The sequence below is a fragment of the Capra hircus genome, chromosome 9 (genome assembly GCF_001704415.2).
Source record: "Capra hircus breed San Clemente chromosome 9, ASM170441v1, whole genome shotgun sequence".
In the NCBI taxonomy this organism is placed as follows: Eukaryota; Metazoa; Chordata; class Mammalia; order Artiodactyla; family Bovidae; genus Capra; species Capra hircus.
In genome coordinates, this window is record NC_030816.1 from 55,740,101 (window position 1) to 55,884,279 (window position 144,179).

General features: G+C 40.6%; 1 protein-coding gene and 1 pseudogene across 2 annotated transcripts; one reads left to right on the plus strand and one right to left on the minus strand.

Moving 5' to 3' along the window:
• On the plus strand, positions 5,966-95,261 carry TMEM200A (transmembrane protein 200A). 2 transcript variants are annotated; one of them, XM_018053205.1, is made up of 3 exons: positions 6,608-6,629; positions 7,668-7,737; positions 92,289-95,261. In XM_018053205.1, the coding sequence occupies exon 3, from the start codon at positions 92,305-92,307 to the stop codon at positions 93,778-93,780; it is 1,476 nt and encodes a 491-aa protein (XP_017908694.1). In that variant the 5' UTR covers positions 6,608-6,629; positions 7,668-7,737; positions 92,289-92,304; the 3' UTR covers positions 93,781-95,261. The 2 variants fall into 2 exon arrangements, with proteins under 2 accessions (XP_017908692.1, XP_017908694.1); XM_018053203.1 differs by lacking the exon at positions 7,668-7,737 and having other exon boundaries at positions 5,966-6,629.
• LOC102189867 lies at positions 45,758-47,498 on the minus strand (annotated as a pseudogene).

Below are 144,179 nucleotides of genomic sequence, written 5' to 3' on the forward strand. Positions count from 1 at the left end.
CTTTGTGAGCTGGTCTGTGCCTATCTCTCCAAACCCCCTTTGATAGCTCTGGCTTACTGCCACACTCCAGCCACACTGGCTTTACTGACACAACTCTACACGTACCACACTGCCCAGAAATTGCACGCACAGTTCTCCTTCTCTGAATTCTGTTCCCCCTTCATCAACCTTCTGAAGCCTTCTTTTCTTTTAAGACCAAGATCTTGTATGCCAATGTCTTTGAACTATAGCTTCTGAATGATTTATGATGACCTTTACTTTATATTACCATTTTGTACCCTGGTTAGGGTACTTTTCATACTACAATCATATGTTTATGAAAATGCCAAACATTCCAGGTCACAAACATGAAGAAAAGATTTCTGACTCTTTCATTTTTATTGGAGCCTAGCTGAATATAATGTCCAACACATTGTGTGAATATTTTCTGAATGAAGGAATGAACAAACTGAAACTGAAGTTTGGCCTATTTTATCACAAGGCTGTTTCCTTTGCTGTGGAGGTCTGGTAAGACTAGGGAAATGTATATACTTTCAGGGATATGTTGGCATCTCTCAATCCCCTTGGCACTTTAAAACAGTGTATAATTATCATGTTTTACAAGTGTTGAATAAACACCAAATAGGAATAGGAAGAGTTGGGTTCTGGTCATGGTTCCACCACTCTCTGGTTATATAATCCCAAGACAGGTACTTATCTTGTGTCCATAAATTTTAAAATGAGGGAGCTGAAAGGAATGACAACTAATGTATTTTAAACGTTGTTTTCTAGCAACTTTAAAAACTGAATGTAGTGCCTAAGAGACAATTTGACCTGCTCAAGTTCATTATAGTTCATTCGTTTATAGAAAAATGTGTTTTCAGATCATCAGTGGCACAATGAGCAATGATCCCAAGTGTCAAAATTCATCAAATGACTATTATAATAAAATAGATGATCAAATTTGACATTTCCTTCAAAAAATGAATTTTTCAATATTTCCTCATGTTCTAAAATAAATATGTGAAATGCGCCTATCTATAAAACAGAAAAGAACTCTAGACATAGCGAATTGACTTCCCCCTTTCAAAGGGGGAAGAGAGGGAATGGGCTGGGAGTTTGGGGGTTGGTAGATGCAAGCTATTACATTTAGAATGGATAAACAACAGGTCCTAATGTATATTCAATATCCCGTGATAAACCATAATGGAAAAGAATATTTAAAAAAGAATGCAAAATAAAAAAATAAATCTGTGAAAGGGTATCCTCAGGGCTTCTAATTAACACAATTTAAACTGCATTCTGTTTTACCAGCATTGTAACTTAATTAAGATCTATACATAATTGTAAATGATTACTGTTTACAAAGTCAGTTCTGTGATGTGCACATTTTTGTTGGTAGTATAATTAAGACATCCAGATATTTGTAAACATGTTTGATATCAAAAGTTATCTCATTCTAATTTAATAAAAAACATATCTAATATAACTGTCAAGAAAAACATTATCTTTCTTTACTCCGATCATAAATTATGGTTGTAAAAACTCTAAACTGAAAGATTTGGTACATTAAAAATTTTTTTTATCAAATATTATCAATTTAATATGTATGTGACATACTGTTGATTTGATTGAGCAGAAATCAGAGATTAAACTGTTTTACAATAAATTTTGTCTATGCCTAAGAGTGTTATGCTGAGAGGGTATCCTTCACACAGTGGTTGAGAAACATGTCGAACATCTGCTATGTATCAGGCTAAGTACTTTACAAATACTATTTTATCATCTTTGAATTCTTAAAACAGCATTATAAGGACATATTATAATTATTGACACTATGAATGAGAGCCATGGAGCTTAGAATGGTCAGTACAAGTTGAGATTTTAACCTAGTTGTTTGATTCAAAGCCTGTGCTCTCTGGTAACACCACACCACCATAACCAAAACTGTAGCTAAAAGAGCAACATTTGGGGTGTGTATCTGGAGACAGTTGAAATGAGGAGTGATTTCAGCAGAGCACCAGGGAAGTCACGAGGTGATGGAAATCGTGTCCTAGGGCAACACTTCTCAAATTTAAACAAGTAGACTAATCACTTGAAGATGTTGTTAATTGAAGAATATCATTCAAGAGGTTTGGGTTGGGGCTGAGATCCTACTATTCTAAGAACTCTTCAGTGATGTTAGTGTTGCCCAGCCTCCAACCACACTTTGAGTAGCCAGGTGCTACTGCCGCTTGACTGTTTCAGTACCATGGACAGTAGACCCGGTGTGCCACCACCGCCACCTCTGCCATTTCTCTCAAATCTCTAATATCTTCGGTGGGTAGATTCTTGTAACAAAATGCACAGACAGACTATTAAAAAAAAACAACTGCTTCTTGGATTGCTAGCAGCTATCTGGTGATCGTTCCCTTTATATAGATATGTACAATTCTATCCAGAGGAAAGAACTGGGGCTTTAGAAAGGGGAGAGGGTATCTGCTTCTGCAATTTAAAAATGGATGCTACTACTGCTCCTCAGGTAGAAAGAATCTAATCAGGACAAATAGAGAATTCATAAAATATTTAAGCAATAGTATTAGCTTCAATATTATAAAGTATCTATTTGAGATATCTAACTTGCACATTTGATGAACAGAAATTAGCAGCATCTTTCTGCCACTAAATCTACTCAACTATTAGCCAATACATAATGAGAGAGAAAAATTTAATATACAGCAAAATGCTACTCAAAAGAAGAGTGAAATTGAAATGATTTTAAATTTTTACTCTTAAATATATTTCTGCTGTCTTTTACTTTCTTCTGGATTCTTTCTACCTAATTCCATATTTTAAGGATAAACTCAAATAGACAATTTTCTTTGACTTTGTCCTTCTTTACCCCTTACTTTGCTGGCAACTCTGGGTGACAGCCAAGCTTCCTCAGGGGCTTTACGACTATCAATCTATTTCACAGCTGGAGCAGAGTAATTCAGATAAGAATCTGGCAAACAATTCCATTTGTTTGCCATTGAAGATATTTTTATTTTCTGGTTGAGGAATTTTCTGCTCAAATCTAGAGATGTTATGGGCTACAATTACGGGAAAAGCGAATGAGTACCATCCCACATAAACTTCACCAGTCTTCCCTTAGCCTTGTTACATGATCTACTTAAGAATTCTTTTTCTTTTCCATTTCAATGTGTGTTTTCAAAATCAATTCATTCAAAATGTGTTGCCATCCATTGGCTTACATTTGTAGTGTACCAAGAACAAAAATGTTGATTTGCATATTTCAACATTTTTCTCAAGCTAATTCTAAATTCCAGAGGAAGTGTCTTATTCTGTTAATAGCATTAAGACAAGCTTGGGGGTGTGTGTGTGTGTATGTGCGTGTGCGTGTGTGTGTAACCAAAAATGTGATGAGGATCTGTGTCACAGGTTAAAAGAGTCTTACATGTATTACTTCATTTAATTTGCAAAAAATACTTTGGAAATAAAATACTTTGAGATACAAAATACTTTGAAATAGGTTTGTTCCTACTTAAGGGTTGGGAGAAATGAGGGTTCATTTCCCTCCATTAGCATTTTGTTGAATTTGAATCATGGTGAATGTTTTGCTCCCACTACACATTCTTGTAAGATGGGCTTGTTCTAGTGGAAATTGACGCATCTCAGAAGGACACTGCAAAAAATATTATGTGTGAAGTGCAGTGCACTTTGATGGTGAGAGGTGCCATCCACTACCTCAAAGGAGGATATGGAGCTAAATTCAAAACCCATTACAGGCATGGTATTTTGACTGCTCTTTTTCCACATGGAGAGATACTGCCCATTAGTAGAGATTAAATAATTTACCTGAGCTTGTGTTGGGCACTCAATGCCAAGGAAGAATTTATGAGAATGCCAAGAATTTTTCTTGGAAGTTGCTTGGTCTACTGAATTACAAACAAGAATATTTTATCCTTGTTTTTTTCTGGGACTAATAGTAATTCTTTTAAATGGAAATGTAAATAATTCTCCTTTGGTGATCTTATGTAGTTTATTTTAAGCTGAATCACTGAAATCTAAGTTCAAAAATGAATCATCAGTATTTATGACCAAAAGAATGTGCTTATGCCTCTTTCAAGGCCTTCATCTTTCAGGCAGGTTCAGTCTTTCAGAGTGTAAAATGGTTAGATGACCATTTTAAATGCGCCACTACTTGTCTTAGGATGTCATATTTGATGATCTTGATCACTTGTGCCCATTCTTCATTTCCTCGAAGCCACTAGGAAACGTAATTAGGAAATATCTCTCAGGAGCTCTACAGAAAAATGTGGTTTCAAGATACTTTGTTATGAATTGAAGAGGTTACGTAGAACTAAAAGGAAGGCCCCTTGGAATCACAGCCCTTTAATGGCATGGCTGCACAAATGTGTGAGAACACCTAAGCAAGTTGAGCAGGTGGCTGTGGATTAAAGAGTATAGAGACAGGTGGGGCAAAAATAAAACTTACAGATGGTTTACACGGGTAACTCATTTCTCTACCCCTTCCAACTTCCAACCCCTTTAAAGTGTTTAGTTTTGTTTTTAACATTTTGATTGTGAAATTTTTACTAAAAGTGTCAAATCTCCCAATTCTTCTAGTCAAGACAGGAAGAGTGTACCAAAGAAATCCATTTCTACAGCAGTCTCTCCCCTCATTGCCAAATCTGATATCCAAGATTCTTTTTTTAATGTTAAAGTTTTGCATGGAATTCTCTTCTCTTTCTCGTACATTTCCCACATCCAGAAACAAATTTTTGTTGAAAATGAAATCAGCAGACTGCACCTTTAAAGACACAAATTCACTGCACTAGAATGCCATACTTGTCTTCCAGTCATCAGCTTAAATATATTCAGGAGACCCACAGGTATCCCCTACACCCAGCGCTGGGGGATCGTATGCTCTGTACATGGCAGGGTCGTGGGTGGACTATCTGGTAATCCCGAGTTTTACATAAAACTTTATTTACTGAATTGACCTGCATATATACAATCACCAGTTCGGTCTCTGCCAAATAGGAGGTACCTAGTATAACCTTTAGCAGCTTCCCAGGTGGCAGAGTGGTAAAGAATCCGCCTGCCAATACAGACAACACGGAGACCAAGGTATGATCCCTGGATCAGAAGATCCTCTGCAGGAGGAAATGGCAACCCAAGTCAGTATTCTTGCCTGGAAAATTCCACCTAACCTGGTGGGCTACAGTCTATGGGGATCACAAAGAGTTGGACGACTGAGCGCGCGCGTGCACGCACGCGCGCGCGCACACACACACACACACACACACACACACACACACGTCAGATAACCTTCTTCTCTGTGAATCGGGGATAGTCCCCATTTACTGGATGTTTGAGGGTAAGGAAGATTAACCCATACTCCTCCTTGGCTGTGACGTTTACAGTTGAATCTAAGCACTAATCACCGAAGCTCTCAAAGATCCGGTTCGCCCTCGTCCGCCCTACCCATGACCCTCATACCGGGCCATTCTCGCGGGGCTCTTTTTGGTCCTAGATCAGGTGGGCGCTCCAGGGCCGCGTTGATAGTAGACACTGGGTCTGGTTCCGCTCGCGCAGCGCCCGCGCAGCCCGCCAGGGGGACCCCGACCAGCTTAGGCAGCTTCTGATAAGAGAGAGTCCGAGGGGCGTGGAGCGAGAGTCCTGCAGCGTCGGCTCCAGGAATACCCGGAATCAGCCGGGGCTTCCCCACTGGTCCAGGGGCTGGTGGGACCCCGGCTCCGAATCTTGGGGTTCCAGTGAGAGGCGCGCCTGGCTGGTGGGTGTGTCCTTTTCCACCCTCTGGGCTTCCAGCAGGGAGAAGAGCCCCAGAAAGTGGGTATTTTGTTCCCAACGATAGGTTTTGTCTGCGGTGATCCCTGCACAGCAAGGGCAACTTTGAGGCCAGGGTACGCCTCCTGGGGGCTGGGAGTCCGGGGGAGGGGGATTGGGTTTTGTCTGCATCCTCAAGGAGGAGGCTGGCGGCGAGAGTGGGGGCGGCAGGGCCTGGGGAGTTCCTACCGGTCGTGGGCAGCGGGAGACTCGCTCGCACCCGGGTCGCGATCGCGTGGCCACGCTCCTGGAAGCCCGCCCGGCACCCTACGCGCCGCCCCCAGACTCCTCTTTCTGCGACTGGAGCGTGAGGTTCGGTGGGGATCTGTTCAGTGGGGATCTGAGCACTGCTGAAAACTTTTCTCCTCTCAGCCCCCGTGAGTCTTTTGTCTTGTGCGACTGAGTCCCTGTCCGCTGCCCGGCGCACCGCGCCGGGTGACCACCGAGGGCAGGAGCGCTCCGACTCCGTGAGCCCTATGGCTGCGGCCGGCGGCCGGGCGACCCGCGGCGGGCACAGCCAGCGGCGCGCCCCCAGCCCAGAGGCCGCCGCCCCCACCCACTTCGGCCCTCCGGCAGCCCTCGCCGCCCGCCCCCTCGCCTGACTCATCCGCCCGCGGTGGCCGCGCCGAGTCCGCTGCCCGCGCCCCGCCGGGATGGGGAGGGAGACCGCGGCTGCCCAAGGCTGCGGAGGTTTCTGCTGACGCCCCCAACCCCGCTGCCTCCTGCGCTCTGCTCGGGAGGCGCCCGACGTCCCACCCACTCCGGGAGTGAGAGCCGTGAGAGGCGACTGGACCCGCGAGGCCCCGCGCTCGGGACAGGTGAGGGGGGAAGGAAAGAATGCTGCCAGGGTTGGGAAGGTGGGTGGGCAATCGGTGCGGTTGAAACGGGGCTCTGCTTCACCACTCTCTCCCTCCCCGCCCCACCTCGGCCCCCAGAGTTAGGATAAACACTGTCTCCTGAAGTTTGGAGAATAAACCAAACCCGCCATCAGTTCTGGACTCCCCAGCCCCCGGAGCGCAAGAGGAGCGGTGTAGGGCAGCCTCCCAGGACCCCGGAGCCTTGGAGCGCCTGGCTGGGTTTCTCCAAGCTACACCCTCCTTTGTCTCCGTTCCAGAGTCGGCATTCTCTGTAAAGACGTCCACAGTATTAATTTATAGTAGTCCTTGGCAAGAGCAAAGTGTGGTCAGGGTTTCCTAAAGCAAAATCAATATGTGGTAGGATCTTCATAGACAAAATGGAGAGGCGAAGCAATTATTTGCCAAATTCAGCGCTATTCTTCTCTGTATATAATCTGTCCTTAAGAGAAAGGGCTGAGCGTTTGCAAGATTTGCTCCATTAATCATTCTTTTGCTTTAATTAATTGCCCAAGCCAGCATTTCACATTTAGTAGGTACAGGCTCTCTGTGGGTATTTACTGCCACTAGTTTTCCACTGAGAAGTATGTGCCTGTGTGTGTGAATGGTGTATATAATCAGAATAACTCATTATTCGGTACCAGGCATAGGCAATGCCAGAAAATCAGATGCTTCCCACATATGTAATTTACCCACTGAAGTCAGGTCAAGTACACCTTAGCCTGGTGTTGGACTATGTATGTTGGACCTAAGTGTTTATTACCTTTTTTTTTTTTTTCTAAAGACCTTCAAAAGTACTTGTGGACACAGAAAGCATTTCAAGAATCGACAACTGTTCTTATTTGTCAGTAAGAATATTGAACTCTTTAGGTTTTGCTGTCAAACCAAGTTCTAAGGTACACTTTTTGTAGTAATTTAGGAAGAATTACAAAATTATGAACAAATATTAACAGCTTTGTGAAAGCTATTAACTTTGCTGGCTTGTCATGTCTTGCTTTACAGAAACACGTAAAATGACCTTCAGTTTGTTATTTGGCCACCAATACCAGACTATATCACCATTTTGTGAAAAGTAGGCTGAACTTCAAAACTTCTCAAACCTTACTTTATTTTTCTACTACTTTTTCCCTATACAGAAGCATCCACTAAAGCATGAAACACTTTAGCTTCATGCTTCTCAGACAGCTTAAGTGAAGGAGTTGTTCTTAACAGAAAATAATGTTTCTCTTAAGTAAATTAATGTTTGAGATTTTTTTTAACTCTTAAAATATATCTTCTGAAGTGTTAGGAATGATTTTTCCCTAATGAAGTCTTACTATACAGCTCATTATTGTGAGATGATTTAACTATAATTTGTAACCTTGGTTATAAGTAGCTTTGTATCCTAGGCTGGGGAAGCTTTCAAAGCATCTGTATGCGGTTTGCAGGCAGCTGACACAGAGAGATTTAACCTGTTGCTTCTGAGTCAGGTTCAGGGAAATACATGTAATATCCAAAGGCTTTCTGGAAGGGATTCTTCAGGAGAGGTCACTGTAAAGTGTGATGGCTGCTCTTTTTATTCCAATTTAGAGGAATTACTAGTGACGCTTTTGAACATTCCAAGAGTTAGATTGCTATACTTGAACTTTTGTAGCTTCAGCATTTTGACAACAGCTCATTGGACAAAGATAACTACTAGCATATAGGGGGAGAGGATTCAAACCATTTATTTAAATTTTCTTATTCCCATGGTAAATCTCAGCATAAAGGAACAGAAATTTAAGAAAATAGATAAGAACAAAGATAAGAACAGATGTCACTTTTTTATGTTTCTTCAACAAAATTGGTAGATGATAAAATTAAGTCTTCATGGTTATACCTATTACTTATCATATATAATGTATAGTCTAAAAGAGGAGGCAATTCTAAAACAAATTTCATTTCATGTTACTTTCACTAAATGAGAGACAGCATGAGGAGTTCAGTCAAACAAAGCATGTTTGGGAAAAGAACTTGTGTAGAGATGGAAAAAATGTGTCTGCAGTAAGATGGACCCTTCATTTTATTAAGGGATATATGATTTGCAGTTTTGTCAAGGGTATTTGTTTCAGGATTTAAGATATGCTTTGTCTGCAAAGATCTGATATGTGTCCAACCACTTAGAAAACATCCATGAACCCTTGTCATGGTGCTAGGTTTGCTGACTGGTGGCAAATTAGCCTCTCCTTCTGGGAGTTTGCAGGCTCGCAGAGAGGGGACTGGGAAACGTGTCAGATCACTGAGCATCTGCAATGGTCCTTCAGCATCAGGGGTCTGGTCCACAATGGATTTCCAAGGGCATTGAATGGGGAGCCGCAAAACCCAAGTTGTGATATATCCTGGCTGAGATACTGGTTCTGTGGCCTTGGATACCTTTCTAGGCTTTTCAGTCTCTCTGCTCTCGTTGGCCGACCAAGGACTTTGGACTTTGATCTTTTCATCCTCTTTGTAGAATGCTGCATGATGAAGAGAAATCAAGATGTGGTGGGGGTGGTGTGGTGAGCAGAGTTTGGGCTGGGGGAAGACAGGCTGGAGATTGCACTGGAGAGTGGGAAAGAGTAATGCCCATGATAGTAGGAGGTCAAGGAGACCGGACATCTGGCCCATCACTGATTCTGCAAGTTCAAATACATAGCAAAATAATGAGTTAGCAACATTCACTTAGTCCTTGATGGTTTTCAACGAATTTTCACAAATAATGGCAGTTGATTTTCTTTACATTTCCAAGAGGTTATTCAAGTAGGAAGGTGATGAAACCAGGACTTATTTCACAGAGCATGTTTGTACCAATATGCTCCATTGCTTTTTTGCAGGATGTGTAGAGACAAGAGAAGCTAGAACACACTTTGGAAACCTTGTGTAAATAGGAGACAGAGATAAGGGTGGCATCAGATTTTAGTAGAGTTTCAAATGTATGAGGAAAAGTTTGGGTTATATTCTGGAAGATGTATGCGTGCTAAGTTGCTTCAATTGTGTCTGATTCTTTGTGATCCCATGAACTGTAGCCTGCCCGGCTCCTCTGGCCATGGAATTCACCAGGCAAGTATACTGGAGTGTGTTGCTCCAGGGGATTTGCCCCGCCCAGGGATCGAATCCACATCTCCCCCACTGCAAGCAGATTCTTTACTGTTGAGCCACTGGGGAAGTCCATACTGGAAGCTAAGAATCTCCAATTGTGATATTAAGACCTGAAACATCTGAAATTCTGATTGTTAATCTTTACTTTGATTACTCCTGTTCAGGGCTTCCTCCTCATCTCATTCCCCTCCCCATCCCCAGCAGGAATTCTGGTGATTTGAGTATTATAGTCATGGATAGTGAAAGTGAAGTTGCTCAGTCGTGTTTGACTCTTTGCGACCCGTGGACTGTAGCCCGCCAACCTCCTCCATCCATGGGATTCTCCAGGCAAGAATACTGGAGTGGGTTGCCATATGGATAAGACTCTGCCAAAAACTTTGAGTGCAATTGGAAAAAGAAAATTCTCATATAAAGATGGGCATTCTTGGGCCATTGTGCTATTAATCAATGGAATATGTTCCAGCAGCAAGTTATTCTTTGGAAATTTTGTCACCAGACGTGAAATTACACAAAATTCATGGAGTGTGAACAAAATGTGAAGATGTGGACATGTAAGTTCCTTTCTACAGTGTCCTTGTCACTCTGCTCCAGACATTAAGCACACTAATGGGGGTCAAGTCCCCTCCCCTTTACCCTGGGTTCCTGCAGAAGAGAGTTATCAGGATTCATCTGCTTATGCACACGAGGAACCTACATTTAACTGTGTTAAGCAAAAGAAAAAAAACAAAGTATATTTATTGGCTCATGTAACTGGAAAGTCCAAAGGTGAACTTTGCTTTAGTCACGGCTAGAACACAGAGCCTCATGGCTGGAACACACACCCTGTCTCTCTCCCTGCTTCTCAGCTTCTCTTCTTTCTGAATCAGCTTCATTCTGAGGCCCCTTTCCATGTGTTCCACATGCTGAGAAAGGTGAGCACTGGTAGTTCCAAACCTGCATTCCTGGGCTTTTGATCCATAAGAAGAGAAGACCTGTCTCTTCCAGGTCCCATTTATGGAAGTCTTCTAAAAGGTCTCTGATTGGCTGTGCTTGGTGGTCATTGACTCAGTCTCCATGTCCAACCAAGAGTTCTGCTGAAATAGTCTTGGACTGGATGGAGTGCCCAACCCTGTTTGTATGCGGTGCTGGTGGTGGGGTGGGGCGAAGGACTGGGAGGGCACCACGATGGACAGTTCTGTCAAGATCATATAGATCCCCCAAACTTATGAGGCTGCCAATCAAAAGCAGCATCTCTATTACTGGGGAGGATTGCTCCCTCCTTTTTGGGGATAGCCTCCTGGACAATGATGTGAACTTTGTGTGTAGAGGCAACTCAGATGCCCAAGGCCATGCAAATTCCAGAAATGGGACCTTTCTCCCAGCCAAGGCAAAGTCAGGAGATGAAATAGTTCTTTCCGTGTCTAGACTTTCATAATAGGATCCAGAGGATTACGGAGTGAGGAACCCACCATTTATCCATGTCCATGTGCTTTTAGGAAACGCCTTTGTGCCCTGTTTTCAGCCTAAGGATTTTATTTTCAAAAGCCTTGGTCATCCTGGGATCATGAGATTGGAGACCCCCTACTTCGGGCATTACAAGATCTAGTGACACAGTGACAGTTTGAACAAGGAAGTAAAGAGATGAACATAGAACTATTGTTTAAACAGGTTTGTTGAGATTGTGGGAACTGGGCAGAGAGGAGGCAGTGGGCAGAGATTAGGGTTATCACTTAGGAGGCCTAAGATGATTGGTCCCAAGCTAAAATATTGGCTTGTGTGAGCAACTTTATGAAGGTCTGATGAGGATCAAGGAGCCTTTGTGTTGACAGAAGCATTGGAAGGATAAAACAAATCAGAAGGGAGAAGACCAGAAGGTAGGCTGGGTCAGCAGGTGAAGTGGCTGTGTGTTGTGCATTTGTCCATAGTAAATGGGCTGTATCAAGAGCCACCACACATCCTAGGGGCAAAGCCTTTGTATGTGTAGCACTGACATTTCTCAAAGGCATACCTAGTGTGCCAGGTCCCATCTTACATGCTTTACATCCATTACTCATAATAGCCCTCTAAGGTGAGAAAACAGAAAGTAAGGGAAGTAAATGACTTGCTCAGGGTTATATGGTCATTAAACGGGTTCAAATCCTGGCAGTCTGAAACAAAAGCCTGTGTTTAAACTATGCAACACCGTCTTCAAAGTCAAGATAAAAACCCAGTACATCAGGCCAAATTGAAGGATGAGTGCCAAACTGGACCATCTGATGGGCATCCAGACTGCCAGGAATACAGGTCAGACAGAGGGGATGGAATGGAGGCTATTGGGGTGAAGAGGTAGAGTATTGGGGTTCAGTAGCAAACTTAAGGCCTGAGTAAGAAGGGCACAGGCATAGATTCTTGGCTTGGGGTTCGGGTGCAGCGAGGAACGTGGGTAGGAACAGCTTAGGAAGTTGAACAGGTGGGCAGATCAATAGAACAACTAGAGCCTGATTGTTGATCTGAGGCCAGGAACTCTGCCATCTGCCTCGGTTTAAATATCCTTCGTGATGGAAGTCAATACAAATACAGCATGGGCAGCTCCTTGGAGGGAGACGGAGTTCTATTAGTTTGTCAGGCACTGTTGGGGAAAAAAGAGCTGACATTTGTAGAGCATCTGCCATGTGCCTTCTATACATAATCTCATCAAATCTTCATTAGAGTGCTGGGAGGAGATGTATTGTGGCTTGTTGTTGTTGTTGTTGTTGAGCCAGGAAATGAAGGCTTAGAGAGGTTAAATTACTTGCCTAAGCTCCTGGAGCCAGACTGGAAGTTGAAGGAGCTGTCATGGAAACCGAAATTTATCTGTATCTCAACCTCATCCTGAGTCTTCAGGGAATCATCCTGCTTCCAGCAGGGCAAGGTCAATTTCAAGTCTGGGCCATAGACTTGGGGAAGTCAGCAAAGGCATATGATTGGAAAGGGAGATTGTGAGTTGAACATTCAGACATTTGAATGGGAGCTGAGAGCAGGTCATCTGAACAGAGTTGTCCAGCAGGACTGTATCTGGCGTTGGCAGAAAACTCAATAACCTAGTAGATTTTTCCCCTCAGTGCAGGATCTCTATCATTACGCAGGATAGATACGTCAGCAAGTCAGATGTTTGGAGGGCTTAATTTTAGTTACTGATTTCAGTTGAAAAGAAGGGACCTTTGCCAGCTGCCATGGCCTGAATTTACCTTTAGACATGCAGGTACTTTTCCCAGAAATATGATAAATAAAAAATAATACGTAGAGGAAGAGCATTAGCACATACTCAATGTCACAAGAATGTAGAATACACTCCAGCTATTAATGTCCATCTTGAAGATGCTCTAAATGATGAAATATTTAGAGTTATTTACTGATGAAATATGAGTGATATATCATTTCCCAACAAATTCAAGGTCAAATTGGTCACTGTAAATTTGACTGGATGTAGGTGTTTGCCATGTGCAGTGAACTCTGTATACATATGGTAAGAAGAAGCAGAATGAGAAGGTACCTGAGAAGAAATATTTGAGACATATTTTCGAGACTCCATAGCTCATTTGGAGAGGTAAGACAATCATATTTAAAATGTTAAAGCAGCACAATAGAATAGTATGATTTTAGAGTTGACGGGATCTTTCAGACAGTGATCAAGATCACAGCGCTAGCCAGTACTATGAAGTACAAACTTATTAGGAGCAGTTGACCATAAATGTTATGGAAACTAAAAAGAATGGAACTGTCTGAGCCTGGAAGACAGATCAAGGGAGGCTTCCTAGAGGAGGCAAGTTCTGAGGAGTATGTGACAGAAGGGGTTTTCAGGTAGCATGCTGCTGCTGCTGTTAAGTCGCTAAGTTGTATCTGACTCTTGAGACCCCCACGGACTGTAGCCCACCAGGTTCCTCTGTCTATGGTATTCCCCAGACAAGAATACTAGAGCAAGTTGTCATTTCCTTCTCCAGAGGATCTTTCTGACCCAGGGATTGAATGCACGTCTCCTGTTTGGCAGGTGGATTCTTTACCACTGAGCCACCTGGGAAGCCCAAGGTAGCATGACCAGGAACTTCTCAATATCCTGCAGCCAGAGACCACTGGGAAATGACTTGTAGTTGAACAGGTTATGTTTGCTACTTGTTACAGTGAGGGAAAGTGTATACTACAGGAAAACATGGAGTGTTGCAGTAAATATTAGAAATGAGTGATTATAAGATTTGGTCTTGTAAGTGATTTGAAAGAGGGTTTAAAGAAATAGGACTTTGCTCTGCATTGAGGCAGAAATAATCTTATGAGTTTGTATCTTAATAAGTCTTATCTAGAAGGAGCAAGACGAGAGAGGCTAACACTATAACTGGCAAAGATGCAGCAAACATTCATTAGCCAGATTAGGAGACTACTGGTCATTTAGGGGGTTGGATATTTGTGTTTTTGTGTTCAGATAGGATACCACAGTGCTCTTCTTTTTGTCCTGATCCATCATGGTCACAGAGTGGCCTTAGCTGGTATTGATGCTCTGTGAAATCATTTCCATCCAACAAGAGAGCCCCAGGGCCAGCTCCTAGACGCCTGTGCTACTTTTGTGCTCTTTCATAAACTGGAAATTACATTCCACAGTGTATCTGATTTTATGCACTGACCAAGATACCCATTTACAATAGGAGCCTGTTAGTGAATACTTCTTTGGGGGGTTATTGAGGTGATTTTCTTCCTATTCTGTAAAATTGTATTTAATGCTAACAGCATTTATTAAGTTCTCACTATTTACTAGGTACCCTGTAAGATTCCAGGGATGTCAAGATAAGAAGGATCTCAAGAATCTTATAATCTAATGAGAAAACCACATGTGAATCAGTGATTATGATGCATTGAAATAAAACTGGTAGAGATATGAGAATAGGTAAAGAATAACAGGGGGCTTTGGGGATGAAAGTGATGCTGAGAAAAAGCAGGCTCTTCTGCAAACAGTGAGCTAATCACAGAGGTGCTGAACAGGTTGGCAACTGCTGAGGCATGTTTGCAGTTTTGAGAATCAGCATCTTTGGGTTGAAATGCAGTATGAATTCAAAGATTCTCCATCCTCTCTCTAAGCTGATCTTGGCATAGAAGAGGCACACATTTTTGGCTCACTTGGCAAACCAAGTATCAGATCAGCTCAGTGCAAGAATGAGAACATACACGTGCAAGCATTTGTGATACAGTAGGGTTACTTATTAAAAGGAAAACTCCCACAATTATGGAGAGGATCTACATGGTTAACAGCAGGCTATGGTCATTTAGGTTTAAAGGCTCCTCTATGTTAGGAACTGTTAAATCATACTAAAAATGATCAACCTGGTAATTACGAGACAAGGCTGGGTGCTTTATGAACTATGCCTGTTATTACCCTTAGAGAGAGTTATTGGTATGTAACTCAGTGGATTTGTGGCACTAATCTATGGGCTTCACATCTACAGGGATGGATACGAAGGTGTAGCCTGGGATTCCCATGAATTTAAGATCAGACATGTTAACAAATTAGAGGTAACCCTAACCAATCTAACATTGGTATGATCCCAATGGGTCAAAGATCTGTATTCTACTGGTATGACTACTTAGCAGCTTGTGTGTATGTGTGTGTGTGCGTGCCTTCAATGGGGTTGGAGGATGTAATTGACCATATCTAAGCCTTAACAGGGAGAAGGCAATGGCAACCCACTCCAGTGCTCTTGCCTGGAAAATCCCATGGACGGAGGAGCCTGGTAGGGTGCAGTCCATGGGGTCACGAAGAGTCCGACACAACTGAGCGACTTCACTTTCGCTTTTCACTTTCATGCACTGGAGAAGGAAATGGCAACCCACTCCAGTGTTCTTGCCTGGAGAATCCCAGGGGTAGGGAGCCTGGTGGGCTGCCGTCTATGGGGTCGCACAGAGTCGGACACGACTGAAGCAACTTAGCAGCAGCAGCAGTAGCAGGGTTACTTAGCATTTCTGAAGGATGTTATTATTTCTAATCTTAAAAGTATACATGCTTCCAATGAAAACTTTGGAAAATACATTATGTATTTTTAAAAATCAGGGAGAACGTTTGCCTATAATCCCATGACCCAAAAGTACCCATAACATTTTGGCATTTTTCTTCCTCTTTATTTTTAATGAAGTTTTTCCATAGTTAAATGCGCTCTGTTTGCTTAACCTTATGTCCTAAATATTTTCCAGCTTCTCGGAAAGCTTTATTAATGTTGTATAATGTTGGACCTTTAGGCTGTTTCCAAATATCTGGTATTATAACTGACATTTTGATGAAATCTTTGTTCATATTTCAGAGTATTTCTTTAAGGAAGATCCATGGAAGGGTAATTCCAGGGTCAAAGAGTAAGAATACTTTAAGACCTTTGGTACTTACTGCCAAACCAATTTTCAGAGTAGGTGAACTTGTGATTGCCAGTGCACAGAAATCCCCTCTCACCTGTCTGCATGGAGGGTTATTTATTTTTTTCTTAAGTGAGTAGCAGTTTTGCCAATTGCTGATTTTGTTCCTTTGTTACCAAGACCTCTCCTTTAGAATGGTGATTGGTCAGATGTTGCGATGAGTCACTCCATTAAAAAAAATCACATTGCTCTATAACCAGTTTGCTGAAACTAACATAACACTGTTAATCAACTAAACTCCAATATAGAATAAAAGTGAAAAATAAATATAAAAATTCTTAAGGGAAATAAGTTAAATGAATAAATAAAAGCTGCATGCTGGAAAAAAAAATTGTTCAGAGTGGTCCTGAATATCCATATAGGGGCCCATGACAGAGAGAACATTAGTTTGTGAATGATTTCTTAAAGCCAGTGACAGGCAGGCACATCTTGTAAGGGCACTCTTCCGACCTTTGTGTGGAGCACCTCCTAGTGAAGGTGATGCTGGACAAAGGCCCTGCTTTTCAGAAATCTTCTGTCTCTGTAGTTTGGTGGTTGGGTGCTTGGACTCCTAGACTCCTGGAACATTTGGGATCATTGTGCTTGTGGTTCCTACACTGTTGGAAGGGGCTGTCAGCCCGGGAGCATGGATCTGTGTCTATTTCATTCATGCTGTTCTCTGAGCAGGCGACCCAGGAGCAGGTTGTGCTGGTGGGTACAATGTGAGGTCGGCTGTGCCCTAATGTAACATGTGGACACCTGAGAGATACCCCCTCCCCAAAGCCCTCTGCCCTCTTAGTCACTGATCCCCCCCTAAACAAGTCAAGCAAAGATGCTGAATTTTGAACCTTCTGGGTTTACTCCCTTTCCCAAAGACTAGCCAACCATATCAAAGTATCTCATTTTCAGAGTGATAACCCTTGCTTTATTCCACAAGAAGGAGGAACTTGGGGTTTACTCAAACCTCCATGGGGTGTTTTGTTGCCGAAAACATTGCTTCAGACTACAAGGGAACTATTGAACTTACCGCCGCAGTCAGTTTGAGGTGGTTTTTGAGGTCCAATTTCAGTTTTTTCCAACTGCTATTTTGCTGCAGAAATAATTTACAACTACAATAAAAATACTTCTGGTTTTCTTCTAAAAGTTGGAGGGGAAAATTATTAGAGTGTTATGATTCCATTTTCTTTTGTGGATCTCAGTCAATAATTTTGACAAAATTGTTTTCATTCATTTGTTCACCACATCATTATTTAGTGAGATTCATTTAGCAGTTGCTGTTGAATCATATTTATGACCCATTTTGTCAAATGTGAGGTCATCTTATACATGGTAATGTAGAAAAACAGGGAGGAAATCATGACCTAAACATTTATTGGTTGCTTTCTGATGAGACATATAAAAGTTCTCATAGCTTGCATAAAGTAGTACCCAAAGTACCCAAGCTCTGTAGGAAGTTCATTAATTAATAATTGATTCAATAAATGTTACATGCTGGTAACTGGGGATATGGCAGGCATCAAAACAAAGGTTGTGGTGGTGTGTACATCTAAGTGGAAAAGACAGGTCTGCTTCAGAGAGTAGAAAGTGCTTGTGAGGAAAGTAAGGAATCGAATGAATAGAGTGCCTGGGTTTTTGTAGATCGAAGGGTAGGAAAGACTTCTCTGTGTTTGAGACATTTGAATTAAGACCAGTCTTGCATACTGGGGAGAGGTGTGTGCATGCATGCTAAGTCACTTCAGTCATGTCCGGTTGTGTCCAACTTTTTGCGACCTTATGGACTGTAGCCCACTAGGTTCCTCTGTCCATGGGATTCTCCAGGCAAGAATACTGGAGTGGGCTGCCATGCCCTTGTCCAGGAGATCTTCCCAACTCAGGGATTGAACCCACGTCTTCTGCAGCTCCTGCATTTCAGGTGGATTTTTTACCACTGAGCCACCGAGGAAGCACATTGGGGAGGGGAAGTAGGCTTTATTCTCAGGGCACTGGGAAACCATTAGGAAGTTTTTCTTTTGGAACATGATGTTTGAGGTCATTTATTAAAAATAGGGTTGAGGGAGTTTCCTGGCTAAGTGGTTAAGACTTTGCCTTTCAATGGAGGGGGTGTATATTTGATCCCATGTTGCGGGGCTAAGGTACCACACACCACAGGGTGCAGCCAAAAATTAAAAACCTAATCACAGGGGTTGAGATTAAGAATGTTAAGCAGTTCCTCACTGTGATGATCATATTGGAAGCGGGAACAAAAGTGGCATTCGCACTTAGAAACTTATTGGGTTGTTCTGTTCAAGGTGTTCCCTATATCATTAAGTGGCTGAAAACATTCCATAAACAGTATGCATATGTGTGAGTGCATGCTAAGTCACTTCAGTAGTGTCTGACTGTGACCCTATGGACTATAGCCCGCCAGGCTCCTCTGTCCATGGGATTCTCCAGGCAAGAATACTGGAGTAGATTGCTGTGCCCTCCTCCAGGGGATCTTCTAGACCCAGGGACTGAACTCATGTCTCTTATGTCCCCTCATTGGCAGGCCTCTATCACTAGCACCACCTCCAAAAACAGTATATCCACCTTCAACAGTATATCACCCTTCATAAACAGTATTCAATTCAGTCACTCAGTCATGTCCGACTCTTTGTGACCCCATGAACCGCAGCACGCCAGGCCTCCCAGTCCATCACCAACTCCCGGAGTCGACCCAAACCCATTGTCCATCGAGTTGGTGATGTCATCCAACTATCTTATCCTTTGTCGTCCCCTTCTCCTGCCCTCAATCTTTCCCAGCATCAAGGTCTTTTCAAATGAGTCCCTTCAAAAAGCTTTTAATATAAATACAAATATTTGTTTATCCATAGAATATAAACAGCTTAATGAGTCAGCCAGGAAGTTCTTATGCAAAGCTTTAAAAAAAAAAAGCTGTTCCTAGCATAGTGGCGCTTCCCTGGTAGCTCCGCTGGTAAAGAAGCCACCTGCAATGCAGGAGACCCTGGTTCTACTCCTGGGTCAGGAAGATACCCTGGAGAAGGGGTAGGTTACCCACTACAGTATTCTAGGGCTTCCCTGGTGGCTCAGATGGTAAAGAATCCGCCTGCAGTGAGGGAGACCTGGGTTCAGTCCCTGGGTTGGGAAGATCCCCTGGAGGATGGCATGGCAACCCACTCTAGTATTCTTGCCTGGAGAATCCACATGGACAGGGGAGCCTGGCGAGCTACAGTCCATGGGTCACAGAGTCGGACACGACTGAGCAACTAAGCACAGCACAGCATAGCGACTTGTGTATGGTATGCATTCAGTAACTATTTGCTGAATCAGTTATACTGAATCTTCTATACTGTAAGTACAGTATCATCCTAGGATATAGAATCACATCGAAGTCACAGTATTTTTATGAAAAGACCAAATAATATCTTTGGAAAAAAATTAGATAAAATGTTAACTGTACTATGAATATTAATGATTTTCAATTAGAGTCAAAATTAACAGTTGAAATAGTGAATATAAATATCTAATACACAGCTATAATTATCTCCTTTAAATACTTTTCACCACACAGTATAGGTGGAAATCTCTGCAAAGTCCACACATTAGATAAAGATTTTGCTAGTATCAGTTGTTTTTTCCCACTCTATTTAGCACATGTGAAAATTCCTTATTTATTTTATGAATCTCCCAATTGTTGAACCAACCTCTGTTCAGAACTCTTCTGCCAGCCCCCATAGAATGGAATATAGATGGTGATAGCATATAATTAGTAATGTTTGTTAATGAATGTTTAACTCAGTGTCTTCCAGGAGATTGAGTTCAAAATATCCTCTCTGAGTCATCAGACATTTATGGAGAGCGTGCCAAGTGCCGTCCATTGTGGTCAGTTCTGGGAGTTAACAGGCTTCTTACAAGGAACTCACAGTCCAGGGGGCAATTTGGTCAGGACTTAGAGCAAAGAGGAGAGTTTTGAAAGATGATCTTTGGGTGGTGTCCCTGAGTCTAAGCTTGGGGAAAGGAGAGAGTAGTGAGTGAAGCCGTGCATTACTTCACAGAAGTCTTCAGTGTAGAATTTGGTTAAGTGTTTTTCTTAAAGACAGATTACGAAAAGAAGACAAAGATGAAAAAGGCAGCATGTGCCTTGCATCTGTAGGTAACAGGGCCACCTGTGTCCTGATTCTCATTTCTGTTGAGAGTACTGTGGGGATTCCCCAGCTGTCAGTGACTCAGTGTTCCTTTGGCACTGACTGCAACACGCTCCTCACTTCAACACCAGGCCCCATGAAACCCGCCCCCTTGGCTCACAAGCCTTGGGATCTACCTCATGGCCTCCGCTCCTCCTCACCCTCATAGACTCCTGCAGCTTTATTTTTTTTGACTGCACTGTGCAGCACATGGCATCTTAGTTCCCTGACCAGGGATTGAACCATATCCCTGCATTGGAAGCACAGAGTCTTAAACACTGGACCACTAGCGGAAGTCCCCACATATTCCCGCAGCTTTAGATTGGCAGATTCTTGATTCTGCTGCCTTCTTGGTTGCTAGCAGAGCATCACTTATTCATTGCTTTGTTCATTCATTCACTCATTCATTCTTTCAATAACTATTTTTTCTGAGTATCTACTCATTTAAACCCTGGCTATATAATGGAAAAAAAGCCAAGTTCCTCTCTTTATGATCCCTACATTCAAGTTGGAGGAGACAGCCAATGTGTGTATAGTTGTAATGACAAATATTAAGAAGAATGAAGCCCAGCTCAGGAACAGAGAACACTGGGATGAGGGTAGAGGGGAGGGTAGTATAGCCTAGACACAGAAAGCCTCAGGGATCAGTCCGAAATTTGAGCAAAGACCTGACTGAAAGGGAGGGAAGGAGTCATTAGAATGTCTGGGTGGGAGGAGAGCTCCAGGCTGAGAGCAGGAAGTGCAAAGGCCGGAGGAGGCAGCAGGAGAGGTGGGAGTAAGCTTGGAATGTTTGAATAGCAAAGAGGCTGGTGTGATTAAAACAATGCAAGAGTTTATAGAGGGCCTTGGGACCTTGAGGGAACTCTGGACTTCACTCTGAGAAGCAAGGAAGCACCTGCCAGGATCCTAACCTACCCTGGAAGCTTTGTTAGGCCCAATCCTCATAGAATTAACTAGTTTCAGGAAGGAATATGCAGTGAGTGGAGGCCTATTCCTCTCCTGTAGGCCCTGCCTGATGGGCCTGAACTCCAACTCAAGATTCTGGAAAGTGATGTGATCAAAGGAGAGTGACATTGACAAAGACTTTGAAGCAAGGATAACCCAGAGAATTTCAAAGGGGATGTTTTGCTTTGGGTGTGAGCACAATTTTGTTGTGGATAGAAAACAGTATGCATTCACAGATTCAGTGCCCTGAGGAGACTTTTTCATACAGTAAGAAATCTAAAGACTGGAGAACCCATCCACTTTTGCTAAATTTCACTTACTAAGTATTTGATGCAGATGCAAGATTAAAATCCAGGCCTGACTCTTGAGGAAAGGGGTGATGCACGTGGGTTAAGGAAGAGAAACAATGTGAAATCTGGCCTGAGATTAGCTACCTGATAAGAACCAGAACTGTCAGGGTTAGTGACTTGGAGCATGCCCAGAAAGTCTCCTTAAACATCAGCATTCGTTTGGTCAACAGATGCCCGTCGAGCAACTGCTGTGTTCTCGGCACGACTGTGTGTGATGCTGGGGGAACAGGGAGCTGTGCTCACAGGGGGAACAGGAAGCTGGTAGAGGCAAATAATAATAAGTCATAAATAGTAAGTGTGGTTCATAACATGAAAACACATAGGCTACTAGGAGAGAAGGTCGTGAGTCAGAGGGGAAATGAAGGTTTCCCTGAGAAATGTCTTGTTAAGATAGGACCAGAGACCAGAGGAGCTTGTCTGGAGAAGATCCTTGCCAGAGAGAAAAACCCAGGCAGGAAGGTTGAGAAAGGAAAGAGTTGGGTTGTTTTTGAGAAGCAGGGAGCAAGTTGTGTTATGGGATCAAAGTCAGCCTAGGAGAGAGGGTGGAAGGAAAAGTTGTAGGCTGGGCCAGCGCCATCATGTAGTGTCCTGAGGGAAATGGAAATCCAAAGAGCCAGTTTTGAGAAAAAGAGGATTGACAAATGAATTTGGATATCATTCTAGGAGTTTCCTGGTGAAGGGGCTGGAGGAAGCAAGCATACATAAAGGAGCTAACAGGGCGTTGGATTGGGTGGTGGCAGAGATGAGAGAAGTGGAGAGAGAAAAGGGAGGTTTGGAAGGCAGAACCAGTGGAACTTGGTAACTGATAGCACATGGGAAATTGTGGTCCAGGATGCTCCAAGATTTTAGCAGGGATGGTGGTAACATTCACATAGGTGAGGAAGACTTTTCCCAAGTTCCGTTCATGAGTTCAGTTTTGGACACATAACATTTGAGTTATAGGTGAGATATCTCAGAGGAAAGGGCAAGTAGGCGTTTGGACAGATGGGTCTGGAGCTTAGGTGATAAATTTAGAAAGGGCACATACATTTGAGAGTCTTTAGCCTGTAGTTGGTAATAAAGTCATGCAGAGAATAGAGACTGAACAAAGAAGGTGACTGAGGAACATGCTTTGGGATTTCCACCTTAAAGGGTGGTCAGAGAAACATACAGAGAAGTATTAGTAGCAGCCCTGGAAGTAGGAGAAAAGCCAGGGGTGTGATGTCATTGATGAAAGTCACATGATATTAGTGAAAAAGTTTGTTTGCACATGCTTCTTACCTGAGCCAGTGCAACCATAGTGTAGCCTGTAAGTTTTGGGTGAGATGAGATTAGGAGTTACTGAATTTTTTTTTTCCCCCATGGGCATAGTTGTTGATACTAAATTAGAATAGAATAAATGCTTAAATCATACCTTCACAATAAAAAGATAGAATAGCTTATCTGAAGGTCAGTTTCATCATTATCATGTTCATTGCTCATCTATTTCTGCTATCAATTCCATCGCTGCCTTCCAATTTAATAAGTCTTTGAACTTTGTAAAGTATTTGCATATATACTTTTAACAAATTGAAATATAATTGATGTGTCAGTTCAGTTCAGTTCAGTCGCTCAGTCATGTCCGACTCTTTGTGACCCCATGAATCGCAGCACGCCAGGCCTCCCTGTCCATCACTATCTCCCGGAGTTCACTCAGACTCACGTCCATCGAGTCCGTGATGCCATCCAGCCATCTCATCTTTGGTTGTCCCCTTCTCCTCCTGCCCCCAATCCACTACACAGTGATTTAATATATGTATGTATTGTGAGATGCTTACCCCAGTCAGTTCAGTTCAGTTGAGTCGCTCAGTCGTGTCCGACTCTTTGCAACCCCATGAATCGCAGCACGCCAGGCCTCCCTGTCCATCACCAACTCCCGGAGTTCACTCAGACTCACGTCCATCGAGTCGGTGATGCCATCCAGCCATCTCATCCTCGGTCGTCTCCTTCTCCTCCTGCCCCCAATCCCTCCCAGCATCAGAGTCTTTTCAATGAGTCAGCTCTTCACATGATGTGGCCAAAGTACTGGAGTTTCAGCTTTAGCATCATTCCTTCCAAAGAAATCCCAGGGCTGATCTCCTTCAGAATGGACTGGTTGCATCTCCTTGAAGTCCAAGGGACTCTCAAGAGTCTTCTCCAACACCACAGTTCAAAAACATCAATTCTTCGGTGCTCAGCTTTCTTCACAGTGCAATTCTCACATCCATACATGACCACTGGAAAAACTGTAGCCTTGACGAGACGGACCTTAGTCGGCAAAGTAATGTCTCTGCTTTTGAATATGCTATCTAGGTTGGTCATAACTTTTCTTCCAAGGAGTAAGCATCTTTTAATTTCATGGCTGCAGTCACCAGCTGCAATGATTTTGGAGCCCCCCAAAATAAGTCTTACTGAATTAGCATCTATCACAACACATAGTTGCAACTTTTTTTCTTGTGATGAGAATTTTTAAGGACTACTTTCAGCAACTTTCAAATATGCATACAATGTTATTAACTATAAGTCACCATGCTATACATTACATTCCCTAGGACATTTATTTTATAACTTTATTTTAAACCATTACTACATCATATTTAATATATTATCTATGTGATAGGCATTTTTAAAACCACAAATAGAAGCTTAAGCTATTTTCTTTTCTGGGACAATATCTCATGTAAGGAAAATATATCATGTAAAAGCAAGTTGCTTGGATAACTAGCAAAAGACTCAGAGGATCACTGTGGCTCTTATTATTAAAATGCATTTTAGCTTATTAAAACTGAAGAGAAAAGGCAGCTGTTAATTGAGGTTGCCTTTCGCCTCTCCCCTTGGGAGCTTAGCCCATCCTGTATGTGACAGTGGACCCTGAGGGAGCATCATATCTTTGTTCCTGTATTTTCCTACAGGAAAAGACACAGTAGAAAGTCACTAGTAGTACATGAAACTAATGTACAAAAATCGAAAACCATCCTGCGTGTGCATTTTCGGATTATAAGGGATTAACTACATTTACATTTTCTCTAATCTTCTAATGTAGTCTTTTCATTTTTAAATATGTTTCATCATATTAAAAGACTGTTTAAGATTCAGGAATGATCTTATTTATAAGAAGAGGTTATAAAAGCACTTAGTAGTGCTTATTATATCCATTGTTGTTTTAGTTGCTAAGTCCTATCCGACTCTTTTGCCACCCCATGGACTGTAGCCCACCAGGCTCTTCTGTCCATGGGATTTCCCAGGCAAGAATACTACAGTGGGTTGCCAGTTCCTTCTCCAGAGGATCCTTTTGACCGAGAGGGATTGAACTCATGTCTCCTGCATTGGCAAGCGGATTCTTTACTACTGAGCCTCCAGGGAAGCCTGTATTATGTCCATAGCACTTTCTTAACCTACGATTGAAAAATATATAATAAAAACTCTCCTGGACTTTGAGTGTTTTGGGAGTTTGCTCAGGATCCCCTGGATCAGTGAGAATCCGCCAGACCTCCTTGGGCACCTTTGTCTTCTTACCTGAATGCTTAGAAGGTGAGCCTACCAGTGGTTTTAGGTGTCTTGGCATAAGTGTCTGTCAGTTATATGAAGCCTTCACAGCAGTGTGTCCTAAGAAGTAGTACTAGGTACTTGCTGACTATATTTGATGATCCATCTTCTTGCTTGCTCTTAACCAAAAAAAAAAAAAAAAGAATTTTCCCCCAAATCTGTGCCTTTGGGTGAACCATTGCTGAAGATAATCTTTGAGGAGGGAAGTGGGGCTGATTTCAGCTTCAGAGAGGACTTCTGTAAGAATTAGTGGAAGTTGACTCCCCTTGGATAACTATGTCTGGTGCAGAAGTTGAGTGAAAAATAACCCTCAGCCCATGGGATACTGTGCTGGGGACTCCAGTAGCTTCCCTGCAAGTGCAGTGCTTTGGAATGTCAGCCACTTTTTTCTGTGTGACTACAGTAAATTGAGTGACAGTCCCTAAGCTGTCTTGTGCTAGGTTAGACACACATTACAGCATATTGTTCCTGAAAAGTGGGAGACAGACGTTTTTGTTGAGGTACACATTTAAAAAGCAGTTTGTGAAAAGAGAGTACCATTTTAAAATTTAAGTGTAAGTACCAGAAAGGTTTATTTGGTTCTTATCTTTTATTTCTGGGCTTTTCAGATGGTGCTAGTGGTAGAGAATCTGCCTCCCAATGCAGGAGACATGAGAGACTCGAGTTTGATCCCTGGGTGGGGAAGATCCCCTGGAGGAGGGCATGGCACCCCACTCCAGTATTCTTGCCTGGAGACTCCCATGGACCGAGGAGCCTGGTGGGCTATGGTCCACAGGGTCACAAAGAGTCTGACATGACGAAGCAACTTAGCACGCAGGTATACGTCCTTTGCCAACAAAGGTCCATCTAGTGAAAGCTAGGGTTTTCCCAGTGGTCGTGTGTGGATGTGAGAGCTGGACTATAAAGAAAGCTCAGCGCTAAAGAATTGATGCTTTTGAACTGTGGTGTTGGAGAAGACTCTTGAGAGTCCCTTGGACAACAAGGAGATCTAACCAGTCCATCCTAAAGGAAATCAGTTCTGAATATTCGTTGGAAGGACTGATCCTGAAGCTGAAACTCCAATACTCTGGCCACTTGATGCAAAGAATTGACTCATTTGAAAAGACCCTGATGCTGGGAAAGATTGAAGTCAGGAGGAGAAGGGAATGGCAGAGGATGAGATGGTTAGATGGCATCACCGACTCAGTGGACATGAGTTTGAGTAAGCTCCACGAGTTGGTGATGAACAGGGAAGCCTGGCTTGCTACAGTCCATGGGGTTGCACAGAGTCGGACATGACTGAAGTGACTTAGCAGCAGCAGCAATGAGATTTGAGGAATTGCTAATTAAAGGTTAGCCTTTGATAGTCTGGTTCCCATATTTGAGTGGGATGCCCTCTTTTATCTGCACACTCTCTTCCATTCATTCAGAATCCCTACCACTTGGCTATGTAGCTGAGGTGGCTCCCCTTCAAGTTCAGTTCAAAGATATTTTTAAATATATAGTCAATCTTTGATTATCTGGGCTGTTGATTTAAATCAGATTTTGTTTGAAAAAGAGTCCCGTTGCCAGGGATAATTTGATAGTCACTGGAGAATTTGAACTTTGCCCCCAAGAGCCATGTGGTTTTGTTCAGGTTACTTAAGCTTGCTGAGCCTTAGTTCACTCTGCTTAGCATGGGAGAATGTAACTTCCTTAGACAGGTAGTTGGGTCACAAATGCTGATATAGGTAAAGGGTCTGGCAGAGGGTGAGGCACGGAGTGGAAACAGTATGATGCAGCCAGTCTGGGCATCCTAGCATTCCAGAATGAGGCCAGAGGGGGAGTGCTGTCTCATCACCTTGTGCTCAGCTGTGTCCGACCCTTTGTGACCCTATGGACTGTATCCTGCCAGGCTCCTGTGTCCATGGGATTCTCCAGGCAAGAATACTAGAGTGGTTTACTATTTCCGACTCCAGGGGATCTTCCTGACCCAGGGATCAAACCCATGTCCCTTGCGTCTGCTGCATTGGCGGGCAGATTCTTTACCCCTGGGCCACCTGGGAAGCCCATAAGAGGGGGAGTATTCAAGGACAATAGATAATCCAGTCCTTTACTTGTCCTTTTTCTCCACTGGCTCCCACCACTGTGCCCCAGTTTGCGCATATGCTCTGTGTGAAACAGCTGTTTCTCTGCCTGCTACTTAAGCTGAAATTCTTTCTAGACCCACTGTGACTGCACCTCTTCTGTGGTCTTCCCCTGCCTTTCCAGGGAGAGTAGTTGTACTTTCCAGGACCTTTGAGATGCTTTGCTCATGCCAGCAGTTAAAACTGATACACAAAGAGTGACTTCTCTGCTGTCTCTGTTGCAGACCTAAGAGCATAAGTCGTAAAAGTGGACTGAATGTCTCCCTCAGGACCACAAAAATAGTTGAATCGAGAATGAGAGGGGAATTATTTTCTTCCACTGGTGGTATTATCACCAGCAATGTTACCGAAAAAAAGGGAACCACTTCAACTCTAAGGATACTGGCTTGAGCACTTGCATTTTGGAGACTAGTGGACAGGGGTCTCAAGAAGGGCTGCAGCCCTGAAATAAGTCGGGGTATGCAGTGAAGAGATACAAACAAACTACTGTGTATAACATAGAACAGCCACCAGGATATACTGTATAGCACAAGGAATTATAGCCACTATCTTTTAATAAATTATAATGGAGCATAGTCTATAAAAACACTGTTTTACTGTGCTGTACGCCTGAAATTCTGAAACTAAAACAACATTTTAGTAAATAGTAAGTAGTAAAGTAGTAATAGTAAGTAGTAAATTGTAAATCAACTACTGTGTTTAGTTGCTAAATCGTGTCTGACTCTGTGATCCAGTGGACTACAGCATGCCAAGCTTCCCTGTCCTTCACTATCTCCTGGAATTTGCTCAAATTCATGTCCGTTGAATTGGTGATGCTATCCAACCATCTCATGCTCTGCCAACCTCTTCTCCTTTTGCCTTCAATCTTTCCCAGCATCAGGGTCTTTTCCAATGAGTTGGCTCTTCGCATTCGGTGGCCAAAGCATTGGAGCTTCAGCTTCAGCATCAGTTCTTCCAATGAATATTCAGGGCTAATTTCCTTTAGGAAAGTCAACTATACTTCAGACAAAAAAAAAAAAAGCAGTAGAAGCACCTCCTTCCCATCCCCAAGAGGCTTCTCTCTCTCTTCTGGAGGCAGGGGCAAAGTAGATACACTGGGCAGGGAAGTTTCTCTCCTAACTTTGCTAAGGTCCTGCTATTAAGTTTCTCCTGTGACCAGGCTCCTGGCACCTGCTCTGGCCCCGTAGGGACTCCAGACTGGAAGTGCACCCTCTTACCTGATGAACTGTGTGAGCTCCTTAAGGCTAGGTATGGTATTCTATCGATTGTGTTTAAGCCTCCTCTCTAGTTTTTGGATGGTATAATTCAGTTGAATTAAGACAGAAGCTCTGAGGGGTTCAGAGGTGCCTGTAGCATCAGGTGGGATAATATTACCTTGATTGATGGGCAGGTCTTATCAAGTCAAAAGTGTTAACTAGTTCAGAGGAAGAGCTACCCTAGACTTAGAGGCTGACTTTTTCCTGATAGCTGAGAAGTCAGCAGCGGCATCCTGAGTCAAATGAAACAGTATGAGGCAGCAAGTCTGGGCGTCCTGGCATTCCAACTCATAGCCAGATGGAGAGTGTTAAATGATAATAGATAACCAGTCCTTTTCTTGGCCTTTTTCATTTTGATGTTTTGAAATATCCATGAACTATCTTAGTAAAATTGAAAGTTGAACACTTGGAATGCCTGGCCGTGACAGATAATCTGCTTCCCAAACATAGTTCATAACTCAGCTGTATATCTAGGTATTACTTCCTGGATTTCTCTGAAAACACTGATCAATAAATTATGAGCTGTCAGGTTCAAAACCCAATAAATGTCTTCAGTTTTAATTTTTAGTGTTTCAGTAAATCACATTTTGTTGGCATAGAGATAAAAATGAATATCCAAAAGTGTGAATACTGTCATTATAAGTACAAAAGATTATTAATGTATTTAAAATTTTTTTGAATAATTCTGACAAATATTAAAATTCTGAGGGCCAGTGGACTCAAAGAATTCAATAGGAATAATTTATTCAAAAATGTGGAAAAGAAGAAATCATTTCTTTATTACTTTCTCAACATTATAAGTTGTTTTTATGAGTACATATATAAAATAAGTTTATGATTTATGAAAGATTTTATTTTACTATAAATATTGGTCTTGTTACTTAAGTTTTTATAAACATACCTTTCTAAAGACCACATGATGGTCTGTTACCTGCATTTCTAAATTGTGGTTTTTAATTAATTAAAAAGGAAATATTGATTCTTCTGATGTTTAAAACTTTGCAATTTCTTTGCAGTCTTGGGAAAGAAAAGCGTGTTTTTCAGCTGTATCATTGGACACTTTGGTATTTTTTAAATGAAGCTTAACCTTTAAAGTGATGATCAGATTGTGCTTGTTAACTTGTCAGAGGGCAGATAGCCATTCCCTAAAGTGTTCTGATGGAATTTTTTTCTCTTCTTAGAAGCTTCACCGTGTCAGACACTTTGGCATTATTTTTGCTTTTCTTTTAATATTACAATGGTTAACATTTGAAGTACATTTATTATCTTTTTTGTAAAAGGATGTATCTTTCTTACCATCTCATCCAGTGGTAGAGAGAAACACAGGAAGACTATCAATCAGGTTTAATACAATCTTTTGAATATAAATATGGAAGAAAAATGTCTTTATCTAGAAATAGGATTTTCTTTGTTAACATTGTGCTCCATGCATGCATTCTGAGGAAATTATCAGTTACAGAGACCACATGATAAAACTTTTAATTTCCATTAGCCTTAAGCCACTGCAGGGTTTGATGGGGACCAGGGCTCCCTACTGGGACCATGTGCCTGGAGGTGAGTGAGCGACAATGTGGGCTGAAGTCAGGGCCCTGGTGGACTGTTGTCACCCTGAAAGTGGCTTTTTATGACTGTTTTTATAACCTGTTTATTCTTCCAAGGATCTAACAGAGTTCCTTTAAATTCCTAACAGTTTATTGTTGGGAATTTGACAGGCTGTTTCTTTTGTTTTATTATATAAAACAGTTGTCTTATTTTGCCAAATCAAAGTTTCTCCAATAAATACTTTTAACATACAATAAAGATAGACCACTACTCTGGAAAAACAGTTACCCTATAAACGAGTTTACAGATTGTTTTGTTGGGGAGGCTTTTTTAGCAGGATTGTTCCTCATTCCTCCCAAAAAGAAAATACCCTTAATTAGAAGCTCAGTGTTGAAAGGAAAAATTAATTTCTTCGCACTTCTGAAATTTTAAAATTACATTATGTTCTGCTTGAGATTGAAAGAGGTTTATAACCTTGAAACCACTGATCTTGCCTATCCTTTTCCTTTTGAAAACCTTTTAAGAGTCTGAGCATCAACTAACTCATAACACTATGTAATCTCACATTATTATAAATAAACTGCAAGAAGAATTTTCAGATGAGTTTTTAAAGGTGGCCTGTTGCCCTTTGGTCATGCTTTGAAATGCAAAATAAACAGTTGAGAAAATTATCCTTCGATTGAGGAAGAAATTCTGCTTTTTCTGAAATCCTATTGCTATTCTAAGGAAAACTTAATATATTTGTGAGCAGAGGGCTTTTAAATTTACATTATCTAGAATTCTCCTATCTTTTTGTTTTGCTTGTGTTTATATCTGGGTTTATACAGTGACTGTATAGTCATTGGGAAAAAATATATATAAAGTATGGAAAAGTATTTCAGTATCTAATGTATTAAAAGAGATTTGGGGTTTTCCGAGGGATTTGGTTCCCATCCCTGAAATGATCTCTAATAAAGTAAAACAGGAGTTCCACCCTGTCCTGTTCACCAAAGCTCAGAGGAAGGGTGTGTGATATCCATGGCACTTGGGTGTTTTGAAATCTTCTGTGCTGAAAGGGTAGTGGCTAAGTTTTGGCGGAGCTGAAAGTTGCACAGGACCCAGATTCTGTGTGTCAGAGCAAGCTATGATGGCCCTAATAGTGTACATTTACAGTCTGCTTTTTACAGCTGCTGAAGGAAATCTTGTATTGTCAGCCATAAACAGTGGCACGTGGGAATCGATGATCTTTTCAGACCAGTAGAGAGAATCTGGGAAAGTGATTAGAAAAGCCTTCTAGCTTCATCAAGCTTCCCTGGTAGCTCAGCTGGTAAAGAATTCAGCTGCAATGTGAGAGATGTGCGTTTGATCTCTGGTATGGGAAGATCCCCAGGAGAAGGTAATGGCTATCCACCCTAGTACTCTGGCTCGGAGAATTCCAATTCTACTGCCCCACTACAGATGTAACAGTGCCCAATCTCTGTCCCTTCTGAACAACAACATTTTAGGGCAGAAAGGAAACCACAGGTCTTTATAAGCTACTCTAGGTTATTGGCATTGAAATACTTTTTCACTGCCCCCCTCATCCAAAAAAGAAAGAGAAAATAAACTAGTAAAAATGTAATCTCAGCAGATATGACCTTGGGACATATTATAATAAATTTGCTTTGCAAATTTTGTCTTGTTAATTTAAAACCATGCTCAAAAGTCAGCATTTCTATTTCTCCATCAGCAGTAGTTGAAAGCCAAGTCCTTTTATAGATTCCCCTGAAGGATTCCCAGGCACTCCCTTCTGGAGGACCTATTTCTAAACCGGAAACCTTTCCTTTCTGATGAAGGCAGTCACACGACACAGCTCATTCATCGATAATCCTTTAATGCTGTTAAAATCAGTGGGTAGAAGAGGGCCCTTTAATTATCAATTATAAGAAGATCTGACCTTTATGATCCTTTTCTATTATCTTGTGATAGTATATCTTTGGTGAAGTTGGTGGTGCAAGACTTTGAAATGCATGAAAAGAAAGAAGGGGGGGTTACCTATCTGTACCTGTCCCCTAGACCTATTGTGTTTATAATAAAAATACATTAGAAGCCCATAATCCCTTTGTATCAGAAGGGATGTTTGTTTGTAAAGGGTTTTAAAAGGGTAGGTGACCCTGCGTGTTTTGAGTGGATTCAACCACGTGACTTTTCAAGTTTGTTTACAATTGGTTGAGCCAAGCAGACTCAAATCTGTAGAGGGAATTCTAGAGCAAAATCAAAACACAGTTTCCATACCCTTAACTATGTTTTCCTGGAACAGTTATGTGAGGCTCTTTGGCAGCCAGACTTGGGAATGTGTTATGCTAAGTCTTGTCAGTCGTGTCCAACTCTCTGTGACCCAGTGGACTGTAACCCGCCAGGCTCCTCTGTCCATGGGGATTCTCCAGGCATAAATACTGAAGTGGGTTGCCACTTCCTACTCCAGGGGATCTTCCCTACTCAGTGATCAAACCCACATCCCCTGCAATGGCAGGCAGGATCTTTACTGCTAGTGCCATCGGGAAGCCTGGGAATATTCAAGGTTAAACTTTCTGACTAGAGCAGCTCAGAGCCCTGTCCAATTGCTGGGGATTTTCTCTTTGGAAGTTTCAAAAATCCTGTTTGCCTTTGTGAAAGTAGGAAAGAGTACAGAGATGTGAGGAGTTGGTATGCCAGTGTCTTAGAGAACTGAAAATTTAGTTTCTGCTTCTTGAATAGTTTTTTCTCACAGGTGAATGTTTTCACAGAGATCAGTATGGGAGTGGAAGGGAGAGAGGCACACAGAGGAGAGTGAAACTTTAAATGACAGTAACTACCTTGGGCTGTACCCTCGTGGATGGCCCATGGAGATTACTGTGTCCCCTTCAGTGGTGTCCAAATGAAGCAGGATATGAGAGAAATCAAAGTTTAGGTGAGCCATAAGGCCTGATTAAGATGTTGCAAAATGCGAAAGGAACTAGAGTTATTCTGGAGACGAGAAAGTTTATATTAAATGCTTTCAAATATAAGGATCAGATATCTCCTCCTTAAGAAAAAAAATTAAAAAGGAAATACATTTAAATAATGGTATTAGGAAATTAGCTACCTGGATATTTCCTAAATTAAATAATCCCCAGAATGCATTCTCAAGAGAGGTATTATATATGTACTCAGGGAAAATGGGACCTGTCTTCAGAGTGTGACAACTCATTGCCTAGATAAGTGCAGAGTCTGTTGATGTGATGTGCATTTTTGATTATGTGTGTTTTCACTCCATAATCTAAGTTCATATAGTTTTTCTATTTTTCCTACTAATGAATTTTTTTGTAAGTGGCACGATTAGGTAATCATGCTTTCTCAATCTTGTTACCAGAAACAAAGACAATTGATTTTTATGTTCAAAATATCAAATAATGATATTTATTATATTAATAATAATGATAATAACAATTAATAATTAATTATAATTAATAAAATTAAAATAAAATGAATAAAATTATTTATTTATTGAAATAAAAATTGTCAAAAATTATCAAAAAATCAAATATGTAAGCACATATTTGATTTTTAAAATAATTCCAGTACCTAAAAAATACTTGCATCACTCAATTATAAACACTCAAATTACTGAGACTAAAAAAAGGAAGCATTTCAGTATCCTTACAGAAAGCATAAACTGCACATTCAATTTCTGTAAATTGCATCAACCATTAAAAGTATCTATGCTTACAAAACCATATAACTCACGTCATTTAGCATATCACTGAATGGCAATAATTTTAACACTGATCATTATATTTAAGGAGAAGACAAAAATGCTTATAAAAAACTGTTCATCATTCATCTAATATTTTACCTTGATATAAAAATAATATAAAATATGAAAATCCTACTATAGCATAGATTCTAGATTATAGAAAATCTAATAAAGTCATCTAATTTTTACATATCAGAGAACAAATAATTCAAATTAGGACCTGGTCATATAGCAAGATATTAGTAGAATATTAGTCAAAGCAGGAAGCAGATTGAGAAGTGGGAAAAGGGTCTTCTGGTTCCCAGCCCAGGGCATGTTCTACTGAAGTGCGCTGTTCAGAATGCTAAGTGTAGATTTTGAAAAGGGCAGTGAAGGCCTGTGCTGGGAATAAAGATGAGGGAAGTAGATATGTCAGTGTTTGTACCGTTAGGGGAAGAGGGAGGTGTGAGCTCGCAGAACAGGATTAAGGAAGGAAAGCTAGGAGCAGGAACTGGGCTTCCCAGGTGGTGCTAGTGGTAAAGAACCTGCCTACCAGTGCAGGAGACAAGAAATGCGCGTTCAGCTCCTGAGGTAGGAAGATCCCCTTGGAAGAGGGTATGGCGACCCACTCCAGAATTCTTGCCTGGAGAACCCCATGAACAGAGGAGTCTGGCAGGCTATGCAGCCCAGAAGACCACAAAGGGTTGGACATGACTGAAGCAATTTAGGATGCACACTTGAGCAGGAACTGTATTTCACCAAGCCAGCTTCACTATAATGACCCCTGTGAAAGGTGGCCTTTCCAAATATAAAGGGCTGTATGAGGTAATTGTCACTTTAGAACTTGAGCTTCATCTTTCTGTGAAGGAAAATGTCTAACATTTGTTCGCATGTACTCTGCGTACCTTGCTAGGTACTTTGTTCATACCTTCTCCCTTGACTCTCGCTGGACCACCTGAAGTAACAATTCTCTACCTAAGAATATTCTATTAAAGTGAAGGAACTTGTTCTTGGTTGTTCATCAAGTAATGCTACGAATGCTTTATCGGTTTCCAAAAAAAGTGTAAAACATTAAATGCCCAACAGCCTTCAAACTATTTTTGACTATAGTTTAATTTTCTTTGATTATAAGATTTCAAGCCTGACAGACATGATTATAAATCATATAATTTTATTTTATTTTATCTCAGTTGTTTGGATCTTGGAGAAATGAGATCTTATTATACCTCTCAGTTATCTAGTGTGTTCTTTTTTAAGATTTTATTGTATTTTCATTAACACATAGTTGATTTACATTAAAGTATAGTTGATTTAAGGACTTCCCTGGTGTTTCAGCTGGTAAAGAATCTGCCTGCAATGCGGGAGACCTGGATTTGATCCCTGGGTTGGAAAGAGCCTCTGGAGAAGGGAAAGGCTACCCACACCAGTATTCTGGCCTGGAGAAATTCCATGGGGTCCAAAAGAATCAGACACGACTGAGTGGCTTTCACTTTCGCTTTCTTTCATAGTTGATTTACAATGTTGTTTTAGTTTCAGGTGTACAGTAAAGTGATTCAGTAACACACACACACACACACACACACACGTATTCTTTTCAGATTCTTTTTCATTATAGCTTATTACAAGGTGTTGAGTATAATTCCCTGTGCCAGACAGCAGGTCCTTGTTGTTTATCTATTTTATATGTGAAAGTGAAAGTCACTCAGTCGTGTCTGACTCTTTGAGACCCCAAGGACTATACAGTCCATGGAATTCTCCAGGCCAGAATACTGGAGTGGGTAGCCTTTCTCTTCTCCAGGGGATCTTCCCAACCCAGGGATTGAATTCAGCTCTCCCACATTGCAGGTGGCTTCTTTACCAACTGAGCCACCAGAGAAGCCCAAGAATACTAGAGTGGGAAGCCCCTCTCTTCTCCAGCAGATCTTCCTGACCCAGGAATCAAACTGGGGTTTCCTGCACTGCAGGCAGATTCTTTACCAGCTGAGCTACCAGGAAAGCCCATTTTATGTATAGCAGTATGTATTTGTTAATTCCAAACTCCTAACTTATCGTTTCCCCTACCCCCGCAGTCATCTAGTTTTAACCAAGAAACACTCTGAAATTCTTCACTGTAGCTATAGAGCAAACTTTCTGTGTCCCATTTTGGTGAAATAACAGGTGTCTTTTGTCACGTCAGGTGACCCACATTCTGCAGGGTGCTGTCATGCAGAGAGCAGAAGGGGCAGGAGGATCAGGATGTGTCAGTGTTTGGAGTAGCACCACCACTTTCTGTGTGGTCTGAAGTATGTCATTTAATCTCAGTGAGCCATTTCTGAATTTACAAAGTGCAGCATATACTACCTGCTTCACAGGAATTACTCTGAGATTTAAATGATGGAGGATGTGAAAAAGCTTGCTAAGAGTTAGTATTCTTTATACCCTTAAGGGTCTGAACCCATCTTTCTTATGAATATTTCTCCTCCATATCATGGGGGGATTGCATTGCATATGTGTTAGTCTCTCAGTTTTTTCCAACTCTTTGCAACCCACTGTAGCTCACCAGCTTCCTCTGTCCATGTATATAGTAAGTGCTTAATAAATGCTGATAATGGATTGGGACTGTTAGAAAAAAAAAAAAGAATACTGCTCAACAAGGGACATGGGTCCACTCATTTCCTGGTAAATTTCTTCTCTTGGAATCTGCTCCAATGTTGAGGTTGCTTGATCCTCCAAGGCAGCCTTGAGTTTTTGTCCCTCTGCCCTGGACTTTGTCTGCTACCCCTCATTACAGCAGGATTTCTCAGCCTTCTCACTATTGATAGTTTGAATCAGATAATCCTTTGTTGTGGCAGATTGTCCTGTGCATTGTAGGATGTTTAGACACATCTGTAGTCTCTACTTCTCCTTCTGTGCTGTGCTCAGTCATGTCTGACTCTTTGCAACCACTTGGACTATAGCCCCCAAGGCTCCTCTTGTCCGTGAGAGTTTCCAGTCAAAAATACTGGGGTGGGTTACCATTTCCTTCCTCCAGGGGATCTTCCCAACCCAAGGATTGAACTCCCATCTTCTACATCTCCTTCTTGGCAGATGGACTCTTTACCACTGAGTCACCTCTTGCCAGTAACTTCAGCCTTAAGAGCTGACCAAGTTGAACAATAAAAAATATCTCCAGACATTGCCTTTTGTCCTCTGAGGACAAAATTGCCCACAGTTGAAAAATCGCTGTATGCAACAGTCATACAACAGCCCCGAATGTGTGAGAATGAAAGTTGCTCAGTTGTGTCTAACTCTTTGTGACCCCATGGACTATATAGTCCATGGAACTCTCCAGGCCAAAATACTGGAGTGGGTAGCCATTTCCTTTGCCAGGGGATCTTCCCAACCCAGGGATAGAAGCCAGATCTCCTGCATTGCAGGTGAATTCTGTATCAGCTGAGCCACCAGGGAAGCCCAATGTGTATGTAATCATTATTAATAATTTGCCTGTGCCTGCTCCCCACCAGACTGCCAACCCCTAGAGGACAGGTCCCACACCAGACAGAAGTACACTGAATATGGAAAGAAAAGGAAAAGACACTTGAAGAACTACTCAGTTACAGTAATTGAGTTGGTTCATTATATGGATTTTTTGTTTTCTTCTGGACCAAAAGGGCAAGGACTCACCAAAACCTCAGGTCTTGTTTCTGAAACCATTAGTGCCACCACCTTTTTCTCAAGCTTCCTTTTCCCGTTCCCTGATTGCTGACAGAATTATTCAGTGTGTTCACTCAAAGTGGCATTGGCTACTTGAGACTTTAGGCTTCAAGATCCAGGCAGAGATCAAAGGTGCCTCTTTCTCTCCACCTTTTTTTTTTAAAACTTCATAACATCTTCCACCCCCAGGTTCCAAATATAATCTATACCCTGAAGATTCCTGAATTCCTAGCTAAGAACCTCCCAATGAATTCTGGAATCATGTATCCTAGCCCTACTAAGGTATCTTCTCTTGCATATTTTCCTGAAACAAAAACCTCATGTGTGTACAGTTGAACTCATACTCTTACTTCCTTGTCTGTTTTCAGCTTCCTTCTGAATTCTTTATTCCAGGGACTGGAGCAGGGCTCTGGAGTCAGTCTTCCTTTGTTCCTTGATAACTCAGTAACCTTGTGCAGAGGACTTCTCCTTTTGTTGCACCATTATCCTCATCTGATAGATGGATACTTGTCTTCCAGGGTTCTTGAGAAGATCAAATTAGGTAATGTGTGTAAATCACTTAGAAAATATTGCCTGAACTGCTTCTTAATAAATGCTAAGTGTTGTTATTGTCTAAAAACATGCCTTCTGTGTTTACTTACGTTTACATTACTCAACTGTAAGTGGCTATTAAATCCTATTATGTGCCAAGAGATGAGCTACTCACTATAGAAACCAAAACGAATGAGAAATCAGAATGATTCTCATCTCTTACTCCTCCCCTCACCATTTCCCTGTTTCCACCCAGCAAATCCCTGCGAATCCCTTTTGTTAATCCCACCTGTCATTTTTTTCAGTACGGTCCATTCTTATCCATTTCAAGTGCAATGGCTTCCATGAAGGTCTTGATCCTTTCTTGCTTAGATTATTACAGCTGCCCTTAAAACCAGCCGTTCGGCTTCCAGTTTCATATCCAGCTTGTCCGTTCATTGTCTTGCTTCCTAGTGTCTTTCACTGCCTTTATAATGAAGGTCAGCCTCTCTAGCATGATGTAGATGGCCCTCGGGGACCTGCTTATCTTTCAGGCTCACCATGGGTTGTGTCCCAACATGCTTTAGCACTCAAACTCCAACATGCCAGATTCACTCATACTGTCATACCTTTCTGGCAACTGTTGCCGCCTCCTTGTTTTCCCTCTTTTCTTTGTTAAACTAATATCTATTCATCTTTCAGTCAAATCCCCATAATTCCCTAAATTTTGAATTTTTGATGTTATACTCATTTTGATTTCTCATTCATTTCGGTTTCTGTAGCGAGTAGCTCATCTCTTGGCACACAGTAGGATTTGTAAAACTACGATTCCATAAGACTGAGTCAGCCAGTGCAGCCTTATAGAACTGCAGGAATAAAACTGAATCAGAATAAATTGACAGAATTAAGCAGCAAAATTAAGAGTGAAGAAAACATGTAGGTATCTCTAATGGATAGAATACAATGGTCAGTAGACATAGAATCTTAAAGCTGAGATCAAGTTAGAAGTCTTGACGGAAAAAGCTCATCTGTAGTAGATAATAGAGGGAGGAATACCTAGGGGCCTGGGGGTTAAGGCATGCTACCTTCTTTTACTGTCCCTGCTTTCAAGGAGTTTGATCTCATGAGGGAGAACACCAGAGAAAAAAGTGAATCATTTCTTACAATGGAGTACTATTTAAAAAGGTACACACCTAGTGTTATGGCAACAGAGATGAAGTAATTTTTCAACAAATGGGGTCACGTCATTGCCTGGGGGCCAGAAATGACCAGCTCAAACATCAAAGACACATGTGCAGTGGGCAGATGTTTTACATCATTTCCAAGCCTCCTGTGCCAGTAACAGCTTCATATAAAGAGCCTGATCAAAGATCGAGTTCAGTGGACCAGACTGCCTTGGGTTCACATGGCCTGAGCCACAAAAGATGCCAGTGTTTCATCATTTTCTACCTAAGTGTTTTTTTGACTAGTTTGCTGCTAAAAGCATGTCCTTTTTTTTTTTTCCCCTCCTTTTCAATCCCTTTATTTTAACTCAAACTGTTCTGCTAAAAGATTACTCTCAACTTATGTTACCTCCCAACAGTCTCTGCCCACAACGCTGCCCAAGGCTCTCAAATCCTCGGACTAGACAGTGGGGTCGGGTAGAGCACAGCATGTGCCTGGAAATAGACACTCTGCAGGATGAATATATGTGGTCCCCAAGTCCGGAGGGCGGTGTGGTGGAGCCTTGAGAACACCCCCTGGACTGCAAGAGCACCTGTCCCGGGCTTCTGAGCCCACTCCATCTGTTGCTCAGAAGCAGCCCTGCTTCTTCGGAAACCTTCATCCTCTCTACTTGAAATGCTGGCTGAGGATAGGACCAGGCAGTGTTTGCCCAGGAAGCTGGGAATTTAGGCAGAACAAGGGAACAGTGTCTCCTTTGTGAGCCTCCATGAGGAGTCCCACTCCCCCACAACCCTGCCGGCCCCTCAAATCATCAGATAGCTGGGGATGAGCTAGAGTTCTGTCTCAGGCTCCAGAGGGGAGAAGGAAGGAAGCCCACGCAGTCTTCAGTGCAGCTGAAATATCCCTGATCTGACAGGGGCCCGGTTGCAGGGAGGAAGGAGACTCTTCTGATTTGATTTTAATAATTACAACAGCATCAAAAATATGAATGTTCAGCACAACCTCTGTGTGCGTGTGTAAAGGTACGTCCTTTTTTCAGGAAGATTATTTTTCAGACCTGACATGTAAAGTGGGGGAGCATAGGATACAGCTTTCTCAACACTAAGGAGATGGCCAAAGCATCATTTATTGTCACTAATCGGAAAGATCCTCAGAGAAACGGCAACTCACTCCAGTAGTCTTGCCTGGGAAATCCCATGAACAGAGGAACCTGGAGAGCTACAGTCCATGGGGGTCACAAAAGTGTCGGACATGACTGAGCGACTAAACAGCAACGATAAACCATTTTAATCCACGATTTCCTTGAAGGAACCATGTTGTTCTGGTTGGGTCAAGGAATGCATTTCTTTGTTGTTCAAATATGTGCCTTTATATATTCTATTGGGAAAATCTCTAATCATGTTTTATCTTTTGAATTGTCAGCTCATCTTCTTGGGAAGGATTTCTCTTCCTTTTTTTTGACAGATTGAGTATCACATCCTGCCCTTCAATTAGGGTAATGTAAACAGTTTCCACTCCTGTTATGTATCCACCACTTCATCATTGAGGTGAAATAGCAGTGAATCACATCCCTGGTTGTGTTTCAGGATTCAATAAACTGTATTTTCAAGCTAGTTGTTAGCGTTTGAAGTCAATATTTGTCCATTTCTCAGAAACCTTTTACCAACCCCAGAAGATTTGGCTCTTGACTGCTTTGTGTGGAAGGAGCCACCACCCTTGCCCTCTACCCAGTCTAGAGTCTAAAGCCTGGGACTGTTTCAAGGGAAGTGCTGAACTGATGTGCAAGAAAGACCCTTTATCAAGACTTGGTCTGATTTTGCTGTTGCACAACTGTCACACCGAAATCCCTTCCGCTCCTACAGAAGGGAATACTCACTTCTGCCAGCAGCTTCCTGCCAGAAGTTGGAATGGTTCCCTGTAAATAGTCGGAGTAGCGGGGGTGGAAGAGCTTTCTTCTCTCCCCACGCTGCCTCTGCTTCTGGCAAAGGTTTGGATATTGGCAGGGGCGCCCCGCCCCTGCACAGTCTGTTCCTGGAGGTGGGGAATTCCTCTTACTTCCAATTACCAGTTTCTTTACATGAGGGAGGACATTTTTTGGCACAGATTATCCTTTTCACTTCATGTCTGGCTGACAGCGCCCTTGCTAATTTATTTTTTTGGCATTTTTTATGCATTTGTTAAGATGTCAAATGGTACGCACAGAGCTTTGGAGTGAAGGCTGAGCTTACATCCTGGAGCTTGCAGTAGGTATGGGATGTTGGAAGTTCTCTTTGGAATAGAAGCTATAGTACTGGGTAAATAGAGGGTGTCAAAAGTCGTTCAGTTGGGTCTGTTTGTGATCCCATGGATTGTAGCCCACCAGGCTCCTCTGTCCTTGGAATTCTCCAGACAAAAATACTGGAGTAAGTGGGTAGCCATTCCCTTTTCCAGGAGATCTTCCCCACCCAGTAATCGAACCCAGGCCTCCCATATTGCAGGCAGATTCTTTACCATCTGAACCACCAGGGAAGTCCAAATATAGGGTGTCTTGTGTGATTTACTTGTCTTCTTGCAAAAGTCTTATGACCCTTTAGTGAAGAGTGAACCACAGAATCCTAAACTTGTAAGTGTATCAGGATTTGAAAATTCATGTTCCCCATTGCCTTCATTTCCCTGCTAAGGAAGTTAAAGCCCCAAAACACTTAGTGATTCACCTAAGGCCACCCAGCTGGCCAGTGCTAGAACCTATGCCAGAATACCAGTCTTCTCTCCTTGTCTTGCATTATTTTCGCTATATTTCAATGTTTTGAAAGTACTGGTCACTTAGTACATTGTATTAGGTACAGCAAATTTATCTTCATAGTTCCTTCTGTGTAGGATGGGGAAAAAAAGAGAAAACCTTACCCTTTCCCCACCCAAACAATTCTGACTAGCTGTATAGCCATTCTCGATGGATTGGCTATAATTCTTGCAACTAGATTGAGTTGCCTGAAAAAAGGGTCATGTCAGTAGTTTTCCCCTCTCCCAAGTGGTTGGAACCCTTTGTGGAAATGCCAGCCAGCTGAAACATGTCAAAATCAATCTGTAATTTTGGAGGCTGTGGAAAAGCAGCTCCTGTTGCCTGCGCTGGACAGTCTGTTCTATTATACTATCTGAAACATTAATAGTGCATTTGTGAAGGCATACTCAGGAAGAAGAGAGCTCACAAATTGTTTTTTCAGAGGAAGTGATTATAATAAACAACTGATTTGAGTGAAAGTGGCTCAGAAAATATTTCAGGTTCTGGCTGAGACTCCTATATGGTTAATTAAGTAATTTTTACAAATCTCTTATGAAACCTGATGTTACGAAGTGATTTTTTTTAAATAAAAAGTTAATGAACACGGTATCTGTTCAGAACAATTGCTTTTAAATTCACTGGTCAGATGGGAAAGGATTTTCTGGTAATGATGTTAGAAGAGACTCACCACACATTTCTTGACTGGATTGTGTTATACCAGAAGGTTACTACTCTGATCCAGAGTCTGACTGATTTTTTTTTTCTTGTAAGCGCTGATCTTCTAACTTGAATTTTAGTGACCTTTACCTTACAGTCCATTATTTTATTTATTTTATTTATTTTGGCTGTGCTGTACAACATGTGGGGTCTTAGTTTCCTGACCAGAGCTCAAATACAAACCCCCTGCATTGGAAACCTGGAGTATTAACCACTGGATGCCCAGGGAAGTCCTGTGATTAAATTTAAAGGAAATTTGAACCCCTTGCATTGGAAGCCTGGAGTATTAACCACTGGACACCTAGGAAAGTCCTGTGATTGAATTTAAAGGAGATACTGCACATAATGGTAGTTAAAATCCAGAGCCCATAACAACGTGGTCTTTTTCTTTTTTGACAGCAGTTATTAAAAGGGCAGGGATGTAAAACTTATGATGGTGTCATTAGTGGCTAAAACTTAACACTTTAACATTTAAATATGAAAATAGTGATAAAGGACATTTGGTGTTAGAGTCATTTTCAAATGAAAGTATCAGACATATGTTATGAACTTGTGTGAAAAATCAGTACAGTTTACATTTGGGGGGCAGCTTAAGAAAACAACTAAAGCTTTAAAAAATGTTCTCTACTCTTAGACTTTATGTTTATTAGTATTTCTGACGTTTATAGGATCTTGCTGGTGGCTCAGACGGTAAAGCATCTGCCTACAATGCAGGAGACCTGGGTTCGATCCCTGGGTCAGGAAGATCTCCTGGAGAAGGAAATGGCAACCCACTCCAGTACTCTTGCCTGGAAAATTCCGTGGACGGAGGAGCCTGGTAGGCTGCAGTCCATGGGGTCGCAAAGAGTCGGACACAACTGAGCGACTTCAGTGTTATGTCATGTCTGACATTTATGGACATGGGACTGACAGTTTCTTACACACAGTGGGTGCTCTGCAGATATTGGCAGGTCATAGTATAGAATATTAAAAATTTTAAGGAAAATTTTGGTATCAACTTTTTATTTATGTGTTTTAAAAATGTATTTTTGAAGTATAGTTGATTTACAATGTTGTGTTAGTTTCAGTTGTACAGCAAAGGGATTCAGTTTTGCGTATACATATATATATTCTTTTTCATATTTTCCATTATGATTTATAATAGGATATCGAATTTAACTTCCTTGTGCTAAGTAGTAGGACCTTGTTGTTTATCCATTCTGTATATAATTACTTTCATCTGCTAATCCCATGCTCCCACTCCATCATTCTCCTATCCCCCGGTGGAAACCACAAATCTGTTTTCTAGGTCTATGAGTCTGTTTCTATTTTGTAAATAAGCTCATTTGTGTCAAAGTTTAGATACTACATATATGTGATATCATAGGGTATTTGTCTTTTTCTTTCTGACTTACTTCATTTAGTATGATAAGCCTCTAGGTCCGTAAATGTTGCTGCAGAGGTCATTATTTTTTTATGTTTTATGGCTGAGGAGTTTTCTACTGTATGTATGCACCACGTCTTCTTTAACCATTCATTTCTTGATGGACACTTAAGTTGTTTCCATGTCTTTAGCTGCATTATTTATATATTTTTGTTTGCTTAGAATTTTATTGTAATTTTGAGAAAATCCTCAGACATTTTGGATTTTTACCAGTTCTTTTAAATTAATAATATTCTAAATTGATGTGAAAAAAGTTATAAAAATTCAAATTTCCCAAGAGGAAATGAGGGGGCTGTTTTTGTGGTTGTTGTTGCTGGTGGTTTTGTGAATATAATACTCAACTTTTCTCTTTAAAAACTCATATTCTGACGTAGGGTGCAGCATGCTTGGGGCTGGTGCATGGGGATGACCCAGAGAGATGTTGTGGGGAGGGAGGTGGGAGGGGGGTTCATGTTTGGGAACGCATGTAAGAATTAAAGATTTTAAAATTTTAAAAAATAAAAAAAAAATTAAAAAAACAAAAGAAATCTAAAAAAAACAAAAAAATAAAAAAAACAAAAAAAATAAAAACTCATATAATTTAGGAAAGTTCAGTTCAGCTCTGTCACTCAGTCATGTCTGACTCTTTGCGACCCCATGGACTTCAGCATGCCAGGCTTCCGTGTCCTTAACCAACTCCTGAAGCGTACTCAAACTCATGACCATCATGTTGGTGATGCCATCCAGCCATCTCATCCTCTGTCGTCCCCTTCTCCTCCCATCTTCAGCTTTCCCACCATCAGGGTCTTTTCCACTGAGTCAGTTCTTTGCATCATGTGGCCAAAGTACTGGAGTTTCAGCTTCAACATCAGTCCTTCCAATGAATATTAGGATTGACAGGATGGATCTCCTTGCTGACCAAGGGACTCTCAAGAGTCTTCTCTAACACCACAGTTCAAAAGCATCAATTCTTCAGCGCTTAGCGTTCTTTATAGTCCAACTCTCACATCCATACATGACTACTGGAAAAACCATAGCTTTCACTAGACAGACCTTTGTTGATAAAGTAATGTCTCTGCTTTTTAGTATGCTGTCTAGGTTGATCACAGCTTTTCTTCCAAGGAGAAAGTGTCTTTTAATTTCATGGCTGCAGTCACCATCTGCAGTGATTTTGGAGCCCCCCAAATAAAGTCTGTCACTGTTTCCCCATCTATTTGCCATGAAGTGATGGGACTGGATGCCATGTTCTTAGTTTTCTGAATGTTGAGTTTTAAGCCAACTTTTTAACTCTCCTCTTTCACTTTCATCAAGAGGCTCTTTAGTCCTTCTTCACTTTCTGCCATAAGGGTGGTGTCATCTGCATACTTGATGTTATTGATATTTCTCCCAGCAATCTTTTCTCTTTAAAAAAATCATATAATTTAGGAAAGTATAAAAAAATAAATACCCATCAGTGCACCCTTCATCTTCCAAATCTGCCATAGGTTAATTTCATATTATTTCTGTCACTGGCCGCCTTGCCTTGCATCTCTTTTTCTATCACTAGGTGCAGCTGCACCAGGTAAAAACATTTGCAAAAAACACATGGATGGAACATCTGTCGATTCCTCACACTGATGATCCCCTCCACGCTGAGAGGTATCTGACATGTGACTGCATTAGTGATCACTAATCACTTATTTGAATTCTGCTGATAAATGTAACAGAACATTCACAATAATTAGTAGATCACAGATTTCCTTTCTCCTTGTTCAGAGAGAATGTATGACCAAGGAACGTATCATACCAAGCAAATTCTAGATTATGTTGAGTAGTGAAATCTTCTTTATAATTGTTATTATTTTGATAAATGGTGTCCAGACATAGTGCTCTCTCTCTCTTTTTTTTTTTTACAGTAGATAAAAGTTTTATTAGACTGCAGTGTTGTTTCATGGAAATTAAGATGAACATGTTTCACACAAGATATTTTGCCATGAAGCTATACATAAAACATATAAATAGGTCACATGATACAGAGAAACAAGACTTGTGATCTTCACATTTACAGGAATTTACAAAATCTTCTCTGAAGGAAATGTGTTAAAATTCAGTCAAACTTCTCATCTTGAAAGTAATCCGCAGAACTGAGATATTCTTGAAGTTGATCCTATTTCTGTTTATTGTGTGACATGAAATCATCTGTTTCCATGGTCCTGGTGTTATACAGCTTTCCTGATAAATGCACTGAGTATTTACAGTGGCGATGCAACCCACAAGCCTGGCAGGAACAGTTCTCAGGATTCTTCGGTTGGATACTTACCCTAGAATAATTTTCTACTCACTCCTTGTATTGCTCTTTCCAACGACTTCTAGAGACTAAATTCTCTAGACGAGGCTGAACAAAGCGGTTATCCAAATAATAAAGAGAAGTCAACATATCTTGTGCGTACGATTTCTGCCTGGTGCCATCATATAAAGTTCCCAGAAAAGATCCATCTAGAGCATTGATCAGAAGAGCCTTCACAACTCTTTCAAAGTGAGTATAGTGGTCACTAAAAGAATAAAGAGAATTCTGTTTTATTGATTTCCGTTGTGATGTAGTCAATTGCTTTCCTTGTTGGCTTTTATTCTCTTCATCACCCTCCTCATCCTGTACTACAAAGCCATCAATAATATAATGATCTCCATCTTCACCAAATTCATAATCATTGTCTTCTTCCTCTTCCTCCTCAACATCATTGTCATCACTGCTGGGGGAGGATTTCTTTTCAGAGTCCTCAAAATCTCTACTACTATTATGTCTCTGACGAGATCTCTGTTTTGAGAGTCCTTCCAGTTTCTGCAGCTGTTCTCGCTTCCTTGTGGCTGAAGTTTTTTCAGGAATGTTTTGCTCCATCTCCACTGAGGAACATTCATCTTCGACCACTCTGCGTGGACGTTTAACCCTCACTTTCCTAGCTAGGATATCACTGTCGTCACTCTCATCACTGTCACTCATCACAGAGGAGATCCTTTTTCTCTTCCCTCGCTTGATGCGTTCTTCTTCTAGATCCTCCTCTGTTATTTGTCCAGTGTGTTTGCGGAGATCACCCTCCTCTTGACCTGAACCCTTTTCATGATCTGCTAAGTCAATACATCCATGTTTAGTTTTGTTCTTTTCTTCTTCATATGTGGAACTATTGTCAGTGTTAATGAGATGCTTACTACTGGTTCCTTCACCTTCAACATTAATTAATTTAAGCTCTCTTTCATTTTCTGGCTTCTTAATGTGATCAGACCCCTTGCTATTGTCAGGATCTTCGTCACTGTCAACACTTTCATCACTCTCAAGCTCGTCACCACTCTCACATAACTGTGCGACACTTCTTTTAGTCCACCTCCAATCGACTCGAGATTTCTGTTCATGCCCTTGAGTTTTAGAATTTTTCCTTGTTTCATATCTTCTAACATGTACCATTTTCACTTAAGCTTCAAAGATCACACAGCTCGTTAGTGACAGAACAGGGATTAGAAACCAGGTCTTCTGATTCCCAGTCCAGCGTTACACAATGACTGCTTCCAAACCTCCCCAGCCTTCTCTTTTTTTTAATTCAAAGAATTTTTTTCCTGCTAATTTACACTGGTGATCACTTATATGATTAGTGTTATTGGAAGAAGCAAATGTATGTTTTATATTGCTGAATTTTGAAATAAAAATTTAATCTTTGATAGTTTATATTTGAACTGCAAAAGCATGGATAATTTTATGGTTTTTCAGTGAATCATTCTTATAAAAGAAACTTTGAAGAATTGCTCTACTCACTTAAATCCACTATGGCAGCAATTTGTTTTGATTTCTTCATACCATTTGCTTTCCATTAGCTGATTTTGTCTCATGGTAGGAGAGTCATTCTAAGGGGGAGAAAGGATGTGCACTCACATTCATGTGAACAGTCACTCACCTCTGACAACTGGATTGCTCAGGGCTGCTAGAGACAACACCGCAACTTTCCAAGTCGCTGCCCTTACTCAGTTCAGGTTTGCAGCCTGGAGCTTGCTTTCAGCACTGCCTCGAGGTCCTCTTGGGAGTCTCTTGTGCTCTCCACGTGCTGGCTCACACCATCCTCCTCAGGTGTCCTCACCTCCTGTTTTCTGGTCCAGATGACAAACCTGCAATGCTTACCACCTCCCTGTACCACAGCCTTTCCACATATTGAACAATAATATTGAACAGACATGAAATTGTCAATGTTTGACTGGTTTTGACTTGCAGAATCAGCAGTCGCATCTGCTTCAAGCCACTGCATGCTTGGTTTTCATGTTTTCATCCTTCTACCGTTCCCTGACTTCTAGGAATAGTTGACCCTTCCTTGAAAGGTTCATTCATCCATCTCAGGGACTCATAAACTATTTCGCTTCTGGGATCCACGTCCACCTCCATCGGTTATCCTTTTCTTTTCATGGCTTCCACTTCTAACGTTCACCTTGGCTCCTTTCATTAACATATAACTTAACCAAGTAATTTCTGTCTTTATATTTGACTTTAACAACTATAGACAACATTCCACATGTATAAACAAGAAATATAAAATGTGTGTGCAGAGTAAAGAATAATTATATAACAAACACAATTGGTTTAGCTTAACACTAGATCCTTTCTGATACTTCTGAACAGTTATGTGCTCTGATCACTCTTCCTTATCTCCTCCAAACAATATCCTAAATTTTATATTATTTTCCCCTTTTTCTTTAATCACATATGTATGTCTCTTTAAAAATCTTTTGTAATAATCTCACATGCTATTTAATATAAATGCTACTGGAGAAGGAAATGGCAACCCACTCCAGTATTCTTGCCTGGGAAATCCCCATGGACAGAGGAGCCTAGTGGGCTACATTCTGTGGGGTTGCAAAAGAGTCAGACACAATTTAGAGACTAAACAACAACAAGTATATTCTACAAGAAGTCCTTAAATAAAATATAGAGTCTTTAAAAAATATAAATGCAACGATAATATCTTCTGAAACCAGGCTTTTCACTCACATTTGTGAGATTAATTCCACATTAACACATAGTTTTCTCTCATCTGATTCCCATTTTCCAGGTGTGCTGTTGGAGACTCTATACCTGATCATGTTGTTGTTCAGTCACCAAGTTGTGTCTGACTCTTCATGACCCCATGGACTGCAGCATGCCAGGCTTCCCTGTCCCTCACCATCCTCTGGAGTTTGCCCAAGTTCATGTCTGTTGAATCGATGATGCCGTCCAACCATCTCATCCTCTGTCACCCTCTCCTTCTGCCTTCAATCTTTCCCAGCATCAGGGTCTTTTTCAATGAGTCAACTGTTCACATCAGGTGGCCAAAATATTGGAGCTTCAGCTTTAGCATCAGTCCTTCCAAAGCGTATTCAGGGTTGATTTCCTTTAGGATTCACTGGTTTGATCTCCCTGCTTTCAAAGGGACCGTCAGGAGTCTTCTCCAGCAACACAGTTCAAAAACAGCAATTCTTCAGACCCCTGCCTTCATTATTGTCCAACTCTCACACCCATACTTGACCACCAGTAGAGCTATACCTGATGCATGTCCTGAATTCCAAACAAAGTAACTTCTCACTTTTTATTCCCTGACTTTAGCTTCTTTTGTTTCACTTTGTCAGTTTTGTTGCCAGAAAGAAAACTCTTCTGTCTTAAACAGAAAGGCAATACCCTCTGCTTAATTGTGTCTCTATTTCTCACTGCTGTCCTTTCTCTTTTCCTTCAAAACTAAAATCTTAGAGTAGTTCCCATTGATTGTCTCTATGTCTTGGCCTCCCAGCCAGGTTTCGTTTGACCTCTTGATAGTTGGCTTCTCCATGTTTTTATTTTTCTTTAATCTTTGTGACAAAGCTCATGACAGGCTCTTTTTCCCCCTCTTTTTCTGCTTAATGTTAAATGTAAGCCTCCAAGAGTGTATAATCAGATTTTCTTGGTTTGAGCGCGCTGTACCTGATTTTAATAAGCATTCCTTTTATTTTCATATTGATGGCATAAAGACTCCCTTACATAATGTAAAAGGCTCCTGAAATTATAATTATGCTCTTTAAGTCTCATATTAAGACAGTGTGGGTGAGGTGGTAAGAGAAGGAGGAGAAACAACTTTGCATCAGAAAGTGCTTAAACCCATTTTAAATACGTCCTGAATAATAGTGATAGAAGTAAACTTGGAAAAAATTCTAATGGAATATTGTCTTCTATCCAGGTATTCAGTTCACTTTGGAATGTGACAGTTATCAAGACTCTGAAATATCACAGATGTTTGGCAGCAGGATTAATAGCTGCTTCTCACTTAAACCAGGAAATTACTAGTAGGATTATTGTGCTTAAGACATATATATTGTCTGCATTTGCAAAGTTTAGCAAAGATTATTAAAATAATGATCTAGGTAATTCAAAACCAAGAACTTTGTTGCCTAAATTACTAATATCTCTATTCAAATAATTATCTCAATAATTTAACATCGATTATACCTTTACACCTATGTACATGAAGATATTCAGTTTGGTCAATATCATGGGGCTGCATGGAGAAAGAAATGGCAACCCACTCCAGTATTCTTGCTTGGGAAATCCCATGGACAGAGGAGCCTGACAGGCTACAGTCCATGGGGCTGTAGAAGTCAGACAAGACTTAGCCACTGAACCGCCACCCACAATGGGGCTGCAAGCAAGTGATGAATAGCAGAGATAGCCCTCAAGTTGCTGCCAATCGAGAGGAGAAAAAAAAATCAAAGTAGAGAAGTAATTTATATTGCAGATCAGCCTACAAATGGCATTTACAGAACAGAAAAGGTATATAAAGATTCATGTGAAAAGAGAACTTGACTCTCACAAACTGTATGACAATTTTCTTTTGGAGCAGATTTAAGAGACTACATCTCAAACCTGATTTATGAAATTCCTTTTATTTTTATATAGCCACTGTATTGATGGGTTATTTGCATATCATCTGTATTCTAATACATGATAAATTTATTTCATTCATCAAACCTGTGTTGTTACGAAACTATCTTCCACTACAAACAGCAGGCACACAAAGCCTGATAAGATGTAGTTGAAAAGTTTAGGGTAGTAAGGAGGTAGATATGGACCATGGGGTAAGGGAAGGAAGCATTAGACATTTGAGATTAACAGATGCAAAATATTATATGTAGGATGAATAAGCAACAAGGTCTTACTGTATAGCACGGGGAACTATATTCAATATCCTGTGATAATTCATAACAGTGGGCTTCCCTGGAAGCTCAGCTGGTAAAGAATTCACCTGCAATGTGGGAGACCTGGATTTGATCCCTGGGTTGGGAAGATCCCTTGGAGGAGGAAATGGCAACCCACTGCAGTATTCTTGCCTAGAGAATCCCCATGGGCAGAGGAGCCTGGTGAGCTACAGTTCACGGGGTGGTAAAGCATCACCCATGACTGAAGCAAGCACAGCACTGCACAGCATAAAGCATAATAAAAGAGAATATGAAAAAGAATTTTTATATATATGTATAACTGAGTCACTTTTGTGTACAGCAGAAATGAAACACAACTTTGTAGATCAACTATGCTTCAATAGAACAATAAAAAAAAAAAAGAAACGGTATTCTCAGTACAATATAAAAAGTGCTCCAATGTGTACAGTACTGTAATGGTCCGATGGAGAGGCAGGCAGGAGCTCTGACTGATTAGATGAAGCAGATTGCACAGGCTTCCAGACCCAGTGGGACTCTTGAAGGATGAATAGAAACTTAGCAGAGGGACACACGAAAAAGCGGGTTCCAGGTTTTCTGCCCAGGTGGATATTTATCAAGGATTTTTCTCCAACTCTGCATGGGATTGGCAAAAGTCTATGATAGACCTCTTCTGAGACCCTGTGATTCGTTCTAGCATTGCTCCAGTCTCCACTCTCCATCCTCTGATCGCAGCCTCTTATTTTTCTTTTTCATCTACTTTCCCTGATTTCTGACCCTAGGCTCTGAATGGTCCAGTATGCATGTGTCAGGTGTTGTCAGTTTGGATGAGGCTGGGGAACCAGACACCACAGGAAAGAAAGGAGCCTGAGAAGAGTCAGAGAAGCAAAATGGGCGTGTGGCACGTTGGGAGCAGGAGTGAATATGCCTGACTAGAGCATAGGTGGGATGCTTATGGAGAGGAGGCGGGAATGGAGTTGACCAGAGACAGCAGGGTCCAGAACCCAGAGCAACATACGTGCTTTTCTGAGGAGTTTCGACATTATCACGTTCAAAATGAGAAAACCCTGAAAGGCTTTCCAAGTGGCGCAATGACATGAAAGGCTTGTGTAGCAAGTATATGTGTCCTGTTTAGCTAGTTTGATTGTTTCTGCGCTGAAGCCATTGATGAGGTTGCTGTTCTGACCTGCTTTCAGGAGGGAACTTCTGTGGGAGTATTAATAGTTGGCCAGCAGCCTGCAGGTGCCATATCTTCTGCTTTGCCACTGCATGCCCACAGGGCTTCAGGGGTGATGACTGAGCGTGGCAAGGGGCCGGGGCCAGGCCAGTTCTGCCCAGAGGGGACTCATTCTAGTGAGTATGCTTGAGGCGAAGCTGGCAGCCTTTCTCAGAGCCGAACACATGAGTCTCCTCCTATTCAACCCTTCTCTTTCTTTTCATGGTTGCCAAGGGTTTCTGGTGGTCTGTGGGTTCCTCTCTTTCTTCCCGAACCCTCCCTCTTTATCTGTCACAGGTGTTTCTCCCGGTAATCTCTTTCAGTTCTAATTCTGTCTTGGCATCAGCCTTTCATAGAGTATGAACTGACATACGATGCCTCAAAAACCTATTTTTAAATTTTAGTATGTATCTTTAAGTGGTTGTTTCCATTTTTACCCTCTGAACTAGCATGCTTTCTTTATATGAAATACACTGTTTCATGAAGTCAGAGGTAACCTTAAATAAATTATCTCAGGACAGTTTGGACCCCCGGGCATGCCAAGCTTCTCTGCACAAGTTTATCATTACAACTACTTGGGGTCTGACAGGCTTCTAGGGAACTAGGGCAGAACTGCCAGCCTTACTTAGTTCTACTTAATAATGTATTTCCCACATCCCATCATGGCAGGATTGGCTCAAGTTCAATGAGTTGATGGACAGGAAATGCTTCAGACAGAGGGGATTTTTTTTCTTGACTGTCATTCTTATAAAGCATTTTGATATCTCATGACTAGCAGGTGGTTAGATAAAGGAGGAAGATAATTTAGCATCTTAAAAGCCTGTGACCTAGCGTTTGGGAAGACAGGATTAATTACAGCAAATCACCATGTGATTTTTGCGGCAGTGTTTCTCTTTGGAATGTTATGCCTTATGGATGAAGAGCAATTTCTCTCTGTTTCTTTAATAAAAAGTCACTTTAAGTAAAAACAGTGAATCATGTTCTTGAAGGAGGTTGTGATCTTCAAACATGAGAAAAGCATGTACGTTAACCTTTTTGTTTTTAGAAGGTCTGTCATATTGCAGTTTATATAATATGACTAACAGCAAAACTATGCACTATATTTATTTAAAATAAAATGCTAGGCTGAGTATCAAGGTTTTTGAAACTAAAGTGAATTTGTTTAAGTTGTAGAATTGAGTGTTATTTAATCTCTTGGGCAGACTTTCAAGTGTCCCTGTGATCAGAGCTCTTCTGTGAATTCTCTGTGAATGGGGATTCCTGGTGTGGTCCAGGATTTAGGGAGGGATGGAAGACCAACCTCATGGTTTTGGGTGTACTGCTTTGCTCTCATTTTATACATTAGGATCTCTTCAGTAAGTAACAACTAAAAGGCTGAGAGAAATTCAAATGGATTCAGAATATGTGAAATGATAAAATATTAAATATCTTTAACATTAACTTTTACATTAAAGATATATATGTATTAAGTCCTAATGACATAACTGTAATTGTGGGCATTTTCTAGTAAGTTTTCATTTAAAGAGAACACATAGTAGTTGCTTAAATGTGAAATGAACCATGTGACAAAAGATCTCCTATTTATTTGAATTTGTTTAATAGTACTAGGAAGTCTATCTGGTAGAAGGATTTCATTTGATGTAATTTTATAGTATTAAGACCCATGCACAATTAAGATATTGCTTCTGTTCATGTGACACATTACTTGCTTAAACAAAGCTAAATTATAATCAGTGAACATGACAAGAGTGATTATTTCAAAAGCCCAAGTGAAATGCTAATGAAATCATGTCTTAATTCTGATAAGATTGAATTGGGGGGGGGGGAAACCTTCTTATTCAATTAAGAATAGGTTATCAGTGTTGCTCTAGAAAAACCACAGTGGATTGTAGACTTGGCTACTGCTGGGAGGCTGCAATTGTCAAGTGGAAGTTTTGGAAAAGTCAAAATGGCACCTCCCATTGACACTAGAGATTTGTTTTAAACCAGCAATGGACCATGTTGGGGTAAGTGGATAAGGCAATAAAGCAAACCAGTGCCATTTTTGGAAGTGTTTGTTTATTTATTTTTTAATCTTATGCTTACAGAATTTTTACAAGTATAGTACAAAGAACATTTTTCCCTAAGTCATTTGAAAATATTCAATAACTCGTTGGCATGATATCCTCACCTTCAAGCACTCTAATGTGCATTTCTTACAAACAGAAACATTTTCCATGTAACTTACATTATAACCACTGAATTCAAAACTTTCACGTTGGTACATTACCACCATCTAATTTTCAGGCTTTACCCAAGTTTGGCCAGTTATCTCAGTGAAGGATCCAGTCCAGGATCGTGCGTTGGATTCAGTAGTCATGTCTCTTTAATATCCTTCAGTCTGGAATGCTTCTTTAGTCTTTCCCAGACTTTCATGATCTTGAAAGGCCAGTTATTGTAGGATGTCTTTTAGTGTGGGTTTCTCTGATGCTTCTTTGTTAGATTCAGGTTTGGTGGGAATATCAAAGAAGCAGTTTTGGGGGTGGAAAATAACTTCTTTACCATCTTTAGTTCAGTGTTTGGAGGCCTTTGAAATAAACTGAAAAAGGACAGATTAGAAGAGGAAAGAAAAATGAATTTAATGCATGTATGCATAGGAGTTCAGAAAGAATTATGACTCAAAGAGGAAGTTAGGATTTGGAGCTTTTATGCCATCTTAATAGGGAATGGGGAGGGCCAGAGGGACACCTCTGGGAGAACAAATAACTTCCTAGAAGGGGAGTAGAAAGAAAGAGCACTGAAGGAAAAAATGACTTTTTGAAAGATAAGTAGACCTTAGGAGAATAGATGGGATATATAAAGGTTTTGTGCCTGTTTGGTTGTAATACTAACTTCTTCTTCTGAAAGAGAAGATTGTTGTTCCCAGGGATGGGATTTATGACAATTGAACTTTTTAGTTCTTTTGAGAGGCTCTGCTTTTAGGCAGATAAGGGATTTTAGGAACTCAGATGGCTTTAGCTTAAAATCATTTTTATGCCACAGTGGCTTATTCTGGATCCCTTCCTGGCACTGTATTCTCATTGTGTCATTTAGTGTACAATTTCAGTTCATCTTGTGATAATGATGCTCACTTTGATCCCTTGATAAAGGGGTATCTGCCATTGTAAAGTTTCACATTGTTTTTCATTTTTAGTTAATAAGTAGTTTGTGAGGGGTGCTTTGAATTTATGCAAATATCTTTAAATTTACAAATATGTGAGTTTTTGTTACTATGGTCACCTGGTTTAATAGGTTATAATCCACTGTGCTGTGCTGTGCTTAGTCGTGTCTGACTCTTTGTGACCCCATGGACCCCATGTGACCCCATGTGACCCCATGTGACCCCACGGGCTATATGTAACTCACTAGGCTCCTCTGTCCATGGGGATTCTCCAGGCAAGAATAGTGGAGTGGGTTGCCATGCCCTTCTCCAAGGGATCTTCCCAAACTCAGGGATTGAACCCAGATTTCCCTCATTGCAGAAACATTACTGTCTGAGCCACCAGGGAAGCCCAAGAATACTGGAGTGGGTAGCCTATCTCTTCTTCAGGGGATCTTCCTGACCCAGGAATCGAACCAGGGTCTCCTGTATTGCAGGCTGATTCTTTACCTGCTGGGCTACCAGGGAAGCCCTAAAATCTCTACTATCATATATTCTGATGCTCAGTTATCCCATATTTGGCTAGTGGTAGCTTATTCAAACTGACTTTTCTGTTGACACACCCCCATTATTCTTTGAGCATTTCCTTGCTTTCTGGAAAGCACATGTTGTTTTGAGATCATCTTATACTTTCCTTGCCTTAGTTCTGAAATTAGCCATTTTCCCAGAAGCCCCGATTCTTAGAAACCAAGATCTGGATGACAGGCATGCTCATTGCTATCAGGGTGTTGGCTGCTGCTCACAGACCCTCTTAGTATGTATATAATCTCTCATCATTGCTGCTCCCACTCTATCTCTTGGGGACACCCTCTTCATTATCAGTGCTCTGATTCTCTTCACTGGGCTCCTGTGCAATAACTCTCCTTCCTCATGTTGCCCAGATCTCAATACCCACATCAGACCATCTTGCCCCCTCCCACAGGGAGTGCTACATCATGTTGCTCAGGCTCTGATACCATGTGCTGGGTCACAGCCCCAGGTAGAAATACTCTTTGCTTCCCTTGGGCTCTGAAACTCTGTAACTGGACACTTGCCCCTCCTGCTTCCCATGGGGATGCCTTCTTTCCTCCACTCAAAGTTTGACACCTAGGCTGGAGCTGCCACCCGTCTGAATGTACATCGTCCTCATCCTAACCAGGATCCAGGACTCCACTCTCGGTTATCACGGTTCCTCTACTTCTGTGTGAATTTCTGCCTTGCTCAGCTCCACCAAATGACTTCAGAAATGAATTGTTCATGAAGGGGAATGGAGCTCAATTACATTTTAAAGTGTGGATTTAGAAGTTACCTAATAATTTACCAAACTTGGAAAATCTGCAGTCATATTTTTTAACCAAGACTCTGGAACATATAATTGAAAAGAAATTATTGCATGAGTCCGTGTGTCAGTTTTTTAAAGATTTATTTTTAATGTAAAGGTACATATTTTAATAAGGCAAAGCTCTGATGTTTAATCAAGTCTGCACTCAATGAGAAACAGACACATTTACAGCTTATCTTCTCCAAAATGTACACTTGCATTAATTACTTAGAAATAAGTTGTCTTCAGAGAATTTTGTGTCCCAAACCCATGAAGAAAATTTCAGAATCCCAAGTAGCAGTGAGTTCCTCATTTACATTTCATCAGACTTGTGGTCTTCTAAATTAGACAAAAAGGTCTAAGTTATTTTCTGTTTCACACATGGAATGTATACTTAGGACATGGAATTTATATTTCCAACCCAGATTTTGACCCTAGAACTACCTTCAAACTCCCTCTGTTTCCGACTACCCTTCAGTTTCAGTTGTGCCCTGAGATGCTTGTGACATAAAATGCAGATGTCAAGTAGGCATCCCCTATGTTTCATGCTCCTATAGCCAGTGCCTATGTGACATCTCCCTTCTGATGTGTCACGGGCGTCTCATGGGCTTCCTGGTGACTCCAAGATAAAGAATCTGCCTGCAGCACAGCAGACTCAGGTTCAAACCCTGGGTCGGGAAGATCCCTTGGAGAAAGGAGTGACTAACTCAACATGTCCATATCTGAATTTGTGACTCTTGATACTGCCCTCTGAGCACAAATCTTCTTTCCAATCTCAGTGAATGGCAGAACCACCCCCACGCAACCCTGGCCAGAAATCTGGAAATGTTCTTGGTTCTTCTTTTCTTTTATGGAGAATGAAGTGAAGTGAAGTGAAGTGAAGTCGCTCAGTCGTGTCCGACTCTTTGCGACCTCGTGGACTGTGGCCTACCAGTCTCCTCCCTCCATGGGATTCTCCAGGCAAGAGTACTGGAGTGGGTTGCCATTTCCTTCTCCAGGGGATCTTCCTTACCCAGGGATCGAACCAGGGTCTCCAGCATTGCAGGCAGACGCTTTACCCTCTGAGCTACCAGGGATGCCCTTATGGAGAATAGATCAGTGTATTCTGTGGTCTGTTCTGTTTTTTCAGCACTTCCTGTCTCAAGCCTAGTCCAGCCACCACCGTCTCTCACCTGGTATGCTTCTTACTCCATTCTTGTCACCTTGTGATTCATTATCCTCACAGCTGTCAAAGTGATGTCTGTACATTGGATCATCTTCCTAACCTACTTAAACACACTAAACAAATTCCACAATTCTTATATACACCTGCGTGACCAGCCCCCTGCTCATCTCTCTAGCTTCATCTTGTGTGCTTCATTCCCAAGCACTTGGCCTTCTTTCTGTTCCTAGACCATAACAAATATTGCTACCTTAGAACTTTTGAATATCATCTCCTTAAAATATCATTAACTTCCTTGTTCCAAACAGAACCTTTGTATCTTTATACTAGAGCCAAATGCTTACTGATGAGTATGATCTGGGGACCAATTACTGTTCTCTTACATATTACTTATTTTGTACTCAAAGGAGAATTTCAGTGACAGTATGAGATAATTGTTAAACTCAATTTACTATTAAGAAAATAACATTAAAGTTGCTTCCAACTGCTTCCAAAATAAAAATCTTAATAAAAGTCAATATAATTATGACATTTAAAATGTAAAAAAGAAAAAAAGGAACTGTGTCTATAAAATATTCAGTATATGAAACACTTTGAAACCTTAGAAGGAAAGAGAATTCAATGTATTATTGTTACCAAATTATTGCTAGTTTAATTTTCACAAGACTCATTTCAGTAAAGATGGTGAATTTTTATTAAATTTATGGTGGTATTAAATTATGGTGGTGTTAAATTTATGGTGGTATTTTATTAAATTTATGGTATTTATGGTGTTCATAATACCATAAAATAATTCCTTATGTGTACATTGCACAATCCAGCGTGTGCATGCATTGTTTTTCTTGAATTCTGACTCATGAGCACAGAGAAGTGACTTGTAGCATTACTTGGCCAAGTCCAGTTCTTTAGATTTCATCTTCATTCAAGAAATATTATCTGGAAGTATATTGTGCTACTTTGCCTACAAAGGTCCATATAGTCAAAGCTATGTTTTTTTGCAGTAGTTATGTATGGATATGAGAGCTGGACAATAAAGACAGCACCAAGAAATTTATACCTACAAACTGTGGTGCTGGAGAAGACTTGGAAGTCTCTTGGACAGCAAGGAGATCCAACCAGTCAATCCTAAAGGAAATCAATCCTGAATGTTCATTGGAAGGACTGATGCTGAAGCTGAAGCTCCAATACTTTGGCCACCTAATGCGAAGAACTGACTCACTGGAAACAGCCGTGATGCTGGGAAAGACTGAAGCAAGAGGAGAAGGGGACGACAGAGGATGAGGTGTTTGGATGGCATCACTGACTCAATGGACATGAGTTTGAGCAAACTCCAGGAGATGATGAAGGACAGAGAATCCTGGTGTGCTGTAGTCCACCGGGTTGCAAAGAGCTGGACATGACTGAGTGACTGAACAACAAATATTGTGCACCCTGTAGAGAGGACAGGATAAAACTGGAAACTGAAGGGATGAACCATTTAGTATGTGCTTCTCAATTCTGTGTGCTTGACTTACCAACAGTAAGCTTCATTATTAATGAATTGCACCATTACTTGGTGAAGAAGTCAGTTCTTTATAATTTAAAGAAAACTACACGTCAGTAGTTAGCAAAAAAGAGAATCAAAGTCGCCATAACACAATAGATCCTTAACTTTTGAAAGGACATTGGTACTCCTTGGAACCCCGTTTTTGTAGTTTACTAAATAATTACAAGAAATGTGCCCCCCTTTCCTGCTCATGAGATCTATTTTTCTCTACTTAGGTGTCATTAGATGTCTCCTTTCCACTGCCCACAAGACAGTTCTTGGAGAGTGTCTGAGATTGTGCCCTTAAAAAGGACAACTGAAATCTGATGCGTCAATGAGTTACTGTGCTGTGTGTGTGTAAGGAAATGAAAATTTATCATCTTTATTGAAACAAATCATTTGAAAATTAACTGGAAATAATTTGGTTAACAATAATACACTGAATTCCCTTTTCTTCCAAGGCTTCAAAGTATTTCATATACTGAATATTTTGTAGACATTGCAGCCTTTTTTCTTTTTGCATTTTAAATGTCATAATTACAATGATTTTCATTAAGACATTTATTTTGGAATCAAGCTTTTTGGGGTTGTTGTTTTCTTAATAGTAAATTAAGCTTAGCAATTATTCCATACTAATTGCTACTGAGATTCTCTTTCAGGTTATGAAATAAATAATACTGTAAGAGAACAGAAACTAGTTCCAAAACACATTCATCATTTACTATTTGACTATTGTAAAAACACCAAGATTCTATTTCACTGAGGAAAGCAACATTATTATGATTCATAGTCATTAAGCTTCATGCTTATTTTATGGATTGAATTTTTAGCTTTTGATAATCATGTGTATATGTCTGTGTGTATGTGCACTGTCAATTAACAATAAGTCTGTAGGAATGTAAGATCCAATAACATGTTCAAAACTTAAATTTACTTTCCAACAGCTTCGTTTCATTTGTTCCTCATCTCTCTCAAAGTTGCTGTCATCCGCATCTAATTGCTCAAGCCAGCCACTGGGCATTGTCTTGACAATTTCGTCTCCTTTGCCTTCCACATCTACTCTAATGCCAAGATCTGTTTATTCTACCTTTTAAACTGTCTTCTTAGTTCTTCCACTCGTTGACCCCATAGCTGCCACCTTGATTCAAAGTATCATCTCTTACCTTGATTGCTGTCGGGCTTCTTAACTGTTCTTCCGAGACTGTTTTTGCCTCCTTTCCATATAGCAGCAGGAATCTTATAATAATGCAGATCTGATCCTAGTCTGGACTTCCCAGGAGGCTCAGTGGTAAAGAATCCGCCTACCAGTGCAGAAGATGCTCTTAAGACTCAGGTTTGATCCCTAGGTTGGGAAGATCCCCTGGAGGAGCAAATGGCAACCCACTCCAGTATTCTTGCTTGAAAAATCCCATAGACAGAGGAGCCTGGTGGGCCACAGTTCATGGGGTCGCAAACAGTCGAATACAACTGAGCACGCATGATCCTGCTCTGTCTCCGCATGAAGCCCATTCACTCTGGCTCCTAAGGGAAAGTTCACAGCTTTGCGATCTGTGAAACTGCATGTGATTTTGCCCCTACTGCCTTTCACTCATCCCTTTGTCAGAGCGCCACCGCTTCTGTTCATTTCTTTGAGAACCGGGTACTTGATCCTTTCAGCATCTTAGAACATGCTGTTTGCCCCTCTCTTCTGTACACTGTCTCAATGTGAAGTCTGATCCTTATACTTCTCAGACTAAGATAGGCCACCTTGACATTCACTTCCACGCCATCCTACATTTTCCCTTCTTAACACACGTAATACATAATTACTTATTCGAAGTCTAGCTTTTCCATTCAACAGATAAATCTAAGGAGGTGAAGATCAACTCCTTAGAGTTGCTCATTTTATTCCTTACCCCGCTGAGTGCTTGGCACATAGTGAACGCACAGGAAGCATTCACAGGGTGAATGAAGATGAATGAATGGGAGACGCATATGAATATTACTCAGATATTTACTTTTGGTGTCGAATTGTGACAATTGACGTTCAAAAAAATCAAATAATGAACATTTGAGGCCAGGTGAGTGGTGCTTTTTGAAAGTTTGTTTGAAAGTATCATCAGCAGTCATGTCTACTAGGGTTCTTGGCAATGTATGGGTACATATAGAAAGAATCTTTCAGGTGAAGAAACTTAAATATATTGGTAAGCCCTGGACAAGTGAAAAGGATTCCTTTTGAGAATACACATGGAATGTAAAATCTAGAAGAGATTGTGTTCCCATAAGCGTTTTCTTATAGCTGTTTAGTCATCTAAACAACTCTCAAACATATGAAGGATGATTACATAATAACTTTAGACTCACTGGAAATTTGCAGATGTATCAAGAATGCAGCAAAAGAAGAAATAGGCACACACCCCAAAAGTCAGGAAGCAAGTCAAATAGATGTCATAAAGCCCAAAGCATATGTATTCTCAATTCCAACTTTGATTGCTCTTATTTTGCACATAGTATCAATACACCTATTTCTTGGCTTTTTCATTTCTAAAATCAAAGCCCCAGACAGGAACTGGAGAGGGAAAGAAGTTGTAGGAATCCACTGTTCCCCGTGGCAAGGTTAGCAGACAGCAGAGTCATCTCGCCCTCCTCCAGACTTCTGTGGAAATTGACTGCATGGCAGCACTAACCATATTCACCTAGTGGCATGATTATGCTTTTAAAAAGTCATTTTCCATTCTTGATCATAAGCTTGTAAGGAAAAACCTTGACTTTTTACAAGGATTTCAGAGAATCACACAAAACCGTGTCATAGTTGATATTTATAATCAAAACAAAGCAAAACAACTCTGAGTCATCAAGAGAAAATTAAATTATGTTCAATATTGTTTGAGGAGGCTGGAAAGAAATACTATATTTTAGAAATGTTTTCTTCTCTAGTAATGGAAATAAAAAGCTTTTCTTCTAAAAGAGCTGAATATAAAGTTATTGCCTCCATTTTTTAGAGCCATTCATAAACAATGGAGTGTCTCAGAGATAAAGTTTTATTATTTACTACTTCTAATTCTATTGATGTTTAGTTCAGAAACCCTTTAAACAACCTAGCTGATAGCAATGAAGAAGACATTCATACAAGTAAAAACTTGAAGCTGTTACTTAAATTATTATCTCAAGATCACAGCTATTAAAGACCAGAAATGTTTGGTCTTTCTGGAAACAGTTAGCCATAAAAACAGTGTAGCATTGTGCTAAAATCACAAGCTTTAGTCAGAAACATCCTAGTTTGTATCTTTCCTTTGGTCAATACCAACTGAGCCACAGTGGGCAATGTGCTTACTCTCTTTAGGTGAGAGAAAACTGAACAACTACTGTTTGTTGTTATTATTTAGTTGCTAAGTCATGTCCGACCCTTTGCCACCCCATGGACTGCAGCATGCCAGGCTTCTCTGTCGTTCACTATCTCCTGGAGTTTGCTGAAACTCATGTCCATTGAGTCATGAGTTGTGGTGATGCTATCTAACCATCTCATCCTCTATCTTCCCCTTCTCCTGTCCTCAGTCTTGCCCAGCATCAAGGTCTTTTCCAATGAGTCAGCTCTTAGCATCAGGTTGCCAAAGTATTGGAGCTTCAGCTTCAGCATCAGTCCTTCCAATGAATTTTAAAGGTTGATTTCCTTTAAGATTGACTGGTTTGATCTCCTTGCAGTCTAAGGGACTCTGAAGCTATGACAAGCCTAGGCAATGTATTAAAAAGCAGAGACTTTACTTTGCCAACAAAGATCCATAACATCAAAGCTGTGGTTTTTCCAGTAGTCATGTACGGATGTGAGAGCTGGACTATAAGGAAGGCTGAGTGCCAAAGAATTGATGCTTTTGAATTGTGATGCTGGAGAACAGCAACTATTAGTCATGTGATATTATCACTTATCAGCTTGGCTAAGTATGAGCTGGAGCCAGGAGGAGAAATCTTTGAGAAATCAGCTAATGCATTTCCTTTGGGTTTTGAAGCCAGTGTGTGTGTATGTATTAGTTACTCAGTTGTGTCTGACTCTTTGTGACCCCATGGATTGTGGCCCACCAGGCTCTTCTGTCCATGGTATTCTCTGGGCAAGAATACCAGAGTGGTTTGCCATTTCCTTCTCCAGGGGATCTTCCCATCCCAGGGATCGAACCTGAGTTTCCTGCATTGTAGGCCAATTCTTTATTGTCTGAAACACCAGGGAAGCCCAAGGATCAGGTATTAAATAAAAAGACATTTCCCAATGACACCAACCCTGTGTGTTTTAGTAAGTTATTTTTTAATTCATCTGACCCTCAGTTTCTCTGGGTATAACATTGGAATAACAGTAGTACCTATCTGTATCAGTCAGAATAGATCATGTACAATAAGAAACCGTCCCCAAATCTCAATGATTTAAAATAACAAAATGTATTTCTCATTCACTCATGTCAGTTGTGGGTTGACCAGTAGCTCTTTCACATCATCCTTATATGAGAACCAGGAGTGACTGACATTTTTAATCTAGAAGGTTGTCAATCATCATGGCCAAGGGGAAGAGATCATAGCAAATCACAGATTGATTCCTAAAGGTTTTTGCTAGAAAAAGACATAAATATGTCTCCACTTACATTTGACAGACCATGGCAATTCATCTCTCTTGCTTGACATTATGGAGTTGGGACAATGAAATCCAACAGTGGGTCAACAGGTCTGGAAAAAGAACTGAACTGTTGGTAAACAGCCCTAATGATCACCACCTGGATTTATTAGGATTGTCAGGAGGGTTCATTTAGTGAATGCAAAGCACTAAGGCTCATTCCTGGTACCTTACAAGAACTAAGTAAATGCTAGGGACTGTTATGATGTACATTGATTACAAACTTTATTCAGAATGATGACTTGAACTTTATTTTAGTGTCCCTTAAAGAAAAAAATTTTTGAGCATTCTTTGACATTGCCTTTCTTTGGAATTGGAATGAAAACTGACCTTTTCCAGTCCTGTAGCCACTGCTGAGTTTTCCAAATTTGCTGGCATGTTGAGTGCAGCATTTTCACAGCATCATCTTTCAGGATTTGAAATAGCTCAACTGGAATTCCATCACCTCCACTAGCTTTGTTCGTAGTGATGTTTCCTAAGGCCCACTTGACTTCACATTCCAGGATGTCTGGCTCTAGGTGAGTGATCACACCATCGTGATTATCCAGGTTGTGAAGATCTTTTTTGTACAGTTCTTCTGTGTATTCTTGCTACCTCTTCTTAATATCTTCTGCTTCTGTTAGGTCCCTACCATTTCTGTCCTTTATCGAGCCCATCGTTTCATGAAATATTCCCTGGTATCTCTAATTTTCTTGAAGAGATCTCTAGTCTTTCCCATTCTATTGTTTTCCTCTATATCCTTGCATTGATCACTGAGGAAGGCTTTCTTATCTCTCCTTGCTATTCTTTGGAACTCTGCATTCAAATGAGTATATCTTTCCTTTTCTCCTTTGCTTTTTGCTTCCCTTCTTTTCACAGCTATTTGTAAAGCCTCCTCAGACAGCCATTTTGCATTTTTGCATTTCTTTTTCTTGGGGACGGTCTTGATTCCTGTCTCCTGTACAATGTCATGAACCTCCATCCATAGTTCATCAGGCACTATATCAGATCTAGTCCCTTAAACCTAATTCTCACTTCCACTGTATAGTCATAAGGGATTTGATTTAGGTCATACCTGAATGGTCTAGTGGTTTTCTCCACTTTCTTCAATTTAAGTCTGAATTTGACAATAAGGAGTTCATGATCTGAGCCACAGTCAGCTCCCAATCTTGTTTATGCTGACTGTGTAGAGCTTCTCCATCTTTGGCTGCAAAGAATATAATCAATCTGATTTCGGTGTCGACCATCTGGTGATGTCCATGTGCAGAGTCTTCTCTTGTGTCATTGGAAGAGGGTGTTTGCTATGACCAGTGCATTCTCTTGGCAGAACTCTATTAGCCTTTGCCCTGCTTCATTCTGTACCCCAAGGCCAAATTTGCCTATTACTCCAGGTGTTTCTTGACTTCCTACTTTTGCATTCCAGTCCCCTATAATGAAAAGGACATCTTTTTTGGGTGTTATTTCTAGAAGGTCTTGTAGGTCTTCATGGAACGGTTCAACTTCAGCTTCTTCAGTGTTACTGGTCAAGGCATAGACTTGGATAAGGCAGAGGAACCAGAGATTAAATTGCCAGCATCTGCTGGATCATCAAAAAATGATGATCCAAGAGAGTTCCAGAAAAACATCTATCTCTGCTTTATTGACTGTGCCAAAGCCTTTGACTGTGTGGATCACAATCAACTGTGAAAAATTCTGAAAGAAATGGGAATACCAGACCACCTGACCTGCCTCTTGAGAAACCTGTATGCAGGTCAGGAAGCAGCAGTTAGAATTGGACATGGAACCACAGACTGGTTCCAAGTAGGAAAAGGAGTACGTCAAGGCTGTATATTGTCACCCTGCTTATTTAACTTATATGCAGAGTACATCATGAGAAATGCTGGGCTGGTGGGAACACAAGCTGGAATCAAGATTGCCAGGAGAAATATCAATAACCTCAGATATGCAGATATGCTTATGGCAGAAAGTGAAGAAGAACTAAAGAGCCTCTTGATGAAAGTGAAAGAAGAAAGTGAAAAAGTTGGCTTAAAGCTCAACATTCAGAAAACTAAGATCATGGCATCTGTTCCCATAACTTCATGGCAAATAGATGGGGAAACAATGGAAACAGTGGCTGACCTTATTTTTCTGGGCTCCAAACTCACTGCAGATGATGACTGCAGCCATGAAATTAAAAAAACGCTTGCTCCTTGGAAGAAACGTTATGACCAACCTAGACAGCATATTCTAAAGCAGAGACATTACTTTGTCAACAAAGGTCCATCTAATCAAGGCTATGGTTTTTCCTGTGGTCATGTATGGATGTGAGAGTTGGACTATAAAGATAGCTAAGTGCTGAAAAATTGATGCTTTTTCACTGTGGCATTAGAGAAGACTCTTGAGAGTCCCTTGGACTGCAAGGAGATCCAACCAGTCCATCGTAAAGGAAATCAGTCCTGGGTGTTCATTGGAAGGACTGATGTTGAAGCTGAAACTCCGATACTTTGGCTACCTGATGCGAAGAGCTGACTCATTTGAAAAGACCCTGATGCTGGGAAAGATTGAGGGCAGGAGGAGAAGGGGACGACAGAGGATGAGATGGTTGGATGGCATCATCAACACAATGGACATGGGTTTGAGTGGACTCCGGGAGATGGTGATGGACAGAGAGGCCTGGCGTGCTGTGGTTCATGGGGTTGCAAAGAGTCGGACATGACTGAGTGACTGAACTGAACTGAAATGAAAATTTTAAAGTAAACCCTGTGTCTAAGAAAAAATAGAGCTGTATAAGGAAGCATTACGCATTCCTTCATAACCTGGCATGAAGGAAATGCCTCAGTGTGCTGGACAAACTCAGCATCAGGCCTTGGATGACTTAGATGTTACAGTAGTCAGTTATTCTTTCTGTCCAGTTGGGAAATTTGTTATTTATAAACTGCTAAATAACAAAGACATTTGAAATTATACATTTTATGTTATGGAGCCAACTTCATCATTTTTGAGTGTCCAACCCTTTTTCTGCACGTTCCTTGTAAAGGTAATGTGTATTAAAATGGTGGATATCTAAAGCTGAATCAAAGCTGCAAAGCCTTGCTTATGGTTCAGGGTTTCTTCCAAGTTGAAGATAGGCACGTCCGATAATAGTCAAATTTATTTAGGCAAAAATAGGTCTTCTTAGGTTTTAGAGTCCTCCTTCATTTCCCTTTCTTCTTGAGAGGGGACCTTGCTCTTGCCTATTTTTTTCAGTTATTTCCGTTAAACAGGAAGAAATCAGTCTTTGAGTCATTGTGATGGACGGTTGATTGGCTACATTTTAGCACAAATGACTTTTTGTGTTAGTTGGCTCTTTAGTCTTAAATGCGTTATTCTGGCCTGTGAGCTTCTCTACAGTGAAGACTGTCATCCTTGGGCTTGGGTCCCCAGTGCCCAGAAGCATCTGCAACTTGGTCTTCATTAACTGTGAGTGAAGAACAGAATGACTGTACAACAAAGGTATTGTTCCCAATTGAAACTATTTTAGGCATCAAGAGAACAAGGGGGCATTTTCTTAGTGCCAGGCCCCTGAAATCCTATGCAAATTTTCTTTATCCTTTCTCATCTCTTTCGGCCTCATGGCTGGTGGCGACCATTAGGGAAACAAAAAGGGGATCTCTTGAACCTCCAGCACTGCTGCACACTGTTGCCTCAAGCCATATTTCTCTAATAACAACATTCCCTTCCCCGCTTCCTTCCACCCCTGATAAAGCATCTGTTTTAGAAGAAATAGTCAGCAGTCCTCTGCCACTGTTTGATCAGTGTAAAGACTGGGTCTGTTAAGAAAATCCCTTCATCTCAGTGGCTCTCAAACTTCAGTAGCATCCACATCACATAGAGGGCTTGTGGAAACAGATTGCTGAGCCCATCCCCAGGGTTCCTGATGCAGTAGGTCGCAGTAGGCCCAGTAATCTGCATTTCTAACAAGCTCATGAGTTGCACCAATGCTGCCCTACTTTGAGCGCACTACTCCATCTGAACTGCCCCAGGGCTCCTTCCCCATCCCGCCCCCAAATTTCCCAGTGCTAGTTTTTCTCCAGGTACTGGTTTTGCTTTTTCGTATTGCTTTTGAACTATTGGAATATTCCTCATTATTTCTCTTTCTGATACTTTATGTATCTACCCAAATGTTGTTTGGATTGTTATGGATTATGAATTATTACTCTTGTGAACTGTCTTATCCCAGAAGACTTTCTAGAGAGAGCAATCTGAGGGAGTTGCCTGCCCAGCTCATATGAAGGCTGTATTTGGTCAGTAAAGGGATGGTTTCCTTATAGCAAACATTTGGGCCCTTTAACTAATTATTTAAGAAATGTATCATTTTTGTTGTTGTTGTCATACTCCTGGTATCTAGCTTATTAGCTGGTCAGCCTTTTAGAAATCATTAAAAAAAGAATCACTTCAGTCTATTGGTGAAAGATAAAATTAATGTGTCTGCAGTTTTGCACAAGGAGTTTTGTCATTTAGTTGACTGCTTCAAGCTTTAAATTCATGGTTGTAGCTCTTAAGTTGATCTTGACAAAACAACAGAGTAATTTGACTTTTAAGAATAAAGACGCATGTGAGCCTAAAGAAATGAAAGTCCAGGGACTTCCCTGGTGGCTCAGTGGTAAAGAATCCACCTGCCAATGCAGGGGACATGGGTTCAATCCCTGATCCAGGAAGATTCCCCATGATGTGGAGCAACTAAGCCCATGTGCCCTGACTACTGAGCCTGTTCTCTAGAGCCCAGGAGCCACAACTGTGGAACTCACGTGCTGCACCTGCTGAAGCTTGCACACGCTAGAGCCCTGCAACGAGAGACGCCACTGCAGTCAGAAGCCCTTACACTGCAGTCAGAGAGCAGCCCTGCTCGCCTCAACTGGAGGAAAATCTGTGCAGCAGTGCAGACCCAGCAGTCAGAAATAAATACACAAACAAAATTCTCAAAAAAAAGAAAGTCTAGATTTTGAGTGATCTTCTGTTTGAAATGTTTGTTAATAAATGAGTAAACTAGAACTTACATTTAATGAGACCATAACGTCAGCTTTTTCCAGATGGCTTATCTGGGTATTTTCTTTATGCATATCTTTTCTCTGTGTATATCTCTAGTTAGAAGCGGGGCATTTGTGTACCTCAATAGGTAGATTATGGACAGCTGTGTACATTTTGGTGTCCATTCTCCAGCCCTGTGTGTGTGTGTAGTATATAAAATATATTTTTTTGAATAAATGAGAGCTTACTACATTTTTCTTTTTATATTAATTAGCATATTTATTGAACATTTCTTCCTGTATTAAATGATTTTATACATTTTTAAAACTGACTACATACTATCCCTTTATGTGAATGTATCCTAATTAGTAGATCAAATCATTGTGTTAATATAGTCAAAAGAAAACTATGTTGCCAAATTACCCTCTGGAAAGAGAGAAAAAACTTTTGTATAAACCTTACTAGCAAAAAACTTTTTGCTAATATTGCCTTAGTTTATACTTCTTATCTGATACTTTAGGTAAAAAGTGAAGTCTTTATATTGATTGGGTGTTAAAATAATATCTATGAGTTTAGGGTAAATAGGAGTCAATTTTTTATATTCTTTTCAGTTTGGGAAATAGATAGTCCAATCAGCAGCAATAAAAAGATGAAATACCAAAAATTATGCCCCAAAGTAATGAGATACATAAGAAACTAAATAGATTGAGTGTTGCCATCTGTTACTTTCTTTGGGGAACATTTGATCTTTATTTTATCTATGCATTGGGTGATATGGTATTTGTTTTTTTGTTTTGAGGAACTTGATTTCTTCTCACATACCATCTTGTTAATTTTTATGTAACTAGTTCTTATAAAGGTTAGAAGTTGAACTCATTTTGTCATCACAACACTTGGAAGTTATTGAGGGCGTGCCACTGTGCCATTCAGTTCAGAGATGCATATGATTTCATTCTTTAATGTGTTCTTTCTTTAAATGATAAACTTTGTTCTTTCTTGAAATAACGTATTTTCCTCACTACATTCTAAATTCATGATCATAAATTCTTCTTTCTCCCCTTATCTCCTTGTTTTCTCTCAGTCTTTCCAATTAGACCTCCTTCCCCTAATTCTGTTTCTGTTAACAAGCAGTACATTTGGAGGAGGAATCACATGATTTCAAGCTAAACAGCTCTGGACTTGAAATCTTGCTTTTCTACTTCTTCACTGTGTGCTGTTGAGCAAATTACCCTCTCTGAGCCTCAGTGAAATGGTACAGTTTTTCCTCACTCACAGACTTTTTCTGAAGATTAGATATGATGATATGTATTAAGTTCCTAAAAAAACTCAGTAAACACTAATACCTTTCTCATCTTAAATTTTTTTTTTTTTTCTTCTCAAGTTGCATCCTTTCCCCCAGAGTCTCCAGATAACTCATTTGAACTTCTTGGCAGTTCTCTTGGAAAAGATTCAGGATAAACCTTTTCCCCTTCTTTCTGGGATTCATCAGTATTAAAAAGTCACCATTTAACTAATATTTACTTTGATCTCAGTAAGTCCACAGAGTTTAGTTTAGTCAACTTTATTCTATTTAAGTCTGAATGAATCCTAAAATGACTTTTTAAGCAGGACATAGTCCTCAAGTCTTTTATAAGAAGGAATTACTATCTGAGATCACAGGTCAAGCAGAGAGCTATGATGGTAACGAGTGTCTCCAACAAGCAAAGCTTAAGTGTGTTACCACTGAATCCTGTGTTCTGCTTGGCAATTGCTGACAGAAAGTGACACTTCTTGGGTCTAAACTTCCAGCCAGTCTGAATTCACGCAAGTCCACTTGTGGCTTATCTTCCTTCTGTTTCCTCTGCCTGTCTGCTTTTGCTCCTCCCTTCTTTTAAGACAGCTTGAGGGTCATCTTCTTTATGAAATCTCTCCTACTCATTCCTTCTCCTCCCCCACCCCAAGGTCATTATCTCCTTTTGACCTTCTCCATACCCCATAAATACTTGCGTCATCGTGCCAAGAACATTTTTCAGTAATTGCTTGTCCTCCTGCTCTAGGCGCTCAGCCCGATAAGAGCACAGAGGATCTCAGATTTACTCTGAAGCTCTGGACAGTCTGTGTTCAGTTGGAAGAATTAGGAATGTTATTTGATTTGCTTAATTACTTGATTTCATTATCTTATACAGATTTTAAGAAGAAATGATGAAGAGTCCTCTTTATCATTCAAAAAGTAATAAAAAAAAAAGAATAATCCAGACACCCTATAAATAAATGGTTTAAAGCAAAAGATACTGAATCCTGAATAAGCTGGGTGACCAATTCTCTATACTGTTTTTGTTTTAAAGATACAACCAGTTCTTCAGGAAGTGATGTCATGGGCTACAGAAGATGTATAGTCAGAACTGGCGTTGGAGATCCTACAAAATAGTAGTTGTTGTTGTTTAGTTGCTAAATTGTGTCCAATTCTTTGTGACCCCATGGTCGCTAGCCTTCCAGGCTCCTCTGTCCATATTTCCCAGGCAAGAATACTGGAGTGGGTTGCCATTTACATCTTCCCAACCCAGGGATCAAAACTTACATATCAATTACATGTGCTCTTGGACTCTTTGTTCGTTGGTATGATGGGGATATTGATAACAGCTTTTCATAGTTATTGAGAATTTAATGAGACAATACGAGAATAAGCCAACCTATGTTTGGTTGAACTTCAAGAGGCTATAAATAAAATCTGTGGTATAAGCCTGTAACTCCAGAAAAAAAAAAATATATATATATATATACATGTGTGTGTGTGTGTACTCAGTACACAAATGAAAATTTACCACTATAACCCTACTAGTATTTGATTTTCATGAAAAAAATCAAGATTGAAAGCATTTTATTCATTCATCTGGAGGAAAATTCCTTTACAATGTTATGTTGGCTTCTGTGAACAACAAGGTGAATCAGTCATAATTATATATATATAGGTCCCCTCCCTCTGGAGCCTCCCTCCCTTGAAGGCATTTTAAAACTCAGATTGAAGTCCAGTGAACTGATTAGAAAGCCCAACCTTGGCATAAACTCATCTTAAATAAGCCCCAGGGATGTTAATGCCTTGAAGAAAAGTTAAATGTAAATATTAATAAACTAGTTACTCAGTCATGTCTGAATCTTTGAGACCCTGTGGACTGTAGCCCACCAGTTTCCTCCATTCATGGGATTCTCCAGGCAAGAATACTAGAGTAGGTAGCCATTCCCTTCTCCCAGGGTTCTTCCCGATCCAGGGATGGAACTCGGGTCTCTTGCATTGCAGGCAGATTCTTTACCGTCTGAGACATTAGATTAAGCATGGAAAAGGCACGTATGAGGTAACCCTTGAGTGCATGGATGGTTTCCATGCAGCTCCTGCCATAAAGACCTGCCAAGTCAGACCCGCGCACCGGGATAATTCATGGGTCTCTGTAGACATTAGCTGTGTTGCACATGAAGGATGAAACAGGTAAGTGGAGGGGGCAGAAGAGAGAGTTCATTGCAGAGTTTGAAAATTAAATAAAGTTTATTCTTGCTCCGTCATCTTTAGGAGAAAATGAATGTAACTCAGGTTAAGTGGAAGACCCCTTTCTGGAGCCCCAGCGCAGTTTCCCTCTCATAATGAAGCTAAAGATCACCATCCAGCCTTGGTGGCTGCATGCTTTATGGAAATAATAATTTTGAAGTTTCAGAGTACTTCTCCGTAAGGAGCTCATTTGCATAACTGTCAAAACTAGAGGTCAGAGTAACTGAAGGCTGTGAGCAAGGACTGAGCTTTGAGCAAAGGAAGCAAACCACACCACCTCCGAAAGCCAGAAGGGAGTTGTGTGAATAAGTTAGGATAACCCAGGCACAGAGATAGCTGATCAATCCCGATAAAAGATTTGCTTTACAATACACAGCATTATCCTTGAGAATATTCTAGATTATAAATTTCTTCAAGACAGACATCGGTTCTTATTTCATCCTTTATATTGCTTTGTATCCAGTAAATGCAGGTGTTGCCAGAAAAGGTAGAATTGTTTTCTGTGTTTCAAGATTGTGATGTACTGTAAGTAAACCTTTCGTTCGTGAATTTCTGGTTTAGTCGGTTTAGTGATTTTAGCCATTTTCTACTTTTTCAAGCTCTGCATTTTGGCCTCAAAGGTTATATTACACCTACTTTTAAATTAACAAGTCCACTGAATTACCCAAAGATCTAGTGGTCTACCTTTTATTCTATTTTCCAAGTTTCAGGATCTTTTTTGTTGTTGGTGGTCTATATTTCATTAGAGTCCCACAATGGAAATGAAATAAAAGCAAGGCATGCTTCATGCAGAGGTGAATAATTAGACGTGCAGAAAGTGAGTGCTCTGTTTCATATTCTCCACAACCCCACTCTTCAAGCATAAGCCTTGTTAACAGTGATGCCGCTTCCTACATCACTTCAGTGCATATCCAAACACATATCTGTATGTTTGCTGTAAATAGGACCTTACTCTTACAGTTGTTATAAAATCTCAAACATATGATGTGAATGTTTTTCCTTATTGGTCCATATTAGTCATTTTGAATACCTGAATAATATTCTATTATACAGATGCAGCACAGTCCTCTGTTGATGAGACTTAAGTTGTTTCCAAGCATTTTCTATTATTGTAGCACTGAATGCATGATTTTCCATGTACTTCTGCAAGTCTTCCTAAAGGAGGTCTTCTTAAAGTGAAATGGGGGGCATTGCAAAGAAAATGAACGTTTAAACTTTGGAAAGTCATTCCCATATAAACCTCAAAAAGATACCAATTTGTCCTCTCATGCCAGCTTGTTAGAGTTTGTTTTCTAGCGCCTCACCAGTAATGGGCATAATTAATCCCTGTTTTCCCCGCCATGTTTATCAATAGCTACTTTACTTCTTAAGTAGCTTTTGTTTGCATTTCTTTGCTTACTACTGAGATCCCCCCCCCCCCCGGCCTTTTTTATTGGAGTATAATTGCTTTACAGTGTTGTGTTAGTTTCTGCTGTACAACAAAGTGAATCAGTGTAAACATATATCTGCTCCCTCTTGAGCCTCCCACCCATCCCCACCATCCCACCCCTCTACGTCATCACACAGCACTGAGCTGAGCTCCTTGTGCTATACAGCCGCTTTCTGCTTGCTGTGAAGTCGCAGAGTTGGACATGACTAACGCGACTTAGCAGTAGTAGTAGTAGAAGTGTAATATTCCGGAGAAGGCGATGGCACCCCACTCCAGTACTCTCGCCTGGAAAATCCCATGGGCGGAGGAGCTTGGAGTCCATGGGGTCACTGAGGGTCAGACACGACTGAGCGACTTCACTTTCACTTTTCACTTTCATACGTTGGAGAAGTGTTCTTGCCTGGAGAATCCCACGGACTGATGGGCTGCCGTCTATGGGGTCACATAGAGTCGGCCACGACTGAGGCGACCTCGCAGCAGCAGTGTAATATACATCTCAATCCTACTCTCCCAGTTCCTCAGTCCTGCTGCCCTTTTCAGTTGTTAACTGGACATTTGAATTTTTTCTTCTGTGAATTGACTATGAACGTCTTTTGTCCATTTTTCTTTTGGATTGCTATCTCTCATAGGAAACTACCAAGAAAGCAAACCATTCTAAAGTATAACACATAGTTAAGCTAAAAATATTTCAGGCGTGATCCCAAAATGCCCTGCCCCTGTAGAAAATCATAATGTGCATGTATAATGTTTTTAGAAACACGGTGTTATGCCCCGTTGATTTTAGGTTAGGTCTCTCTTGAATCATTTTTACTGCTAAGCATTCTTTCCAGTCTTTTTCATATTCCTGACATTTCATGTAGTCTATCGTTATTCTCAGTTTTCTCTTTTTAGCTAATCTGTTTAGAGCCAGGATTTGTGGAAGATTCAGTCATCCCAGCAGCCCTCAGAGGACAAGTCCAGTCCTTATATGAATGTTTTTTTAAAAGAAATGAAAAGAAATAAGGATTTTAAGGAAATATATGGGAGTTGTTTATGCCTTCAGATAGTTAATGTTTGCAATAATAATCCATAGTTTTTTCCCCCAGTACATTTCTCCTCTACCACTTTTCCCACCTTTCCCTCTTCCTTATTTTCTACCTTTTGCCCATTTTCTCTGTCTCTCTTCTCCAGCAGCAGCTCTGAATCCATTAATTTTGTCTCTTGGAATTCTAGGTAGAAACTCTCAGTAAAATGGGTATCTATTGGTAATTCTTCAATGGTGAAACAGTGGTTGTTCTCATTCAGTAGACCAGAGAGAGGCAAGGATGTCCACTTATCCTGTTGTTTACTTGTTTGCCTTTGCTCTCTGGGTGGTAGGGGATATAGATAGGTAATAGCAATTGTAATTTAAACTTGGCCTTCCCTGGTGGCTTGGATGGTGAAAAGCCCACCTACAGTGCAGGAGACCTGGGTTTGATCCCTGGGTTGGGAAGACCCTTGGAGAAGGGAATGGTTACACCCTCCAGTATTCTTGCCTAGAGAATTCTATGGACAGAGGAGCCTGGTGGGCTGCAGTCCATGGGGTTGCAGAGAGTCAGACATGACTGAGTGAAGATTTAAACTTGGGAAAAGAGAAGCTAAAATATATCTGGATAATATAATTATATTTCTAGAACACCTAAGATAATGAACTGGAAAGTTTTTTCTTTTTTATTACTAAGTGAGCAAGTTCAGTAGAAGTAGCTTAGTTCAAAATTAATGTACAAAAATCAGTAGACTTCCTACATCCAAACAGCTACCTGAAGATAGAAATGATACTGACAGAAAACATACCAATGTGCAACAGAAATCCAGTGACAAAATACCCAAGAAATAAAAAGTAACAAAAAATAAGAAAGATCAATGTTTAAAAAAACTATGACATAAGACTTTTTAGATAAAATGCTTCAATGGTATAACAATGCCAAGTTTCCTTTGGCATGATCCCATAAAAATATTAACCAGATTTTTAAAAATCAAATTCATAAGTTCATAGGCAACATAAAATATGTAAAAATAGACAAGAAACTTTTGGCTAAGCAGAATGAGAATGGGCTAATCTTATCAGATATTCAAATATATACTAATTAAATCAGTTTGGTTCTGGCAAATTAACAGACCAATTAATGGAACAAAATGGTAAGTCTTAATATTGACCCATATGCACATGAGATTTGGTATATAGTACAGCAATATGTGAACTGTGAACTTCCAAATGTTCAAGCTGGTTTTCAAAAAGGCAGAGGAACCAGAGATCAGATTGCCAACATCCACTGGATCATCGAAAAAGAAAGAGAATTCCAGGAAAACATCTATTTCTGCTTTTTTGACTATGCCAAAGCCTTTGACTGTCTGGATCACAATCAACTGTGGAAAATTCTGAAAGAGATGGCAATACAAGACCACCTGACCTGCCTCTTGAGAAACCTGTATGCAGGTCAGGAAGCAATAGTTAGAATTGGACATGGAACAACAGACTGGTTTCAAATAGGAAAAGGAGTATGTCAAGGCTGTGTATTGTCACCCTGCTTATTTAACTTATATGCAGAGTACATCATGAGAAATGCTGGACTGGAAGAAACACAAGCTGGAATCAAGATTGCTGGGAGAAATATCAATGACCTCAGATATGCAGATGACACCACCCTTATGGCAGAAAGTGAAGAGGAGCTAAAGAGCCTCTTGATGAAAGTGAAAGAAGAGAATGAAAAAGTTGGCTTAAAGCTCAACATTCAGAAAATGAAGATCATGGCATCTGGTCCCATCACTTCATGGGAAATAGATGGAGAAACAGTGGAAACAGTGTCAGACTTTATTTTGGGGGGCTCCAAACTCACTGCAGGTGGTAACTGCAGCCATGAAATTAAAAGACACTTACTCCTTGGAAGAAAAGTTATGACCAACCTAGATAGCATATTGAAAAGCAGAGACATTACTTTGCCAACAAAGGTCCGTCTAGTCAAGGCTATGGTTTTTCCAGTGGTATTGTATGGATGTGAGAGTTGGACTGTGAAGAAAGCTGAGCACCTAAGAATTGCTGCTTTTGAACTGTGGTGTTGGAGAAGACTCTTGAGAGTCCCTTGAACTGCAAGGAGATCCAACCAGTCCATTCTGAAGGAGATCAGCCCTGGGTGTTCTTTGGAAGGAATGATGCTCAAGCTGAAACTTCAGTACTTTGGCCACCTCATGCGAAGAGTTGACTCATTGGAAAAGACTCTGATGCTGGGGGGTATTGGGGGCAGGAGGAAAAGGGGACGACCGAGGATGAGATGGCTAGATGGCATCACTGACTCAATGGACGTGAGTCTGAGTGAACTCCAGGAGACGGTGATGGAGAGGGAGGCCTGGCGTGCTGCGATTCATGGGGTTGCAAAGAATCAGACATGACTGAGCGACTGAACTGAGCTGAACAAATATATGAAGTTAATATGTGATAGAAGTAGCATTTTATACCAAGGAAGGAGAGATTTGTTACTTGTTCAACAAAGTAGATCTTTATCTCAGTTCTTACACAGAAAGAAATTCCAGATATATTAGAAAATTAAAATGGAAGAGAATTGGAACAAAGACTTATTGCAAGAAAACATGGGAAATTTTTGAAATATAATCTAATCTTGAAGATCTTTCTAATGATTATATGAGGCTGATCTTGGGTGGCCTTGACCTGCCATGGCTTGAACTGGAGCTTAGCTTTCCAGGCAGAGATTGGGTCGCAATGGAGAGAGAACCAGATCCTAGCCACTAGACCAGTGGTCAGTGACAAAGGCCCTGGCCCTTCAGGAAAGAATTTCCACAAGGGAGGAAAGTAGTGAAGCAAGTATTTATTAGGAGGAAAAGAGAGGATAGTACCTGTGGAGAGACACACAGCACACAGGTGAACTCACACACAGAGAGAGGGATAGACGTCCCCTTGTGGTAGTTTAAGCCACTTATATGGGACACTCCTTCTGAGTTTTCTTTGGCCAGTCATTTTGGTTTGCCTGGTTCATAGCCTATATCTGGGCTTCCTTGGTGGCTCAGTTAATAAAGAATCCACCTGCAACACAGGAGACCTGGGTTCAATCCCTGGGTTGGGAAGATCTCCTGGAGGAGAGCAGGTAACCCACTCCAGTACTCTTGCCTGGAGAATTCCCATGGGCCGAGGAGCCTGGCGGGCTGCAGTCCATGGGGTCACAGAGTCAGACACGACTGTGACTGAGCACAGCACAGCTCTGTCCATATTTGGTATATCTCAGGATCCTCCCTTGTGTGTGCATGCATCTCTTGACATCACAACTGTTTGACCAACAAGGAGCATGTGTGGCCAGGGAGGTCTTCCGACTTGAGAATGAGAAATACATTGTATGGGCAAAGCCCAGCCGCCTCCCTTAATTGTCCTGCTATTCTCACCTTGGAGTTTCCTCCACAGGGAATGGGGTGGGGCGGCATCTACCTCCTGCCTCGAGGCCATCAATCAACATACTGATATTTTCTATTTGCTTAACGATACAATCAAAAAAAGTAAAAAGTATAAATTAACTATGGTTGCCAGCATATCACTACCAGAGAGCTGATTTCTTTGATATATAAACAGCTTGTATAAATCAATTCTAAAAACCAAATGAGAAAAAATTCTCCCCCTTCTATGGAAAGTGGTATGAGAAATCCAACACTGGGCTTACCTCTGGGAAGGGGAACTACAGAAACCAGGAGTGGGAGAGATTTCCTCTTTACTTTGTACTGTGGGGTTTTTATAATACCTTGAGCACAAGTAGTTACCAAATAAAGAAGATGAGAGAAAGACAGATTGGGCACCGAGTACTTTTTGAAGCTGGAAGCTTCAAAATCTGTTTTCCCCAGTTCCCCTTGCTGCCTGCCACCAACCTGTACAAGTAGGAGAAGAGAGGGAAGAAAACGAAAATAGAAATAGTTACATGCATCCCCACTGCCTTCTGTTTTTTTTTTTTTTTCTTTAAATACATTTACCATTAGCAGAGGCTTCCCTGGTAAGCTCAGATGGTAAAGAATCTGCCCACAATGTGGGAGATGTGGGTTTGATCCATGGATTGGAAAGATCCCCTGGAGAAGGGAACAGCAATCTACTCCAGTATTCTTGCCTGGAGAATCCCATGCGCAGAAGAGCCTGGCTGGCAACACAGTCCATGGGGCCGCAAAGAGTCAGACACAACTCAGCAACTGACACACACATAACCATTAGCAGCTTTTGTCTAAAGGACCTATGGGAAATGTCTTGCTCTGCTCACCACAGGATAGGCCAATACATCTGAGACAAGGTATTGAGACAAAGGGACTTTATTTGGGAGCTGGCTGTCAGAGAAGATGGCAGCGTAGAGCCTCAAAATAACCACTTGTCAAGGCCTGGATGGTTCTTTTAGGGATCAGAGATGGGGCAGGAGGTGAGGAAACAAACAAACAAAAAAACCATTTACTTCTTGCAGACAGCTCCTAGAGCAGCAAACCTCAGGCAGGGGGATGTGTTAGTTTCACTTCCAGACAATCCTTCCCTGGTGGGCAGGGTCAGGCTATCTCCCCAAGGCAGGCCATGATGTATGCCTACAGTAACAAAAGTGGCTAGATTAGGGATCAAGTCACAGAAGCAAATTCAGTAAGAATTCAAAATTAACCCTTCCTGATGACATATCTTCTAAATGCTGAAGGACTTTGTATTTCCAGGCTTAATAGATTGCTTTGTGTGTGTGTGACTCAAGAGGAGTTTGATCTTGCCATCCCTCACAAGGCCTCTCTTCATATCACTTTCCATCTTGCCTGAAAAGCATTCCTGCTCAGATTTTACTTATGGGAAAAATAAGTAAGTTCTCTAGAGGAAATGATGGACTTGGAACTATTTCCTAGTGTTTTTCTAGGATTTTAGAAATGCTACATAGCTTAGAGCTACTGAAATTTGATGTACTCTCTTGTTACTGAGGATTAAAAAGATGACATGTGTGTGTCTGACTCTGTGACCCCATACACTGCAGCCTTCCAGGCTCCTCTGTCTGTGGGATTCTCCAGGCAAGAATACTGGAGTGGGTTGCCGTGCTCTCCTCCAGGGGATCTTCCCAACCCAGGGATCAAACCCGCGTCTCCTTTGTCTCCTGCATTGGCAGGTGTATTCTGTACCACTAGCGCCACCTGGGAAGCCTGAAGGATGACATGGCTCACCTCTAGTTTAAATGGTGTTTTTGCTCTAGTGAGAGATGTTCCTTCTTTACAGTAGAGAAGAAGGTAAGACCTTTTTCCTTATTAATGGTATTGGCACAGCTGTGTCACATGCAAAGCTGATAGATGTATACAAGACACTGGCTTCAAGGTGGAGCAGCTGGAATTGAAACTTCTTAGTGTGCTCTTGCCTGGAAAATCCCATGGGTGGAGGAGGCTGGTAGGCTGCAGTCCATGGGGTCCCTAAGAGTCGGACATGACTGAGCGACTTCACTTTCACTTTTCTCTTTCATGCATTGGAGAAGGAAATGGCAACCCACTCCAGTGCTCTTGCCTAGAGAATCCCAGGGACGGGGGAGTGTGGTGGGCTGCCTTCTCTGGGGTCGCACAGAGTCGGACACGACTGAAGCAACTTAGCAGCAGCAGCAGCAGCAGTGCACTCTAGCTTTCCCCCTCATCTTATAGGAATATCAGCCTGTGTTTGGATTTTCCAGGCATTTAAAATCACTGGAAAGGACATGTCTACTACTTAGAGTCTCGTTTTCCAAAACTGTCTTCAAAAACATGGTCATGCTCCCTGTAAGTGAAGTTACCAGATATGTTCTCCTGCAGAGGAGGAATCCATATAAAAGGTCCAGTTCGTGATTTAGATACTTCAGCTCTTTTTCCAGGAGTATCTCAGCTAATTTCCTGCACCTTAGTAAGTCTGTGATTTCTTTAGCTTCTTTACACCAATTCCAAGTCCACATCCTGCCAGGAAAAGCAGTGAACATGGGTCATTACAATCCTTACAAAAACATATTCAGATTTGAAGAACTGGGGTCCAAGGTGAGAAGTATATTTCTACTTTGGGGAAAATAAGTTCTGATATCTTCTGTTCCTGCAGAAAATGTCTCTCACTGGCTCTCTGCAGGGTTTTACCTAACAGCTCATTATGGGGCTGTTATTTGGCCCCCTGAAGATTGTTGTGTTCTGTGGGCTTCCTGGCTTGTAGCTCTTGGAGAAAATTGTTCCATGTCATTGTTATATAGCTCATAATTGGTTTAGGCCCATATTTTATAGTTCGTCAGGCCGGCAGGTTTTGGATGCATGAGTAGCAAAGAATATATATAGATTTTCAAGTGCATTCTACATTCGTAGCATTTTCTGTATATTTAGAAGGTGCTTGACCATAAAGTGACATTTTATCTGGGTATTGTGTTGATAGTTATAAAAAATTCTGTATATCCCCTTAGTTCCAGCATTCATGTGGAAGTTGAACTATACTAAGTATAAAGAAACCATTATCTCCAGGGCAGACCAGCAAAGGTCTTCAGAATGTACATAAAATCATAGCTTAAACTTGTCACAAAATTCACATTTCTTAAATTTTCACTTTCTATCAATATCTTCCCTAGTTTTCATATTCCCAACCCATATTCTTCATTTTCAATCTGTTTATGTTCAGGTGTCCCAGTGGGAACAGAATGGTGCTTGCAGACTTAATCAGATTATTCAGGCATTTGATTTAATTACATCATTAAAATAAGTAAAAATATCAGATGAACTTGTTTGGGTTTGTCTACTTTGTTTTTATTATTGCTAATATTATTTTTTGACACAAACGTATCTAAATCTCAACAAATAGAATGGATTGAAAAAGGAAATCATGCTTTATTCTTTTGGTAGTATATTTCCCACCTGTCTCTCTCTTATATACACTCAACTCTTCTTGAAACTACCAAATTATTAATGCTTCTGCCACTAAAATACACATACTCCACTCAGATAGTTTTTGACTGTATATCCCAGAACAAACTTGCAGTCATAATTTCCTTCCCATGTACAGTGACCCATCACTAATTATTTAACTCAGTATATTAAAATATGTTTTTAGTTTGCCTATCTGAGCAATGAAAGGGTTAATAATATTGAACAATGAATTAATAATGATAGCTACTGTTTATTGAGAAGTTATTTTAACCAACACTATAGTGGACAGTTTATATATATATATAAACATGTATAAATAAATAAATATATATATATATATGCTGTGCTTAGTCGCTCAGCCATGTCCAACTCTTTGTAACCCAATGAACTGTAGCCTGCCAGGCTCCTCTGTCCATGGGAATTCTCCAGGCAAGAATACTGGAGTGGGTTGCCACGCTCTCCTCCAGGGGATCTTCCCAACCCAGGGATCAAACCCAGGTCTCCTGCATTGCAGACAGATTTTTTTACCATCTGAGCCACCAGGGAAGCCTATGCATGTATAAGTGTGTGTGTGTGTGTGTGTGTGTATAAAACAGCTTTATCCCTAAGAAGATATTAAAGTCAGACACAGATGCTATCACTGATGTAACCCTATTGGTATTATCCTCATTTTACAGGCAAGGAAACTGAGGCTCCAAGACGATGAACCAGTTTTCTAAGGATAGTTGTTAATCGATATGCAGGGATTCAAGTTCCCTCAGTCTTCTGCCACCAGTGTACTGCTGCTGCTGCTGCTAAGTCGCATCAGTCGTGTCCGACTCTGTGCAACCGCGTAGATGGCAGCCCAACAGGCTCCCCCGTCCCTGGGACCCTCCAGGCAAGAATACTGGAGTGGGTTGCCATTTCCTTCTCCAATGCATGAAAGAGAAGTTGCTCAGTCGTGTCCGACTCTTAGCGACCCCATGGACTGTAGCCCACCAGGCTTCAGAGGAGCCTTGTGGGCTACAGTCCATGGGATCGCTACTGGATCCCCTCTATTCAGGACAGGTTTTGTCATTTTACACATGGAGGAGCCAACATAACCAAAGTTTAAAACAACACATCCAAAGTTTCATGGCTATCAAGTGATGAAGCAAGGATGTGAAGTCTTGTCTTTCTGATTTCAAGGCCAACGTGCAAAACCATTATGCTACACATTAAAAAATGATTTCTATTCTATCCTTATTTTTTAAATTTTAATATGATTGAGCTATCAGTCACCCATAGGCATTTTCTCTTTCAACTCTGGGAAGTATGTAGATTAGAAATACTCTTCTGAAAAAGTTTCAAATGTCTCTACAGGGAAGAAAGTCCTAAAACTGTTCTAGCTTGAACAGAAAATATTTCCATCTGTCACATTTGTGGATACCACATGGGGTTTTTATATAATGCTTTTGTTTGGTCCTGAAGGCATAGATTAATTTTTACTTCCCTTTGGCAGATAGCCTCACCGTCTGGCAACTTGTTAAACCTTGAGATAAGAATAAAAATTCAAGCAAAAAAGTAAGACGATATCAAGTATATTTAAAATAATAGGCAGACTTCAGCTGAGAAGATGAAGAGAAACCATGGAGCAAGAACCCTTGTGAAACAGTGAGAAATAATGATGACTTTGAATCTGTGTGGCAAACTCCTACTGATGCACCAGGTGTCCATGACCTGCTGCTGCTTCTTGGAAGCCTCCCTGATTCCTCCACATAGTATGGAAGAGCATTCTGTTATAACTCCATCAGAGCTTTTCATTCATTCAAGTTTAAATGTATACTTTGAGTTCCCACTGGACTCCATACTCTTTGAAATCAGAGACTGAGTGTTATTATCTTTGAATCCCTAGTACCTCGCATATTTCAGTTGTACTTAAGCTTTCATCAAGGCAGTTCACAGTCAACAGATAAACTTGCTGAACACTAATTACATTCTAGGCACTGTGTGAGGCCTTGGAAGATAGCATGAAAAATAATAGAAAAAAAGGGCGTCTAACCAAGAATGAACATTGGACTTGGAGTCGGAAAACTTGAATTCCAGTCTTATTTTCTGCTACTTCATTGTTGGATCTTAAACAACATTCTTGGTTCTTAGTTGGCTAGAAGGAATGTCCAGATTCAGAGTCTTCTAAAGCTTTTAACTCTCCAAATCTAGTTACTTACCATTACCTCAGATATAAGGATATGAATGCATCTAGAATCACATCTGGTGGATAGTAGGCTCATGCGTGGTCAAAATAGTAGGTCAGTATGGTCAACAGAAGCTTAAGTGTACAGGAATAAACTTCCATGAGGGTGTAAATATTAAAAGCCAGATTTAGGGCTATGAAAAGCAAATCTAGGATGTGCTTAAACTTGTTAAAAAAAAAAAGAGTAAAGGACAACAGAAATAAGGTTTTTAGAATTACAATCAGAGCAAGAATAGGAGAGGAGAAGCCTGATGGTTAGATGCGATGGTATAGTGTTGATATGCAACACAGAGGCAGAAATCTTCTTTGTCAAGGAGAAAGAGCTTTTGACTGAGATGTGTAGAATAAAAATGGTACGGAGGGGATATGAGCTCAAGGTGATGAGTAGATGGTAATGGAGTCCCTGAAACAATGCAAGAGTCTACGTCTCTAGCAAGAAAGGTAGCCAATAAGATTGAATTCCTACTGATGATTTCTGAGATCTCCAATGAATGGGTTTGATCACAAAGGCCTGGAGATGGCCCAATAGCATCCTGCTTTGCACAGTGAAGAAGCAAGCATGTTGTGTGAAGTTGAAGCTGCTGATCTAATAGCTAGCAGTTTTGCTAGCAAAACTGTAACTGATTTATGAACACTGAAAATGAAAAATAGGATAATTGATATACAGCTAACAGTTCAGTTCAGTTCAGTCGCTCAATCGTGTCCGACTCTTTAACACCCCATGAATCACAGCACGCCAGGCCTCCCTGTCCATCACCAACTCCCGGAGTCTATCCAAACCCATGTCCATCAAGTCAGTGATCCCATCTGGTCATCTCATCCTCTGTCGTCCCCTTCTCCTCCTACCCACAATCCTTCCCAGCATTAGGGCCTTTTCCAGTGAGTCAACCCTTAGCATCAGGTGGCCAAAGTATTGGAGTTTCAGCTTCAACATCAGTCCTTCCAATGAACACCCAGGACTGATCTCCTTTAGGATGGACTGGTTGGATCTTCTTGTAGTGCCAGGGAGTCTCAAGAGTCTTCTTCAGCACCACAGTTCAAAAGCATCAATTCTTCGGTGCTCAGCTTTCTTCATCGTCCAATTCTAATGTCCATACATGACTACTGGAAAAACCATAGCCTTGACTAGACGGACCTTTGTTGGCAAAGAATGTCTCTGCTTTTTAATATGCTGTCTAGGTTGGTCATAACTTTCCCTTCAAGGAGTAAGCGTCTTTTAATTTCATGGCTGCAATCACCATCTGTAGTGATTTAGGAGCCCCCCAAAATAAAGTCTGACCTTGTTTCCACTGTTTCCCCATCTATTTGCCATAAAGTAATGGGTCGATGATCTTAGTTTTCCAAATGTTGAGCTTTAAGCTAACTTTTTCATTCTCCTCCTTTGCTTTTTTTAAAATATAAATTTATTTATTTTAATTGTCCTTCTTCACTTTCATCAAGAGGCTTTTTAGTTCCTCTTCACTTTCTGCCACAAGGGTGGTGTCATCTGCATATCTGAGGTTATTGATATTTCTCCCGGCAATCTTGATTCCAGCTTGTGCTTCTTCCAGCCCAACATTTCTCATTATGTGCTCTGCATATAAATTAAATAAGCAGGGTGACAATATACAGCCTTGATGTACTCCTTTTCCTATTTGGAACCAGTCTGTTCCATATCCAGCTCTAACTGCTGCTTCCTGACCTGCATACAGATTTCTCAAGAGGCAGGTCAGGTGGTCTGGTATTCCCATCTCTTTCAGAATTTTCCACAGTTTATTGTGATCCACACAGTCAAAGGCTTTGGCATAGTCAATAAAGCAGAAATAGATGTGTTTCTGGAACTCTCTTGCTTTTTCGATGATCCAGCAGATGTTGGCAATTTGATCTCTGGTTCCTCTGCCTTTTCTAAAACCAGCTTGAACATCAGGAAGTTCACGGTTCATGTATTGCTGAAGCCTTGCTTGGAGAATTTTGAGCATTACTTTACTAGCATATGAGATGAGTGCAATTGTGCAGTAGTTTGAGCATTCTTTGGCATTGGCTTTCTAAAAGCTAAAAGTTAACCCAAACTAATTTTGTTGTTGTTGTTTTGGGTTATTTACAGAAGAATATCTGTCAGCTTGTCATTTCACAAAATCATATCTCTTGGGAGAATATGGAAGCACCGAGTGTAGCTGACTCTCTTGCTAGACTTATTTATAACTAGTTGAATGACCGCCTAAAAAAAATAGCTGCTATATTCTTCAGGCCAGGATGCATATTTTGAGACCTATATCTACTCTAGTACCAGATACCAGTTTTTACTTGTTACTTGAATGAATATCTATATAAATTAAAAATGCCCACTTAGGATGAAGTCTCTAGTGGAATATCACAGGGTGTAATTCAAGTTTCAGAAGTTTGGATGAAGCCTTGGATCCAGAGAGATGGATTAAAAAAAAAAAAACAAAAAAAACCTCTGTGCCTAGGTTAACAAAGTGAAATTTAGTGTAGAAAACTTCTTCACTTGGATCTTTGAGAAAAGTCCCAGCCCTATTCTCTCCAGGATGGTAGAGAAAGGAGGAGAGTTGGGGTGGTGATTGGTTTGTTCTGAGTCTACTCCATCATAGGCTGAAAGGGATCTAGACAGATGTGAGAGGTCAATGCTCACCCAAGGACACACCTTCACTCTCATCTATTCCCAATAAAAATGGAAATGGAAGTCAGCTGGTTCATAGTCACCGTTCTAAAGGAGGCTTCCTAGGTGGCATCGTGGTAAAGAATCCTGCCAATGCAGGAGATGCAGTTCCATCCCTGGATTGGGAAGATCCCCTGGAGAAGGCTAGGGCAACCCATTCCAGTATTCTTGCCTGGAAAATTCCATGGACAGAGGAGCCTGGTGGGCTGTCCATGGGATTGCAAAGAGGACACAACTGAGCAACTGAGCGTGCAATCACTGTTCTAAAGGTACAAAACATTCTTTAGGGTCTGGTGTTCTGATAGAAACAGGAACCAAAGTAAGAAAAATGGGCAGGTAAAGAAGACCTCAAGTGAAAGCAAATGTGGAGGCCCATGTCATCTCAAATTCTATAAGAGCACAGGCTTTGTAGCCACCTCTGAGCTGTGCAACCTTAGGCAACTTACCCAGACTCCCTGAGCCTTAGTTTTCTCATCTGTAAAATAGATATCATAATGATTGTGTCTACTTCCAGAACTGCTGTGATAATAAATATGTTCTTATGCCAAAGCACTTAGAATGGCGCCTGACTGTGACCAGTGTGTTAGCTATTATTACTATTATTATTATTAAAGCCTAGAAGGATGCTATGGTTTGTTATGGTAAGAAGACTGTAGTTTACAGGATCGCTATTCTCCCATCCCTTCACCTCCAGCCAAAAAAAAAAAAGTGGTAAAATGTAGAATGGTGGAGATGTGACTTTGCAGAATAAATAAACAAGTAGACTCAGGCTATTTTGTGTATACTGAATACTTTGGATCAAGTTGACAGTGCAGTTTGACACTGCTGAGGCCTGTGTATTCACCGCTTCTAGATTTTATAGTTTCCCTAGGTTTCTATGGTTTTTCCAGTAGTCATGTATGGATGTGAGAGTTAGACTATAAGGAAAGCTAAACGCCGAAGAATTGGTGCTTTTGAACTGTGGTGCTGGAGAAGATTCTTGAGAGTCCCTTGGACTGCAAGGAAATCAAACCAGTCCATCCTAAAGGAAATCAGTCCTGGGTGTTCATTGTTAGGACTGATGCTAAAGCTGAAACTCCAATACTTTGGCCACCTGATGTAAAGAGTTGACTCATTTGAAAAGACCCTGATGCTGGGAAAGATGAAAGGCAGGAGGAGAAGGGGACGACAGAGGATGAGATGGTTGGATGGCATCACCGACTTGATGGACATGAGTTTGAGTAAACTCCGGGAGTTGGTGATGGACAGGGAGGCCTGTCATGTTGCAGTCCATGGGGTCGCAGAGTCGGACACGACTGAACGACGGAAATGAACTGACCTGGACTGAACTGTGATTTTTCCAATATCAACTCCTCATGTACAAGTTGAGATTAATTTTCCCTAGATGACAACAAATGTGTTTTGCATCTTCCTCTAACTCCACAAGCATGAGTCTAGCATTCAAGCATTTGGGAATGACTATTGCTACCTTTCAAGTCCTGGCCCTCCATCTCTCTAGGCCAGCCCTGCCCCGCCCCCCTTTTCCTCTATCAACTTTAGGAATAGAAAATGGCATCATAAGGAGAAAATGTTTTAACAAGTTGGGGACGACTCGAAATGTATATGGAGTGGGAATTCACCATGGTTGCTTTTAAACCAGATGCAAGCCTTTGGCCCTTGTTTTCATTCCCTCCCTTGGTGCTGCGTGCTAAGGCCAGCCAGAGCTATGTTCCCCAGTCTTTCTTTCTTTCTTGACCTTCTCTGAAACTCCTTTCACTTGCTGTTATCACTCTGATGAATGTTAGAATGCTGTCATCTGTATGAAGCCTGCTGTAAAAGTCCTACCTGATTGAAATTTTTATTCTAGGGGTTACCACATTCTGTTCTATGTAGATATACCAGCCCCTTCATTAGCTTTCAAGCTCTTTGAAGCAGTGACTGAGTGTGTGCATTTTTGCTTTTCCTTTAGGGTCAGTTTGGGGCTCTGAATCCTGAAAGAAGCTCATTTAGTGTTGAATCGTTTTGAATGGAATTGAGGGAGTACATTGACATCCAACCTGAACTTGCTAACCCTTGGGTGTCTTGGTGCCTCTGGCTGGCTGGTCAGGGTGGTCTGGCTGAAGAAACTGTGTGAGCTTTTATTTCCCCCTCACTCTAGACTTAATTTCTGTACTCCTCCAGGTGTCTTTCCTCCTCTCAGTCACACTGTTATTCAGCCTGTGCTTTCTCTCCCTGTCCTGTCTAACCAGCTTTGCTTCTTCCTAAAAGAACCCAGTCCCTCACTGCTCTTTTCCAGCTTCCTCTCCTCATCTGTATTTCTCAAAATATTTTTTTTCTCTTCCATCCCCTTTTTCTTTGTCAACTTTAGGAATAGAAAATTGCATCATAAGGAGAAAATGTTTTAACAATTTGGGGAGGACTCGGAATGTATATGGAGTGGGAATTCACCGTGGTTGTTTTTGTACCAGATGCAAGCCTTTTGCCCTTGTTTTCATTCTATTCAGAAAGATTTCAGACTAAATCCTTATCCTCCTAAATGGAAATAACTGAGTTAGATGGCTGCTATCTAATCTAAGCATTTTTTTTCAAACACTCGAACTGGTATTTGGTTCAAGAAAACATAGATGGACACAGCTTTGTTTTACCCAAGGTTTTGCGCATGTCTTCAACTGTAGTGTGCATACTTTGATAAACTTCGTAGGCTAGAGCTGTGGGTTAGATCATGGTTTGTTCTTCCAACATTCAACTATTTTAATCCAAGCTATAATTCCAATGAAGGCTGGATTTATTCACCAGCTTGTTCAGCTAACTAAAACTGTGGGTACCATCCACCACCACGTTATTTAAACACAATTCAGAAATCATAAATAGAAATCCAAAAGGAGAGCTTGATTTCACAAGACAGAATTTGATACTGTGAAGAAACTCTTGTAGAAATTTGCCAGGGACCTTGCGGGTCTTAAAATATTCTCTGCTTTCTACTAGCCAGATTTGGCAGCTTGAGAACTATTCATTATACGTAATAACAAATATTTTACCAACTCACAAAATGTTGCTTTTTGTTTTGGCATTGCATTTGTTCAAATTTTAAACTAGGAAAGTTAGTACAGTAATCCTGTGGTCATACAGAAATCTCAGGAGAAGTATTATTCCCATACTGAGCATTTTAGCAAATATTTCTTGACACTAACTATGTGTAAGGTATTATATCAAATATTCCTGGTAACAAAAATGAGAGTTAAACTTGATATTTGACCACAAGTAGTGGAAGAACTAAGACACTGTAATATGGCGAGTGCCATAGAACATTTGCTAAAATGCTCTGAGGCATGAACTCATGTGGGATTTGCTTAGCCAGAGGAGGCTTTATAAAGAAATGGAATATTAGCTTTATAGATTAGCCAGAGGATAATATGTGAAATATGTGAAAGAGGTAAAGAAGGATCTAGACAGACGAAACATTATTAATGAAGTCTCAGAAACATTCTATGGAGTATAGGCAGTATGGTTTGGTTTTAGTTTTACATAACTGAAAGAGAGTAATTGGAGATGAAGCTAAATTCCATGGGTGTGAAAACCCAGATTAAAACTTTGGTGAGTAGTGAGAAATATTTTACTTATTCTTCCACTCTTTAAACAACTTCAGAACCATATTTTTAGATAATTAATCTAAGCTTGATTATGGAGGAAGAGAAATGGAGTTTGGAAGACCAGTTGAGAGATTATTATAATAGTCTCAGTTCATTTCAGTTCAGTTCAGTCACTCAGTTCAGTTCAGTTCAGTTCAGTCACTCAGTTCAGTTCAGTTCAGTTCAGTCGCTCAGTCGTGTCCGACTCTTTGCGACCCCATGAATCGCAGCACGCCAGGCCTCCCTGTCCATCACGAACTCCCGGAGCACTCAGACTCACATCCATCGAGTCAGTGATGCCATCCAGCCATCTCATCCTCTGTCGTCCCCTTCTCCTCCTGCCCCAAATCCCTCCCAGCATCAAAGTCTTTTCCAATGAGTCAACTCTTCGCATGAGATGGCCAAAGTACTGGAGTTTCAGCTTTAGCATCATTCCTTCCAAAGAAATCCCAGGGCTGATCTCCTTCAGAATGGACTGATTGGATCTCCTTGCAGTCCAAGGGACTCTTAAGAGTCTTCTCCAACACCACAGTTCAAAAGCATCAATTCTTTGGTGCTCAGCCTTCTTCACAGTGCAACTCTCACATCCATACATGACCACTGGGAAAACCATAGCCTTGACTAGATGGACCTTAGTCGGCAAAGTAATGTCTCTGCTTTTGAATATGCTATCTAGGTTGGTCATAACATTTCTTCCAAGGAGTAAGCATCTTTTAATTAGTAAGTGTTCATAAGAATAGCACTAAGCAGGGAAGAACAGGATTGGAATGAAGGAGCAGAATTCAGAGACATTCTATAGTGAAAATTTTTAGGACTTAGAACCTGATTAGAAGATAAGAGGCAGAAGAAAAGGAGGACTTAAAGATAACTATGAAGAGTCAAGCACAAGAACTGAGGCCATTGAAAAAGTCAGACTTCAATTGGTAGGGTAGAAGGTGAGTCCACCCCTGTGTGGTATGATATGGAGGGGGAGCTCAACTTTGCTGGAGAAGCATGATTGTGCGTAAATATGTTCCCCAATGAGGAGTTGGAAATGTGAAACTAAAACTCAGGCTACAGTTCAAAATACAGACTTGGGACTCATTAGCATTAAGGAAATAGTGAACGATGTAGGAGGGAATATGAATGCCAAGGGAGAGCGTAAAGAGAAGATGGTCACGGACAGGACACTTGGGGGAAGCTTGTCTATTTTTAGGGGAGGAAAAATAAGCCCAAATCGAAATAGTCAGTGAGGTCAGGAAAGAGCCATGAAGACATAGTATCATAAAAAAAGCTGGACAAGAGCGAGTTTCAAGAAGGGAGGGCTCGGGTAATATCATGGAAACAGAGAAGTCAGGAAGATGAGGATTGAGCAGGAGAAATTAAATTTGATAGTTGAGAGTTCATGGGTGACTTTTGCAAGAGTAGTCTTAGAACTGTGAGCTGATGGAATGTATTCTATTTGTAAACCTAAGGTTTGTTTGGGGCCTATTAGGTGTTCTGGATGTTTCCATTTCTTTAAAATAATAGATAATGAAGGATGGTGTGTGTCTGTGTGTGTAAGAGAGAGAGAAAAAAAGAGAGAATACGTATATCTTGTGACCAGGAAACCGTTTTATAATTTTAAGCAATAAAATATAATTTTAACTGATAAAGTTACTTAAGGAAAATGGACCTTGAGCTCACATTTCCTTAATAATAGAAACACTAATTCAGCCAAAAAAGGAAATCTCTAGAATTTTATATTAGCCGATAAACAAAACTTCTACCCAAATTATGTTGATTAAAAAGACATTCTTCTGCCCCATTGCATTACATGAGACAGCAACAACAAAAATATAGAAACACTTGCTGAAATGATGAGCGTACCTCAGAACATAGATTTATCATCTTTTTCTCTTCTTTCCAGAATAAAAGACTGAGCTATGATAGCAACTGGTGGAGTGATAACTGGCCTGGCCGCCTTGAAAAGGCAAGACTCTGCCAGATCACAGCATCATGTCAACCTTAGCCCGTCGCCTGCTGCCCAGGAGAAGAAACCAGTCAGGCGTCGACCTCGGGCCGATGTTGTGGTTGTTCGAGGCAAAATCCGGCTTTATTCCCCATCTGGTTTTTTCCTCATTTTAGGAGTCCTTATCTCTATTGTAGGAATTGCAATGGCAGTCCTTGGATATTGGCCTCAAAAAGAACATTTTATCGATGCTGAGACGACTTTGTCAACAAACGAAACTCAGGTCATCCGGAACCAAGGCGGTGTAGTGGTTCGCTTCTTTGAGCAACATTTGCATTCCGATAAAATGAAAATGCTTGGCCCTTTCACAATGGGGATTGGCATTTTCATTTTCATTTGTGCTAACGCCATTCTTCACGAGAACCGTGACAAAGAAACCAAAATCATACACATGAGGGACATCTATTCTACAGTCATCGACATCCACACTCTGAGAATCAAGGAGCAAAAACACATGAATGGCATCTACACTGGTTTAATGGGAGAAACGGAAGTAAAGCAGAATGGGAGCTCCTGTGCTTCGAGACTGGCAGCAAATACCATTGCTTCTTTTTCAGGTTTCAGGAGCAGTTTTCGGATGGACAGCTCTGTTGAGGAGGATGAGCTCGTGGTGAATGAAAGCAAGAGTTTTGGGCATCTCGTGCCGCCTTTGCTCTCTGACAGCTCTGCCTCTGTTTGTGGCCTCTATCCGCCTCCTTCCAAGACAACTGATGATAAAACCAGTGGCCATAAGAAATGTGAAACCAAGTCAATTGTGTCATCGTCCATCAGCGCTTTTACATTACCGGTGATCAAACTTAATAATTGTGTGATTGATGAACCCAGTATAGATAACATCACTGAGGATGCTGATAACCTCAAAAGTAGGTCAAGGAATTTGTCAATGGACTCCCTTATGGTCCCTTTGCCCAATCCCAGTCAGCCCTTCCAGCCAGTCAGTCTGATGCTCCCAAGGAATAATTCCGTTGGGGAGTCATTGTCAAGTCAGTACAAGTCCTCTGTGGCCCTTGGACCTGGAGCTGGACAGCTCTTGTCTCCTGGGGCTGCTAGAAGACAGTTTGGTTCCAACACATCCTTGCATTTGCTCTCATCACACTCCAAATCCTTAGACTTAGAGCGGGGTCACTCCACATTAACCGTTCAGGCAGAACAACGAAAACATCCAAGCTGGCCTCGGTTGGATCGAAGCAACAGCAAAGGATATATGAAACTAGAGAACAAAGAGGACCCAATGGAGAGGCTGCTTGTGCCCCAAGCTGCAATCAAGAAGGACTTTACTAATAAGGAGAAGCTTCTTATGATCTCAAGATCTCACAATAATTTGAGTTTTGAACATGATGAGTTTTTGAGTAACAACTTGAAGCGGGGAACTTCTGAAACAAGGTTTTAATGTGGAAAACATATCTTATTTTACAAGGATATATATATTTTAAACCTATTTTCACTGGTATTTCCTTGTTAAAATTTTGGTTACCAACCTTTTTAATCAAACGGTTTGTAGTATATTAGACCTGGCTGCTTAACTGTGTAATGGAGATGGTTATATGTTTGGATTACTTATGATTGCAATACTCTGTATACTACGTGTGATTTTATTTTTTCCAAAAGCATGGTCTCTTTTATTAATATGAATACAAAATACTTCCATCCAAATTAAAGTTCCTTTTTTTTTTTTTTACTTTAAAGTTCTTTCATCGATGATCATATTCTTTCATCTCGATGATCACGCATAGAGCAAAGTGTCCAATTTAGAAAAGCCAGGGTACCAAAGTGTGGACTGGAAGTATAAATTCAATGCAAATCTTAGGTGTCATTTTCTGAAAAATTGCTTTAGGATTGGTTAAATTTTTAAAAGGCAAAATATCTGGCTTCTGTTCAAGCTAAATAATTGAATTGGTTGAACTTGTTTAGTTCTGTGTGCGTAACTGATATGAATTGGTAAAGTTGGTTGTGACTAGTGCCCTGAGCTTTAGGTAGGTTGTATTTTTTCAACATCAGTTCTATTTTAGTGATATTTTATTAAGAAAACATGTATTCAAGAGCTATGGCTGAGAATGCCAGATATTCTTAGGGGTAAGTATCAAAATGCTCTTAGCTTTAACTTTAGATATTCTGGATTGAAATTTCTTTGCAACTGACTTGAAAAATGAATGAACCAATTTAGTGTTTAGAAGTGCTCTCTTGAAATAATTATATATATGAAGAAAATGTTGACTAAATGAATGAAAATATATGCTAGTAAATGCTAACTAGTCTCAGTATCTTTCCCTAGCCATCTCTCTCCTCATCTAATATCCACTCATTCCTACATCCTTGTTTTCCCCTAATATCTCTTAGTTCCTGTTATTTGGAAGAAAATCAGCTAACCTTGACATTTCTTTTATCTTTGCATATCACTAAGTTGGTGGTTGAATAAAATTTAGTCCTTGGTACATTGCCTTGAAATTTATCTTGTTCTAGAAAGCCTTATGATAATTCCAAAGACTTTCTTATGGTATAATAAATATTTAGGATTAGGGTTCTCAGTTATTGAAGATAATAAATATTACAATAGATTTTCCACCAGGAAATTTTCATGGTTTCCATTAGGGTAACCGAATTTTAAAAAATTGTTTAATGGAACACTCAGGAAATTTTACAAGTTTTTCTCAATGTGTAAACATTTCTGAACATCAGTATTGCAGCTGTAGAAGAGGAAAAGGAAGATATCTCTGTATTTGTAATTCCCCACAATCCCACCTTGTATTGGCATCATGAACTTCCCTGGATTGAGGCACAGTGTTAATTGTTAGAACATCAAGCCTGTGTATTGTAATAGTGTGGGCTTAATATTTTATGATAAAGCATTTAATAAACCTCCAGTCTTAATATTAAGTGTGTGCTCTTCATACATTTGCTATTATTTTTGAATGAAATACATTTCTGCTTAAATTACTGTTTTTCAAACTTTCAGATACCTTCTACTGAAGGCGCTTGATACCCTAAACATCTGCCCTGGGTACTGTGGCTTCTTTATTTTCATTAACAAAAATTTTATTTTATTTAGATTAATGAGCTAGGCCCATCCACCTACTGAATTAAGGTATTTTGATATTTTGTTATTTGGATGTGATGCTTAATTTTATGTGTCAAGTTAGCTAGACTAAAGGATGTTCAGATTTCTAAGTGTGTCTATTAAGGTGTCTGCCAAATAGACTACCGTTTCAATTGGTAGACCAAGTAAATTGCCCTTACCAATGCAGATGGATATAATCTAATCCACTGAAGGCCTGAATAGGACAAAAAGGCAGAGGAAGGATGAATTCCCTGTCTGTACTTGAGCTGGGGCACCATTTTCTCCTGCCCTAAGAAATCAGTGCTCCTGGGAACTCAGACTGGGACTTATACCACTGGCTTAAACCAAAGGCTCCTTGGTTTTTAGGGCTTTGGGTTGGGCTAGAACTACCACTTGCTTTCCTAGGGCTCTCTAGCTTACAGGCAGCTGGCAGATAGTGGGACTTCTTGGCTCCAGAGGTAATCCTTCATAATAAATATATGTATATATATCTAAAAATATATATCTGTTAATATCTATCTAATCTCTTATTGGTTTGGTTTCTCTAAAGAACCCTGACTAAAACACTGAGGATCATTTTCATTTAAAATTTCTCTGACTTTCAGGAAAATAACCAGATACATAGCATCCAGCGAATGTCAGTGATACTCCTAGATTTGAAAACAGTGGCTCACAACACCCCTGATGGGACAAATGACTAAAGCAATATAATTTGCTCAGCTCACCCCTGAAAGAGCTCTAGCAATTTGAAGAGGATTAAGCAGCGTGGGTCTTGGAAGACTTAAAAAAAGGAATTGGGAGCTCAAGCAGTGATTTCCGTTCAACCTCCTCTCCATCAAAAAGCCTGAGTTTTTACTTCCAAACAAATCAATTTATTAAACAATGAATAATTGTCTTATTTTAAATTAAATCAAAAATGCATATTGCCAAGTAAAGCTTTTGATAAATGTGAAGTAGCTGATGTTGCCATATTGACTTGATATCATTCCGCCCCAAATCAATGAAACTGGAATTTTAGTCAAACTATATTTTGAACATTTCCCTTGGTCTTTTACAAATACAGCAGATTACTCATAAACTCCATGTCTTCTTCTAGTAAACCCGTGTCTTCTTCTAGCAAATCTGAGCCATGAACTATCTGCCTCCAGCTTACAAAGGTTCTAAGGCCTGTGTCCTATCTGGGTTATATTAGTTTGCTCAGGCTGCCATACAAAAAAAGCACAGATTGAGTGGCTTAAAAAATAGAGCTTTATTTTCTCACAAGTCTGAGGTCTAAGATCAAGATGTTTGGCCTGTCTCCTTGGCTTACAGAAGGCCACCCTTTCACTGCGCATCTCTAGTGTGTCTCTGCCTTCTTACGACCATACCAGTCATGTTGGATTCAGGCCCTACCCTCAAGACCTTATTTCACCTTAATTACATTTTAAAAGGCCCTGTCTCCAAATATGGTTACATTCTGGTAAGGGGATATGGTACAGGGGATTAGGACTAAACATATGAATTTGAGGGGTGTGCCCATCAACTGAGATGTGCCCTTAAGAAGCAGGAAAGCTGAGTGTTCTTAGCCTGGAGTAGGTGACAAGAACACAGTATGCCCCCAATGGCTTTGTCACCCCTGCTGTGTAGCTTTGAATAAGTCACTTAATCTCTCCATCTTGATAAATACAATTTCAACTAATTTCTTAATTTCAAGACTTTGTTCCTCAAATGGGTAGTAGAGATGAGTAAGAACATAAACTATAAAGTACTTTCTAACTCTAAACATCCAGGGTTTTTGGTGCCATGGAATAAAGATCCATTGTTATATATTAAATGGTTCAATGCTCAGAGAGAATCCAGGATGGTGCTTGAATGGGCCCATAGTGAACATTCAACAAATATAAACTATTACAGCCTGAAAGTATCACCTAAGAGCTTTTCAACCTTCATGCTGCCCCCATGCTATGCCCCAGTGGTAGGGTGAATAAAAGGCCTTGAAACATGTCCATGTCCCATATAGCAAAATGGACTTACAACTCTAAATTAAGGATCTTAAAGCAGGGGAAGTTATCCTGGATTATTCAGGTGCGACCAGTGTAATGAAAAGGTCTTTGTAAGGAGGAGGCAGAGGAGAAGCTGAGGTGACCAAAGCAGCCAGAGAACAGAAAATGCTAAGACTGGGCTTTAAAGGTGGAGGGAGGAGCCACGAGCCAAAAAATGCAAGGAAAGAAACTCTAGGAGCTGCTAAATGCAAGGAGATGGATTCTGCCCTCAGCGCCTCTCTAGGAACCAGCCCTCCTGGTTGGCCTTGACTTTAGCCCAGTAAAAATGACATTGGACTTCTGGCCTCAGGCATGGTAAGAGAGTACATACCTGTTCTTTTAACCCACTGATTGTGTGTGGACTAGCTAATTAGCAGATGTGTGTGTGCTCGATCACTAAGTTCTGTCTGATTCTTTGCAAACTTATAGACTGTAGCCATCCAGTGTCCTCTGTCCATAGGATTTCCCAGGCAAGGATACTGGAGTGCACTGCAATTTCCTTCTTCTAGCAGGCTCATAAAGCAGGGTCATAAGCAGACTCATACCAGGTGATGGCAGGTGGCCCAAAGCATATGTGATCAATGTATGATCAATTTTAGGTTTAAGTCAATACTGATAATGTAAGTGTAATCATTTAAACAAAAGTGGTAGAGTTTTCTTGAAGCAGGAATGACTGATTTTGATACATAACAAAAAATAGAATAGTTGCTTAGGAGCAACCATCAATTATAAAAGCTTTCAGGCTCAAATTAGTGTTTCCATCTACATAATTTTAGAGGAAACAGCGGTAGTCAGTAGAAATCAGTAAAAAGAAAAACATTTTACTGAAACTGTTTCAGGATGGATATTATGCCAGAATTTAACAATTTGCTAGATGAAGATGAGTTTTTAGCTACTTGTTTTAGCAGTGCAAATGTAATCCTTTTTAATCCTTATGGGAACACACCATGAAAAACTAAAAAAAAGTAAGATAGATTCTTAAAAAGATCCACCAGTTTGCCAAAATTTTATAGTGTTTTAAATATTAAAACATTGACCTGTCCAGTGGAATATATTCAACTGCTATGGTATTTAGCTTGTTCAGAGGTCTTAATCACTAGTTCCCTAAGTAGGAACCATAAAAACCATACATAGATTACTCTGTCTCATACTTTCAATGAATTGCCCTGTTCCCCTTCACCCACCTTATAGGCAATTCTGTTTAAGACATTGTATTAATTATAAGGCACATAAACTTGATATTAGATCCCCACTTGATGATTTTAGTCCTTTGTGATCTGAATTCAAACTGAAATAATTCAGTTGGTTTCTCTCTATATACTCTTTCTCCCAGGATCATGGCACAGGCTTAAAGGCTCACTTATTTGAAGCGTCTTTTATCAAATCTTAATGTCATCTTGATATAATAATTTAAAAATCAAAGAATGAAATATTGCCATTTATGGCAACATGGATGAATCTGGAGAATATTGTACTAAATGAAGTAAGTCAGACAGAGAAAGACAAATGCTATGTGATATCACTCATTTGTGAAATCTATTTAATGAATTTATTTACAAAAGAGAAACAGACTCACAGACATAGAAAGCAAACTTATGGTTACCAAAGGTGAAGAGGGAATAGACTAGGAGTTTAGGACTAAAAGATACACACTACTATATATAAAATAAACAACAAGAACCTACTGTATAACACTGGGAACTATCTTCAGAATATTATAATAACCTATAATGGAAAATAATCTGAAATATATACATACATATATTTGAGTCACTTTGCTGTATACCTGAAACTAACACAATATTGTAAATGAAATGTTCAGTTCAGTTCAGTTCAGTCCAGTCACTCAGTCATGTCCGACTCTTTGAAACCGCATGGACTGCAGCATGCTGGGCTTCCCTGTCCATCACCAACTCCCGGAGGTTGTTCAAACTTATGTCCATTGAGTCAGTGATGCCCTCCAACCATCTCATCCTCTGTCATCCCCTCCTGCCTTCAGTCTTTCCCAGCATCAGGGTCTTTTCCAGTGAGTCGGTTCTTCACATCAAGTGGCCAAAGTATTGGAGTTTCAGTCCTTCCAATGAAAACTCAGGACTGATCTCCTTTAGGATGGACTGGTTGGATCTCCTTGCAGTCCAAGAGACTCTCAAGAGTCTTCTCCAACAACACTGTTCAAAAGCATCAGTTCTTCAGCACTCAGCTTTCTTTATAGTCCAAATTGCATATACATACATAACTATGGGAAAAACCATAGCTTTGACTAGATGGACCTTTGCTGGTAAAGTAATGTCTCTGCTTTTTAATATGCTGTCTAGGTTGGTCAAAGCTTTTCTTCCAAGGAGCAAGTGTCTTTTAATTTCATGGCTGCAGTCACCATCTGCAGTGATTTTGGAGCCCCTCAAAATAAAGTCTCTCACTGTTTCCATTGTTTCCCCATCTATTTGCCCTGAAGTGATGCCATGATCTTAGTTTTCTGAATGTTGAGTCTTAAGCCAGCTTTTTCAATGAATTGTATTTCAATTAAAACTTTTTTTTTTTTAGTAATAAAAGTCAAACCTGCCCAAGAATAGGGCTCATTAACATGACAGAATCTGGTCACTCAACCTTCATGTATTAATAGGTCAATTCATATTCTTGAAACACAAATTTAGTAAACCTGTATGTAAGATATATATATGCATATATATATATAAAAGATAAGTATAAGAAAAGAGAAAATAAGCCAGAAAGAAGATAGAGGAAACCTCTGTACATAGTGTCTTGTCATTCTCACCTCAGATTGGCTTTTTCCATAATCTTAAAATTCATTTATTCTCTTTTTTTGGTTCTCTCTACTACTGGTTGACTCAGTAATTGTTTTATACCACAAATGCTTGAGAAAATTACTTTTATTTTTGTCTCTTCCCCTATTCACTATTTAGTAGTTTGAGATTTTATTAATTTTCTATTTCTTTCTCGTTACCAAGTAATATAGATTCTCCAAGGGCTCCCCTGATAGCTCAGTTGGTGAAGAATCTGCCTGCAATGCAGGAGACCCCGGTTCAATTCCTGGGTCAGGAAGATCCACTGAAGAAGGGATAGGCTACCCATTCCAGTACTCTTGGGCTTCCCTTGTGGCTCAGCCGGTAAAGAATCTGCCTGCAATTCAGGAGACCTTGATTTGATCCCTGGGTTGGCAAGATCCCCTGGCGAAGGGAAAGGCTACCCACTCCAGTATTCTGGCTTAGAGAATTTCATGGACTCTATAGTCCTTGGGGTCTCAGAGTCAGACACGACTGAGTGGCTTTCACTTCACTATGGACTCTCCAGGAGCATGTATTCTCTACAAATGAAATGTAGAGATTTTGTTAGCAGTGTAATGGTTTATAATCTAGGCAAGGTCACAGTATTTGTGGTACAAAAGATAAAATACTTGCTAATAGAAACATACAAATCTAAAATCAAGAAACAATAAGAACAGTGGAATACTCAAGTTCACGACAGCATCAAAACTTGAATCCAGGACTACTGATTCCCAGTATCAGTGTCAATTAAAATCATATCCAGCTTTAAAAAAAAATTAGTTGAACTGAGGTAGGCAAACCTAGAGCTTGTTACATGGGATGACGTAAGTCAGAAAAAGAGAAAACCAAGTATCACATATTGATGAGCATATTAGTGAACATATATAGAGCTTCCCTGGTGGTTCAGTTGGTAAAGAATCTGCCTGTAATCCAGGAGACCCAGGTGCAATCCCTGGGGTAGGAAGGTCCCCTGGAGAATAGAATGGCAACCCATTCTAGTAGTCTTGCCTAGAGAATTCCATGGACAGAGGAGCCTGGGGAGCTACAGTCCATGGGGTTACAAAGAGCCAGACACAACTGAGCAACTAACACACACACACACACACACACACACACACACACAGGCAAACCTAGAGCCTGTCATACAGAATAAAGTAAGTCAGAAAGAGAAAAAACAAATATCATATATTAATGTACATATATGGAATCTAGAAAAATGGTACTGATGAACCTGTGTGCAGGGCACGAATGGAGATGCAGATGTAGAGAATGGACTTGTAGACACAGCTGGAGAAGGAGAGAGTGAGATGAACTGAGAGTAGCTTTGAAATATACACATTACCAGGTATAAAATAGATAGCTGGTGGAAGCTGCTGTATAACGCAGGGAGCTCAGCCTGGTGCTTTGTGATGACCTAGAGGGGTCGGATGGTGGGGTGGAAAGGAGGCTCAAGAGGGAGGGGATATATATATACTTAAGGCGGATTCACATTTTTGTATGACAGAAACCAACACAAAACTGTAAAGTGATTATCCTCCAATTAAAATAAAGATTTTTTTAAAAACGTACATTCAAAATCTGATGAATAGATTTTGGGTTTATTAGGACTGGTTAAAATTTCAGCCAGAATCTATAGTTTGAACTTTCCATTACATCTTAGAAGTGTGTGTGGGGTGGTTGGGAGTGTGGTGATATACTAGAGACTAACATTAGAGAAAGCACAGTGTTTGGAATGAGAATTTTCAATACCTATTTTATAGTTTGACTTCCTGTGTTTGATTTATTAACTTTGTAACTCTGCCATGAAAATTATGCCATTAAGCCCTTCTGAGCCATTATATTATCTTTGAACAAGATCTATGGAACTAAAATGAGTCATTTGCATCCATATTCAATAAACCACATGTACTAGAGGAAAGACAGGAAGATAAGGAGGAGGGCAGGAAGAAGTATGGGACTTGGGGGAGAGGAGAAAATGCCATATGTTTTTTCTGCTTATTGGAAACCCATGCCCAGCAAAAGGCATTCCATTTATACTTTATTTTGGAATAAAAGAAAGCTTATAATTTTTAATCACTGAAGCAGTGAGAAAATATTCTTAGTTGATTTTAAATACATTTTAGTACACATTAATAATGTTTTTTATAGAGCTCATTTGAATCAGTTACCCTCAGGGCTTGTGAATTAATCATTAGTTTGAAGTTGCCAACTAATGAGTCATCAATAACTAGAAGATGTTCAGAGATTATTATTCTAAAAACCAAATCACTTTTTTCTGCGCTCAGATATTTTCTGTGTTCATTAAGTATATATTTTTCCTTAAAGCATTTTTGAACTCCCAATGTGTTACCTTCTGTTATCAGTTATAATGTTAATATCTTGAGACGTCATATTGACTTTCCAGCCAGTTAGTTGAAGAGTTAGGGAAATATCTTTCAAAGGCTCTTACATTTTATGAGTTCACTATTATAGTTTCTTACTGTTTCAGGGCATTAAGAGGGTCAAATAAAATATATATGAGGAAAAAATATGGAGAACATTTAGAACCTGGATCATATTCAATATAGGCTATAAATAATTGTCCTTACAGTGTAGCATGCTCATTATCATTTGACAGATCAGAAAAAAATTATGAACTAATCTAAGTGAAATATATTCACTTTGGCATGTGAATACTACCTTGTATTTTATATTGGCTAACAAAATATGCAGCAGCTTCCAAAATAAATTTCATATAAACCATTCTTTTCTTATTCTAGAGATCTGGCAATGATATGCGCTAAGAAATTCTGACACAAAATAATTATGTGTTTATAAAATTATACCAAAAGGGCCTAGTCCTACAAGTATAGCCTGAGTCAGTCATTCAGTTGCTCAGTCGTGTCTGACTCTTTGCAACCCCATGGACTGCAGCATGCCAGCTTCCCTGTCTGTCACCAACTCCTAGAGATTGCTCAAACTCATGTCCATCGAGTCAGTGATGCCATCAACAAGCATAGCCTACTCTCAAGTATTTATTTAGTGTTTAATCTGTGGATTATTCACATTCCTCTCTTTCAACTTTTAAAATATATCTGCATATTTTATTATTTACTTTTGTTACCATAGTGTTATGGTTATGTTCTCTTTGGACTACAGGTTAAAGGAGAGGTAACATTGAATACTGACCATTCTGCAACAGAATAGTAACATTGCCATGGGTTCACAGTAGAAGCAAAGAAAGAATATCTGAAAAAATGGGGGTATCTCAAAATATGTATTTTATATTTGTTATTTTTGTTCTTTCACTCTTGTTGCCACAGTCTACCAAGAGTTGACTCTTGGTCAGAATAGAAGTTATTGCCAATTCAGGTATGTCACTGAATTATTCATATATGGGAAAGTTTGGGAAATTCTGGAACTGATTTTAACATATTCTTTGTAGACTCTTTTCTCAATATTTCTAATTTTCTAGACTTCAGACTTTATTCATCAAGATGCCTCAGAGTCTTGCACAGTGTTGGTACTTATTAGACTCCCAGCGGACACTGATAGAATTAATTTAAATTTTTTTTCATGGGTGAAAAATAAAGGTTATATTTCAATGTCCTACACTTAAGGGTCAGTTCCCAAAAGACCCTATGATAAGAAAGGGAGAACATACATGAGTGATTATAAAATGTTAACTTTTAATTTAACTTTACATTAAATTTTAAGTTTCAATATTTACTGGAAAATAAAGCATGAACTGGCCTGTAAACCAGTTGCTAGAAGTGAAGAAGGAATTAATCCAGTGGAACTCTTGGTCCTTTAATCCTAGGATGAATAAGGAAAGTAATTTCAAAAGCTAGGTTATCTTTCCAAAAACAAAGAACATAGAAAAGCTATTTTAGAAATGCAAAAGCAATTCAGTATCTGCAGAGCTGGTCAATGGCCTTTTTGAAAATTAACTTTTTATTATCTGTCTGCCGTATACTTGCTTTTTAATTTTAATGCCCAAGCTCTATTTGAAATAAAGCAGATATTTCCATTTGATCAAATGGAGCAGTTCCCTGGTGTACATAATAATTCAGTTTCATGAGTTTATATGTCAAAATGATCATTTGCAGTTAGTGTTTCTAGAGAGCCACAGGTTATAATCCATTTACCAAGGTCTTGTGATTGGTATGGCACATCTTCCTCATTCTCATGTCTCCCAGAAATTCCAGCATTACCTCAACGTGCAAATTATCTTCGTTTCATAGATATAAACCTGAAATAGAAACTTGCTCTTAATGAGATTTTATACCTGTGAGCTAACAGCAAATACCAGAAGCGTGGGAAAATAGAAATTTAAGATGAAAATATCCCTCTTCCAAGTTATGTGAGAAAAAATCCAGATATTACTCATTTTATTAAAAAGTTAAAGAAATTGACTTTTAAAAAATCTCAAGTATTTCATGGGCTTCCCCGGTGGTGCTAGTGGTAAAGAACCCACCTGCCAATGCAGGTAACGTAAAGAGACATGGGTTTGATCCCTGGGTTGGGAAGATCCTCTGGAGGAGGGCATGAAAAGCCACTCCAGTTTTCTTTCCTGGAGAATTCCCTGGAGCCTGGTGGGCTATAGTCCATAGTTTTGCAAACAGTTGGACACTACTAAAGTGACTTAGCATGCATGCATGCAAGTATTTTATATTGCATTCTTGGGATACTGTTGATGGCCTTGGGAACCAATTATGAGAACTGCATTATCCTTCACACCCTGAAAGAATATCCAAGAGAAGGTAATGCTCTCTGGAAGAAACAGCTTGAGGTAGACTTTGAAGGATTTGTATAAAACAAGGAACTATCTCAAGAAAAATCATTTAGAGGAAAATAGCAGCCACGGTTAAGACTTAGAACCAGGAAGAAGTAAAGCCTGCAAGACACATGGCCTGTCTGAAGTACTGAGTTTGAACTGAAGAGAACAGAAGGTAAGTTGCAAAGGAACAGAGTTCACATTCACAGTAACTTCAAAAGCCAGGCCAAGGAACTGGTTTCTAGATTCATGATAAGACCTCCTAAGAATAAGAGAAATACACTGAGGAAGGTTTCCTAGGAATATATGCTTAGTGGTGATACGCAGAGAGGTTTGGGAAATATTGGAAGCAAGGAGAGAAAGACCATGGGACCTAGATCAAGGTAATAGCAAGGAAAATGGGGAAGTATCTATTCTCAGTCATCATATTATTAATTTGCTAGCTTTACTTATTTGTTTTTCTCTCCCTCATCTTTGGGTCCTTGGACACCATATCTTGATTTTTATTTTCCTGCTTCATTAGCTCCTTCTTCTCAATCTCCATGGCTGGTCTTTCCCTTTCTTCACTAACACGGACTGCCCTAGGGCTGTCTCTGGTTCTTCTCTCTTCTGGATCTATGCTCACTTACTTAGTGATCAGATATCTTCTTTTTTTTTAATTTTTATTTTTAATTTATTTTACTTTACAATATCTCATGTCCATGACTCCTAAAGTCTCCCTTTTCCACTTGGATACCTACTCAGTTCAGTTCAGTCGCTCAGTCGTGTCTGACTCTTTGCGACCCCATGAATCGCAGCACGCCAGGCCTCCCTGTCCATCACCATCTCCCGGAGTTCACTCAGACTCACGTCCATCGAGTCCATGATGCCATCCAGCCATCTCATCCTGGGCCCTCCCCTTCTCCTCCTGCCCCCAATCCCTCCCAACATCAGAGTCTTTTCCAATGAGTCAACTCTTTGCATGAGGTGGCCAAAGTACTGGAGTTTCAGCTTTACATCATTCCTTCCAAAGAAATCCCAGGGTTGATCTCCTTCAGAATGGACTGGCTGGATCTCCTTGCAGTCCAAGGGACTCTCAAGAGTCTTCTCCAACACCACAGTTCAAAAGCATCAATTCTTCGGCGCTCAGCCTTCTTCACAGTCCAACTCTCACATCCATACGTGACCACAGGAAAAACCATAGCCTTGACTAGACGGACCTTAGTCGGCAAAGTAATGTCTCTGCTTTTGAATATACTATCTAGGTTGGTCACAACTTTTCTTCCAAGGAGTAAGCGTCTTTTAATTTCATGGCTGCAGTCACCATCTGCAGTGATTTTGGAGCCCAAAAAAATAAAGTCTGACACTGTTTCCACTGTTTTCCCATCTATTTCCCATGAAGTGATGGGACCAGATGCCATGATCTTCGTTTTCTGAATGTTGAGCTTTAAGCCAACTTTTAAATTTAACATATCAGAACTGAACTCCTGTTTTTCTCTCTAAACCTGATCTATCTGTAGTCTTCCCCTTCTCAGTTGTTGGTGACTCCATCATTCCAATTGCCTGGACTCACAACCTTACCACCTTCACTGACTCTGGTTTCCCCACATCCAATGTTTCAGCAAATGCTATTGGCCCCGCTTTCAAAATATATCTATAATCCTGACATTTCATACCCACCTCCACTGTTTCAATTCATCATAATATCTCACCTGGAAATCTGAAATACTCACATAACTAGTCTTCCTACTTCCATCCTTCAGTGTAGTCTACTTTCAGTGTGGCAGCTGAATGAATTTTGTCACCTGTCTCCTCATGCCCTGCAGTGGCTTTTCAACCCTGGTAGGACCTACATAGCCTGCCCTTTGTTAAATGCCTCCAATCTTCATCTATTACTACCTGCCTTGCTCAGCTACACCCATTTACTTTCCTTCCTGATCATTGAACACAACAGGCATTTGCCTGTTTCAAGGTTTTCCGCAGTGTGTGCCTTTTTTTCTAGAATGCTATTCCTTCCGATACCTGTCCCTGCCCAACATCAGATGGCATGCCTGGGGAACCGTTGAGCCACTTCTTCATTTCAGAGCCTGAGTTACGTGTTCATGGTTTACTCTTGTGGCATGCTCTCTTCCTTTCCTGCCCCACAAGGCATAACTTGAATTTACCTCTCATTTTACAATGGATGCTGATGCCGACCAGAGCTCTGTCTTCCATATCTCCCTCTCTTACTCTTCCTGCCACTTTTAGTTTCTGTCTATTTAATCTCTCAACAGTGTCCAGGGTTTTTCCCTTAGCTTTGAGCACCCCAAGCTACTGCTTCACCTTTGCTTTAAAGACTTTCTTCAATTATTATTCATACATCAAAATTATTTGCATGACATTACCGGTTTGGAAATAATCTGCAGTCATTACTGTAAAAAATACACATATCCCCAAAAGAAGAAACTGTATAACTTAGAAAGTGAAATATCTCCCATGATCCTATCCTCAGATAGCCACAGCAAAAATCACTTTTAGAGAGCCCACTGGGCACCAGGCATTGTGATAAGTACTATGGAAACAAAGCAAAACAAAACATGGCCTGACCTTCAAGGAGTTTACAAGCTCAAATAACCAAGTACCTCTTTGCTGCACAGGAATAGCCACTGCGCTGTGACCTTTAGCTCATACTTTGCTCTGGACTAACCATCCACTCTGGATGCCTGCTCTGGCTCTGCAGATGCACAGAACCCCCTGTGGATGCATGAAGGCTGAGGAGGTGGAAACAATGGACCCAGAGTGAAGGCTGGATGAGACCAGGAAGACCAAATGCAAACAGTTTTGAAAAGACTGTTTCTGAGATGATCCAGAAACTGAAAAATTATTATCATGTCACCTATGCTTAAATGGATCTGAGCATACTCTGTTTCTTTCTTTCTCAGTGACAGATCTTCTCAGAACTTTTAAAATTATTTTTTTTAAGTCCCTTAGTCTAAAGCAAAATATTCTCAAAACTTGAGAAGCAGAGGAATGCATCATCTTAACTACATTTGAAAAAGAAGCCAGGCAAGGAGGCGTACTTGACCCAACCCAAGAGGCTCCTGGGAAATTTGTAGTATATGTCTGTTTGCAGTTCAGCCTTTGTGACTCTCCTCTTCCTATCTCCACACATGGCTCTTTGGAACAACTTCCTCCAGACTCTGAGCTTCTAAGAGGAGAAGATCTAAAATGACATTTCATGCTATTTAACTATTAATAATTGAGGACACTTTGATTTTTAACCTTTTTATCTCTAACTGTAGGATGAATGTCTTGGTTCTACAGTTGAATTATCCCAGTCTTTGCAAGAAGTTGGGGCGGGGGAAAATAATACTTCTGCAGGCTCTATTCTTCTGGAAACTTCTGTCTCAAGAAAGAAAAGCCAGGCTGGCTAGCTACCAGAGAACTTTTCCAGGAATTCCTGGGAATGAAAGAGCTGAAGTCCCAGAATACGTGCTACTTCTAGGACCTAGAACAGCCTCTGCATTCCCTCTAGGACCTAGAACTGCCCCTCCCCCAACTCCTCCTGCTCTCTTCTTGAGGTTGGACTCCATTCTGTCTTCTCATCCTTTCACCTTATTTTCTCTTCCAACTTCCTAAGTCTCTATTCCAAGTCTCCTGAGCATTAGCATTATGGTTTTCATTATTGCTACATAGCAGATCTAAGCCAGTATGGACACAAATAACCATGAAGTTGTCACCAACAGCTACAGATCAGAGTAACTAGTCTCTTTCTTACTACCAGGTTATAATGAAGGTAAGTCTCTTCCTGAGTTGTGTGACAAGATAGATATTAATTAGCAAATAAGAGGAAAAACTGTTCTGTAAGTTAGATAAAGTTCAAATTTTTTCCAAAATGTATATGCTCCTGTTACACCATAGCAGAGAAAAAGTGTCCCTCCACCTTCTGAGAGTCCTTGGTTGGGTCTGCAATTAAACTGACAAAGGCAGACAAGCAGGAGAAAAGCACAGACATTTTAATACATTTTTATATATGCATGGGAACCTTCACCAGAAAATGGAGACACCCGAAGAACTGATCAGAGCAGGAAGACTTCATAACCTATTAGACAAAGAAACAATTAATGTGTGAAAAATTGACATGACAAAGGGGTTTGGACTGACTTCCCCAGTGGCTTAGAGGTTAAAGCGTCTGCCTCCAATGCGGGAGACCTGGGTTCGATCCTGGGTTTGATCTCTGGGTCGGGAAGATCCCCTGGAGAAGGAAATGGCAATCCACTCCAGTATTCTTGCCTGGAGAATCCCATGGACAGAGAAGCCTAGTAGGTTACAGTCCATGGGGTCGCAAAGAGTTGGACACGACTGAGCCATTTCACCACCACCACCAGTAAATGATAAAGTAACAAGTTTGTTTATTCAGCTTTCTCAGCTCGGTATTCCCTATCTTTCCCCCTTCCTCCAGAAACAAGGAGGATGTATTCCACATGGGACATTTATCTCTTGCTTTCAGGGAAAATAATATGAGTGGGGAATATCACAGTGACCTTCCTGTTTCCGCCATTTTCTCAACTTTATCCATCTTAAGATATTTTTAACACTAAGGTGCTATATTTTGGGGTAGCATGTCCTGAACCCCCTCAATATCCTCCATGACAATTTCACTCAAGGCAGACATGGTTGTCTAAAGAAGGGGTTCCCAAACTTTTGGGGTTCAAGAATTCTTTACATTCTCTAAATTTATTGAAGACTCCAGAGAGATTTTGCTTATGTCTTATATTTGTGGTTATTTGTTGCATTGGAAGATAAAACTGAAAACTTAAATAAATATAAAGACATCTCTAGTTGTCAGAGCAATGATGCTTTCATATACGGAGTTTCTGGAAAACTCTACTGCATACTCATCAAAGAATGAGAATGAGAAAAGCAAATAGAACCTTTTTATCAGGGAAATAATTTTGACCTCATGGTCCTCTTTCCAGTCTCTAGAGCCCCCAGAATTCCCCAAACGGTACTTTTTTTTTTCCTAAAAAAAGGTTTGTGTATTTATTATTTATGTATTTTTGGTGTTTGGCTGTGGTGAGTCTTCACAGTTGCAGTGAGAAGAGGCTGCTCTTCGTTGTCTTGTGCACAGGCTTCTCATTACAATGGCGTCTCTTACTGCAGAGCACAGACTCGACACTGCTCCTTGCCCTGCAGTTGCAAGGCCTCAGAAGTTGCGGCTCACAGGCTTATTTGCTACATGGCATGTAGGATCTTTCCAGACCAGGGGTCGAACACGTGTGTCCCCTGCATTGCAGGGTGAACTCTTAACTCCTGGAACACCTGGGAAGCCCATGAACTATGCTTTCAGAATCACTCATCTCCTGCGGTTACAATTCAGTAAAAGAACAGATGCCGCTAGAATCTTCCAAATCAATATCTTGGATGTTTAAAAATAAAATTCTCAGGCACCATCCCTATGAGTAAAAGATGAAGGATGAGATAAAAGGTATCTCAAGTCTTTAGAACCTGTTCATAAAAGTGCAGGAGAAACTCCAAAATGTTTCAGCCAATCTCCTTGTCTTGAATATCACAGATTTCGTAAGTAAGAGCTCATCTTTCACAGCCATTTTGCTTTTAGAAAGTCACTGATTTTAACAATGGAAGCTCCTTTCTGATATCATAATACTAGTTAACAAAGTCACTGTTGTTGCTAGAGATTGAAAAATCAAAAAGGCAAAGGTCTTACTGTAACTACCCCTATCCCTACACTACGTTGGAGCAGAACCCAGATACACCAATTCTTCTGTAAATGTTTCAGCATTTATCCCTAAAGGAGTCTTCTCTCTTTTTAATCTGATAACATCATTATCATACCCAAAAGTGTAACAGATATGTCTTAATATTATCAAATGCTCACTTGATATTAAAATTTCACCAGTTGTTTCATAGTTTTTTTTTCTGTCAATTTCCTCATATCAATATCCAAACAAGATCCACACCTTACAAGTGAATGGTGTCTTTTAAGTTTCCTTTAATCTTTAGATTTCTCCTTTTTTCCCCTCTTGCAATTTCTTTGTTGAAGGAAATAAACTATTTGTCCCATTTTGTTTTCCACATTCTAGATTTAGCTGACTACATCCCTCTGGCGTTATTTGACAAGTTTCTCTGCCCCATATGTCCTGCGCATGGGTTGTCAGGAGTGAGGGGGTTTTTTTTCTTGGATCCCCTTAAGGAGGCACATGAAATGCATGGACACTTTTTTGTGAATTGCAATAACAAGAAATATGGGTAATGATCTCTACTCCCAGTTCCTGGCAGCAAGCTCCTGAAACCCTTATCATTTCCTAAGTGATAAGAGCACTAAGAGCATCTCTTAGTCTAATATTTCTCTTTGACTTGACCTCATTCCTGACACAGGGCTCCTTCAAGTGTTATGATTTCCTAAGTGATAAGAACACTAGGAGCATCTTTTGTTCTAATGAGGCAACTCTGGGTGGATTCCTGGGTGGCTTCTGGGTGGGGACTGGTCACCAGAAAGATCAAGTCATGATCAGAAGCTTGGAATTTTCAACCCCAATCCTCATTTTCCAGAGAGGAAAGAAGGAGGTGAAAATGGAGGTAATAACTGATCAGGGCTGCATGAAGAAACCTCTGTAAAATTCCCATAGTGGGACATTCAGAGCTTCCAGGTTGGTTGAACACATCTCCACCAAGGGATACACCCTGACTCCAGGAAGACAGAAACTCCTGCACTCAAGACCTTCCCAGACCTCTTCCTATGTATCACTTCATCTGGCTGTTCATCTGTGTCTTTTATCATTTCTTTACAAAAACAGATTAGCTTGAGTGTTTCCCTGAGTTCTGCGGGCTTCTTTAGTAAATTAGTCGAGCCCAGGGGAGTCTTTGGAACTTCTGACCTACAGCTGGTTGGTTAGAAACACAGGCATCCAAAGTGTGTATGGGGGAGGTGAGGGAGGTCTTTTAAGACTGAGACATTATCGGTGGTATCTGACATCATATCCAGGTAGATAGGCTCAGAATTACGTACACTTGGCTGTTGTTGCAGAGAATTATTGGTGCGGGGAAAACCTCCACATATTTGGTGATCAGGAGCAAAGTGTTCTGTTAAGTCATAAAGGTCAATCCACAGGGGAGAGAAACACTGTAGGGAAGAACTCAGTTTTTCCTTACATAGGGAAAAAACTGAGTTTTACTCAGAATAGTGACATTAAGATGAAGTAAACTGTTAAAATTGGATTGTGTAGGGATTGAGAAAAAATCTTCACTGAATTAAACCCTGCGATTGATCAGAGTATCTTCTACAGAAGCCATATTACTTACCACTATTAGTATACCTATAATAATATCACTTTGTCCAGGAGAAAGTACTATAAAGTAAATTACAGGCATCTCAATAGTCATCTTTGACATTATCAATTTTAATACTATTTTGCTAATGTAGCCTTCTTTACCTGAAAAGCACAACTATTTCTGTTATTATTTCTCCTTCTGATATTTAAATTTCTGAGAGGAATATGTGACTGAAACAGTACTGATAATGATTTTATTGTCTTCTAAAGTTAGGACATTCTAATCTTCAACCAACGATGCCAAATGACAAAGACTTTTTTTGTTGTCTCAACATTCTGTTAAGAATTTTTTTATTTCCGTTTAGTTCAGTTCAGTTGCTCAGTTGTGTTTGACTCTTTGTGACCCCATGGACTGCAGCACTCCAGGCCTCCCTGTCCATCACCAACTCCCAGAGTTCACTCAAACTCACTTCCATTGAGTCAGTGATGCCATCCAACCATCTCGTCATCTGTCACCCCCTTCTCCTCCCGCCTTCAATCTTTCCCAGCATCAGGATCTTTTCCAATGAGTCACTTCCCATCAGGTGGCCAAAGTATTGGAGTTTCAGCTTAAGCATCGGTTCTTCCAATGAACACCCAGGACTGATTTTCCTTTAGGATTGGATCTCCTTGCAGTCCAAGGGACTCTCAAGAGTCTTCTCCAACACCACAGTTCAAAAGCATCAATTCTTAGGCACTCAGCTTTCTTTATAGTCCAACTTTCACATCTATACATGACTACTGGAAAACCATAGCTTTGACTAGATGGGCTTTTGTTGGCAAAGTAATATCTCTGCTTTTTAATATGCTGTCTAGGTTGGTCATAACTTTCCTTTCAAGGAGTAAGTGTCTTTAATTTCATGACTGCAGTCGCCATCTGCAGTGATTTTGGAGCCCCCCAAAGTAAAGTCAGCTACTGTTTCAACTGTGTCCCCATCTATCTGCCATGAAGTGATGGGACCGGATGCCATGATCTTAGTTTTCTGAATGCTGACCTTTAAGTCAACTTTTTTGCTTTCCTCTTTCACTTTCATCAAGAGGCTCTTTAGTTCTTTGCTTTCTGCCATAAGGGTGGTGTCATCTGCATATTTGAGGTTATTGATGTTTCTCCCAGCAATCTGATTCTAGCTTGTGCTTCCTCCAGCCCAGCGTTTCTCATGATGTACTCTGCATATAAGTTAAATAAGCAGGGTGACAATATACAGCCTTTATGTACTCCTTTTCCTATTTGGAACCAGTCTGTTGTTCCATGTCCAGCTCTAACTGTTGCTTCCTGACTTGCATATAGATTTCTCAAGAGGCAGGTCAGGTGGTTTAGTATTCCCATCTCTTTCAGAATTTTCCACAGTTTATTGTGATCCACACAGTGAAAGGCTTTGCCAGTCAATAAAGCAGAAATAAATGTTTTTCTGGAACTCTCTTGCTTTTTCCATGATCCAGCGGATGTTGGTAATTTGATCTCTGGTTCCTCTGCCTTTTCTAAAAGCAGCTTGAACATGTGGAAGTTCACAGTTCACGTATTGCTGAAGTCAGGCTTGGCGAATTTTGAGCATTACTATTACTACTACTACTACTACTACTACTAAGTTGCTTCAGTCGTGTCCGACTCTGTGCGACCCCATAGACTGCAGCCCACCAGGCTCCCCCGTCCCTGGGATTCTCCAGGCAAGAACATAATTTCAATAATAAACTTTCTCGATAACATCATCATGTATTTGATGGTTCTGGTAAAGTTCTCTCAAGCAGGGCAACCTCTGGAAAAGTCAGAAATTATTAAAACCTCAAGGATCATAATAATTTAAATTCACCTGATTCTCAAAAGATGAGGTTTCATAGCAAAGGGAAAACAATAATAGGAAAAATAAATTTGAGAGATTTCCTTTATGAGGTGGACTTCCTTTTCTGCACCATTTAATACCCCCTACATTTGAACTAGAAAATAGTTGTTCAGTCGATGGAAATATAATTGTTTACCAGGAGACTTCTTTAGTTATAGAGAACAAAATTTGATAATATAATCAAAAGTGGGGTCCAGCTGCTTGTCACTTTAGGTTAGTGGAAAGGGAAGTTTGCTTTATTTTGGATGCAGGCAACTGAGGGTGGGGGAGAAAGGACAGAAGCCTGTCAAAAGATCAACCCTCTATGCCACCCTAGAAATCAGGGGGCAAGAGCTTTTCTAGGCAGTTGGTTGCGGGGGTGGAGGGATTATGTCTAGAAACAGAACAGTTAACTCTGACAGTCATCTTGAAGTTGTTCTTCGGGGGTCTGATTAGCATCATCTTGACTGTTGTAGGTGTGGTTACTCTTCAGTTCTAGGATCAGTTTGTTCCCATATTCTTGAGGTCAAATCTCGGAATTGTGGCAGCTTATGTCATAGCTACAGTCTGGGCATCATGCGGTTAACTTCTACCAGATAGAGGTTTCAGTATGTATAACACGGCTGACAGGATTAGCTCAGAATATTGTCTAAAGCCCTTGAGAAGGAACTAAAGGTCCTTGACTATGCTTAATGATTAAATGATTATTATTTAGTCTGTTGGACTGTTTTTCTTTGTTTCTGCATTTTCTCACTTCTCTGATTAAACTTACTCTTTGACTAAAGTTTTTCCACAGACAAAAGGCAAGTAGAGGACACAGGGGACAAGGACCATAGGGTCTTGTTCCATTTCAATACTACTTAAGTGGTCTGGAAAAGTGGATTTGGGCTTATGTGCCTTTATAAAAGTGTTTGTTGCTCTTTGTTTGATCATGATTAATTTGGCCAGAAATGATGTGATTGCAGCCTCCACTGTTGGCCCTATGGGTATTAATCATCTCCTAGGTGATCTCGGTTTCCATGGCAACTGTAATATTTATGTTTTCACTGTAGCACTGGCTGGTCTCCAATAGTTGGAAGGGCAGGGTAATCCTGAAATATTAAGTCTCAGTCATAAATTTCTCATTGCTGTTATTAGAAAACCAGTTCACCACTTCCAAGTATTATTACTGATCTGTATTCAGATAAGTGAATTACAAACAAAAGTGTTCTGAGACAACTCTGTCCTTTTTTTCCATGTTACCAGGCTTTTTGATCCAACGGGTTTTTGCTGACTAAATAAGTTCCTGGTATTTGCATCCATATTTTCATGATAACTTTAAACATACATAATATATCATTATGGAAATATATAATATTTGGAATGTATACATATATAATACATGGAAATAGATTGAGTAGGTCTAGTATAACTCCCTAAAGGGAAAAGAAAATAAATATTAAGTATAACTTTATATATTCTTTAAAACAGAGATATCAATTAAGCCCGACAGACAGTGAATTAAAGTTTCTGAACTTTGTTAAAATTAAAAAGAATCAAGAGTGAATTGTCCATGAGAAAAAGTCTCTGATCTTTCCTGCCTTCATCAGAAGTCATAAATATTATATCAGTTATCAAGATTTTCCTAGAAAGAGTTTCCAGAACAATGAAATCAAGCAGACTCTCTTACACCTAGGGGGATTCAAAGGTGGAAGAAAGTCTTTTCTGAAAGATGGACTGGAGCAAAATTATAGATTCTTGGTCCCTTGAATTAATGGTGTCAGTATCCCTGCCGCCTTTCTTCAAGTTCTTTTCATCCTGCATGTCTTCTAAAATATACGATTAACCCATTAGACTGATAAATTTTAAAATGATAGTTCTCTTAGGCTTTAAAAAAAATCATGCCATGGAAGCGTCTTCCATCCTGATCATGCACAAAATTGGCCCCATCTTCTTCTTTGGCCAAAGGATGTCAATGGTGCCACAGAACGATGCACTGCCCTCCTAGAAACCTGTTTGCATCATCTCTGAGATAGGAGGCAGGGAAAGCTGCAGGGGGTGGGGGGCAGAGGGGAGAAAGGATGAGGACAGAGAGGGAACTATTAACACTGAGTCACTTTGTGGGTCTCACTGCTGTGTGCACCGGGACTCCTAGACTGTCCTCTAACAAGCGGTACCTCCACTAAGTTCAGAAGTGTCCATACCTCATGCCTGGTGACTGAAGAGACAAAGTCTAGTGAAGCCGAGCACTCATGTCAATGTATGGCAAAACCGATACAGTACTATAACGTAAAATAAAGTAAAAATTAAAAGTTAAAAAAAAAAAAAGGAAGAGAGTCTTTACACACCAGATGCTCAGAGGCCACTCTGCAATAAAATCGAAGGAAAACTTTAGTCCAGCCGAACGGCACAGTTTTAAACAGAGAGCTCTTAAATTGGAAGATTGGGATTGACATACACACAGTACTATATATACAATAGATAACTAATAAGAACCTACTGTATAGCACAGGGAACTCTGCCCAGTACTCTGTAATGGACTACATGGAGAAAGAATCTAAAAAAGAGAGGATATATGTGTACATATAACTGATTATCTTTGCTGTATACCTGAAACTAATAACACTGTAAATCAACTACAATAAAAATTTTTTAAAAAGTAAAGTGATCCCAAAGAACTAGCTAAAACATAGCAGCAACAGCAACAATTAAGAAAAAACAAAACAAAACTGGAAACAAAAACCAAAACAAAGAGCGATCTCCTAGGTGGCATATATTCAAACTTTTGAATTTTTCTACTGTATTCCATAATTCAGATACAGTGGATGTCTCCAAATATGAAAACAGGGCCATACAAAATGAATTCCATACTGAGTCCCTGCTCCTTCCTCCAAAATTGGAAACCCAACGATTAAGAGACTCTCTTTTGTCTTTCAGTGCTTCCAATATAAGGGGCATGGGGAGGACAATGCAACACCGCCAGTGTTGGGGTACAGTGACTAGGCAGCTTCTCTGTGATGTTTTGGTGCTCACATTATGGAAAATCCCCATAGAATCTCAAACTGATTTCAAAGTCTTCTGTCATCACGATAAAAGAAATCACTTGAATTAGACATGCATGTAATTAGCTCAGTTCTCTTAGAGGGAGCACTTTATCTTTGAAGTGCCTATTCAGAGTGGACACTCCCTGAGCAAAGCCTTTGCAATAAACAAGATTGATATGATTCTTTAAAAGCATGTTGTTTTATGAACACAAGCTCCAGTGTCTGGGTTCCTGGTAGTGGCTGCTCTCTCCTGGATGAATGGAAACTAAGGTTTCCACTTTCACTTGCGTGTGTATGTGTGTGTGTGTGTGTGTGTGTGTGTGTGTGTGTGTGTGTGTGTGTTTGCAGAAAACAAGTCACTTCCTATGTGGAAGCCAGGTTTTGCCTCCTATATTTCTCTTTGACTTCAAGCATTTTTCTCCTTGTGTAATGGGCATGTCTGCATCCCAAACATGGAAGCACGAATATACTTGACTGATGCTCAAGTGAAGAGCTCACACAGCACAGGACACAAGAGCCTTGGAATGAAAGCTTACTCTTCCCATCAATTGGCACTTTGCAAAGGAAAACAGGTATTAGTGGTTTATTTTGAGCTAAATCCTCCCCGACAATAAACATAAGTGCACCAGCCTGAAGTGTCAAGAGACCCTGAAGGAAGTGCTAGAAAAGCCTTCAATCGCAGCATTTTGGATTTTGCAGGTGGCTTACAGGATGAAGAGAGAAAAGGAGACTTTGGGTGGCCCTCTTCCTGGCAGGTCTGTCTGTGACCTCTGACCAGTGCTGGTCCTCCCTGGGGTGTGTCCTACTTTTGTCTTGTTGTTTAGTAACTAAGTCCCGTCTGACTCCTTAGCGACCTCGCGGACTCTAGCCCTGTCCATGGGATTTCCTAGGCAAGAATATTGGAGTGGGTTGTCATTGTCTCTGCATGGGGGTCTTCTTAACCCAAGAGTCAAATCCACATCTTCTGCGTCACTTGCCCTGGCAGGCAGATTCTCTACCACTGAGCCACCCAGAAAGCCCTATGTCCTACTTTAGGGGCACAATAGGTTCTGAAGACAGATATATCTCAATTTTATGTTCTAACTGACATTCCCTACACGACTTGAGGAGATGGGACTTGGGGGACTGCCAGCAGGATAACCAGGTAACGCTGTGCTGGTAACTGGAAAAGTCCCATTGTCAAGGTCTTATGTTCCTGCCTCTGGAGGTACCAGTTTTCCAGACCAGTTTCTCAGACCAGGTGAGAAGGGAAAATGAACACAAAGGACAGAAAAGATAACCGAATCACGGAGGCACAGAGTATACCAATACAAATAAATTCTAGTGTTAATCCACTTGATGGAGTTTAAGATTCTGTGGTCTCATAAGAACATCACGTTTTCTCTCTGGCTCCTGTTTTAAATACAGCCAAGCCTGCAGTCACTTCTATTCAGACACTCCGCTCTGACAGCTGACTCCCTTTCAGCCCTCACCTATCTCTCCCCAGGGGTGACTGGCGGCTCACAGACTCCTCTGGGGTCTCCATTAGAACCAGAGACACAGCTTTCTCTGTGGGGATGCAGAGCTAGAAAAATCAGTTGGAACCATCCTCATTTCCTTTTCACGTGAGTGAATTCAAATGAAAGAGGGTGTCTTAGAGGGGAAAAGAACGCACAAAATGAAGGCTCCAGCAGAAAGAGCACAAGAAAAGCAATTGGAGGACTCTGAATTGTGTGAAGAGCTCCAACCCATGTTTGCAGCCTCTGGGAGAACTGCCTTCTTTTCCATAGCCCCTGGGGTGCCTGACTTGCTGATCATCCCTGGGGGATGGTCAGCTGACCCCATCTGCCTTCCTCCAATCCCCACCTCAGCCCTGGGACTGCTCTGCTCCTTCATCCCACCACCCACGGCAATCTTGGAAGGCAGATATGATGCAGATACAATAGAAGCCCAGTTGTGAACCAAATCTAAAGCCATGCTCATATACTGGAGTGGCTGCTGGGTCCACAGAAGCCTGTGAACATCTCTTCCCTCCAGGGTGTTTTTCAAGTCTAATTCTTTGGTGTCTAGTGAGAGGACTGATTTGATAAGAGAGGTCTGCATCCAGGTCATGGTTCCACCTCTAAATTGGAGTTTTCTCATCTGCCTTAGGAAATAAGAAGAGTGCCTGCCTCCTAGGGCTGTTTAGATTAAATGAGTTGATACCCATTAAACATGCAGTAAACGCATCACAAACGTTACCTGTTGTTATTGGCAGAGTCAGCCTTAAGCAAAAAAGGAAAGCAGGCTCTGTTAACTTTTAGAGCCTTTTTGTTCTGCTTTCAGTTCTCCCACACCTTAGTGGGCAGCTTTCAACCTCCAGTGCTCAGAAGAATGTCTGTATACTACATTCCCAGTAACCACCACATCCAAGCCTCATAACATAAGCTCCTTCCCCAGGTTAATCAGGCACACAGCACCCAGCCTCCATGAATCAATTAGGGTTAGGGTTTAGGGTTAGGGTTAGGGTTAGGGTTAGGGTTAGTGGTCTCCACAGAAGTATCTCCAGAGACTGTGTAGTCTCCAAAGTTTAAGTTTTGTTCAAAGCTCAGAAAACATCTCATCTAGATTTAAAGATCTGTTTTGGTATCCTTCCATGCACTAGGCTAACACTAACATGAAAACTAAATGGGACTAAGTTTTACAGAGTTTCTTTCATAATAACAGGGAATTTCCTTGCCCAAATTGACATACATGCATCCAGTGGTAGGAGATCTGCAGGCTATGATGGCCAACTAGAACAGGATAGATGTTGACTAGTGCAGTAAGGGGCTTCCCTGGTGGCAGTATGGAATGTTAGAGCCAGATAGACAACTGCATTTCATTTTAGAAAATATGTTAAGGGACTGTGCAAGGATTAGTTAGGATATCAACAAGCCCTGACCTTGAGATGTGGAAATGTCTTCTTAACCAAAATCCTGTATTTAAAGGAAATTCATTAAGACAGTTTTGCTTACAGGCCATATATTATTGAATTATCAAAACAAATCCCTATTTCAAATATTAGTGAAGACCATACAGTACAAATTTCATCTGTATAAGAATTTCTTAGAACACTCATCAAACATACAAATGCTACCGTCCCAGTGATTCTGGAATGGTCTGTGGGACTCTGAGCATACCAGGTGTTTCTGAGACAAATAGGTTAGAAAAATGTTTTGAGAAAAACTGCTGTAGACGCATTCTATACTCAGCCATTCTCAATTGGAGGTGAATTTTCCCTCAGGGAACGTTTGACAATGTCTAGAGCTATTTTGGGCTTCCCAGGTGGGGCTACTGGTAAAGAACTTGCCTGCCAATCCCTGGGTCGGGAAGATCCCCTGGAAGAGGGCATGGGAACCCAGTCCAGTATTCTTGCCTGGAGAATCCCATGGACAGAGGAGCCTGGCAGGCTACATACAGTCCATAGGGATGCAGAGAGTCGGACATGACTGAAGCAACTTAGCATGCATACATGCAGAGGTATTTTTGGTTATCACAACTTGGTGAGGTGGGGGTGGGAGCAGCACTACTGGCATCTACTGGGTGCAAGTCAAAAATGCTGCTGTACATGCTACAAGGCACAGCCCTGTTCCCCACAACAAAGAGTTACGATTCACAATGATTCTGGTGCTGCTCTATAACCATACTGACCTCGGCAGACTTGGGGCCCAAACTCAGAACATTCTGCTTTTAGTTTGCGGTTTCCCTACAAGTCAAGCTGGTGTTGGTCCACTCTCCTCGGTGTCCACTGAGTCTTAGGAGTTTACTACAGAGCACTCTAACAACCTAGGTACAAAGATATAGGTACCCAGGTTGTCAGAATAAAGATATAGGGTGGAAAAATGCTGGCTCAACTCTGACCCTTTGGAGGCAATTATCTTCAGAGGCTTGAAGGATGATGGGCCCTCTCTGCAGCCACTCCTGAGTCATCACTGCTGTTGGCAGACACAGTGATGCTGGGAAGATTTCTCTGTGGATTTCAACTCCACTTGCAGTTCAGAAATAGTGTGGAATCAAAGTAGATGATCGAAAAGCATGGTTAAACAAGAAAGCTGTGGAGGCTTTGCTGACCAATTAAGTCTGTTTCATTTCAGCTCAACAATTCAACAAAGGGTTCTGTGCCAGACAAAGTGTAAGACACAGGGAAGGATTGAAAATTGCATAATATTGTTCCTTCCTCAAGGAGTCACAGCCTCGGCTCCCTCTGCCTTTCTTCTCTCTGCGGTTTACCTTCCCCCTCAAACACCTGAAAAGCCCTTCCTTGTGACTGACTTCTATTTATTGGCTGCTTAAGACCTAAGAAGCTAAAAAAGACCCAAAGAGACTAATCTAGAAGTCCCAGAAAGGGCAACAGAACAATATCCCTCTTTACAGGAAGGTTCTGATAATTTATCATTAACAAAGAAACAGCCTTCAATGGGGCTATTAAATACTGAGTTTCTATATACAAGAACTATCTCAGCAAATGCCTCTAATTTCTAGACAGTTTCTATCTGCAAATAAGGTTACCCTGCTTGCTTAGGTGGAATAAATAACCCTAGGACTTGAGTTTTGCTGAGGGAAAAACGCAAAAGACATTGAAGTGTAACACACTGGAGTCAGAGTGAGAAGAGTGACCCCTGCCAGCCCACCCGGGGGACTCTGGTCAGACTATACAAAAACCCCATGACAATTTTTGAGAAAGAAGCGTTCGATGAAACCCCACCCATTCCCCTTTCAGTCACATCATTTACTCTCCTTTGCAGTTTTTGCAAGGTCCATATTTATGGGCTCTAGGTTCAGGATAGAACCTTCTTTTCCAGGACAAGAAAGGCAGCCTGAGGAGGGTACCCATGGAGCTTCAACTGTGGACAATATTCTTTTTTTTAAGCTGGGTGGTGGACATTTAGTGTAGAGTAGTGCATCATTTTTAAAAATATATTTGTGACTCATATTCCTTGGGATATATAAACTATTTCATTGTAATGAAAAACAGAAGTTCCCAAGGTAAATCTTACAATCAGCCAGATGTACACTCAGTGTCGTTTCTCCAGCGTTCATCATTCTTCTCTGCTTCTTCCTATTCCTCTACCTCCTATTCCCTGCTCCTGAACTCCCTCTCCGTCGTTCTCAATCCTGTATCCCCACCTGCCACTTCCTCCCACTGCCTCCTCTCCCCGTCTGGCTCTGTGTCCCATTTCTGCAGAACCTCCTACTCTTTCCTCCCACAGCCTGGGCATCTGTGAGGAGGGAGGGGCTGGTGTGAGCAGGCAGTCAGGTTAATTCTAGACCAAAAGCTTCACTTTGAGATTGTCCACATGGTCCCCAAATCCTCAGATGTTTTCATAGCCATACTCCTTTAAAGTGTTCATTACCTAACTTTCTGCACCAAGGATTTGAGCTTAATTATAAAAACACGTAGACTATAGCAAGATTGAATAAATAGTTGAGAGAATCAGAACAAAAATCCCATCACTTTATTGGGCTGGGTTTGTATTAAATCATTCTGTTATCAGCTTAATTAAACTGCAGCTGTATTTCCTAGAACTCCCATTGTTTGATGGTTCCAGGTTAGAATTGGCCATAGGAGAACTGGGTATAAAATATGAGGGGTAGGCTTTAGCAGCAGCCTCCCTGTCTGGATGTTTTGTTATCAGAGGTGGCAGCCAGTTCCAGTTTCAACTCACTCTTTTCTGCTTCTTCTTCAACTGTCCTTCCTGACTTTTCACCCTGTTGACCAACTTTTCACCCTGCAGCCCAAGTCTATCTCCAGACTCTTGCTGCTGCCCCATCGACTTCTCCCATCAACTCCTCCAACAGCTCCCCCTCTGCCGGCTTCTTCTGGGCCTGCCTGTGTTTGGCTTCTCAGATAAACAGGTCAGGCACTCTGTCGTCTTTTGCCTCCCTTTGAGACCATTACTTACCCAGGGCCCTCTCCCCTCCACAATTGTGAAAGGTCTGTGTACTCAGTCACTCGGTCATGTCTGATTCTTTGCAACCCCATGGACTGTATGCCGCCAGACTTCTCTGTCCGTGGGATTTTATAGGCAAGAATACTGGGATGGGTTGTCATTCTCTTCTCCAAGGGAATCTTCCTGACCCAGGGATCCAACCTGCATCTCTCACGTCACCTGCATTAGCAGGCAGGTTCTTTACCACTAGCGCCACCTGGGGATCCCCGTGAAAGGTCTAATTCCGGTAATAAATCTACTGTCCCTTAATTCTTCAGAGGTTCAACTTCTGGGATGGACACCGTGAGAACAGTGTTCAAGATCAAAAGATGACACAAATCATTCTCTTTGAAACACTGATTGTGGGCACAATTGAGTCAATCTATCCACTAATCTCATTTACTGATGAAATACTGAAACCCAGTGATATGAAGTTACCACCATCATCCACTGAGGTCATAGCTACACTGGCAGACGTGGGAATGGAACCCAGATTACTGCTTTATACAGTCTCAATTCTTTTTCTCGACAGTGACTATAGCCATATTTTAAATGAACGACTATTGAGTCAGTTTGCTTAAAAAAAAAAGAAAAAAGGATGCGTCAAAGCAGAAATTAGTACTTTGATGCTGCTTGGATCATTCTTTTAGAAAGCAGAGAACTGTAATGATTATTCTGTTTAATAAATGACAGGAAGCTAGATGGCATATCATACAGGTACTGAATCTAATTTAAAAAAACAATAATAAAAGTTATTAGAGTGAAAAAAATTTGAGCATATGAGAACATCAAAATTGATCCTGAATCTAAAGTAACTATGGAAACATTGCTTAGAAAAATTAGATGTATTAATTTTGTGGTTCACTGAAGACATTAGCATCTTCAATATTTAAAAATAAACAGTCTCAATATGTTCCTATTTATATTTTTAGCAAGTAGATATGTAGTCTATGGAGTATATTTTAGCTGTCATTAAGAGAGTCGCTAACAGTGGAATTTCCTCACTTCTAGCTTTGAAATTTCCCCCTTAAAACAAAATTTGCATTGATGAAAATATAAATAGGATATGTCTTGATTGAAATGGTGGGAGTTGCATGAAATTATTTTCTGGGTATGAAAGAAAAGAAAGACAGAATTCATGCAACACATTGTTAGTACAACTCCCGGATAAGATGCGGAGCCCAGGGTCCTCCACACTGGTGTGTGGGGCTTATTCTCAGGCAACTCATAACTAGGAGAAGGGGCTCTGGCTACCCACCCTGAGGTGACCCTGGGAAAATCATGTCCCCCTCCAAATTCTAATCTGTTTCCTCATCTGCAAGAGAGTACATCGGGATAATCTCTGAAACACCTTTCTCTCCTTAAATTTCATTTTTGTGTTGTGTCAAGACATAGCATAATGGTATAAATGAATTTTTAAAACTTATAGTTTGCAATGCTGTGTTAGTTTCAGGTGTACAGGACTGTGGTTCAGTCCTCTCTCTCTCTCTCCCCCATATATATATGTCATATATATATGTGTATATATGTATGTATATATACATGTATATATATACACATATACATCAGATTCTTTTTTCTTATCTTGTTGTTGTTCAGTCACTAAGTCATGCCCAATTCTTTTGCAACCCCATGGACTGTAGCATGCCAGGCTCCTCTGTCCATGGGATTTTCCAGGCGAGAATACTGGAGTGGGTTGCCATTTCATTCTCCAGGGGATCCTGCTGACCCAGAAATTGAACCCAGGTCTCCTGGATTCTCATGATAGAGGGTAAAAAGGAAAGAGCAGTGGGCTGTGAATGGCTGTGGGTATCCAAATCACAGCATCTGCATCAGCGTACTCCAGAACTTTTTCTGAAATGGAGCTAAATTTATCTTAGACCAAAGGCTGCTCTGATGGTCATCCTGCCTCCATCAAAGATGCCTAGAAAAAAATCAGTTTTTGATGATGATTGCCAAAGTATCTAGAAATTTGTCAGAATTATAATTACATAAATTAGAGGAGTATATTATACCAGTACAATAGCCCTAATAATAATATAAAATAAAATAAATAATGCCATTTGCAGTAATATGGATGGACCTAAAGATTATCATACTAAGTGAAATGAGAAAGGCAAACATCATATGATATCACTTGTATGTTGAATCTTTAAAAACAATACAAATAAACTTATTTTAAAAATAGAAAGAGATTCACTGACTAACTACCACATGAGAATCCAGAAAGCCAAACACCCACCTACCCAGGCTTTCTTCTATCTGAACTGACAATATGATCCAGTTCTGGCCAGTGAAAACAAGGCAGAAATTACTGAGAAGAGCTTTGGGAACACATTACAGAAGAGACAGGCCAGCTGCTTGTCTCTTCTATCCTTTGGCTCATGTCCCTCCCACCTGAGACCTGGACTCGGAAGCTGAGAAGTGCAGTAGTCCTCCAGCCACCATAAGGCTAAGGCCGCATGCTGAGGAAGGAGGAGCAGCCAACAGGAATCTGGGCTAGATGGTATCTCTGAGCTATTATCCAAATTAATCTACCCCAGATTCCTTGTTGGGGGTAATAAAATCCTGATTGGTTGAAGCTTTCAGTGTCCTATTGCTTGTAGCCAAACACAGTCTAACTAGTACACATGGACTCTGTGGACAGTGTTATAACAGGGCTCTAACTTGTACGGCTTAAAGTGAAGAAAAGGGACAAATAAATTTGGACCACTACACACCAGTGCCATTATCCCAAACCACAGATTTTTAGGTATACATGGTGAGAGCAAGAACAGTCACAAACAGAACTGCAGACAATGCCACTGCCTTTTAGAGAAGATGAGGAGCAAAGCCAAAAAGCCACAAGAGAAGTGAAGGAAAACAATGATGGGGTGCCTCCTGCGAAAAGTGAGGAAAATGGTCTTGCTCTTCCTTCCCTTCCATGGGGACTAAAATGGCAGAACAGTCAGAGGAATGTGCTTTTAAATTGTTGGTTGAAAGGGAATACAAGTTTTTAAAACTTTGATTATAATATTTCCTCTCTATCCATCACTACTTATGGGTTGTGTAGGATAATTCTCATATCTCCACATTCTCAACAACACAGATGATTTCCAATCATTGTTTTTTTTTTTCCAACTAGCACCTTAGATTTTTATTCACTATGATAGGCCTCAAAGATGTTCACATTCTAACCCTTAGAACCTAGTAAATGTTCCCTAGTAAAATGAACATTACAGATATGAACAAGTTCAGGATCTTGGAAGAAGGAACTTAAGATGGGTTACTTCCTACCTAGGTTATCTGCATAAGCTCAATGTAATGACAAGGGTCCTCATAAGAGAGAGACAAAAGGTTCAGAGTCATAAAAAGTCCATGTTATGACATAAGCGGAGAGTGGGTGATGCTATGTTATAGGTTTTGAAGATGAAGGAAGGGGCCATAAACCAAGGAATGCAGGCATCTTTACCAAGCTAGAACAGGCCAACTAAAGGAAGAAGAAACAAGAAGAATCAAGCCCTGCCAACACCTTGATTTTAGTACTTGTGACCTCTAGAACTATAAGATGGTAAATCTGTATTGTTTCAAGCCATTAAATTTGTAGGCATTTGTTACGGTAGTAGTAGTAGGAAATGAATACACAGGACTTTTGCACCTCAGAAGAGTCTGCTTGACCATAGTAAGCTGGCAATAAGTGATGTCCATGGTGAAGCTCAGACAGATGTTGTTTGGGGGGATTGAGAAATACTTGAGATAAATTTGCATTTTTGTTTTGTTTTCTCACTTTTGAGATATTATTAACATATGACATACATAAGTTTAAGATGTATATTGTGATTATTAGATATATGCATATATTACAGAATGATTATCACAATAAAGTCGGTTAACACCACGATCTCCTCACATAATTACAATTTGGGTGATAACACTAAAGATCTATTCTCTTAACAACCATCAAGAATCTAATACAGTATTATTGATTAGAATCATTACACTATGCATTGGATCCTCAGATTCTATTTGTCTTATAGCTGGGAGTTTGAACTGTTTGACAAACATCATCCCATTTCTCCCACCCCACCAGCCCCTGCAACCATCTTCTCTATCTATTCAACTTTTATCAGATTCTAGAGAGATGTGAGAAAATATGATATTTGTCTTTCTATGTCTGACATATTTTGTTAGCATAAAGCCTCAAGGCTCATCCGTGTTATCACAGAAGACAGGGTTTCCTTCTTCTTGGTGGAATAATATTCCACTGTATGAGAATGGATGGATAAAGAAGATGATGGACTTAGGTTGTTTCCACATTGGGGCTGTTGTGAATAATCAGGCATTTTAAAGTGCAAGGCATGTGGGCTGGTTTCAGAAGTCTTCCTTTACCTGCATCCTACCCTTTCTTCCCGCAGGTACCCCAGATGTCCCTGACCTTTCTCGTCTGCTCTCCGTGTCTTGGGTTTCTCCTTCTTCCCTCTTAACATGTGTTCTCTGCCCCATTTCCTCAGAAAATTTAGCCTCCTCTTGTACACCGAGGTCATAAATGAATTCTCTAATATAAAGTAAGGTGAGGAATCCCAGCTTGGAAATTTGACTGCTAAGATTTACTAGCATGGGGGCTTGTGCAATGTAGTAATTTTCTTCATTTATGAAACAGTTATAAGAACAAATACCTTACAGGGATAGGGCGGAGGTTTGAATATTGGTGAAGTGTTTGGGGCACCTAGTAACTCCCAGTAAACATTAGCAATGACTGTTGATGACTTGGGGTTATTTCATTCAAAGTCATTTGGAGTTTAAAAAGGGCTTTTTCAAGAATAACACCTTAACACGAATCATTTCATTTTTTATTACAAAGTTTCCCTTGTTACAACACGTTAGTTTGGGTGATGTTGGGGCCCAGGAAGGCGTTCTGTGGCCCATCTCATCAACTGGACAATCTATAACTATGATTTCAGTTCAGTGCAGTTCAGTTCAGTCGCTCAGTCATGTCCGACTCTGTGACACCATGAACCACAGCACACCAGGCCTCCCTGTCCATCACCAACTCCCGGAATTCACTGAAACTCATGTCCATCGAGTCGGTGATGCCATCCAGCCATCTCATCCTCTGTCGTCCCCTTCTCCTACTGCCCCCAATCCCTCCCAGCATCAGTCTTTTCCAATGAGTCAACTCTTCGCATCAGGTGGCCAAAGTACTGGAGCTTCAGCTTTAGCATCATTCCTTCCAAAGAACACCCAGGACTGATCTCCTTCAGAATGGACTGGTTGGATCTCCTTGCACTCCAAGGGACTCTCAAGAGTCTTCTCCAACACCACAGTTCAAAAGCATCAATTCTTTGGCACTCAGCTTTCTTCACAGTCCAACTTTCACATCCATACATGACCATTGGAAAAACCATAGCCTTGACTAGACGGACCTTAGTTGGCAAAGTAATGTCTCTGCTTTTGAAAATGCTGTCTAGGCTGTGCATTAGGCATCTTCAATGTGCTTACTGATGTAGTAAGCCCTGTAAGTGTTTGTGTGTGTGTCTGTGTTTGTGTGTGTGTGTGTGTGTGTGTGTGTCTGTGTGTGTGTGTGTCTGTGTGTGTGTGTGGTGAGGAAGCACAGATGAATAAGAACATCTCTGGGAGTTCACTGTGTCACAGGCCATCCGGGCTTCTTCCACCAGGGTTGTCCTGTCCGTTATATCATCCACTGCCCCGGGTAGGGAAGAGAGGGAAGATGACCATTCAGACTGCAGTGAGCCAGTTGGGAAGCATCCTACTACAATTAAGAACTCGATGGCAGGAACAGAACTGGGTCTGCTTTGTGCAAATCAGTTTTATCACCTACCTACAATGGGACCTGGGGCTTCCGATGGTAAAGTATCTGCCTGCAATGTGGGAGATCTGGGTTCTATTCCTGGGTTGGGAAGATCCCCTGGAGAAGGAAATGGCAATCCACTCCAGTACTTTTGCCTAGAAAATCCCATGGATGGAGGAGCCTGGAGGGCTGCAGTTCATGGGATTTCAAAGAGTCAGACACGACTGAGTGACTTCACTTCACTTCACTTCACCATGGGACCACAAAGGACACCACAGATGCTCCCACAAAAGGAGATGGTGTTGAGAAGTCCACAGCATAATTACCTTTGTTCTTAGCCTCCGATGGCCTTTCTCCACTGTTAGGGTGATTTTTCACATTTTCTAGGTTTTAGTCCAGCCAATTTAACTGGTCATAGGGGGTAGGTTGGAGGTGGAATGAGAGACTATGAATCAAAAGTAAGACCATTCCCACTGACATCAAATAAGGATGACAAACAGGTAATTAAGTCTAGCATGTTTCTAATTAAAACTCTAATTGCGTCAAGCTCTTCTAACCCAAATAGCAAAGGGATGATTCCTACTGCTTAATGAAAGCAAAATTCTTACCAATCGATGCTTTAGCCTAATGCTCATTCATTTATATAAAGGTCAATTGCCACATAATATCCACTGCTGATTGCCACCCACAGAAAAAGTAGTGGGAGGGAAAAAAAATCCATGTGATGTTGGTTATCCTGCCTAGTTTTCCAGCTTTTAAAAATACCTGTGTCTGCGATGACTACACCAGGAGGCCTTGATTATACCTCGTTTTTATATAACAGAAGGAACTGTACTTTTTAGCTGTTACAATATAATATTGGCTTGTACCTACAGGACAGCGAGTCCTTTTGTTTGTTGTCATTATCATGGTTAGTCATAGAGATAGAATACGTAAGAGCATCCAGCTCAATTTTCTTAAAATGCCTCCAGTGCTCATTGGAAAGACATGTCAGACACGATTCATCTTCCCACCTGTCAAATTTCAATCCTGTTTTCAAACACTTATGGAGCAAGATAACATAGCATAACCAAAATCAGAAAAAAGATCTCAAGGGAGCTGGCAGCCAAATCATGAAGCAAAACGCTTCCCTCCAGAGGCTTACCCAAGTTTCATGCTAGAAATTGTACCTGCTCTGCCAATTAGCTGATGCTTAATGGCAAAGCAATATCTCACAACTCAACAGAGATTGGGAACATCTTACAGAGTATAATGTAAGGAACCGCTGGCTTTTTTAAATCAGAAAAAAAGTTATTGGTGAGATAAGTCTAGTAGTGAGAAGGCATACTTATGTTTCGGAGGCAAATTGCAAACATCAAAGAAAATTTACTGGCAATTGTTCTTCTGAAAAGCAGAAGGGAAGCCATATAAGTGGGTTTATTTGTCCTGCAAACAAAGATAAAGTCATGTGCTAGAAGGGAGTGAGATAATTCTGAGGCTTCTCTAAGACACTGCAATCAATCGCACTGGGGCATGCCATCCTGTGATTTGGTTAACAGATGCATGCTCCACTTTTTACCTGGTTCTTGCAGACTCTAGTTTCCTCTCCTCTCTGGAGTCCATTGTCAGGGGACCCAACTCTCACTTCACGTACCTGCAGGCTCTCATTTCCTATCTATTTATGGTTTCACACTATGGAACATCTTGTACCTTTCTTTACCCAAAACTTATCTCTTTTGTTCATTTTTTTTTCTTGACAAATGTTCTTATTCTTCTAACCTCAGTGAACCTATTCTGCTTAAAGTGTTTGCGGTCCTCTGCAGTTTTACTATGTGGTCACACCGTGTTGTCTCCTACCCTCTGCAACCACCAGGTACTAGCCTTGCAGTTAGAAAGGAACTTTCTCAAACTGATATGCTGATGTTATCATATCTTAAAATGGAACCTGGGAATATCAATTGTCCTGTGAGCAAGAACTGTCCTGCCTCCTCTCCTCAGGGAGCTCCGCACCAGTCTCAGGTGGGGCTGCTGGAGTGACTGCAAATATTCCTACAATGCAAGGGAGAATTCTGTAGCTGGTCACGGCAAATCATGGCTAACATCTTTTAGCTCCAGGAGACAGTCTAAAGGTATTCGTCACTGCTTCTGCTCTCCCAGCACCTCCACATAACTGAGGCATCAGCTCATGGGTCCGCTCCCCTTGGAAGCAATCCTTCATCATGCAGACCTGAGGCTAGGTCTTTCTAACTAAAGATCAGGTGGATACCTTTGGACTGTCTCCTCCATTAGCAGATAGGATGGGCACTCTTTATTTCAACCTCAACCTGTTGTCAGAAAAACATCACCCACCATCTGTAGTTATGTGGGCCAAGCATAAATACAGATGACACTGGTGAATGCCTGGGAAACTTCTTGGGAATTAGCTTAAAAGTCTTAAGTTAATGAAAAATATGTTACAATTTAAAGATAAGAGAGTGAAAAATTAAGTCAAGGCCTCATTCTTTTTTTTGTAATGAGTTAACACAAGTTAATGTGTTACAATGAACTCCTTAGTTCTTTATCCAGTGCTATAGCTGTATCAATACCTGCATTAACTTAAAAAATATTCATGGATGGGCGGCCTCATTTTTTGTAGAATGCAGTTTGTTTTTGTTAATAACAGACAACAAGATTAATGTTAAGGAACAGTGCAATGTTTTCTGCACTGTTTGATGATACTTTCATCAGTCTTTAATGACATTATATGATGTGACAGTGCTTTTCTTGGTTGTATCCTTCTAAGGCTTCTGACAAGGAAGTGCTTGTAATGTTTTCTAAACATAGGTGATTGAATTGAGTCTTCAACTTTATCTTTAGATGCTGACTCAATTTCTGAGCCTCATTTCCTAATAATTATAACTGAAAAACTTCAGAAAAGTCTCATTTTTGGTGATTCAAGGTTCATAAATATTTTACCATAGATGATTTTTCACTAATTTAAAGTGGGTGTTTGACATCATTAATTAGTCATTTTGTTACATAACCCCCATTTAATGTCACTGAGTTAGAAACACTGAAGTCTTTTCTCTTGCGTGAACTCAACAAGTCATTTGAATCATACAACGTTTCCTATACAAGCAATAAATGCTGGAGAGGGTGTAGAGAAAAGGGAACCCTCTACACTGTTGGTGGGAATGCAAACTAGTACAGCCACTATGGAGAACAGTGTGGAGATTCCTTAAAAAACTGGAAATAGATCTGCCTTATGACCCAGCAACCCCACTGCTGGGCATACACACCGAGGAAACCAGAATTGAAAGAGACACGTGTACCCCAATGTTCATTGCAGCACTGTTTATAATAGCCAGGACATGGAAACAACCTAGATGTCCATCAGCAGATGAATGGCTAAGAAAGCTGTGGTATATATACACAATGGAGTATTACTCAGCCATTAAAAAGAATACATTTGAATCAGTTCTAATGAGGTGGATGAAACTGGAGCCGATTATACAGAGTGAAGTAAGCCAGAAAGAAAAACACCAATACAGTATACTAATGCATATATATGGAATTTAGAAAGATGGTAATGATAACCCTGTATGCGAGACAGCAAAAGAGACAAAGATGTATAGAACAGTCTTTTGGACTCTGTGGGAGAGGGAGAGGGTGGGACGATTTGGGAGAATGGCATTGAAACATGTATAATATCATAAATGAAACGAATTGCCAGTCCAGGTTCGATGCATGATACTGGATGCTTGGAGCTGGTGCACTGGGACGACCCAGAGGGATGGGATGGGGAGGGAGGAGGGAGAGGGGTTCAGGATGGGGAACACGTGTATACCTGTGGCAAATTCATGTTGATGTATGGCAAAACCAATACAATATTGTAAAGTAATTGACCTCCAATTAAAATAAATAATTTTACATTAAAAAAAAAGATAACACATTGGGATTTACAGTTGAACAATTTAAAGTTCTGAAGTGGTTATTCACCTGATTTGCTGAACTGTTGATCAAAGTATCTCATGTATCTCTTTCAATGTGAAAACAATCCAGTCCTGAACACACAGTGATGCCCTGAAAGGTTCAGTCAACTTACCACTTACTCAGTAACATACATTGTCTTCTCTGGGCCATTATTTCATTTTTTCTTCAGGTGCATAAGTTGTGTCATAGAAAATATGAAGTGACTGTTACCATAACCATTATTGAGAAAATACAATTTTAAATTTGCTGTGAAGTAAAAATTGTATTATTTAAAGAACCAACTGGTTATGAACATTGCAAGAGTTGACAGTCCTGCTCACAAGGAGCTACTCAATAATTATAAGACAGCTAACCTTTATTGTACACCTATCATATGACAAGTACTATGCTTAGCTTTTGCATATATTTCCAGCATAATCCGCTAGGGCTATGATTATCAACTAGTGGAGAGAGTCTGTCAGGGCTATTAGAATTTTATTAAGCATAATCAGTACTATAATTACTTTTATTTTTTTATTAATCATGATAATTTATTTTCTTTTTGTTTAAAAATAAGGTTTATTGAGATCATTTTTTCCCAGCTTTAGGAAAAAGGCATCTTTGTAAATTTCTGCTGTTTGTAAGTTCACACAATATCTCAAGCTTGGATTACAGGACACTCCCTCACTTATTTGTTTTGTAAATGTGTACTTCGGGCATGATAACTCATATCTTGTGAAATCCCCAAAACATTAATTTGGGGGGATCTTTTTCCCTAGGGGAGCATGGAATAAAGAATCTGGGACAGATTGTTCTGAAGGAACAAAGGCCTATAATACAAAACAGAATAAAATAAATATCATGAAGAATGCACAAACAGATCTCTTCCAGCTCAAGAAGGGGAAGGTAGTGGTCAGAAAAAAAAAATCTTAATGAAAGAGGTTTCTGTTGAGAGAGATTTTGCATGGCTGGTGGCTTTTTTTTTTTTTTTTCCCACAAAAATGGCGTAAAATTGGCACAAATCAAAAAAGGAAAATGATACATATGGGAGAAATAGAGTTACAGAGGCAAGGAAGCGATGGGGATTTTTCTGTTCAATGAATGGGAAGAAGATTGAGTCTGGTGGATATTTGGAGGAGAGTTAAATGAGGAGTGAGAGAGGATTCTAGAAGAGGAAGGTACTTAGATGGGGGAGCTGGGGTTTAATTTGATAAGTAGTGGGGCTACTGAGCAGAGAGGTGACATGGTCAGCACAGTGGTGACATGTTCAGCTAAGTGCTTAAGGAAAATAAATCTTTGAAGGCACAGGTCCAGAAGGAGAAAACTGGAGGAAACCAGTTAAAGGGTTTTTCCTGCAGTTTAGGTGAGAGGTAATGAGGACCTGGGCCAGAGTGGTGGCAGCAATAATGAGGAGCTGGGGGAGAATGAGCCCGCCTGTGGCTGAAGACCCTGCTCCCTGCCCATCATCAGTCCTTCCATTAATGGGTAAATGACATGGAATGTTCACACAAGCTGTGAAAACACCTCATGATTTTATGTTTAATGCATCCGATCCCTTCCTGTTTTCAGTCCTGGGTGAAGCTCTTCCTGGTTTCTTACTTTTAATAGAAGCCATTGAAATTTTTCTGAGTCATAAAACAATAAGATTTATTAGCAAAAAATACAAAGACATTTTCAGTTGATTTCTCTGACGATTAAGAGAATGGGTCATGTGACAAGTCCAAGTGTAAGTGATGCTCGGGGCACAAAAGCCTTTTATATGGTCCATGTGTGTGATTGTGTGGGCTGTAGATCAGAGAGAATTGTGCTATATTTAACTTCCAAAATATATAGTTAGGAGGAGACAATTGTTACCAGTGGCCCTTTGCTGAAACAGCACATTTGATTTGAGTTATTGAAATGCACAAAGCAAGAAAATTGAAGCTTCTGTGCATGTCTGCAATGGCAGAAAAGTCTAGTACGTCCAATACAATTAATTCATATTGTAATTATGTTTTTAATTAACTTACTCTTTCTATTTTAATTCCTAAAAACGTATTAAACACATCTCGCTTTATAGACACAATTATCAACATTGATAGCCTCTGGTTTGGAAAAGGTTGAATTTGACCATTGCTATCAAATTCTGAGTTTGGAGGAGACCTCTGATGGGTAATGGCAGCAGGATTTTACAGATGCTTTTCAATTTTTTAATTCTCCCACCAGTGGCTCATGCTGTGCAGTTTGTTTTTTATTCTCCCTGCAAAGTTTCTGTTTTTCTTTATATGTAACAGACTGGATGTCAGTAAAGTAAAAAAAAAAAAGTCTGGAAACTGAGGTGAGAGTAAGTGGCCCTCTTTCTTTATTGCTCAGTCATGTCTGACTCTTTGCAACCCCATGGACTATAGCTCACCAGACTCCTCAGTCCTTGGGATTCTCCAGGCAAGAATACTGGAGTGGGTTGCCATTTCCTAATCCAGGGGATCTTCCCAACCCAGGGATTGAATCTAGGTCTCCCGCATTGCAGACAGATTCTTTACCACCTGAACCACAAGGGAAGCCCAAGAATACTGGAGTGGATAGCCTATCCCTTCTTCAGTGGATCTTCCTGACCCAGGAATTGAACCAGGGTCTCCTGCATTGCAGGAGGATTCTTTACCAAATGAACTATCAGGGAAACCCCAATGACTTCAAATCAAATCAAATCAATCCCAGATAAGGCAAAACCAATCCAGAGAAACTACCTGTAAGGTTCTGTTCCTATGGAAGCACTTCTAGTACCAACATCTGTATCAGTCAAGGTTCAATCAGAGAAAACAGCTTGGAATTTATTAAAACCGTTTAACCTTACATATTTCTGGAACCTTGTTAAATAGTTATGTAAGGTCAAATTCTAGTTGAGCTGTTTCAAATCCTGAAAGATGATGCTGTGAAAGTGTTGCACTCAATATGCCAGCAAATTTGGAAAACTCAGCAGTGGCCGCAGGACTGGAAAAGGTCAGTTTTCATTTTTCATTCCAATTCCAAAAAAAGGCAATGCCAAAGAATGCTCAAACTACCACACAATTGCACTCATCTCACATGCTAGTAAAGTAATGCTCAAAATTCTCCAAGCCAGGCTTCAGCAATATGTGAACCATGAACTTCCTGATGTTCAAGCTGGTTTTAGAAAAGGCAGAGGAACCAGAGACCAAATTGCCAACGTCTCCTGAATCATCAAAAAAGCAAGAGAGTTCTAGAAAAACATTTATTTCTGCCCAAGCCTTTGACTGTGTGGATCACAATAAACCGGAAAACTCTGAAACTGATGGAAATACCAGACCACCTGACCTGCCTCTTGAGAAACCTGTATGCAGGTCAGGAAGCAACAGTTAGAACTGGACACAGAACAACAGACTGGTTCCAAATAGGAAAAGGAGTATGTCAAGGCTGTATATTGTCACCCTGCTTATTTAACTTATATGCAGAGTACATCATGAGAAACGCTGGGCTGGATGAAGCACAAGCTGGAATCAAGATTGCCGGGAGAAACATCAATAACCTCAGATATGCAGATGACACCACCCTTATGGCAGAAAATGAAGAGGAACTAAAAAGCCTCTTGATGAAACTGAAAGAGGAGAGCGAAAAAGTTGGCTTAAGTCTCAACATTCAGAAAACGAAGATCATGGCATCCGGTCCCATCAGTTCAGCTCAGTTCAGTTCAGTTCAGTTCAGTCACTCAGTCATGTCCAATTCTTTGCAACCCCATGAATCGCAGCACGCCAGGCCTCCCTGTTCATCACGATCTCTGGAGTTCACTCAAACTCAAGTCCATCGAGTCCATGATGCCATCTAGCCATCTCATCCTCTGTCGCCCCCTTCTCCTCCTGCCCCCAATCTCTCCCAGCATCAGAGTCCTTTCCAATGAGTCAACTCTTCTCATGAGGTGGCCAAAGTACTAGAGCTTCAGCTTTAGCATCATTCTTTCTAAAGAAATCCCAGGGTTGATCTCCTTCAGAATGGACTGGTTGGATCTCCTTGCAGTCCAAGAGACTCTCAAGAGTCTTCTCCAACACCACAGTTCAAAGCATCAATTCTTCGGTGCTCAGCCTTCTTCACAGTTCAACTCTCACATCCATACATGACCACAGGGAAAACCATAGCCTTGACTAGATGGACCTTAGTCGGCAAAATAATGTCTCTGCTTTTGAATATACTATCCAGGTTGGTCATAACTTTCCTTCCAAGGAGTAAGCATCTTTTAATTTCATGGCTGCAGTCACCATCTGCAGTGCTTTTGGAGCCCAGAAAAATAAAGTCTGATACTGTTTCCACTGTTTCCCCTTCTATTTCCCATGAAGTGATGGGACCGGATGCCATGATCTTCGTTTTCTGAATGTTGAGACTTAAGCCAACTTTTTCGCTCTCCTCTTTCACTTTCATAAAGACGCTCTTTGGTTCCTCTTCACTTTCTGCCATAAGGGTGGTGTCATCTGCATATCTGAGGTTACTGATATTTCTCCCGGCAATCTTGATTCCAGCTTGTGTTTCTTCCAGTCCAGCGTTTCTCATGATGTACTCTGCATATAAGTTAAATAAGCAGGGTGACAATATACAGCCTTGATGTACTCCTTTTCCTATTTGGAACCAGTCTGTTGTTCCATGTCCAGTTCTAACTGTTGCTTCTTGACTTGCATACAGATTTCTCAACAGGCAGGTCAGGTGGTCTGGTATTCCCATCTCTTTCAGAATTTTCCACAGTTGATTGTGATCCACACAGTCAAAGGCTTTGGCATAGTCAATAAAGCAGAAATAGATGTTTTTCTGGAACTCTCTTGCTTTTTCCATGATCCAGTGGATGTTGGCAATTTGATCTCTGGTTCCTCTGCCTTTTCTAAAACCAGCTTGAACATCAGGAAGTTCACGGTTCACGTATTGCTGAAGCCTGGCTTGGAGAATTTTGAGCATTACTTTACTAGCATGTGACATGAGTGCAATTGTGCAGTAGTTTGAGCATTCTTTTGCATTGCCTTTCTTTGGAATTGGAATGAAAACTGACCTTTTCCAGTCCTGCGGCCACTGCTGAGTTTTCCAAATTTGCTGGCATATTGAGTGCAGCACTTTCACAGCATCATCTTTCAGGATTTGAAACAGCTCCACTGGAATTCCATCACCTCCACTAGCTTTGTTTGTAGTGATGATTTCTAAGGCCCCCTTTACTTCACTTTCCAAGATGTCTGGCTCTAGATTAGTGATCACATCATCATGATTATCTGGGTCGTGAAGATCTTTTTTGTACAGTTCTTCTGTGTATTCTTGCCACCTCTTCTTAATATCTTCTGCTTCTGTTAGGTCCATACCATTTCTGTCCTTTATCGAGCCCATCTTAGCATGAAATGTTCCCTTGGTATCTCTAATTTTTTGAAGAGATCTCTAGTCTTTCCCATTCTGTTGTTTTCCTCTATTTCTTTGCATTGATCGCTGAAGAAGGCTTTCTTATCTCTCCTTGCTATTCTTTGGAACTCTGCATTCAGAAATGCATTCTGCATTCAGAACTCAACATTCAGAAAATGAAGATCATGGCATCCGGTCCCTTCACTTCTATGGGAAATAGAAGGGGAAACAGTGGAAACAGTGTCAGACTTTATTTCTGGGGGCTCGAAAATCACTGCAGATGGTGATTGCAGCCATGTAATTATGACCAACCTAGATGGCATTTTGAAAAGCAGAGACATTGCTTTGCCAACAAAGGTCCGTCTAGTCAAGACTATGGTGTTTCCAGTGGTCATGTATGAATGTGAGAGTTGGACTATAAAGAAAGTTGAGTGCCAAAGAATTGATGATTTTGAATTGTGGTGTTGTTGAAGACTCTTGAGAGTCCCTTGGACTGCAAGGAGATCCAACCAGTCCATTGTAAAGGAGATCAGTTTTGGGTGTTCATTGGAAGGACTGATGCTGAAACTGAAACTCCGATACTTTGGCCCCCTGATATGAAAAGCTGACTCATTTTAAAAGACCCTGATGCTGGGAAAGATTGAGGGCAGGAGAAGGGGATGACAGAGGATAAGATGGTTGGATGGCATCACTGACTCAATGGACATGGGTTTGGGTAGACTCCAGGAGTTGGTGATGGACAGGGAGGCCTAGCGTGCTGCAGTTTATGGTGTAACAAAGAGTCGGACATGACTGAGTGACTGAACTGAACTAAACTAGAGTTTGAGGCCAGTGAGAAGGGAAAATGACTGTGACGAGGGAGAGAGAGAAGAAAACACAGACCCCACAAGGTTAGACTAGAAACTGTCATGGCCTTTGACTGACTGTAAGCCTCCAACTTAAGTGACTTGGGTGTAACATGGGAGCTAAACATACACTTGGCTCAGAAGTCAGAGATGGTAAAGATCTTGCAGGAGTTGGAGTAGCTACATGCCCCAAACCTACAAGGGGAGCCAGTAGGTAAGTTATTATATGCAAGAGCTTGGTCCCACAAATCTCCCAGCATAAAAGAATATGGCTGCTGCTCCATAACCACCTCCCAAATATCAGTCAAAATATTTCTTATGGCCTATGCTAACATGGAACTATTCAAGGCAGGAGCTTTGGAAGCTACAGCTCCATTTTTGGAATAATGCAAATTCATCAGAATATGTAATCATTCTAGGTAACAATGTGAAGTGAAACTGACCCCTGGAAACAATACAGCAGTCTTTCTGAACTTTGGGATGATAGCAGTGGTATGCCAGTTTCACTTTTTTCTGTCCTATTTAGCGCTTCTTCTATCCTACAAATAGTCATTGAAGTACACTGATCATCCTGATTATTTTTAAAACTGTTGTTATGAGCAGTCAAAATATATTAAATAACCAGTGTCTATGGCTTGTGCTATATTTTGTGGAACAGAGTATGCTGAGTTTTGTACAGAACATGGAAATGCAGTCGGACTGTGGCCAGCTGGCTTTCCATCTAAATATAGTCCTATGCTGATAGGATCTGTTTCTTGGTAAAGGTTTTTACATCTAGCTCTCTAAACAGACTATTTTTCTCTCTTGTTTTATTTTCAAAGGGAAAGTGATTGTAAACTTACCTTCCTCAATTTACTCTTCCTTTGCGAAGATTTAGCATCAGTAAAAAGATACGAGTGGTGAATATTTGAAGACAGGGTTGATCCCATGTTAGAGATACTGCTAGAAGTTGAATGAATAGTTGAGCCATGAAGAAACACCCCTCTTCCTTTCCAAATTGCAATCAGAGAGTAAGTTCACAAACTGTCAGCTCCATTAGTGGTTGGGTGCTGTGCTTAGTCATTCAGTCTTATCTGACTCTTTGCTACCCCATGGACTATAGCCCTAGACTTTATGGCTTCTGTAGACTGTGGTGGTATATGTAGCTTAGACTAATAAGACCTTACTCCCCATATTTAGACTGGCTGTGAGGACAGCTGAACTTGTAGGGAAGATATCAAGTACGCTTGTGTATTCTTACCTGCTGCAAAAAAATTGGCAGGGTGGCTCCATTGTACCTGGTCACTGGTAGAACAGGGATAGAATAACAAATAATAAGCCTATACATGTGGAGGGATAGATACGCTTATGGTAACATGGTAATAGGAAATTAAGAGGAGGGCTAGAGTAAATGAGCATGAACCTTCTCTAATTCCCTGGAAATGCCTAGAAGTCAGGAACTGTATCTTCTACTCACTGAAAACCTGGGTCATTCTGCTTCCTACAGGGTGGAAGAATAGGGGCTCAAAGAGGTCCCCCCAATACTCACCCCTTGTAGGTTGGGACAGAAGTCCTTGCTTAGGCAAACGTAAGACAGATGGATAGGAACTGACCCCAACAGTAGATTTATATAGCGCCACAGTCTCAAGCTGTTTTCAAATAAACATTCCAGTCAACCCTTGCAATCACTTGGTGAAGGAAGCTGTTTTTCACAGAATCAAGTACATTTAATCCCCATTTATTAAAAAGAAAGCCATCATTTGAGGAGGTTAAATGGCTAACCCAAGGTCACACAGATATCGTGGTTAAAACCAGGACAGAAAACTAGGTCCTCTGATTGCGAGTCCACTCTTCACATCACTGCATGTGATCTTCATATTGTTAAGGAATTTTAGAGGTCATCCTGCACAGCATCCAGAAGGCAAACCTCGGGCAATGGTGCATGTGTAAGGTTTCATCACAGGGAAGCAAGAGGGAGGGAAAGGAAAGTTAGAAAGAAGAGAGACAAGAACTATTGAATATGTTACTGAGTCAGCCACTGCTGTGTAGCAACCTGACATTTATTGAGAGCATCTTCTTTGCCAGGCACTAAGGATTTTAGGAGTAATAACTCCCTTCACCCTTGTAAAAATCCCATGAGATATGTGTTATTATTCTTATGCGATACACTAATGCACAATACATACTAACGCACAATACACAATGCCCCCCAACTTGTATGTTGAAACCTGATCCCCAGTGGGATGGTATTTGGAAGTGAGGACTGGAAGGTGATTAGGTCATGTGTGTGATAAGCACCCTAAATCAGACGGCAAGAAAGCTCCTCCAAGAGAGCTTCCTCCAAATAAGGACACGACAAGAAGACAGCTCTCTGTGAGCCAGGAAATAGGCTCTCACCAAGTATAAAATCTGTTGGCACCTTGATCTTAGACTTTCTAGCTTCCAGAACTGTGAGAAATAAAAGTCTTTGTTACAGAAGTTATCCAATCTGTAGTTTCCTTTCACAGCAGCCTGAATGGATGACGACCCCTTATTTTATATAAACAAAGCAACTGACGCATAGAGGGGTTAAATAACTTACTGGTGATCTTCCAGCTAGTAATTGCCATGTTAGTCGCTCAGTCATGTTTGACTTTTTGTGACCCCCATGGACTAGGCTGCCAGGCTCCTCTATCCATGGAATGCTCCAGGCAAGTATATGGGAGTGGGTAGCCATTCCCTTCTCCAGGGGATCTTCCTGACCCTGGGATCGAACACAGGTCTTCTGTATTGCAGATGGATTCTTTACAGTCTGAGCCACTTGGGAAGCGCCATAACTGCCAAGCTGGGGTGTAAAACCTGCAGGCTGCCTGAGGATGCTGCACACTCAACCCCTGTGCTCCCCTGTAATAACAGAGCTTTCACATAGGAAGTTAATGAGAGGCAGGATGTAACCCATTCCCCAGGACAAGACGGAGGCATTGCTGCACACCGTTCAGCCTTGAGTGAAAACTGCTTCAAGGTGAAAGCTGTTCAATTTAAACCTATGTATGAAATCTACCTAATCACTAGTAGAAGCAAAAACTTTCTATTATATTACAGATTGGTTTTGTAGATTTTACTTTGGCAGGGGTTAGGGAGCAGAGAAAAAAGGCTGTTTTCATACTTAGAATAAATTCTTTTACAAGCAGCATTTGAACCAAAATTCTTGTATAATCATAAGAGTTTCCATTTTTAGCCACCAGCCCACTTATTTCTCCTGGTATTTTATGTAACTCCGTCTTAGAATAAAAAGTAAATAAGACAGAATCAAGGGCAGGGAGTCCTCTTAGTGATGAGGATAATAATACCATATGAAATCCCCAGATGACCTGGTGTGAATTTATAGAAGCATTTTCATTGAGATTAATCACTGTAGAGACAGAGTCTCTGAAAGGTCTAAGCATTAAAGGTAGTTGAGAACCAAGCTAGCGATCTCCCAGGAATAGATAGCACACAAAATGGATGACATTTGGTATATGAGTAGAATAAACGCGACTGCGCCTCTGGCTTACAAGGCTTCTTTAGAGATGCAGTAACTCTTCAAAAATTCAGTGGCCAGTGAGTAAAGAAGAGCTATAGAGACACTCGTGAATGTTACAAGATAAAAACTGCCTGAGAACTACTTTAATACTCCCTCCATCAAAGGCAAGGATTGTAACTCTTTTTATTTCTATATTATTAAATTTGGAGTGCCTAAAACAGTCCGACCATTAGAGATGCACAATATATCTTGAATGAATGAATGTAAAAGATTTTGAAACAAACATTTTCATGTGGATGTGTATAGTATGTAATATGGCAGTGGTAGTCCGTTCTCAGCACTGCCCATTGGATAGTGAATAATGGCCAAGGGACATCACTGACAGCAATCCCAGTTCTAAACTAGGGAGGAGGACTGTCTCCATCTCTCTTAAAAGAGGCATTTCATACTAAAGATGAACATTCCAGTCCTTTATTTCTTACTTATACTGTCCCAGCAATATTTTGAATTTAATTTTGCTTTCCAGCAAATATATGTTTGCTTCCAATTCTGTGAGAGAATGCACTGAATTTTTGATTCAAGCACTCTAGTCTTTCTCATCCGTTTTATATCTCATTGTGTATTTATCAATTAGAACTCTTTAAGTAAATCAGTCCCCCATGAATTTTATTAGTATGAATCTGTCCTTAAAGCTTTAATCAATTTTTTATATACTCAGAAAAACTGCCCCTAGCCTTACAAAATTGTAGAAAGAACACCATTATTGGGAAAAGACCCAAGTTTAATTCTTAACTCTGATAACTAAGTCTGTGAGCTGTAAGTGCCAATTTTTCTGAGCTTCCGTTTCATGATTTCTTGTTATGAAAACATGAACAATAAGCAGGGATGAGATGAAATAGAATCAAAGTGCCTATAGATGGCCTATGTGCTGTGCTGTGCTGTGCTCGGTGGCTTCAGTCGTGTCTGACTCAGTGTGTTATGAGCTGAACATGACTTGGGATCAAACCCATGTCTCCTGTGTTGTAGGTGGATTCTTTATCACTGGGCCACTAGGGAGGCCCAGATGGCCTACAGTAAGGCCAATATATGTTCTTTTTCTTTCTTTCAGCTGAGAAAAACTAGACAGACTAGCTCTTACTGACTTCAGACTGATGCTACCTGCACGTGTCACCAGAAAAACCTCCAAGTATTCCAGATGCTGTTGCCCCTCTGTGTTTTTCAAATTGTCCTCAATGACACAGCAGAGTTTGCATAACTTCAGGTGTCAGGCCCTGTTTGATCTCATTCAGGTAGAATGAGATCTACCTGAATGGAAGAGCCCCTCTTCACCTACCATCAGCCTTTTCTGGCTTCTTTCTGCCAGTTTCATTCCTAACGGTAGGTAGATCTAGAAATAATCTCTTTGCCTTAAGCCTGTGGTGGACTTTAAGGTCCTACATGTCTGTGTTAGTCGGGATTCTCCATGGCCTTCTAGACTGTTAATTAGAACCCACATTTTGGAAAAATCTTAAATACGGTATAGTGTTAAAGAGAAATTCAGCAAAGAAGGGAAAATTTGAAAAGACTCAAGGTGAGATCAATTATTTAAAATAACTAGACATAAATTCTTCAAAACTAGACTAGTTTTAGTTCAAACACGATGCACTAAAAGCTGTTTGGTGCTGAGCACATATTTTTTATCTTGTCTGTATATTCTTCAGCAACCTAAATGAGTTT

What these genes read in the sequence shown, in the direction of transcription:
- TMEM200A (XM_018053203.1), top strand. Translation starts at nt 92,305, where the DNA reads ATGATAGCAACTGGTGGAGTGATAACTGGCCTGGCCGCCTTGAAAAGG.